The sequence below is a fragment of the Myotis yumanensis genome, unplaced genomic scaffold, assembly GCF_028538775.1.
Source record: "Myotis yumanensis isolate MYYU_CA2020_CCGP unplaced genomic scaffold, mMyoYum1.0.hap1 SCAF_3, whole genome shotgun sequence".
Classification (NCBI taxonomy): domain Eukaryota; kingdom Metazoa; phylum Chordata; class Mammalia; order Chiroptera; family Vespertilionidae; genus Myotis; species Myotis yumanensis.
Window position 1 is genome coordinate 167,807,250 of NW_027223754.1, and position 144,179 is coordinate 167,951,428.

General features: G+C 42.4%; 1 protein-coding gene and 1 pseudogene across 4 annotated transcripts; one reads left to right on the forward strand and one right to left on the reverse strand.

Annotated features, from left to right (window-relative positions):
* Positions 1-4,805: 4,805 nt before the first annotated feature.
* On the forward strand, positions 4,806-79,715 carry SLC38A1 (solute carrier family 38 member 1). Of its 4 annotated transcripts, XM_070410375.1 has the most exons (18): positions 4,806-4,949; positions 5,086-5,295; positions 22,677-22,791; positions 26,183-26,400; positions 35,521-35,596; positions 37,093-37,208; positions 58,152-58,225; positions 60,001-60,093; positions 60,655-60,736; positions 61,716-61,798; positions 63,696-63,754; positions 63,880-63,993; positions 66,182-66,261; positions 67,819-67,919; positions 69,972-70,090; positions 71,562-71,703; positions 71,800-71,897; positions 73,806-79,715. In XM_070410375.1, exons 4-18 carry the CDS (start codon positions 26,279-26,281, stop codon positions 73,905-73,907), a joined length of 1,461 nt encoding a protein of 486 aa, XP_070266476.1. In that variant the 5' UTR covers positions 4,806-4,949; positions 5,086-5,295; positions 22,677-22,791; positions 26,183-26,278; the 3' UTR covers positions 73,908-79,715. The 4 variants fall into 4 exon arrangements, with proteins under 4 accessions (XP_070266476.1, XP_070266477.1, XP_070266479.1 ...); XM_070410376.1 differs by lacking the exon at positions 5,086-5,295; XM_070410378.1 differs by lacking the exons at positions 4,806-4,949; positions 5,086-5,295 and adding an exon at positions 6,442-6,471.
* Positions 35,954-36,694, reverse strand: LOC139005575 (dnaJ homolog subfamily B member 1 pseudogene; annotated as a pseudogene).
* Positions 79,716-144,179: the final 64,464 nt, after the last annotated feature.

Genomic DNA, 144,179 nt, shown 5'->3' on the forward strand with positions numbered 1-144,179 from the left:
AGCAGGACAAACCCATTAGCCGGCCGCCCCCTATGGTCCCCAGGCGCCGGATCCGGGTAAGCCCCGGCCTCAAGCCCAGGCCATGCCACCAGCTCTTGACCTGGAGCCCCTGCCTCCCCTGATGCCAATTGTCTTCCCTCTGAACCCTCAGACGGGAGGGGTTTTGTTGCCCTTCAACCCCTTCAGTCCATCCCATACTAGACAGGGACAGCGTATGGGGGGGGGGGGGGAGGGGTGAGAACCTGCAGGACCTTGCGACATCCGCCAGTCCTGCAGTTCCTATGTTGCCACTACGGCAGGCTGGCCCTCTATAGATCTGGGGCCAGACAAGCAGCCCTCTGGGGAAGCAAGGCAGATCGAGATGCTATTTCCCAGCTCCAGACCAGATTGGGGAGTGATGAACAAAGAAGGGGGGCTGGATACCTGAGCTGCCTGCAGTGGCCCTGAAAAAAGAAGCAGCAGCAGCAGCGAAAAAATAGAGAACAGCAGAAATTTACCTGACACTAGAGCTCCCTCGCTGCTGCTGCCCAGTGAGAAATGAGTGTTTTACAACAAGCAATACAAGACTTAGGCCTTTGGCTTGCAGGCTACAGCAGTTAAGCCAGAAGCCAGTGACTGGTACTAGCCTTCCTACAGCCCCAGGAATAGAGCAGCAAGCCTGAGATCTATGAAAGCTGCAGATAGAGTTAGTAAAAGCTCCCTGCTTGCAAATGTACTGAAAGGGTTTAGTACCTGTTGCTGCTGGAAGAGGAGGGGCTGATATCCCCTTCCAGTACACTCCCTTCAAAGAGGCCTGGTCGCTGTTCTGCCATAAAGGGGACTGGTGGGAAGACAAGGAAAGCAGGGCCCTGTAACTAATAAACAGAGTTAAGAAAAGGGCACTCTCCCTGGACCTGGGAGCCATCAGGACTTTGAAATTCTCCAAGAGAGGAGAAGTCTGACTCACAGACTAGCCAAAACCTCGTTGGGTTAGGAGGACCGGAGGCTGCATATTGAACTTATAGACTGCAATTTGCTAGGCAGAGGTCCAAGCCCAGTTGTATAGGGATTAAGCTACCTATGTACAGCAAAACAACTTTCTCCTGTGCCAGAATACATTTTAAGGAATTTGGACAAACTGTATTTGTGGCTAGAAAGAACTGGCCTATGTGTAAACTGTCCTGGAAAAAGTCTATGTGGGATGAACCCAAAAAGTAAAGGGTGTCTAGCTGCCGAAAGGGCAGTTGCCCAGGTAGGCAAAGTAGAATACCCATTAAATTTTGGTCTCTATTGAGAGACAGTTGACAGTTAGCAACCTGTATACTGTCTTACAGGCCTGTGTGACCATGCCCATGTCAAGGGTGGCACAAAACCTCAACTGTAGGAAACTGGGGAAGGCCTGTCTAGAACAGAGGGGTTAATAAAGTGGTGAATACTAGCCCTCTGTTACAGGAATTACAGACCCTGTGAGGTCCTGTGACATATAAGACCCTGTAGGGAAATAAAGCTCCTTTAGTCCATTCTGAAAGAACAAATAAAAGACAGATTAAAGGCTGTGTTTCCCTCCAGGCAACCCAACTGGAACCCCTATAGTGACAGGGGAAAGGAGGCTCTCGATCGGTATTGCCAGACTCTATTAGGGGGCATCCGAGCTGCTGCTGGAGACCCACAAACCTCTCTAAGGTGACAGAGACAGTCCAGGGGCCTAACCCTGATGCCCTGGAAAGTTGGAGGGCTGTCAATGTTGCATTTGTTTCCAAGTCGGCCCCAAATATTAGGAAAAAAATGACAGAAGTTAGAAGGCTTTGAGGGGAAATCAATCTCTGAGTTGGTTGAGGTGGCCCAGAAGGTTTTTAACAATTGGGAGGACCCGACGGCAGATTTAAACACCCAAATGGCGAAGATCTTCCTGGCCCTAAACAAGGAAAAAGGCCCAAGGGGCCGGAGAGACAACAAGGGCCAAGAAAAGCCTCGCAGGAGAAAAGGAGTCCAACCCAGGCTTGGGAAAAATCAATGTGCATTTTGCAGAAAGGAAGGACATTGGAAAAGGGAGTGCCCTGAACCTGCGGGGGAACCGACTCCCTCCCATGCTGGTGGAGGAGGTGGATTGGGGTTGTCGGGGCTCAGCTGGCCCCCAGGAGCCCAGAATAACCCTGACAGTGGGGGGCCAAAAGGTGGACTTCCTTGTGGAACTCAGCACTCACTCAGGCCCTCTGGTAGGGAAAGGGAAAAAGAGTAAACATTTCAGCTTCCTGAAAACAGCTGCCTTGAACCCTGCCACACTCCTCCCTGACGAGAAGGCAGAGGCCCCTTTGCCTGACTGTGAGGAGACACTGACTACCCTCACTTCCCTCCGTGAGGACCTTGTGGACCAGCCCTGCAGAATCCGGATGAGACCCTCTACACGGACGATGGGACCAGCTTCGTAGAGGAAGGTACCCGGTAGTGGGGGGCACATGAGGAGGAGCCCGGGGAGATCTAAGAAGCCCTGGTAAGCGCCCCGGCACTGGCCCTGCCAGACCTACCCAGGGACTACAGGGATATATCTCCTCACACTGCCCTTACAGGAGGACACGGGAGCCACCTTAAAGAAGTCTCCTGACCTCAGGAGGAAAGGAAAAAGCTCCTGAGATACTTAACCACCTGGCAGCCATATAGGGGCCAAGGAATTGAGTAAAAAGACCAGTAGGGCCCCTAGGAGTTCTCATAGCCCTGCCAGCATGAAGGCTCCCAGAGAAGCCTACTCATCTGCCAGAGAAGCAGAGGCTAGCTGAGAAACTAAGGGCCCAGGAAGGAGAGGCTGGATGGCTAATTCTGCCAGATGGGAGGCCTATAATGCCAGAAGCCCTGGGGCAGACCGTCGCTTCCCAGACCCACCAGAGCACCCACCTGGGGGAATGAAGCTATCAGAACTACTGGGAAGAGAATTTTACATTCCAGGGCTCCAGAAAATATCTCAAGAGTTGGCTAGAAGGTGCCAAGTGTGTGCCCGGGTGAATCAAGGGCCCCCTGTTGTGGCCGCGCCGGGACAGCGATTCCGAGGTCAGAACCCCGGAGAACACTGGGAAGTGGACTTCACCAAGATACCAGGAGGACAAGGAGGGTGTAGATACCTGCTGGTTTTCATTGATACCTTCTCTGGCTGGCCTGAGGCATACCCAACCAAGGCAGAGACAGCACAGGTAGTAGTCAGAAAACTCCTCACTGAAATTGTCCCCCGGTTTAGCCTGCCACTATACATGGGGTCCGACGATGGCCTGGCGTTTATCGCCAAAGTTACAATCCATAGTTAAGGCCCTAAGAGTTACTTGAAAATTGCATTGTGTTTATAGACCACAGAGTTCTGGACAGGTAGAGAGGATAAATTGGATCTTAAAGGAAACATTAACTAAGTTAAAATTAGAGACTGGCGAAAACTGGGTAAGTCTCCTTCCTTTTGCCCTCCTCAGAGCTAGGTGCACCCCGTATATAAAAGGACTCACCCCTTTTGAAATTATGTTTGGTAGGCCGCCACCTCTTCTTCCCCGCCTAAGGGAGGAAGAAATTGCCCGGCTGTCTACCCGAAATTTGCTTAAGTCCTTACAGGCTTTGCAGAGCAGCGCCATGTCAGCACAACGGGTGGTGAGAGCCGTACAGGAGGAGGACGCACGGAGAACCAGTCCAAAGCAGCCTGCCTTCTCTCCGGGTGACCTCGTCTGGGTGAAACGTTACGACCCTGGCAGCCTAGAACCTAGATGGGATGGACCCTACCAGGTGGTGCTGAGCACTCCAACCACCATCAAAGTCGCAGGAAAGAGGCACTAGAAATTGTAACCCCGTCCTCCTCATGCCTCTCGCCTGGTGAACTGACCAATGGGAAGGAGAAAGACATGGGAACTAAGACTCTATGTCAGTGGCCGAGACCCTGGCCAATTCTTCACCATCAAATGCCGGACTCTTCTCCGGCGGCTTGACCCCTACATTGCCAAATGCCTCCTCAATTTCATATCATAGATGAGGGCGCTGAATCAAAGATTTGATTCGGACATAAGACCAGTAGGGAATGTGCTAGGGTGAGGGACTGTGGCATGGAAGGGTTACAGAATGTTACAGAATGTGCTAAGGGGAGGAAATGAGACATGAGAAATTGAATGTGCTCGGAGGGAGGGGGATATAGGAGGAAGAATTGTGTTGCCAGGATATGAAGGATTGTGTATGTGCTGGGAGGAGGGACTGACTATGGAGGGGGGTTGCAGGGTTAGGAACCATGGAAGAAAAATTGCTAGATTGTCTTAGACCAGTCAGGTGTGACTCTGTTTACCCCCCCCTCCCCCCCCTTTTGTGCTTATGAACTTTCTGTGAACTTCTAAGGTAACACTGTTTTGCTATAAAGGATCATACTGCACCCTTGGTCTCTGCCACATGCCGAGAGGCTTCCCAGAGGGGGAAGGTGCGGGCTGTGGTCAGCTGGCCAGTTTAATGAAAGGCTTTCAAATTTAAATTCTGAGTTGGTGGTCTATCTCGTTGAGCCAACCCATAACAGTTCCCAGTCTCCAGCCACCGCCACAACCCGGTTCTGGACTCAATGCCGGGCTCCAGGAGGGCGTGGGGCAGGTGTCCAGGCTACGCGCAGCCTCTGCTCCCACTGCGACCGTTGATGCGCCGGGCATATGCGTACCCCGCACCCCCTCCCTCACCTCTCTCCCGATGTTCAGTCTCCGCCAGCCCCGATCGCTGCATCAGCGAGCGACGGGAGGGAGGCAGCAGGCTCGGGCACCAACAGAGACACCGTGTGACCAGCACTGCTCCGTGGTACTCAGCTTTGGTTAAAGAGCGGGCGCGCGGAAGGGGAGGGAACCGCGCGATGGAGGAGGAGGAATGGCTTAACTTTCCACGTTAAACCTTCACGAGCCATGGATGAGCGCGGGCGACGCGGCTCCCAGTAGGAGGATGACGGCGATTGGAGACCCTCAGCTCCGGAGCGTGTCGCAGTAAGTGCGAGGCTGGCGGGCAGTGTGTGTGTGTGGGGGGGGGGTGGGGGGGGGTGGGGGGGGGGGGGAGGCTCTGATGCAATCCGCCCCTAGAGGAGGGAGCTAGGGGAGCTCGGGCTGGCTGCTCTGTCTGAAGGTCGCCGGGAACCGCCGCCCTTCACGTTCCTCGGAAATCAGCCATACCCCGCCAAGGCTCCCCGCCCAGCGCTCGCAGACAGAGGCCACGTTCTCCCGGCTGAGGCAGCTAGACCTTGACACAAAGGACATCACACCGCCGGGGATAAGATCCGGAAGGGAGGACACCTTGACTTCTCACCCTGTGACACTTTTCCCTTTATTGCCCAAGGTAGGGTGACTTTCCCGGCTCGAGAGAGCCGAGGGCGCGGCAGCGGGAGGAAAGGGATGCTGGCGATGTGCGGGGAGGAGGCGGTGACACAGAAGCCCCCCGTGCGGGCCTGGAAGGAAGGGGCGCGCGGCTGTGCCGGATGCATTTGGTTTTTGCTTTGGGGAAAGGGAAAGTCCGGGTCTCCTGTTGTTCCCAATGCACGTGGCAGCGTGAGGAGGCTCAGAGAGTCTTGATTTCACCTTCCCGCGGCGGTGGCTTACTTTTTGGTTCCTTTTTCATGGTGGGAGCGGGTGGCGCCCGACCTAGTTAAGTTGCACGAGGGTCAGGGACCTCGCAGGGCTGTCGGGAGAGCGCAGCCGATGTGAGGGCGCGACTGCATACCCGAGGGGTGTTTGCATCCTGGGCATTGGGAAATTTCCTGTGTCCGTAGGGCCCAGAGGAGAGTGTGTGATGCCCCGAGGGTGTGCGGGCGGCCGGCTGGGTTTCCAGGACTGGCCTCGGAGCGCGAGTAAACCGGATCACATTTGCCGCCCCTTGCTCTAGCTCTGCGCATCTCAGTAACGGAGAGGAGGAGGAGGATGCCGGGGGAGGTTACTAAAGGATGCTAGCAGTGGTCACTGTCCTTTCCCGCCCTGAAGAGGTTCTTTCCAAAATCGAGGAGGGAGGAGGAGGAAAGTGCTGGTCTGGGAACCAGGGTCGCTGGAGCTGGCGAACAAAAGGCCACCGCTTGCGCGTGGCCTGGGTTCGGACTGTTTCGCTTCCACTCCACCTCCTCGCCCCATCCCTAAACATGTTGCCACAAAAGACCTTTAAACTGGCCGCGGTGCCGGGAGGAAAGCGCTCCAGAGCCCTAGTGTGCGTCCCGGCCCTCCCCCGCCCCATCCTCCTACCAGAGCGTCGGGCTCCTCTGCACCCACTGGGACCCCACACCATCCGGGGCTGCCTGGGCGCTGCTCCCCTGCGGAATCTCTCGCCCTTGGATTTGGGCAGAACGGTAGTCAGAGAAGGTGCAAGTGCATATGGCGGCAAAAGGAATTTCGCGGTAACAGCGTTTCCGGTGCCTTTTACAGGCTGCCTTGAGCTGGGGAGGGTGGTGCTACCATTGAGAGCCCTTTGTGTCTCGCTCTGCGGCGCAGACCCAGTTTTTATCGCACCTATGGATTTGACATCTCTGCGGTGGGTTAAAAAATTTTTTTTCTTTTAATATAAGAGGGAGGGGAGACTAAATCTATGGTTTGCAGACTGCAGGGCCCAGCAAGGCTGTAATTTGTCACCTTGATGGAAGAAATTGTGCAGTAACTCGTGCTTGTTCTGACGTCAGAGAGACAACGGAAAGAAAACCTGAGCTAGGTGGCTGCCTGCCCTCATTGTTACTAAACATCTCACACAGGGTTGGGACCATTGAAATCAATGTGAAACGGTCGGTCCCGGCGCTAATCCCTGTGGGCCCCCTGGATTTTGGTTCACCCCCAACCTCAAATGGTTTTGCTCTTCAGTCTCTTCAGTTCTCAGTCTGTCCCTTAGGCATCAGGAAACCCACCTAGTTTGGTTGGAGGTCTTAACCTTGATGAGGGTTTATTCCCTTTAAAAAAGCACGCCACATATTCAATAAATACTTGGGGGTCGGGGAGGGGCTTATTTTGTGGCTGGCAGCAACTAACAAGACAGTTCCTGTGAGGCTTCTATTCTGGGGGGCAGGGAGGAGACAGGCAATATATGCATGTATAAACGGCTTCCAGATATTTGTAAGTGCACTGCACTGGAGAAGCAAAGCAGGGTCATGTGGTGGGGGAGGGTGCTTGTGGTAGATGACCCTCTAGGAGTGCCTGTGTGAGAGGGTGACATTTGTCCTGAGACTCAGAGGCCAGGCATCTGTCTATTGCTAGTCCTGTCTTTTCCTCACTCTGGATGGTACCTGAGGCCAAAACCAATCTACTCATCATTGTTCCTCTAATGTCCAGCAGAGTAGCAGCTTAATAAAATGCCCGTTGGATTGAGATCTTGGCCAATCTTCGTCTCATTCACCTCTTTATGCTAGTGTTGACCGCCCCCCCCCCCCCCCTTCTTTTCTACATCTCATTATTTTTTCTCCTTCTTCTAGGTTGAAACCTTAGTCTTTTTCTAGTCTGCTTCTGGCGTTCTCTCTTACCCTCTCCGCACTTCTGAGCAGCTGCCAGGCCCTTGCAAATGCCCCTCAAACCTGTTTTCTCATCCCCAGTCCCAATGTCCAAGTTCAAGTCCTCTGTCACCTGACCTAGACTTGGCGATTCAAGTAGGGTGTTGGGATACAAGAATCATGAAACAGACATGGAGGTGCCCTGAAGAAACCAGGAAATCCTTCCTCCGGGGAGGAAGACGCAAGCACAACACGTGGTTAAAAAGTAAAGTGGCTAATTGATGAGATATAACAGCTTTCTAGCTGGTCTTCTCCATGTCAAGCTCCCTTAATTCAATCTCGACACTTCCATGAGATCTGTATTTCTAAAACAATTTGCATTTTTTACAGGTAACTTTTTAAAATGTGTGTATATATATATATATATATATATATATATATATATTTGATTTCAGAGAGGAAGGAAGAGATAGAAATATCAATGGTGAGAGAGAATCATTGATTGACTGCTTCCTGCACACCCCACACTGGGTGGGGATCGAGCCCACAACCCAAGCATGTACCCTGACCAGGAATCCAACCGTGACCTCTTGGTTCCTAGGTCCACGCTCAACCACTGAGCCACACCAGCCAGGCTCAGTTTGCACTTTTTAATGACCTTGCTTCTAAAAATCTTCAGTGGGTTCCCATTGCCCACAACTAAAGTATAAAATCCTCAGCCAGGCACTCAGGACCCTCCACAATCTGACTCCTCACCTCTCTCCGTCTCTTTGTCCCACTTCACCTTGTACCCTCCCTGTCACGTTTCTGCCTCAATATCAGTGTTGATTCCAGACTGGAATGCCTACTGAAGTTCTATATATTTGTGAAGGCCTAGCCCAATGCCAGTTTTCTACCTCTTTGAATGTGTTCACTGATCACCTTTTAGCGTTTTCATAAAGATTTGTTTACCTTCTACCATCTAAAGGTGATTTAAAGTGTATGGGCAGATGTGTGTAGGGGATATACAGGAACTATGACATTGTATATAAGGGACTTGAGCTTCCGTGGATTTTAGTATCTACAGGGGTTCTGGAACCAATCCTCCTAGGATATCAAGGGATGACTTGTTCCAGGTCTTAACTTTCCAGCCTAGGGACCTTGGGTAAGTTGTTTAGCATCTCTAAACCTCAGGGTGCTTTTTTTGTTTGTTTGTTTGTTTGTTTGATGGAAATAATGATCATAACGATGAAGATGGTGGCAGTAGTGGTACCCATCTTATTGAGTTATCCTGAATATTTAATTAAGATAATGGATGTGAAGTGCTCGGCATGGTGTTAGCATTCCATCTATATTGAATTAAAAGGAACTTTGGGTTTCTCACCTATCCTAGGGAGTGGGGAAAGTTGATCAGTCAAGTTCCCCTTGCCTCTGATATTCTATGACTCTCTAATCATTTAAAAATGCTTTTCAGAAAATAATATCTGAGGGAATCTACCCGAATCTTTTCAATCTGGGAGACAATGCATCTGTGAAGGGTGGTGTGGGGGTGGGGAAAGTATGTGTGTGGAGGTAAGAACATTCAAAATCACATCATAGATCTCAAAAAAACAAACAAAACCCACACCTTGAAACATTAACCTTAAACTGAGTCATTGTTATATTTACTTTGAAATTTAAACACATTATATTAATTGGTTTTCTAGGGACCACCTATGTGTCAGGAATTTGGTGATTAGGAATGCCCCATGGTTTGGGGAAACTGCAGGCACTGGGGTTGCAATCAAGGGACTCGGCCTCAAGTGAAGTTACCATGTGTCTTTGCCAATAATTAACTGGGTGCACTTGGGCAATTCGTTTTACATTTTTATGCCTCATTTATCATCTGTCTAAGGCTAATAATAGTATCTGAGCTGCTTAGCTCAGGATTGTGAAGATAAAATGGGAACGGAATCTAGAAAATCCTTGAGCAAGTTAAAGGAACTATAATCATCTGAGGTTAAACACACTGCTAATTTTTATTTTATTATTATTATTTTTTAAAACATATTTTATTGACTTTAGAGAGAAACATCAATGATGAGAGAGAATCATTGATTGGCTGCCTCCTGCGTGCCCCCTACCGGGGTTCGAACCCGCAGCTCAGGTATGTGCCCTTGGCCAGAACCCGACCTGGGACCCTTCAGTCCACAGGCCGACACTCTATCCAGTGAGCCAAACCAGCTAGGGCATCACACTGCTAATGTTTAGAAGATGGGTTCAGATTAGTGACTCTCAACTCTGCCTTCACATCAGTCTTACCTGGGGTCTTTTTAAAGCTTTGAATGCCCAGACTCCATTTCCAGAGATTCAGATTTAGTTAGCTTGGAGTAACTAAAGACATGAGAGTTAAAAAACAAACAAACACAAACTCAACAAACACCAGGGATAATTCTAGTATGCAGTGGTTTGGAATTAAAAGCAGAAAAAACAGAATCAGAAATTACATGAAGACCTCCATATGTCATTTGATAAAATCGTAGTAATCTGAAATCATGATGGCTTTTCCCTTGACTCAACTAAACCAACCAGTTGTTGACATCATGGAGCCACAGCCTCAGGTTACAATTTATAACCTGAATTTCCCCAATATAGAAGCCTGTCCAGTGAGTGATACAGCTGCAGCGGCATAAAGATTTAATGTGTGGGATCTCAGTTTCCATCCCTTAGGAGTGACAAAGAAGATTGGGAAAAAACGAGACAATGGAAAGCAAAAGGAAAAGGATAGGCTAGGGCCCAAGGTATGGGGGGGGGGGGGGGGGGGGGGGGGGAGACAGGGAAGGGAGGAGAAGAGGCTCTGAGTGGGAGAGAGACAGGACAGAGTACAGGGAAGAAGTTGTGTTTGCTTTATTCAACTGGTTTTGTTAAGGTTATAAACTGGTGGCTAAAGAACCAAATGAAGCCTGTGGGTGTGTTTTGTGTGATGACCTACAGTTTCTTTTAAAATTGTGTGGCATTAGTTGTCAACATTTAAATATCATAATTTCATTTAAAATCTGGATCTCTTGCATTTCTTGAAAAAAAGAACAAAACGGCTTATGTCCAATCTGCATTGCTCACTTATTCTGCCTACCTGGGCCCTGGCTGCATTTGTTTTTAACCCTGAGTCTAAATCTATTGGTCTTAATGCACGTTAGAATCCTCTGGAGAGCATTTGAAATATCCATGCTTGGATGGGATCCTAGGTCAATTAAATTAGAAACTGGTGTGTGTTGGAAGGGAGCTTATCACTCTTATTATTTTAAATCTTTTAAAAAATATTTTTATTGAATTTATTGGAATGACATTGGTTAACTAAATTATATAGGTTTCAAGTGTATAATTTTATAATACATCATCTGTATATTGTATTGTGTTCACCACCCAAAGTCAAGTCTTCTTCTGTCACCGTTTACCCCCCTTTACCTTCTCCCACCTGCCCTACCCCCCTTACCTCTAGAAAACACCATACTGTTGTCTGTCTATGAAATTTGTTGTTTTGTTTTGTTTTATTTTGCTTAATTTTTCACCCAGCCCTACAACCCCCATCTCTTCTAACAGCTGTCAGTCTATTTTCTATATCTGTTTCTATTTTGTTTATTTTGTTCATTAGGTTTCACATATAAGTGAGATTATATGGTATTTGTTTTTCTCTGACTGGCTTAATTAACTTAGCATAATACCCACCATGTTCATATGTGTTGTTGCAAAAGGTAAGATTTCCTTCTTTTTTTTTTTCTTTTTTTCTTTTTTTACTGTGGAGTAGTATTCCATTGTGTAAAGGTACCACAGCTTTTTTATCCACTCATCTACTGATGGGCACCTGGGCTGCTTCCAAATGTTGGCCATTTTAAACAATGCTGCAATGAGCATAGGGATTCATTCTTTTGAATTAGTGTTTTGGGTTTCTTTGGATATATTCCCAGAAGTGGAATCGCTGGGTCATAAGGCAGTTCCATTTTTAATTTTTGAGATAACGTCATACTGTTTTCCACAGTGGCTGCATCAGTTTTTATTCCCACCAAAAGTGCACCTGGAGAGGGTTCCCTTTTCTCCACAGCCTTGCCAACACCTGTTGTTTGTTCATCTATAATAATAAAAGTATAATATGCAAATCAACCGAACAGCAGAACGACTGTCTGGACAACCACAGTATGACACACACTGGCGCCAGGCCAGCCAAGGCGGGTGCAATGCAATTGGTCTGAGGGTAGGGTGGGGGGGAGTGGGGGAGGGGCGCCCCATCGCCCCATGATCGCCCCGCAGAGGGAGGTCCAGGCCACCCTCTGTGCAGCGATCACGGAGCCCTGGCCGGTGGGCGGGGCCTCCCTCTGCTGGGCGATTGTTCGCCCCAAAGAGGTAGGCCCAGGCTACCCAGCTGGCAGCGCTGTGGCGGGTGTGCGGGGTGGCCAGTGATCGCCCCACAGGTGGAGGCCCAGGTCAGCCAAGCAATCGCACCCCACGCCTGTCACCCGCAAAGGGAGGTGACTGGTGGCGGGGGAGAGAGGGCAGTGCCGCACAGATGGCAAGCAGTGGCAATGGTGGCAGCAGGGCCAGCTGCCAGCAGTCAGGAGAAGGAAAGCCCCAATAGGCCCTGATCACCGGCCAGGCCTAGGGACCCTAACCAAGGGGTCCCAGATTGTGAGAGCCACAGGCCAGGTTGAGGGACATCCACCCTCACCCCCGCCAATGCACAAATTTTGTGCACCAGGCCTCTAGTTTATTGATAATAGCTATTCTGACAGGTGTGAGCTGATATCTCATTGTGGTTTTAACTTGCATTTTTCTGATGACTGGTGATGTTAAGCATCTTTTCATGTGTCTATTGGCCATTTGTATGTCCTCTTTGGAGAAGTTTCTATTCAAGTTCTTTGCCCATTTTAAAAATTGGATTGTTTGTTTTTTGTGTTGAGTTGAATAAGTTCTTTATAAATTTTGGGTATTAACCCCTTACCAGATATAATAGCAGATATATTCTCCTGTTCAGTGGGTTGTCTTTTCATTTTGTTGATGGTTGGTTTCCTTGCTGTGCAAAAGCTTTTTAGTTTGATATAGTCCCATTTGTTTATTTTTTCAGTTTGTTTCCCTTGCCCAAGGAAACATATCAGAAAAAACGTTGCTATAAGAAATATCCAAGAATTTACTGCCTATGTTTTCTTCTAGGGTTTTTATGGTTTTGGGTCTTACATTTAATTCTTTAATCCTCTTTGAGTTTAATCTTGTGTGCTGTATAAGAAGGTGGTCTAGTTTCTTTTTTTTTTTTTTTTGCACCTATCTGTCCAACACAATTTTCCAGTACCATTTATTTAATAGACTATCTTTACCCCATTGTATATTCTTGCCTTCTTTGTTGAATATTAATGACCATAAATATATGAGTTTATTTCTGGGCTGTCTAATCTGTTTCATTGATCTATGTGTATGTTTTTATGACAGTACCATGCTGTTCTGATTATTATGGCCTTGTAGTATAGTTCAATATCATTTGCACGATTACTCCAACTTTGCTTTTCTTTCTCAATATTGTTGTGGCTATTCAGGATCTTTTGTAGTTCCATATAAGTTTTTGGAATATTTGTTCTAGTTCTGTTAAATACATCATTGATATCTTGGTAGGAATTGGGTTGAGTCTATAGATTGTTTTGGGTATTATGGACATTTTAATGATATCAATTCTTCCTATCCATGAACATGGTATATGCTTCCATGTAGTTATATCTATTTCAATTTATTTCTTTGGTGTTTTATAATTTTCCAAGTACAGGTCTTTTACATCCTTGGTTAAACTTATTCCAAGGTATTTTATTTTTTGATGCAGTTTTAAATGGGATTAGTTTCTAAGTTTCCCTTTCTAATAGTTCATATAGTTTCTTATAGTTCCCTTATTGGTGTACGTATAAAAATGCAACTGATTTCTGGATATTTATTTTGTATCCTACTACTTTAATGAATTAATCTATCAGTTCTAGTAGTGTTTTGGTGGAATCTTTAGTGTTCTCTCTACAAAATATCATGTCATTTGCAAATAATGACAGTTTTGCTTCTTCCTTTTCAATTTGGTTGCCTTTCATTTCTTCTTCTTGTCTGATTGCTGTGGCGAGGACTTCCAGTACTTCACTGAATAAGAGTGGTGAAAGTGGACATCTCTGTCTTGTTCCTGATCTTAAGGGACACACTTTTCATTTTTGCCCATTGAGTATGATGTTGGATGTGGGTTTGTCATATTTGCCTTTATTATGTTGAACTAGAGGCCTGATGCACAAATTCGTGCATCAGTGGAGTCCCTCAGCCTGACCTGTGGCCAAAACCAGCTCTCCGACATCCCCTGAGGGGTTCCAGACTGCGAGAGGGTGCAGGCCAGGCCGAGGGACCCCACTGGTGCGTGATCCGGGCCGGGGAGGAATGCGAGAGGTTGGCCAGCCAGAGAGGGACCTCGGGAGGGCTCCAGGGCATGTCCAGCCTGTCTCGCTCAGTCCTGGTCAGCCAGGCCCCAGCAGCAAGCTAACCTACTGGTCAAGCGTCTGCCCCCTGGTGGTCAGTGCACATCATAGCGACTGCACATGTGGTCGACTATCTACCCCCTGGTGGTTAGTGCACGTCATAGCAAGCGGTTGAGTGACCTTAGCATATCATAAGCATATTACGCTTTGATTGGTTGAATGGCCGACCGGACGACCAGACACTTAGCATATTAGGCTTTTATTATATAGGATTATATTCCCACTTTTATTATATGGATTCTATTCCCACTTTGCTGAGAGATTTTACCATAAATGGGTACTGAATTTTATCAAATGCTTTTTCTGCATCTATTGATATTATCATGTCGTTTTTATCCTTCATTTTGTTTATGTGGTGTGTGACATTTATTAATTTGCAGGTATTGTACCAACTTTGCATCCTCAGAATAAATCTCACTTGATCATGGTATAAGATCTTCTTAGTGGATTGCTGGATCTGGTTTGCTAATATTTGTTGAGGATATTAGCATCAATGTCTATCAGGTATTGGCCTATAATTTCCTTTCTTTGTAGTGTCCTTATCTGGTTTTGGAGTTGAATAATGATGGCCTCATAAAATAAGCTTAGGAGTCTTCTCTCCTCTTGTATGTTTTGGAATAGTTTGAGAAGAATAGGTATTAGTTCTTATTTGACTGTTTTATAAAATTCATCCGTGAAGCCATTAGGTCCAGGACTTTTGTTTATTGGGTGGTTTTTTTTAAAAATTATTATTTTTTATTACTACTTCAGTTTCAGTAGTTGTAATTGATCTGTTCAGATTTTCTGATTCTTTCTGATTCAGTTTTGGAAGATTGTATGTTTCTAGGTATTTATTCATTTCGTCCAGATTGTTCAATTCCTTGGCATATAGTTGTTCATAACATTTTCTTACAATTCCTTATATTTCTGTGGAGCCAGTTATTCTCTTTCATTTTTGATTTTATTTATTTGTATCCCCTCTTTTTTCTTGATGAGTCTGGTTAATTGTTTGTCAATCTTGTTTATCTTTTCAAAGAACCAGCTCTTGGTTTCATTGATCTTTTGTATTGTTTTTTAGACTATTTCATTTATTTCTGCTCTGAATTATTATTATTTCTTTTCTTTTACTCATTTTGGGCTTTGTTTATTGTTCTTTTTTTAGATCCTTTAAGTATAAAGTTAGATTGTTTGAGATTTTTCTTGTTTCTTGAGGTAGGCCTGTAATGCTATGAATTTCCCTCTTTAGACTGCTGTCACTGTTGTCCCAGAGATTTTGGGAGTGTGTGTTCCCATTTTTATTTGTTTCAAAGTATCTTTTGATTTCTTCTTTGATCTTCATTGTTAATCCATTCATTGTTTAGTAGCATGTTATTTAGCTTCCATGTCTTTGTGTGTTTTTTTTTTCCTTTTTTTTTCTTGTGATTGAGTTCTAGTTTTTATCATTATGGCCAGAGAAGATGCTTGATATTATTTCAATCTGCTTATATTTATTGAGACTTGTTTTGTATCTTAACATGTGGTCCATCCTAGAATATGTCCCATGTGCACTTGAAAAGAATGTATATTCTGCTGCTTTGGGGTGAAATGCTCTGAAGATAGCAATCAATTAAATCCTTTAAGGCTGCTGTATCCTTTTTGATTTTCTGTGTGGAAAATCTATCCATTGATGTTAATGGGGTTTTAAAAACCCCTAGTATGGCTAAATGTTGATCTATGGTTATATCCTCTTGTTGGATTGATCCATTTAACATTATATAATATCCTTCTTTGTCTCTTGTTATGGCCTTTGTTTTGAAGTCTATTTTGTCAAAAATAAGTATTTCTGCCCCAGTTTTTAAAAAATTTTCATTTGCATGAAATATATTTTTCTACTTTTTACTTTTATTCTATGTGTATCTTTTGTGTATCTTTCATTCTGAGGTGGGTCTCTTGTAGAGTGCATATGTATGGGTCTTATTTTCTTATTAATTCAGCTCCCCTATGTCTTTTGAATGGAGCATTTAAGGCATTTCCATTTAAAGTGACTATTGATGGGTATATATTTATTGCCATTTTATTATTTTTTAAATAAAATGTTTATTGTTGGAAGTATTACATATGTCCCTCCCCCCCCCCCCCCCCCCCACACACACATTAACCCTCCAGGCCCTTACCACCTCACTGTCTGTGTCCATGGGTCATGCATATATGCATACAAGTTTCTTTGGTTGATCTCCTCCCACCCACCCACCCACCCACCCACCCAGCCCCACCTCCCCTCTGCTGGGTGTGGGTGTGTGTGGAAAAGACCAAGCTGCGCACCAAGACCAGCTTTTACCAGCACTTGGCCCAGGGGCACTTCAGCAAAAGTCCCAAGGCATCCCAAGATCTGCCTCCACCTGCTCGTTGCCTGACAGGCTCCGTCATTGAAAGATACTCTGGTGGTACTCGAGTTGCATGAGGCAGGTTCTCAGTGAGTTGCCAGGTAGGGGCGAGCAGTGTTCACCAGGCCGATACAGGTTCAAACTTACTGCCAGTGCTGAGTCTGAAGTCACTCAGCTAATGTCCCAGGATAGATCAAATCCACTGTCACCTGCCGGGTGCTGGCAGACCTTTATGGTGGCACAGGTTCTCAGAGAGTCATCAGACTGAGGCCAGCAGAGTTTATCAGACCAACATTTGGCTGTCTGAAGGGTGGGCTCTGCACCATCCGAGCGAGTTAGGGGAAATGGTCCCCATCCTAGAGCCACTCCACTTAGTCTCCTAGATTATTTTTTTTTAAAGCATCTGAAGTGATTCCTATTTCTAGTCAGAACTGAGGACTACTGGTCTAAGTCACCTATTCAAAAGATTTGTCCATAAGTCCATCATCTTGTCTCTGATTATGATCCATTAAGAAATAGTCTATAGAGTCATAAATCCAGAGGATTTTAGGACTGGGGGAGATCTTTGAGAGTGTATCAGTTAATCTGCCTTTCCTATTTTAAGGTGAGAATAGAGAGGCCCAGAGAAGGAAAAGACTATAACATCATTTAGAATTGGATTATAAAATGTTTTCTTTTTCAAATAAAGGTATGTTTTAAAAATATTTCTATTTATAAGTGATCCTCTTCACATGCACCATTTTGTGGTGCTTTAAAATTCTTATTATTTGTTGTTTAAAATATTTTGTTGGGAATTAACTGTCATAGCTTAGCCAGGACTTAACAATAAACAAACCCCCATTCATTGTTTATATATATATATATATATATATTGATTTCAGAGAGGAAGAGAGAGATATAAACATCCATGATGAGAGAGAAACTGATCACCCACCTCCTGCACATCCCCTATTGGGTATCGAACCTGCAACCCGGGCATGCGCCCTTGACAGGAATCGAACCTGGGACCCTTCAGTCCACAGGCCGACGCTCTCTCCACTGAGCCAAACTGGCTAGGGCCCATTCATTGTTTTTAATTCAATAGCAATCCTTGAACAGAGATATCAATTGAGCAGATACATACATGTGCCAATAAAAAGAATTTTCTCAAAGGCTGTTCTTTCCAGGCTGTTTTCAACTATATAAGTTTTTAGTAATTACTTAACTATGAATTTTTGTCAGTGAAAATATATTTTTAACTTTGTGGTATTTACACTGCTCAGGTACACTCACTGCTCTAATTAAATTATGCTTCAATAAAAAAAGTAATATGTAGTCATTTTCCTATATCCAGTTACAGTTTGAATTCATTAACTTCTGGAGTTTATCAGTATTTTCTGTCTTTGGAGAAATCACAACATTTTCAAAACATCTGCATAGGGGTAGGTTAATTCCCAGGCATCATAGGCTGGGTATATTGACAACATACCTTTAAAACATCACATGGGCACCTGAACAGAAGAGGAATTGTGGAGCTGTAGGAGCAGGTGTCAGGATACGGTGAACGAGATAGGATTCGGGGGACAATCTGTCTAAGGAAGTGAGCAACTCATTTCCCTGCCCCAAACAGAGTTTCCTGTAACACAGAGCTTCTCACCCTCAGCACTACTGAGTTTGGGGGCCAGATATCTTTGTTGGGACTGGTTGTCCTGAGCATTGTATGTTTAGCAGCATCCCTGATCTCTTTCCACGAGAAGCTGGCAGCACCCCTTCACTTGTGAGGATCAAAATGTCTCCGGACATTGCCAAATGCCTCCCAAAGGACGGGGGCGCATTTAATAGAAGGCTTTAATGTAACATTCATCACAGGTGAACACTCAGTCACGGGTTGGTCATTGGAGAAAGACATCACAGAGAAATTTGGTTTGAAATTGAAAAATAAAAAAGCATGCAAGCAAGCTGGGCTTTGAAAGAAGTGTAGACATGGGCTTGGTGGGAAGGAGTGGGAGGGAATTAGTTCAGGGCCAAGGGATTGGTGTGAACAAAGCAGAAAACTGGGTAACATTGCAGGACTGGAAGGTTCAGAAAGAAAGTCATAGAAGAGAAAAATTAAAGAGGACTTTATGAGCAACCGAGGCTTTGAATTTGAGGTTCCAGAGATTAGACTTTATCCTGTAGACATTAGGAGCAATTATGACTGGTGGGGTAAGGGGAGAGGAATGTATGAGACATATTTTCAGGAAGAATCTGTGCCTGTAGATGGGAGAGGGGAGGGATCAGTACGTAGCATGGAGGAAAGCAGCGGGCAAAGTCAGGATTGTGGCGTTGAAAAGAATGAGAGGAAGGGAAGGGGCACTGTGAAAGAATGTTGATAAGACTTAGTGACTGATTAGATATGAGGTAGCAATGAAGTGATATCCAGCTGGATTCCAGGTCTAAGGGATGAGGAGAATGAACATTATCTTTAACAGAAACGGAAAAGGCGATGTGTGAGGTCAGGTGACGCAGTCAGTTAGGCATGTGGAGTTCGAGGGAATGGCAGACATCCACATGGAGAAGTCCAGAGGGCAGCTGTAGTCTAGAGTTTGTGGAAATTTTTCTGAGCAGGAAGGAACCTGGAAGTTCATCTCCCTCCACCCTTCTCATTTGACAGATGAAGAAACATGTGGCACGTTAAGTGATGTGCTTATTATCAAGTAGTATTTATGAGGGAGATCCTATTTCATAATCCAAAGGAATTCTAGTTTTACAAAATGAAAATGCCTGGGGGAAAAAGGTGCCCTGTGAGATGAACATGACACTACAGCCTTGAAACCGTAAAGAGGAAAGACTTTGGAGGAAAGCATGGGGGGCGAGAGCCACCCCTACACTGAGGGGTAGGCGGGAGGGAGGCGGGGAAGAAGGGAGCTGGCAAAGGAAGCCAAGAAGCAGCACTTAAGGAGGCGGTGAGGAGCAAGTTGGTGGAGGTCAGTGAACAGTGCTCCATGCTCCTGAAGGAGCTGAAGAGCATGCGAACTGAGACAAAAAGGCCTCTTGTCTTGATTAGGAAGTAGTAGCAAGAGTAGCCACCATAGTCACCGTAGCTTACAAGAACCAGGCCGGGCCCTGGCTGGTTTGGCTCTGTGGATAGAGCGTCGGCCTGCGGACTGAAGGGTACCAGGTTCGATTCTGGCCAAGGGCACATGCCTGGGTTGTGGGCTCGATCCCCAGTAGGGGATGTGCAGGAGGCAGCCAATCAATGATTCTCTCTCATCATTGATGTTTCTATCTCTCTCTCCCTCTCCCTTCCTCTCTGAAATCAATAAAAATAAATAAAAATTAAAAATTAAAAAAAAAAAAGAACCAGGCCGGGCACTGCTGTAAGTGCTGCACATGGACCCAATCGTGGAATCATTATAACGACTGTATGAGGTGGGTCTTACTTTATCTCTATTTTACAGAAGAGGACACTGAGGCGAAGAGGCATTAACCTACTTGCCCAGGGTCACACAGCTCCTAAACGGCGGAGCCAGAGTTTGCCAGTCGGGTGTGGTTTCGGGGGAATGATGAGGCCAGGAGCAAGTTGTTCAGCCTGTTGGCAGTAAAGAGAGGAGGGGCAGGTGGTAGTTCATAGTTCTAGACACGGTTACTTTCCAGATACATAGCTGAGAGTGACTGACAGAAGTCGGGGAATCCAGCAGAGATGAAATGGCGATACAGGGTCCTAGCACACCTGAGATCACTAGGGCTGGTTACGTTGTGAGGTTTGAGTGAGGATAGAGAAAACACCTTTTCTTCTTAGATTGCTGCCTGGCTCCCAGCCTGTTCACCACCAAAGGCCATTTTTATTATTCCCCACTTCCCAAGGGCCTCAGGTTTTCAAAGATTTTGAGTATCCACTTTAAGCTTTTATTTTAATTGAAGTATAATTGATATGTAGTGCAACATCCAGGTCTTAACTATACTGTTTAATGAGTCTTGACTACATCGTTAATGTATTAATTCACTTTCCATTTTTATTACTTGAAGATATATGAAATTGCCAGTTAGAATCTAGGATTATCACATCACATTAATACAATCTAGCCAAAAGCAAGCATACCTGACATTTTAGTTAACCTGTTAAGCCTGTTTGAATTTCCAAAATACAGAAAAGCAGCTCTTAGGTCCTTACCATTACCATCTAAGAGCCTGTTGATTCAAAGACCCCACGTGGGTAAGGAGGCTCAGTGAGTTATTGGGAGAGATGGCAGGAAGAACAGGACCCCTGTGGGCCTTAGAACCACTGCCCTTGCTGTCAGGATTGCTTCTCAGGAGTTGAGCACGGGGAGGTGTGATTTTATTGGTTCTTCAGAATAAAAAACATACAAACAGTGGTTCATAATAATTTAAAAACTAAGTGAATGTGACTGGATACTTAGTGATATTAAAGAATTCTTGTCATTTTTTTAGTTTTGATAGTGATATGGCAATATTGTTTGAAAAGATAGTTTTTTCCTTTTAGAAATACGTGCTGAAATATTTACGGAGATAGGATATCTGGAATCTGCTTTAAAATAATCTATGTGATAGTGGGGGTAAAATTTCAACCAGACTGGCTTGAATTGATAATAGTTGAAGTTGGTACCTGGGGGTTCATTATTCTATTCTGTTCACATTTACATATGTTTAAAAGTTCCCATAATAAAAAAATGTAAAAGGGAAGAAATTATAAAATTATGAATATTAGTCAGGGTTTAGTATAACAGGCATCTTCTTATGTGTGTTAAACAAAAGGGATTTAACACAGGGAATTAAGTGCCTGTAAAATTGTTAGAAGAAATGACACAGCAGGTCTAGGCCAGGCCTCTCAGAATAATGACCAGAATACCACCATTCAACTGACCTGCTAAGGAAACTGCTACCTGTGCCTCCATCAGGAAGCTGGGAAACCAGGAAACCAGGAAGCTGGTTCCTCCTGGTCTCCACTGCATGTTCCAGGAACACATCACTTGAGCCAATCTGATTATCAGGAACCCATAGGCACAATTGTTGGCTCCAGTGCTGTCTGCTTCACCTGATAGAATTGGACCAGCCAAACGGATGCCTTGCCCCCAGCACCTTGCCCTCTGATTGGTGGAATCTAAATCAGATCTAGAACCCAAGCTGCAAAGGGACATGGGAAATATAGTTTTCAATTCTCCATCCTCTGTAGAACCGGACTACAACGAAGTGGGAGCAAACATTTGAGAGGACCAATCCACTACAAAGTATATTAGCAATTGAAACTGTATTTCAGCTTATTTATTCCCCAAAGTAATTTTGAACCATGTTTCAGTTACACTACATTCTTTGGTTTGGTTTTCCCTGTAGAATCTTTAAATCAGCTCCCGTAAACCTCCTATTCCTCAAGAAACATGTACAGTATCTTGCTCTCCTTACTCTAACTGCGCTCATCTGAATGGGCTCACAAGGCTGTTCTGTGCACATTTGGTCTCTGTGTCTTTGCCTATGCTGTTCCCAGTACTGTACAAGAAGTGCCTTTCCTATCCCCCAGTCTAAATCCTACCTATTTTTAGACATTGTGCAGGTCTTAACACTAAAACCTTACCTGATTTCTCAAGGCCCCATTTCCTTTCCTTCCTTTCCTGCCTCCCTCCTTCCTCCCACCCCTCCTTCCTTTGTTCCTTCCTGTATGTACATATGTATGTCTGTCTGTCTCTGAAATCCTTCTGGACTTATTCTTTGTTCTGCCATATAGTTTGGTTCTATCATGCAAATGTCTTATGGTATATTATCACTTTATGTGGGATGGTGTTGCTTGTTTAAATAGGCTGTAAGCCATGTAAAGCCAGACAAGTTTGCATATCCTCTCCTTTGCTACCATGAAGAGCAGAGAATAAGTTTATGTATTTTACATTGATTGTATTAATAACATGTGCCAATAAGCATACCAACATAATAATGTAGTGAAGGATCAGAAATGTCTGTGCTGAGTAAATTGTAATTTGTTATCTAATATAAATGTCGAGAGAGTCATTATGGTGGTGTTAACATCAAGATCTTCACATGATGACCCCATTCAGCTTTTTAATTAGTTTTATAGTCTGATAATTGCTTTGATCTTTCAGTGACACTATAATTTTTTGTTTCTTGAACTCCACCTGTACCCCATGCCTCCGTGCTATTGATTATCTTCTCCTTCACTGAGAAGTCTCAGCTCAGGCCTCAGCTCTGCCTGTCAATCTTCTGTCCACCAAGCAGTGTAACTGTCCAGTAGTAACATGTTGGCCATCAATTTATGGTATAGTCAAGCGGCTAAACAGTCATTAGAAATAATTGTGTAGACCTGTGTTTACTGACATAACTCAGTGTAGGAGACCATATCTTGTTAAGTGAAAAATATGTTTTTAAACCCTATGGTATGATTTCCGTTTTTAGAAATGTATACATATTTTTTCATTTGTATTCATTCTTTTCATTTAACAGGTATTTATTGAGTGCCTATTGTGTACCAGGCGCTATCTCTATGTGCATACAAAAACCCTGGAAGGTCAGACTCCAATATATATACACCGATCGTCTCTGCTTGCTGAGATAACAGGTGACTTTTTTCTTTTTACTTGTTTCCTTCTTCATTTGCAAACTTGTTTTTTACAATTTTTATACAAAAACCTGTATTATTTATTAATAAGGAACTGGTATGTTTTTTAAAAGCACTTCTTCAAAATGCTTACAATATAAAGCTACATAAAAATAGGTTTAAAAAAGTCTAAAATCCTAATTATAAATAAAATAGAGAGGGAGAAAGAAGAAAGAAAAGAGGAAAGACATGAAAATCCAGCAGTGGCTATTTTGGGATGGTGGGATTCTTTTACAATGTCTGTTCTGAAGACTCTACAGTGAACCTGTATTAGTTTTAGGATCAGAAAAAATATTGTTTTCTTTTTCAAGACCCAGTGCAAATGTGACATTTCTGTGATGCTGCCTCAGATTCCTGAATCTGACTTTTCCCAAACTTTCACATCCCTTCCTCACCTGGCACTCAATAAATATGAACAGTGAGTGGATTGTGTTTTCTGCATGCGGCCTCAACCTCAGTGACAGGTGTCACTAACTTTGTTAACTTTTCCCATTTTTCAGTCTTCATTTTCAAGAATAATTAGATTTCAGATACGTTATTTCACAACAATAAATATTTATTCTTAAAAAAAAAAAAAGATTAGGGCACACACTATACATGGACAGAGGAAAGACCATGTGAGGACATGGTAAGGAGGCAGCTATCTGCAAGCCAAAGAGAGGGGCCTCAGAAGGAGATGTGGACTTGATCTTGGATTGCTAGCTTCCAGACTATGAGGGAAAAAAAATTCTCTTTAAGCCAAAGCGGGGGAAAAGTATTCTATATGATTAACTTAGTATTGCTATTTGCCCAATACTGACATATTTTTAGTGGCCAGGATTTTCTGTATTCTTTTTATTCTTTCCTCTTTTTGTCCATTTTTAAATGACTGCTTTTATGTGTATGTGTGTGTGTGTATATATACACACACACACACACACACACTAGAGGGCCTGTGCATGAAATTCGTGCACTGGGGGGGGGGGGCATGTGTGTGTGTCCCTGAACCCAGCCTGCACCCTCTTGCATTTCAAGAGCCCTCCTCGGGGGATGTCCAACTGACGGCTTAGGTGGGGAGTGGGCCTAAGCCGGCAGTCACACATCCTTAGTGCTACTGTGGAGGCGGTAGAGGCTCTCGCCACTGCCACTGCACTTGCCAGCCTTGAGCTCAGCTTCTGGCTGAGCAGTGCTCCCCAGGGGGCACTGACCACCTGTGTTGAGTGTCTGCCCCCTGGTGGTCAGTGCACGTCATAGTGATCTGTCGATTTGCATATTAGCCTTTTATTATATAGGATATATATGTATATGTATGTGTGTGTGTGCATGTGTGTGTGTGTGTTATTTGTATAAACACACACATGCACACACACATATATTGATATGAAAGTTTAAATTCAAACAGTAGACTCCCGATTTATGTTTAGTCAATTTTTCCTCTCCTTAGAAAGCTTTTGTCTAGTGCCCTGCTTCCTACCAGTTTATGGAGAGCCAAGGGCTCCTTAGTCCAGACTGGAAACTCCATCCACTGAATCAACTTCCTACCAGCCCTGTAGCATCACTTCAGTAGCCTCTGAGGGAGCCATACAGGAGACAGCCAGTGCATTTATGCAGCTTTCATCAAGGGGGCCCAAGGGGTAAGGTGGTGTTCAGTTGTCTTAACGCAGTTCATCTTTTGCAAAGTAAAGATGGGGGTAAACCTGGCTACTGTGTGAAGGCACTAAAAGCAATTAGAAGTGGCCCCTCTCTCGTACTACCACCCTGGCTGGAAGAGGCAGCCCCGAGCTGCCACGTGGGGCTTAGACCAGGAGTTCACGGAACTCACATCTCCCTGCCCCGTTTTCCTGCTCTCCAGGAGAGACCCTGCCTACAGGAAGGTGAGGCTCCTGGAACCTGAGGTATTAGAAAGTATGTATGTTGTGGAAGTTGTAAAGGATCCCGGGACTGGGGAGGTTTCATTCCAGATGGGAGACTGTGTGAATAAAAAGGAGTAATGTGTGGCCTGGCTGTGTGAGGAGGAGAAGAAGAAAATCCTGGATAGATATCATTCTAGGGTACTTTCTATGGGTCCTGAACATATTATCAATTAGCCAAATGCTTCTTGAGATATGCAGGATGTTATATGGGCACATTGGTGTTTTGACACAGAACTGCAATCATCTTATGGAATTCGGGATCAGAAAAAATATAAAAAGGTCATCCAATTACCATTGGAGGTAAAAAAAAAAAAATTCATTGACATTCTGCTTCATTCCATGGTCCCCATCACCTCACTGAGATTCTCCCGGTGAGGCTCCTGCACATATGGAAGGCTTACTTTTGAAACTGCATTCGCCACGCTTGCCACCAATTTTTATTTATTTATTTATTTATTTATTTATTTCTCACCTGAGGATATTTTTTTCAATTGATTTTCAGAGTGGAAGGGAGGGAAAGCGGAGGGGGGGGGGGCGGGCAGAAAGAGAGAAACATTAATGTGAGAGAGACACATCGATCGATTGCCTCCCACACCCACCCCGCCAACAACCAAGATACTCGCCCTTGACTGGGAACTGAACTGGCGACCTTTTGATGTGTGGGCCTACGCTCTAACCACTGAGCCAAACCAAGCAGGGCACCACCTGCTTTTTGATTTGTGATGCTATGTGTCTGAAACTTGGTCCCCTCCTTGTATACTATTGGTGACCCCTCAGAAATTTAAATCCTGGTCATCCACATGGGGGAAAATGTGAGCTCTGCAAATCTTTTGTTTCTGATGAGGAAATGTAGTTTCAGATGGATTAACCTAAATCCCCTGAGTATGAATTTTTAAATCTCTAATTCCCTGACATGGAGTGATTTCATTGCAGAGATTGAATTAATCTCTTGCAGTTGATGGATAAACTGCTAAATTTCAAAACACAGATTTGTCCTTTGCTATTTGACCTCTGGGTTGGGTGGTTGATCCCTCATGATGCCATTGATTGCATTTTTATTCAACTGGGAATGCTAAATCAGAGGAGCATTTGTGGTTCTGTGGTCTGTAACCAGCTATATGTGTGTCCTACGAGCTGACACATTCAAGTAACCAACTCGCTTTCAATTTAAACACACTGTTTTATAAAACGGTACCTATATTGCCTGCAGGTGACATGGTATTCCTATAAATGTGAGCATAAAGATTGTGGGACATAACTCACTTTATAGTTAAAAATGGAGGGAGATTTATGAAAGGCATAAAATATAGAGCCTTTATAACTTGATATACAAAGATCGCTTTGAGTAGCAAAATGTAAAAGCTGCATTATTAGTACATTAACTGTTTGTTTACTTAAACTGTCTTAATCAGTTGGTTATATTCATATGTTTAACTATATTTCACTGTGTTATATTTTAGGGGTGTCAAGCTTATATTTTTGCTGCTATCCACTTGTAAATACACTCAGAACAGGAGAATTTGGACAAAGTTTTTGACTACAGGTACTTTATAAACATGATGCATTTCAAAAGTGGACTCGAATTAACCGAGTTGCAAAACATGACAGTGCCCGAAGATGACAACATCAGCAATGATTCCAATGACTTCACTGAAGTGGAAAATGGTCAAATAAATAGGTGAGTATTTTCCTAACACTTTCTATCCAGTAAAAGAAATGTCTCTAAAATATTCTGATTTTCAGTTATTCTCTTGAATTATTCATTACTAAAGTTATGCTCCATTTGAAGATGTAATTTGAATTTCTTATTTGACATCTGTTGGGCATAGTCTGCAGTAGCAGATGAAGCAAATAGGAAAGCAATTTATTCATCTTTTTCAATCTTTCAATTGAGTCTAATAAAAGTGTATAATACATTGGCCCCCAACCAGCCCTAACTTTTCAGAAGCTCTGTGCTTATGAATTAGACAGACTATTGGCCTTTCACTGCAACCCACATCTGACTGTGTCCTATAGTCATCTGACCTCGCCCACATTTTTTTTAAAAATATACTTTATTGATTTTTTACAGAGAGGAAGGGAGAGGGATAGAGAGTTAGAAACATCAATGAGAGAGAAACATCGATCACCTGCCTCCTGCACACCTCCCTCTGGGGATGTGCCCACAACCAAGGTACATGCCCTTGACTAGAATCGAACCTGGGACCCTTCAGTCCGCAGGCCAACGCTCTATCCACCGAACCAAACCAGTCAGGGCTCTCGCCCACATTTTTTAATCAAGAAATGGTCAAAGTCCCATTAGCCAGTGTTCCCGTGTTAAAACTACAAATGCACTACTGTAAGCATCATTTGCAACATGGAATTTAAATAATAATAACTATAGTTGAGCCCAGATGGCTCTATGAGAAACTGTAGTAGAGAAATAGTACAGGTGGCAGAAGGAAAAGAAAAGATGCCACCAGTGAGAGGAGGTAGAGAGGCAGGTGGGAAGAGTGCTGGCCTGGAAGCTTTTGACCTCAGCATGTCTGTCCAACTCTTGGGTTCTGAGTTTCTTAATTTCCGAGAGTAGGGCCAAATGTCTTTATGTTTTTAGTGATGTGGGCATGCTCTGTCTTCCTGAGTTATAGTCAGGTCGAGTGGATCCCATAGCAGGAAGGCCTCCAGCTTGGGAGCTAGTGGTGTGGCTTGTTTGAAGCAAAAGGCTACAAGAAGTGAGGGGAGTATACGGGTCTCCTTATGCTACACTTTTTTTCTTGGGGTGGAGGGGTTGTCAGAAGGAAATTGGGGTAGAGGGAGATGACAACATACATCACCTAGCCAGGCATCATATTGAGAATAATGTCCAATAGTTTGCTCTATATTTGGATGTAGTGTGTACATAAATAAGTGGAGTCCAGCATAGGAGAGAGCTGCCATCATTCACACATACTCAGAAGTTTCAGCCCTGCCTCTTCTTTTTCTCGTCCTTAAATGTTCTTAGTGGTTAGGTCTCCATCCAGGCACTTCCTCATTATAATCCCAAGAATCATTTACTGTATTGTGATATTTCTTATTGTTGGACTCAAGTTTACTTCTTTTACCTTTTCTAAGTCAAATTATTAATAATAAAGAACATTTCTTTTTCTTTTCTTTTAAATATATTTTTGTTGATTTCAGAGAGGAAGGGAGAGCGAGAGAGAGATAGAAACATCAATGATGAGAGAGAATCATTGATTGGCTGCCTCCTGCCCACCCCCTACTGGGGATCGAGCCCGCAACCCAGGCATGTGCCCTTGACCGGAATCCAACCTGGGACCCTTTGGTCCTCAGGCCGATGCTTTATCTACTGAGCCAAACCAGCCAGGTCATAATGAACATTTCTTGACTGCCAGCTGTGTTTACATGTATTGCCATTTATCCTTATGAAAGCATCATGCAAAGCGTTATTTTGCAAATAAGGAAATTTTAAAATTTTTGTGTACAAGTAAGGAAACTCAGGCCCAGAGAAATAAAATAACTTGCTCAAGGGCATACACAGGTTCATCTGAAATCCTAGTCTTTTGACTCTCTCTGCCTGCCTCTGCTTATAATGCTCAGGCATTAGCTAGTTCAGTTAAACTCTGCCCGTGCTAATTTATGCTCTGTACTCCTGGACTGTTCTGCAGTCACTGCTGACCTCCACTTAATGGTGCATGGGATCCCAACCACTTCACAAGTAGGGCACTTTGGTTTTATAACAGAGCTTCAATCCCAAAGCAAGGCAAACCTTGAAGACCTTAAAATGGGAGTCATTCTAATACTCAGTTTAGAGTCTGAGCTTGATTTTAAGGAGTTTTATTTACTAACAATATTCAGTTTTTGAGTGACGACCATTCTCACCCCTGACTTGGGCACCTTGCCCAGTGAACTCACACCTTCTGAGACTGTGACGAAGGCAGTGAGCTGGTACCGCAGGTTTGCTGGCGGTGTTGACCACTTGTTTTGCAGAATTTGGTTCCTTTACTGCACGTGCGGTGTGATGCATTTATTGCTTCATTTATCTTACCTCCCCTTTTTCACTGACACAGTACATGAGCCTTTCTTTAGTTTGGCTCTAGGACAAATAAAATTAAAAACAACATATGCCAAGAAGCCAAAAAGATAAATAAAAATCAGGATCTCCACCATGATTGCTGCAAAAGCTATACCTAAATACCTCTCATTCTTGTTTTTTTAAATATATGTTTATTGATTTCAGAGAGGAGGGGAGAGTGCGAGGGAGAGGGAGACAGAAACATCAATGATGAGGGAGAATCATTGATTGCCTCCTGCACGCCCCACACTGGGGATTGAGCCCGAAACTCGGGCATGTGTCCTGACTGGGAATCAAACCATGACCTTCTAGTTCATAGGCTGATGCTCAATTTCTGAGCACACCAGCTGGGCAATACCTTTCATTCTTCTTGTAGCTTTTTCATATTGATGGGAGGAAGGTAGGCTCAATTATATGCATCTAAGGGAATGAGCCCCCGAAACAGGGAACTTCTATGTAACAGTTCCTCTTTTTTAGGAAGCTAGAGAAAATGTTGAAAACAAATGTTGATCTCTGATCACCTGGCATCTAGCTTACAGCTTTGCCTGGAAACTCCCCTATTCTTAGAATAATGTTTTAAAGTTTAGGCAAAAATAGAGTAGAGCCATTTGGGCATTAGAACAACTGCCCCTATTCCAGTTCCGTTGTTTTATTTCATGCCATAATTTTTGGGTTATAGTCCTAGAACAGCAAAACCTTTCAAAATGCCCACTAGATCAGTTCTGCTAACATTTTTTGTTTGTTTGTGGTGTGGTTGGGGTGGTGATGGTGATGGCGAGGGTGGTGGAGTAGTGGGAGTTCTGCTAACATGTTAATGTGCATAGGAAATATCTGGAAACCTTGCTAAAATGCAGATTCTGATTCAGTAGATCAGGGATGGGGCCTGAGGTTCTAATTTCTAGCAAGCTTCCAGGTAATACCCTTACTGCTGGTCCCTGGACCACAGTTGGAGTAGCAAACTCTAGACTCTTCCCCTAGAAGTGAGTGAGCTTCCCGTGAGGAGGAATCATCTCAATACCTCTATATCTCTAGCACCTTGAAATGATAGATAAAAGTGCCTGATAATAGAGTGGAAATTACAAAATACTTGTTAAATGAGAGAGAAAAACAGAGACAGACACAGAAGAGAGACAGTAGTTAAGTGGTTTGAATTTGGACTTGTATTGAATCCTGGCTCTATCGATAGGTCTTGTCCTTTGAGCTTCAGGTCCATCCCTGTAAGAACCAGGATAGTAAAAATACCTTACTTCCCGGGAGTGTCGGGGAATAGTAAATGTATTCCTGCTTGTAGGTTAAGAACTCAGGCTCTGCCATCAGCCAGCTTAGGTTCAAATCCTGGCTCAATGATTTTGTTATTAGTAATGTTACTTTGGTCAAGTTACTTAATTTCTCTAAAATGGAGCTAGTGATAGTACTGACCAATACAATTATTGTGAAAATAGATGAGAAGACCCATCTAAGGTACTTGGCAAGTGTCTGGCAACAGTAAGCCTTTTAGTGTGAGATGTGTCTTTATCAATAAAAGTGCATCCTCTTTCTTTGGCAAGCACTTCTTTCTTGTCTACACCAAGGAATAATAATATTGTTTTAGGTTCTGAATGATTGCTGACTGTTTCTTCTTTAAAGCTGTTGGAATATTAGTAGATGATCCTAACTGTATCTAAGCAAATATTCACATATTTTCATATTTATTTACTATTCTCATCTCTCTGCGTGGTTATTGTTGTTGTGACCCAGGCAGCATCTAACAAAGTTTGAGAGTCCCTTGTTAAAATTGTTCTTAGAAGGATTTGGGGCAATTCTTGTCACTACCCCCTACATCAGCCTTTTTTTTTTTTTTTTTTTTTGCCCCTGTATATCCTTCAGAGTTCATGTACTAAATTTATATCACTTGGGAGAATCCTTGAAAAGTTAAAGAATATTCCATCACTTCTTCTGATGATCAGTTCTTATGTCAGAAAATTCTTTCCTTGCTTTAAGAGCTCCTGTTACAACCTGGATTTCTCGTATTTTCAGTAGAGTTTATTCAACCAGAAAGGCTTTGCTTACCTCTCAGTCTTCTCTTTAAATGCCTGCTGTTTCTTTAAATCTTACATGTTCTCCAGCCTCTTTGTTACTTGCTTCTTTCCTCCTGTTCTCTTTTCCTTTTTTATAGAATGTTAGAATTTCAGGGAAAGAATTGGGAAAGGTCATCTAAGTACAACCATTGATCTCTTCTGTGTTATGAAACCTCAAATAGAACACTGTAATCTAGTAAGAATCTGATTGGTAGAGATTAAACTAGGAAGAATATCTTCCTATTAGACAGCCCATCCTGTTCGATTGTTGTTGATGTTGATTTATTTTTGGTTTTAAATAACTGCTCTATATTGCTCAGCCTCCCTTTACACCTACTCCTTTTGAAGGCTTTGTCTACTGAAGGTCACCATGACAGCCACTGTAAGTTTTTGTTTGGTTTTGTTCTCAGAACAATTGGCTACCTAATAGTTGATTGAGTTCTTCTTTATGGGTACATACCAACCCAGTGAAAACTCTTTTTTTATAATACTTTTATCATCCTGAGACCACATGTCAAAGGCACCTTCTCCCATAGCCCATTTTTAAGTAAATAAAGAGAAGTTTAACTCAGTTTCTTTGCCAGAAGCCCGTGGTTTTTATCACACAATTGCATGTTTTTAAATGGTAAGATAGCAGAAACTTGTGATAAGCCGCTTGACCTACTTCCTTTGAATGGACTTTTCCATTACTAAAAAGGTTGGTTTTATTTTGTTTAAAAAAAGTTTTCAGAAATACAAAGCAGAGATTTAAAGACTAAAGAGAAGAAAAAGTGGAGATATCATAAAGAGAATCAAGAGAATTTCTTTATTCATTCTTACTATTTCATTCTTACTGAGCCTGACTTCCCTGCAGCCTAAGCTACTCCCTAATTCCTAAATAGAAGATGCATATTCGGGTTACAAAAGGTTCCTCTGAGTTGCTAATGCATGGGCAGGTACATTTAAGAAGGAGCTGAGGGGTTGAGAGCACTGTACAGCAGCTCTGGATGTGAGATGAGTTCAGTAGCACAGTATGTGCCACAGAAAAAGTAGTAAGTAGGTCAGAGTCAGGAAATTCAGCTCAAACCAGAGTATCAGAAGGCTCATGGATGAAGCTTCGAACTGGCAGGAAGGTGCTGGCTGAGAAGAGGACACAGGGTCTCTCCCCAGTGGAGGTGGAGTCTCACTGTTGCCATGTTTTTCTGTCTCTAGGAATGCTATGATCCTGTCTCAGTCCTCACCCCCTCTTGGGAATATCATTTTGATTAGTGGGAGCTGAGATTGGGACATTGAGGCAAAGTCAAATTCAGCAGCATCAGGAATTGCAGGGTGAGGGATTTACACTTGAAAGTGTCTCAGTGGCCCTAACCGGTTTGGCTCAGTGGATAGAGCGGCAGCCTGCGGACTGAAAGGTTCCAGGTTTGATTCCGGTCAAGGGCATGTACCTTGGTTGCAGACACATCCCCAGTAGGAGGTGTGCAGAAGGCAGCTGATCGATGTTTCTCTCTCATCGATGTTTCTAACTCTCTATCCCTCTCCCTTCCTCTTTGTGAAAAATCAATAAAAATATATTTTAAAAAAGAAGAAAGTGTCTCAGTGGGGGAGCCAGTGAAGATTTTTGGGAAAACCTATTAGGTCTTGCTGCAGAAAGTGCACCAGAAGAGGCAGAATCAGGGAGGCTCTTGAGATACAATATATTTTAATGTGCTTTTTGATAGTTACTCATTTCAACAGCCCTGTGAGTCAGTTTCATCATCCCCATCCTGCAGAAGTTCTGCAGGGAAGAGCCGGCAATCATGTAGGGGCCTTATTCTTCCTCCCCCTTCTTTTCTTTATCTTTTTTTTTCTCCCTTTCTATTTTATTCCAATTCCATGCACTATGCTACTTTATAAAGACCCATGTCTTAACACACCACCATTACTCAGTTTGATTCTTTCCTCTTCCTCCCCTTTCACAGTGTTTGACCCTACTGAATGTCTTTAGTGTTATAATGATGATACCTCTTTCTTCCCGGCCCACCAGTTTTCTGCCACCAATTCTGGGGCATGGGGCCAGGCCAGGGGGCTTAAATCTGCTACAGGTGGTTTGCTATGTTTTGTTCAGTTTGCTTGAAAATGTTTAGGCTCTTCCATTAATTTAAAATAATGGAAATTCTCTTCAGAAAAGAAGTCTCTCCACAAGAAAGGAAATGGGGGACCTTCTGGATAAATATTAGATTGACTTGAGTTGATTATTAAAATTAGCCTGATTAAATACAGTCTTTTATTTAATGGCTTTTTAAAAAATATATATAAATCCTCACCCGTGTATATTTTTCCCATTGATTTCAAGAGAGAGTGGAAGGGAGGGAGGAGAGGGAGAGAGTGAGAAGTATCGATTAGTTGCCTCCTGTATGCGCCCCTACCAGGTCTGAGGCACATGCCCTTGACTGGGAATCGAACCCACAACCCTTTGGTCCGAGGGCTGACGTTCTAATGACTGAGCAAAACCGGCCAGGGCTCAAGTGTATTTTTATTTTGGAAATCTATTTCATTTCGGTAAGTGCAGCACCTGCATTTCCTTGGGCTGCCTGTGTGAAAAGGAAGGCTGCTTTTCCTTGCCTCTCTCTAGCCAGGCCTGTGACCCTCAATTCCGTGGAAAGCTCTAAAATGTTAAGGGCAAGAAAAGGGCCAAACACTCTATAACTGCCAGATTGGTCTCCAAAATATTGTCCTTCTCTGTAATCCTACTTATCAGGCCTCTGGCCTTAAGTGTCTTCTGGCTAATCCCTTCCAATAATGGTTTTCCCTCTCTGGATGCCTTATCTCATCTCAGTTTTGTGCAGCATGGCATTCCCATTCTGGTGTGAGCCAGTGTGGTCTCTCCTGTTCAGAGACCAAGGTTTTTTCCATCTTCCTTTTGGTCTCTCACAGTAACTGGCCAGGTCCTAGGAAAAGGCAGATGCTGAAGGGAGTGAACCACAGATCGTGCTGCTTCTACCAGGTGATGATCTCAGGAAGTTGGTATACTGCCTGTTTTTGGCTTATTTTGGCAAAATAATGCAAACTTGGCAAGGTGATGCCAGGGAGAAGTCAGAACCGCTTGGATTAAAGATGAAAAAGATAGTTAAATAAAGCCAATATTGATGATGGTTTCATTGAAAATGGTTTCTTATAAAACATAGTATTATTCGAAAAAGCATGTGAAAATATAATGTACAGTTTAAAGATGAATGCTTCTTTAAAATAGTTCAGCTCTTTTTTTAAAATATATTTTATTGATTTTTTACAGAGAGGAAGGGAGAGGGATAGAGTGTTAGAAACATCGATGAGAGAGAAACATCGATCAGCTGCCTCCTACACACCTCCCACTGGGGATGTGCCCGCAACCAAGGTACATGCCCTTGACTGTAATCGAACCTGGGACCTTTCAGTCTGCAGGCCAACGCTCTATCCACTGAGCCAAACCGGTTAGGGCATAAAATAGTTCAGCTCAAGTGGCTTTACATTCATTAGTGAAACACTTATTGTGATTAGTTCATACTAAGACCAAATAATTAACTTTCTGGAAGAGGAAACAGCATACCTAACATGTTTTACTAATACAAGCAGCCAACAAATGGACTTTGACAATACCACTTATTTTTTTAATGGTGATTTAAAAAAAATATTGTTATTGATTTCAAAGAGGAAGGGAGAGGGAGAGAGAGCTAGAAACATCAATGATGAAAGAGGATCCTTGATCGGCTGCCTCCTGCACACCCCACACTGGGGATTGAGCCCACAACCCAGGCATGTGCCCTTGACTGGGAATTGAACCTGGGACCTTTCAGTACACAGGCCAACCAACGCTCTATCCACTGAGCCAAGCCAGCTAGGGCTTAATGGTGAATTTTTTAAAAATTAAAGATTTAGGCCATAAAGTTCTGATGTTAATGCTGAATATGGTTCTGAGAGCATTCTGAATTCCTTCTTCTATGTATTTGCAGACAGTTTACTCCACTTAGCCTGCCTGAATCTTTCCCATCCCAGCTCAAGTCCCACGCCCCCCCTGTTGCTCCTACTCTGTGCCTGGAGCTGTAGTGATGATTTCATTCTCCCAAGAGCGCCATGAGATCATGTAATAGTGTTACCCTCATTTCACAGAGGAAACTGTGGTAGTCTAGGGCCCTGTAGCTAGTGAGGATTCAAACTCACCTTCTAAATCCCTCCCTTTCTTAAAGCCCTAGTTCTGGCCCTAACCATGGACTAATGCCCTGCCCCCACCACCATGGTCTCCACTGCTGAACTCCTATAGCTCAGTGTCTGCATCTCCTTTACATACCCTCATGTCTCTCTCATCACCTTGTCTGATGACTTGCATATGGCAGGTGCTGAAGCAATATTTGATGGAGAAAGAGTTGTTTCCTTTTTTTCAGGGGAGAGGGAATTCCTATTTAATAACTTTGTACTCCAGGAATGGGAGCTCAGAAGGAATCCTGCCTCTGCTATTCTTTTACATGACAGCATTAGAGTATTTTTGACATTATCTGATTTGTAGTTAGAGAAAAATCTACGTAAAAGTTAACTTACATTGCATACAGTGTTTTAATGTGTTCGTATCGAAATGATTTGAATTAGATTGATAACTTTCCATGTGTACTATGTTTCGGTAAGTAATCAACCACTTAGGTATAACGTTAAGCTTCAAATCACTGCCATGAGGTTAAATGTATTATACATGTCTTTACAGCAAGTTTATTTCTGATCGCGAAAGTAGAAGAAGTCTCACAAACAGCCACTTGGAAAAAAAGAAATGTGACGAATACGTAAGTGTCATTATAATAAGTATGCTTATTTTTTAATCACATAATTTGGGATAGATCTTTTTAATTCATGCAGCATGGTACCAAAGGCATAGCTATCTACATTCACCAGGATGTTCCTCAGATTCTATGTATTTTCTCTGGAAACCCATTAAAAATCAACTAAACCACTAAGGAAGGTTTTCTTTTTCTTTTTTCTTTTTTTTTGAAAGATTGTAATATATTCTCTGTAAAACATTCAGCACTATGAAAGCCCTCCCTGGGCCCTCCCGCCCTCTCACGGGTCCACAACTGGTGGAAGGGTCCAGAAATCCTTGAGCTCTGGAAAGGTCCCTGGGCAGTCATTGGGGAACCAGGTGGCTATTTTGGGAGAACCTGCTCACATATGGTTCTTGACGTCTGGGGAATCCTCTCCGGGAAGATCACTTCAAACTCAATAATGAGGTCCCCGCGTTTCTCGGGTGTTTTGGGGAGAGGAAGGCCTTCTCCAGGAACTTTTCGCCGCATGCCAGGCCTGATGACATCTTTGAACACGATGGGTGTGGTCCTGCCGTCCAGAGTGGGGACATTCACAGAACAGCCACACAGAGCCCCCGAAGGGTGATCCTGGCTGGGTAAATGACACCAGAGCCCTCTCTCTTAAAGATACTGTGTGGCTTGTCCTTTAAAACCAAGACGATGCCAGCTGGAACGTTGTTAGAGGTCTGGTCTCCCTTCTCGGGGAAGGTGATTTTTTGGTCCCTTCTTTCCATCCCCGTTTCACTTCAATGGTCAAGATTTTTGTCTTCGTGGCGAATGCTCTTCCCATCGGGGTTCAGCCTTTTAAGGGAGATCTTCCTCTTCTTGGTACAGCCGCTGTAGGTCTCTTCAAGGGAGACCCTAAGGTCATGCGTGACAGGGGGGGTCTTCCTTCTTTCGGGTGGGCTCTTGGGCAGGGCGGGAGCGGACTAAGCTCATGGTGGTGAAGCCACCCATGCCCGTGGGGAAGCCCGAGGACGGGTCATCAATGCCCACGCCTTCTTCCCCGTTCCGCTGTCCAAAAGAGGCGCCAAAGGTATTTGGGCCACCGAAGAACTCAGCAGACATGGCCTGAGGGTCTCCATGGAATGTGTAGCCAAAGGAGGTGCCGTTAGCACCACCGCCGCTTCCACCGCTGGGGCCACCGCCCTGAGGTCTCCTCTCCGCAGTGGTCGAAGCTCTCGTGCTTGCGCAGCCACCTCCTTGAACTTCTCGGCCGGCTCCTGGCTCTTGTCCGGGTGGCGCCGCCTGGCGGCGGCCGGCCCGCTGACCTCCTGTCCGAGCCCAGCGTCTGGTAATAATAGTCTTTTCCCATGGCCCCCGCCTGCGACCTGCTGCCCTGCGGCCCTGCTGCCGGTGTCCCCCCAAGAAGGTTTTCTTGAATTAATTTGTGTTGGTGTCTAACAGCGCTGTAAAGGCGTTGGTGTGATGAACAGGTTTGGGGACTGTTCTGCTGAGTGTGAATGTTTGTCTCTGTTCAGATTCCAGGAACCACCTCGTTGGGCATGTCTGTGTTTAACCTGAGCAACGCCATTATGGGCAGTGGCATTTTGGGACTCGCCTTCGCCCTGGCAAACACCGGAATCCTACTTTTTCTGTGAGTGTCGACATTGCGGTATTTTTCAGTTTTAAACTGTGTTTTCTGTATGTTTCTATTCAAGCAGAGAATAAATTGGAAATATTTTAAAGTAGTTTTTATTTCTTTTTATGTTTTTACTAACTTTGCTAAGTTACCAGTACATGCTTTTGTATTTTTATTTGAATGATTTTCCAGGCTGCACCCAATGTTTATAAGAAAGTGAAAGGAGAAAATCTTATTAATTACAAATACCAAAATAGGCATTTATAAAAAGGATTAAAAGCATTTTTTGTATTTTTGAACTTTTTACCTGTCACTTTAAATCTGTTAAATGGTCAAAATATTAAGAGGTGTTTAATCCAACTGGTCACCACTGTAGTATTTGGATTGCTTTGGAACATTTACTGTGTCCAAAAGTAATTAGACATTGTTTGAATAAATATTCAAGAAGCATAAAAGTTGATAGTGTTTTAAAGAAGAGAAATTAGCATGTACTTTTTTTCTGCAGTTCAGTGAAAAGTAAATGGGCAATTTTCTTTTAAAATAAGTTCATCTCAAGCTGATAAGTGGGACTTAGTGCCAGTGTACAGAGGGCTTATTTTCAGTTGGAAGATGAAGACATACCATAGAATTTCTACCAGGAAAATTCTCACCCTCTCAAACCTCAAAGGAGTTTCAGTGGTGCTTCGCCTGATAAGACAGGGAAGAAATTTTCTTCTCCCAGGATCTTGCCTTTTCTCCCCTGACTACTCACGCTCTTCATTGGCCTTGCTCAGTAGTCTTCATTGCCAGATCATTCTGATGAGAGCATCATTACTTTGGTAGCAATGACCAAAAAGACTACTATTCCTAAAAATGGTGGGTATTCCTTTAGAAAGATTTAGAAAACTGTGATGGATAGGTACTGCTTCCCATCCTTTCACTCCTGGATCAGCAATGCCCGTCCATGCTGCCTCATATTGGTCCAGAACATTAGGGATTAATACTCTCACTTATGTGTATAATATCACCAGAGGTGTCCTTCCTGGGCAATGAATTCAATACTTTTTCTTCCTTAATGTCAACCTAACTAGTAGCTTCCTCTCTTTTTTGCCCTGAATAGCTCTACATGGCCTTTCTGCTTATGTATATTTGAGCGCAGTGCCTGGTTGTAGGATACAATCACTGAATTGGACAAACTATTTCTGTTGTGATTTTGTTTGTATGTGTGACCCTCTGATGCTACCTGCGCTTCTGATTTTTAGTGTGATGACATGAAACAGCTGACTGCCAGTCCAGCTCCTCTTCTAAATGCCTATGTAGTCTGAAGCAGGTTAGCTACTCTGAATTTCAATTTCCTACCCTTTAAAACAAGAAAATTACACTAGAAAAATCTCAGAACCCTGCCAACCTCCTAAACCCTATGGTTCTGCGACTATTTTTAGTCAGTTATATATATATTATTGATTTTTTTACAGAGAGGAAGGGAGAGGGATAGAGAGTTAGAAACATCGATGAGAGAGAAACATCGATCAGCTGCCTCCTGCACACCCCCTACTGGGGATGTGCCCGCAACCAAGGTACATGCCCTTGACTGGAATCGAACCTGGGATCCTTCAGTCCACAGGTCGATGCTCTATCCACTGAACCAAACCAGTTAGGGCTGATTTATTTCTTTTTTTAAACTATTGTAATATGTTAAATAGTTATATGTTAATATAGAGTAGAGTTAACTCTTTGATAATGATAATACCCTGTAGCTCTTACTTTGTGCCAGGTTCTACTCTGTTTTATGCTGAATCCTTACAAGTCTGAAACCGGTACTATTGTTAGCTCCCTGTTCCACAGACAAGGGAACTGAGTCATAGATAGTAACCTTTATTTTGAAATCTTTATTTGTCACTATTCTGGGAATTCCCCTCACCTCTCTCCTCTGCTAGACCCCTTGTTTCCTGTATTTCATTTATTCCTCTTTCTGTATTTACTTCCTTGCCTTTGTTGTTGAGAAAGGATGAATAGAAATAAAATGTTTGAGGTCTTCATGTCTGAAAATGTTTTTATTCTACCTTCACCTTTAATTGGTAGTTTGGTTGGATATAGAAATTATAGATTGGCAATAATTTTCCTTCTGAATTTTGAAAGTATTACTTCATTGCTTTCTAGTTTTTTTCTGTTGTGAAGTCCTATATGCTTCTGATTCCTGATATTTCAAATATAGCCAGAGTTTTTGTTTTTGTTTTTCTTTTTCTGAAAACTTGTCAAATCTCTGCTCCCAATGTTTTGCAGTTTCCAACGATGCATCTTGATGTGAGCCTGTTTCATCCACTGAGTTAGGAAATTGCCACATTCTTTTCTTTTCTTTTTTTCTTAAATATATACTAGAGGCCCGGTGCACAAAAATTTGTGTACTGGGGTGGGGGCGAGGGGTGTCCCTCAGCCTGGCCTGTGCCCTCCCACAGTCTGGGACCCCTTGGGGGATGTCCACCTGCTGGCTTAGGCCCGCTCCCCGGGTGATCAGGCCTAAGCTAGCAGTCAGACATCCCTCTGGCAGCCCGGGAGCCCTCAGGGATTGTCCACTTGCCAGTGGGGAGCAGGCCTAAGCTGCAGTCGGACATCCTTAGCGCTGCTGAGGAGGCGGGAGAGGCTCCCGCCACCACCTCTGTGCTGGCACCTGGCAGCCTGGCTTGTGTCTGAGCAGAGCTCCCCCTGTGGGAGCACACTGACCACCAGGGGGCAGCTCCTGAATTGAGCATCTGCCCCCTGGTGGTCAGTGTGTGTCATAGTGACCAGTCATTCCCAGTGGTTCTGATGTTAGGGTCACTTTGCATATTACCCTTTTGGATTTTGTATTGATTTCAGAGAGGAAGGGAGAGGCAGAGAGAGATAGAAACATCAATGATGACCGAGAATCATCAATTGGCTGCCTCCCACACGTCCCCCACTGAGGATCTAGCACGCAACTCGGGCATGTTCCCTGACTAAGAATCGAACCATGACCTCCTGGTTCATAGGTCCACATTCAACCCCACTGAGACACACCTGGCTGGGATCCATTCTTTTAGAAATTCATGTTCTTCAGTTTTGGGACATTTTCCTACATTATTGTGTTGATGAATTCCTTCTTCCTCTTTCTCTTTTCAGTCTTTCTGGAACTGTTACCAAGATTTTAAACATTAGAGAACTAGTCCTCTAATTTTTATTCTTTTCTTTGTTTTCATTTCTATAATTTTTCACTGTACTTTCTGGGATATGTCCTAAATTTTTTTCTTTAACTCTTTACTAAATGTTTTATTTATTTTATTATTTATTTACAGGAGCTTTTACAAATTCTTTGAATGTTTCTTTTTATATTATTTTTTTTCTGTTTTATGATTTTATTGTCTTCTCTAAGGATTCTAATGATAGTTTTCTTTTTCTTTTTTTTAAAAATATATTTTATTGACTTTTTACAGAGAGGAAGGGAGAGAGATAGAGAGTTAGAAACATCGATGAGAGAGAAACACCGATCAGCTGCCTCCTGCACACTCCCCACTGGGGATATGCCCTCAACCAAGGTACATGCCCTTGACCAGAATCGAACCTGGGACCCTTCAGTCCGAAGGCCGATGCTCTATCCACTGAGCCAAACCGGTTAGGGCCATAGTTTTCTTTGTTATTGAAAATTTCAAACATACAGTAAAGATAATATTATAAAAGATTTTCATGTTTTCTTCATCCCATAGCCACGCTTGTTTAGTCAGTCCCCTTACCCAGACAGTCTTGAAGCAAATCTCAGCTATCATATAATTTCATCCATAAATATTTCAACATTTTTCTTTAAAATATAAGGACTGTTAAAACAACTATAATATGTCATATCTAAAAAATTAACAACAGTTTCTTAGTATCACCAAACATCCAACCAATATTTAAATTGCTCTGGTTATCTCATTTTTAAGAAACCACTTGGATTGTTCAAATCAATACTCAAATAGGGTCCGGTCCATATAGCACAATTGGTTGATATGTGTTTTAAGTCTCTTTCAATCTATAGTTCCCCCCACTTCTCCTTTTTTTTTCCATGCATTTTATTTGTTGAAGAAACCAGACCATTTGTCATATAGAGTTTCCAACAATTTGAATTCTGCTGATTGTATTCCTATTGTTTGTTTTGGACTCTTTCATTTTAGAATCGTTCCTCCAATGTCAAGTCATCCTTCTTTGTCTGTTATATTCAAGAGTGGGGAGGGAGGACAAAGTTAATTTGAGCCTGATACACATTGATGGGGCTTGTTGGCACTGGCTTTACTTGAGGTGCTGTTAGTGGCTCTTCCCTTGTGGGACCACCAGTGTTGGTTTCTCTTTGGCTGTTCAAATCACCTAGAGAGCTTCCAGTCACCTGCCGGGAGGGTCTGGGCGTTGCTGCCATCTTTCTGGAAACCACGTGGTGGCCAAGGGTTGGGGTGACTATCTCAGTGTGCGTGTGTTTACCCAATCCCCGTGTCCATTATAGTTCCCCCTCCCCCACAAGTTGTGCTGAGTCTCTCACCCGGAGACTTATATTTTATACTTTACAGAGAATGTAACGGGATACGTATCTTTTGCCAGGATGGGAGAGGTGTAGTCACACAGCTTTTCAGAGTAGGTGCCTGGTCTGGGGAATCTAGCTATTTCTTAAAAGAAGTTAAACAGATCCTCTTTTATTTTAGCCCTGCCATTGTTACCTACTTCCAGTAATGCCCCCAGGGTCTTTTGGGAATTCTGTGGTATAAACTGGATTAGCCTTGGCTTTCTCCACTGCCAATTTAAGATTCAGCTCTGCTACTTTTCAGCTGTTGAAATTTTGTTATTATTGTCTCCTCTCAAGTTTTTACTCTCCTATAGGTTTTATACCTTTAAAAAAAAATCTCTCTACTGGGATATCTATGATTCCTGGAATTCAGTTGGTTTTTAATTATACTGGTGCAGGCATAATTGATTTCTTATCTCATAACGCTTTAATTTCTGATTGAAAGCAAATAATTGGATAAACTTGACTTTTATCATCGCAGGAAGATTTCCCCTGGATAAAACTATTGTAGATCATTTGATTATACTTGAATAGCAAGCACAACACACCCAATCTTCAGGCTATAGCTCATGAAGGTAGTTGTATATAAAGAACCCAAACTTCTAAGTTTCTCACAGCAGGTAGAACCCTCCTCCTTCAGAACAAGGACTCACTCTGTGTGTTGTAAAACCAGCTGCTCCCACAGCTGCTCAAAGCCAAGAAGCAGTTGGCAGGATCAGGACATTTCATCTGGTACAGGGCCCTGTTCCAGACTCCTATCAGCCAACAAGGAACAAGAGTCCAAGCCTGTCCAGGCTTCTTTAGAAAAGCAGCTGGGAAGGCTCCGCCGTGTCTCACTGAGCCTGGCTGCGGGCTCTTCACTGGGCTCCTCTGGGAACTTGCTGGGGTGATTGCTTTTCCTTGGATGACTTTGGGGCTCATTATTTTTCAGCCTAACCATCATGGCTGTCATCCCTGTTCAACACACATCTGATTCAAATAGGGCAGATTCAGGGAATTCTGCCCTGTCGTAAGAATGCTGTGAGGTTTTGTGTTCTCCTGAACTCTGAGGCCTCATAATTCTGAGGAACAGGAAGTGTGGGAGTGAGGAATGCCAGTTTACATTTGATCGGAAAGTATACGTTGTCTTTTGGAAACAAAATGAGGCTGTATCCTGAAGCAGCAATTTGGGAATATGCCGAGGCACAAATTCCTCAGGGTGATATGCACCTGTTGAGTTGAGTTTTCCTGAGAGTGGAGATCCAAGGAAAAGGCAATGGGTTCTGAAGAAATTCCTTCCACTGTGACTGCCTCTTCTATCGCTAACCTTCTTACACAGCTTTCCCATAATTCCATCAAAACAAAAGTAGGGATTGGCATGAAAGTAAATAGTGGCATGGAAGAATGGTGGGTTTTGGTTTGTCTTGTTTTATTTTACAATACTATCTCCTTTACCCCAGCCCAAAATAGGAAAGTTCCATTATCTAAAGATTTCTATAAAAGGCATATATTTTATAGAAAATGAATCACTTTAGAATATATCACCTCCTCATAGTGCTAGGTAAAGGAGAGGTTTATTGCACCATACAGAATCTGTTAAGCAATAACTACTTAATATTTTTCCATAACTTCTTAGCATGTAATATTATTTATTATTATTTTAATAATGCAGCCTTTAAGTTTAAAACCACGAAGAAGGAGAATGTAACTCATTACATTTTTTAAATTTATTTTATTGTTTAAAGTATTACAAATAGTAGTACATATGTTTCTCATTACAGTTTTGAGAGCTTGAAGAGATAGCATAGTTATTTGTAAACACTGGGTTTATGGGCAATCTGTTTGAAATGCTCATTGTGAAACAACATCTGAATAAACAATAGTTTAAACTTTATTTTGGTTGATTATAACGCCAGCCTTTTGTGGGTCTTGTTTTCCATTTTCTATCTCACTTGGGTAGTGTTAGTGAGAACAAAAAAGATAATGTATCTAAAAGCACACTTTGAAAAGTAGTATGCAAGAAGACATTTGTTAATTAATATCAACCCATAGGGCTGCTATGTATGAGAAGTTAATGGGGCCCTAGCTAGTTAGGCTCAGTGGAAAGAGCATCGAACTGAAGACTGAAGGGTCCCAGGTCCATTCTGGTCAAGAGCACATGCCCGGGTTGTGGGCTTAATCCCCAGTTGGTGGGGGGAGGTGCAGGAGGCAGCCGATCAGTGATTCTCTCTCATCATTGATGTTTCTGTCTCTCTTTCCCTCTCCCTTCCTCTCCGAAATCAATAAAAATATATTAAAAAAAAAAAAAGATGGGTGTGTGTGTGTGTGTGAGAGAGAGAGAGAGAGAGAGCATACCAGTAGTGCCTGCTATATATTAATACTATATAGTAAATGCTTGTTAAAGTATTCATTAGGTAGTCACTATAATGGTTAAAATTTATAGAATGGTAACTATACAGGGTGGAGCAAAAGTAGGTTTACAGTTGTGAGTACGTGAAACACGGAGTTTATTATTTATTACTAGTGGCCCGGTGCACGAAATTTGTGCACATTAAAGGGGAATTAATTAGCGGAAATATTTTAATATTGCTATTTGCCCTTTCTCTATAATAGAAGTGTGAGAGATGAAAGGAAATTAGTAAGATGTATATGAAAATAATATATAAATTTATTAATAAATAAACAATAACAAAAGGATATAACAACAACAGAGGCATGATATAACAACAACAAAAACATGATATGAAAACAACAGTGATGCAAACAATGACTGATAAAGTGATTAAACTTATTCTAATATCTCCCTGTACACCACATTAAGAGTGAAAACACTTTCAGAGTGCTTGACTAATTTCCTTTGTGCTGAAATATTTAGAACTTTAACGTCACATGCTCTTCGAACTCGAAAGAAAGCAACATGTAACTGACCATGTGCAAAAACGGGTTCAGGTAGGAATATGCCTACTCTGTCTAGAGTTTGTCCTTGTTATTTATTGATAGTCATCACAAATGCTGGCATCACGGGAAACTGTCGTTGAATCAATTTAAATGGGAGGCCAGTGTCAGACGAGGACAAATCAATTCTTAGAATCAGAACAACCTCTCCCTTTGCAGATCCTGTTAATACTTCAGCTTCGATAATGTTAGGTCGTAATCTTTTGATAATAAATCTGGTACCATTACAAAGACCCCATTTACTATTAAGATTTCTCAATAGCATAATGATTGCACCCACTTTCAATTTTAATTTATGACATGGCATTACCGAAGGAGTAATACTATTAAGAAATTTGATGGGAAAATTTTCCTTTTCTGCATCATCTGTGGAATCAATGGAATCATCACTCAAATATGTGTGAAAATCCCCATTGAGTATATCCAAAATGTCTTCATTTAATCTTTGAACATCCTCATTTTTTGGACAAAGAATCGCACATTTAGATATATTTTTAATATTATCTATAGATATAGTATTTCCAAAGGTAGCTTCAATAATAACATCCAGCCGAAACTGGTTTGGCTCAGTGGATAGAGCGTCGGCCTGCGGACTGAAGGGTCCCAGGTTCAATTCCGGTCAAGGGCATGTACCTGGGTTGCAGGCAGTCCCTAGTAGGGGATGTGCAGGAGGCAGCTGATCGATGTTTCTCTCTCATCGATGTTTCTGGCTCTCTATCTCTCTCCCTTCCTCTCTGTGGAAAATCAATAAAATATATTTTAAAAAAAAATAACATCCATTACAAACCATTTCACAGGGGATTTCAATAATATCCGTTCCTAAATGAAAACTGCTATCAAGTTTGCCATCTCCAAGTTTTACTAACCATTCACTATAAGCAGAATCCTCTGGTCTCATATTTGTTGTAAGAGACAACTTTCTGAAACATCCCCAAACATTACAGTACTTTAAACTCGTTTGTACTATGGCTGATCGCATAGCATGCGGTACAATACTGAGACATTGTAGAAAATCCCCTCTAAGAAGGAGAACTGTCCCACCAAATACAACATTCAAATTTCTCTTAGTAATCTATCTATGGTGTTTATAGCATGACTGGATGCCATGGTGCATTCATCAATAATGAGAAGTTGGGCCTTTTTAATAGTTTTAGCAACTTCACTGTTTATATCGAGTCTAGAAATTGAAGTTTCATTTAATGGAATCAGTAATTTATATTGGGAATGAAAGCTGCTTCCACCGAGAAGTAAATTTGCAGCAGTTCCTGTAGACGTGTGGGTAAAACTACCACCACGACCTCTAGTATAATGTATTAAAACTTTATAAAGATATGCCTTCACGCTCCAAGGGCCGGTTCCTGCCTCAAACCTCGCCCTCCCGGGAAACAACTCAGGGAACGCACAGCCCTTGGCAATGCAACCCAGGACTCAGTGCCTCCATGCTCCGAAAGCCAGTTCCTGCCTCAAACCTTGCCCTTACCGGAAACAGCTTGCTCGGGGAGGGCACAGCTGTTGCTAAGAGGACCCAGGACTCGGTCCACGCTCCGAGGGCAGGTTCCTGCCTGAAACCTTGCCCTTACCGGAAATAGCTCACTTAGAGAGGGCGCAGCTGTTGCTAAGAAGACCCAGGACTCAGTGCGTCCACGCTCTGAGGGCAGGTTCCTGCCTGAAACCTCGCCCTCACAGGAAACAGCTCGGGGAGGGCACAGCCATTTCCAAGACAGCCCCTGCAGGACTGACTTCCTTCTGGTTGGTAGAGCTTCAGACGTGACGTGTTACACCCAGGGTTTTTATACAAATAGATAATTTATTAATTATTGTATTATTTTCCATAGGAACAGCTGTAAACCTACTTTTGCCCCACCCCACATATGCCATGCTATCTCATTTGGTCTCCACCAATAGCACTGTAAATATCAGTGCCATATTACAGGTGAAGTAACTGAGGCTTGATAATGACTTAGAAAGGATGGGATCCAGGATTCCACCCAGACTCTAGAACCTGTGTGATCTAAGACACTACTTTTAGTGATGCCTTCTTCAGAAACCAAACTTACATTATTTATGTACATCCCGAGGGGAATTTTATTCTTATCAGTGGAAACTTGCAAGTTGATACTTTCGCTTTTAAATCACCTTGTAGAATCAGTCAGTATTCCTGAATTATTTTACTCCTGTTCCACCACGAACCATCACCTTTATTGTAATGAGTTTTACAATATCGAGTATACCACATTGTAGACAAGGAGTGGGAGGGAGAGCGGGGGGAGGAGGATAGTGGTCACATGCCAGGTCATGGCAAGTAACGTATATGCCTAACATATATTGCAAAACCCATGAACCTTCTGAACTGCTTCCTATGTGTCATAGCTGTGCCTGACTTTGCCTCGTGTGCTATTTAAGATTTCCCACTGGCTTCAGGAGCCCTTGGATTTAATTTCTTCCAAGGATTTAACTAAACTTTTTGTGTTTAAGAATTAAAAACCAAGTAACACCAAAGTCAAATAAAGCCAAATTTATTATTAGGGAATTGATCTAATAAGCATAGTAGTTCCATAAACTAGGATATTTTAAAAGAGTAAAATAGCCCTAGCTGGTTTGGCTCACTGGATAGAGCATCGGCCCGGGGACTGAAGGGTCCCTGGTTCGATTCCGGTCAAGGGCATGTACCTTGGTTGCAGGCTCATCCCCAGTAAGGGGTGTGCAGGAGGCAGCTGATCGATGCTTCCCTCTCATCGACGTTTCTAACTCTCTATCCCTCTCCCTTCCTCTTTGTAAAAAATCAATAAATATATTTTTTAAAAAAGAGTAAAATAGATTTGTCTATACTGATATGGAAAACATTTCCCAGGAATATGATGATGTGAAAACAAACGGAATGTTTGGTGAAGTGAGCATGGGGTGAGATAGTGTACATATGCATAAATTGCAGACTATCTGGGTAGAGAACCCAAGAAAACTGTTGACAGTGGTTACTTCTGTATAGTGATTTGGGGTCTGGGGATGGACTGGGAGTGGAAAGTTTATAGTCTTTAAATTACCTTTTTCACTTTGTGCTGTTAGGGAAAGAACTATTGAAAACCGCTGTTTTTTAGAGAACATAAAACCAGCTGTATTTTAGGGAACATAAAACGAGTGCAACATTTTCCTTTTCCTCTTACCTACAGAAAACTTGAGAAGAAAAATATTTTCAGTGTAGATATTTAGACCATGCATGAGAGCTAGAATGAGAAATGGGTGCTGTACGACCTGTCTAAACTATATTTTCTTTTTTAAAAAAAATATATTTTATTGATTTTTTTACAGAGAGGAAGGGAGAGGGATAGAGAGTTAGAAACACCGATGAGAGAGAAACATCTATCAGCTGCCTCCTACACACCCCCTACTGGGGATGTGCCCGCAACCAAGGTACGTGCCCTTGTCTGGAATCGAACCTGGGACCTCTATCCACTGAGCCAAACCGGTTAGGGCCTAAACTATATTTTCAACCTTACCTCCCTTCAGATTGCCTCTGCATCAGCCACACTTGACCTCCCTCTTTTCCATAGGGGCCGCCTGCACCATGCCTCTCAGCTCGGCCTCTGCACCTCCCCATTCCCATGCCGTGGGGATGTGCAGTCCCATGGTGCATCCTGATGGTCCTGTAAGGCCCACGTCAGGGACCATCTCCAAAAATGTTTCTCTGATTCTTCCAGATGAAAGACATTATTTAGGTATATAGTTAACCTTCCCTATTAAATTGTGAGCCCTACAAAGGCAAGATTAATGTCTAATTCTTCCTTGTTGAATTCAATCCTCTCCCCCACAACAAGATCTAGAAGAGTGCTTGCCATGTAGCTGATTCTCAAGAATGTTTCACTGACATAAACGAATGAATGAATAAGTAAGAATTCGACTTTGCAAAAACGGAAAACAAGGCTTTGGGGCAAAACAGTGGCTCTCATCATTGTTGCAAACTTATCAGAAGAAACAAAAATAACTGAAAGGTTTCGTTCACCCTCAAATTTTAAGTAGGCTGTGGAGATGTAATGAAAATAATCACAAGGTTATTGTGGTTACTCTCCTGGGAATGCTTCCTTCATCTGAAAATTCAAAATAGTTCAGAGTATTTCTGTTAAGAAATACTGTTCAAGATTAGTATTGCGTTGCTAAAAGGGCATTTGTTGTTAAATTGCTATTTGCAAAAAGGATACTAGTTGTCATTGTCAGTTTACAGCAATTACCTTCGCTTTGCTGATTGTTTGCTTCGATTGTAGGTGAATTCATTCTGTCTCTCTGTCCCTGTCTCTCTCGAAATATTTACCTTTGTGGACCACTTATCATTATCCTACCACCAAAAATATGCAACATCGTGTTGTCTATAATTACAGTGTTTACAAAACAAGCCAGTGAATAGCCATGCCAGTAAGGGTAAACCTAAAAAATAAGGGTCTCTATAAATTAAGACCAGACTGTCAGGTGCCTTTATGCTTTAAATTCAGTGTTTTACAATTGGGACTACACAAGGGATAGACAGAAATGGAATTGGAACTATAGACTCATCGATATATAGCTCTAAGTGCTGTTCATTTATTATAGGGTATTTGATCATTACTGTTGTGCTGGGGTCCAATCCCAGCAGGTCCAGGGGTCCCCAAAGGTGTGGACGGAGTCGGCGAAGAAGGAATGACACGAAGACAGCCTTCAGTTGATCAGCAGCCTAGTCAGGACCTATAGCCAGGATTTCCAGCCAAAGTTCTGGTCGGAGCTCTGGTTAGGAACTGATGAGGTTCTGATGTTTATTGTCTTGTTACATCCATATTTATACCAGCCGATTTTAATCCTGTCAATTTCTATTACAAAGGTTAGGGCGGTTCTTATCTCCATTCCAGGGAGTAAAGATTATGTAGCTTAACTACCCGCCTGGCACTTAATTAAGGGGTTGTATCCCCTCCCTAACCTCAGGGAAAAATCCCCACCTGGGGAAACAACCTTTCTCGGAGAGGTGACCTTGGTTAAAACACATGGCGCTAAAGAGAGCAAACATATTAAGAACAATATGCTATATATACCAGGTCCCTTGAAACATATGCTGTGCAGATGTTTCTTTCCTGCAGCGACTGTGTCTAGCAGCAAGGATGGACTGGCTCCCGGCACTGTTGTGTTGCAGAAATGGGCTTCTCATTATCAGGAGGTTTGTGTTCTGTGTCAACATAGCTTTCTAAGGTCTCTAAACCTTTTTCAGCAAATTCTACTAAACTGGAGTGAAATTGCAGTACCTTTGTAAATGCTCTATAATAGTCCTGAGCTATGATTGCTCAGAAAGTTAGAATCACACCCACCAAGTAGATAATTTTGCTCTTAACGTAACAAAGATGGTCTGGGTGATGTTTCTCAAGTTACATTGTCTTTTCTGTGCATTCCTAAGCCAGAAGTTCTTTGCCTCCCAAGGAAAGACCAAATTGTCTTAAAAAGGGGGCAAAAGAGGAAGTCAGTAAGGAAACCTTGCTCTTCCGGATGACCCTAGGAGGTCCATGGGTTGGTTGCATTCATCTTCTGTCTTGTCAATCAGTTACTTGTTTTTAAAATTCTTTGAGTTATAGTCACTGCTCCCTAGAAATGATCTGAAGAGAAAATTGTCCTTCAGCTGGCAGCAAAAATCATGGGCATCAGAGTCTCTTGTTTGGGAATAATAATACTGGAAGGGGAGAAATGGCACATTCAGGCTTGCCAACATTGAAATACATGTAAAAAGGACAGTGACAGTGCCACTGAACTCTATTGAAATGCCCTGGAATAAGAAGCTTTTCAGAAATAGGGAAATGAGAAAGTGGTGAGCGTTGTGCTACACAAAATGAGTGCCTATTTTGTAAACAGAAAGAGTTGGCAATCATAGGCGGTGAGTCCCACTCATTGTTTTTAAAAACTGAGCAGCTTGGTTTAGTTGGTGAGTCATCTAAGATGTGTCTGATAAGGGGTTCCAAGAAGTCAATTCTCTTGGCCCCAGAGAGGTAGGAGTGTGTATCTGCGCGCACATGCGCAAGAGAGTGTACACGGAGCTCAGTCCTATCGGTGTTGAGTTGCATCCGGTACATTTTGGAGCACTGCGTTTTTCTTAGCTTGCAAGAAGCAACTTAACTATACTAAGTTTTTAATAGGATTATTCACCTCCATGATGCATAGGATGCCTTTTCCGTTCAGTGTTCTGGGTTATAGTAGGACAGGTGTGGATCAGCACAATAGGTCAGTAGAGTGTAGAAGTTTGGATTTTCAAGGTTAACTTGAACTCTATTACTCCCGGCGTGGTAGTTGGTTTAGTAGATTGGGAAAACTGGCCCTATAAGGGCCAGTTAATTTTGCTTTGTTCTATGGCCACAGGCTTCACCTTACATCAGACACACGGTATCACTGATCTACATCTGTATCGGCCAACGACAGCCTACAGGCCAAAGCTACCTGCAGCCTCTTTTTGTATGACTTGCTAGCTGAGAATGGCTTTTATTTTTTTAAATGTATATGTTTTAAAAGATAGTTATAAAGTACACACTGTTTCATGGGATCTTTATAACAATCCTATTTATCATTCTCATTTTGTAGATAAAGTAAGATTCATAGAGGCTAAGTACTTTGCCCTGGAGGACACTAACTGGTGGTGGGAAAGGGAAGGGACACAGATCATTTCTAGGGAACAAACGCATGGAGTCTTCCTCTTGACTCTCCCATCTCTCCTTAAATGTGCACTGTTACCATGGAAACAGTAGGAAAGTATGAATGAAGCCCCAAACCCATCATTCCTAATGGAGTGAAAGTCCAAAATACTCACCAAGTATAGCACATTCCTTTATTTAATGATGAGTACTGTGTAATAATGAGTGCCTGTTTTGTAAACAGGAAGAGTTAACAATCATAGCAGATGAGTCCCACCCATTGTTTTTAAAAATTGAGCAGTTGTGCTTAGTTGGTGAATCATCTAAGATGCGTCTAAGAAGTCAATTCTCTCGGCCCCAGAGAGGTAAGAGTGTGTTATCTGCACACACATGTGCAAAAATCCCACATGGACTTTTTCTGTCACTGAAGAGGTACATGTTTACAGTATGATAAAGGGGGCATCATTTTAAAATGATGGAAAGGTTCTAGGTTTGAGGAGAAGGGAAACCGGTTATTCTTGGGAATGGAAGAAGAGGAAGGACACGCCAAGAGTTATAAATGGAGCGCCCACAAACCCGAAGCTCTACCAAGTACTATAGGCAAAACAGGAAGTGGTGTGGGCATACGACTTTCTTACTGGTATAACTTCCTCACTTAAACGCAGGCCCCCTCCCAACTTGTTTAACATCACAAAGTGTCAACTAAACTGACAAATTATATTTCCATCTGCATACCTCTTTTAAATACTTATTTCTTTTTAGGAATAAATCTGTTAGATATTATTTGATTTGGTCATCAGTGATACATATTTCTTTCTCTAGACAAAATAAAATATCTAACCAACAGTGAGGCTTGCACCAAAGAATTTAGATTTAGCTACAAGGAAACACATAGAATGAATTATACAAATAATTGACCACCACCTGTTCCCTGTCCAACCTTTAAAACCATCCTTTCCTTCCTTGGTTCAGTTGGTAAATATTACAAACAGTCACATGCTATCAGATCCCAGGGTGCTGGGCCTCTGATCCTCAGAATGTTGAAATTTAGTCAGAATTTAATGACTAAGATGTCCACTTCAGGACTGAATGATTAAATGTTTCTGCTTCTTTTTGTATTTTGTGAGCTCTTTAAATGAAATAGGGGCTATATTAATGAGCTTGGGATTTAACCACCCTCCCCAAAAGGGTTTGGAATAATAATATTTGAAAGGCTATTTATATTTTTTGTTTCAATACTTGTATTGTAAAGGTAAGATAATCATTAAAGACTTTTTTGAAAATGCATGAAATTAATTTAAAAAGTATAAAGAAATCATCCAAAGTGTCACTGTTCAAACTTGAGCTCTGTTAATAGTTTGATGTATTTTAAGCTAAGTTTTTGTCTTCTGCTCTCATTCCTACACATTTTCTGCACATTGCCTTGGGCAGACAGCATAGCGTGATGGTGATAAGGACTTTGGAGTCCGATTCCCAGGCCTGAGGGCTCTGATGCTATGTGACTTTAGACAAAATATTTAACCTCTCTGAACTTCAACTTTCTTATATGTAAAATAGATAGCAATTGTACTACTCCTAAGTGACATGTTTTTAACACGTGCTTAGCATGGACCTCACATAACAAATACCCCGATATTTAATTTTAGTAAAGATCAAGAAAATGTTTTATTGATTATATTGAATTCCCATTAAAGTAAACTAAAGCTCCAGGAAATGCATTTGTATGTCAAAGATAATTTTTGAAATTTTCAAAATAAACTTTCACATGAATTAGGGACCCAGGACACCTTATCTCCTTCCACTTGAGCTCTCAAGAAATAAACCATTCTTCCTCTGTGTCCTCTCTCCTCTCCACTTAAGCTTCCCACCTGCCTGGCTTCCCTGGGCCAGGAACCACGCTGCGCCACCACCTCTGCAATGACCCGACTTCTGACCACAACCTCGTCTACTCCCAGCACCCAGCCTTGCATATTCGCACCGTCTCTGTCGCTGAATGTCTGTTTCCTTCCCTGCTCCTGCTCGGCTTAGATGGCACAGTCCCTCACAGCCCTCTCTTTCCCACCCGATAACTTTCCTTTCCCACTGGCTGGCCAGCACACTAGCCCGGGAAACCCCCACATCTGACCATTCTCAGTTGGTTTCTCCAGGATGCCCAGAGCTCTCCCTTTTTCCCCAGCTCAGCAGTGCTTTTAAATCTTTACTTCATACAGACGTTTCCCTTGGGAAGAATCGGAGGTAAAATGAGAGACCAGGGGGAGCTAGTGGCAATAAAAGATGAATGAAAACGTGCAGGAGGGGGAGACAGTTTGGAAATGTAGAAGAAAGGTAAAAGGTAGAAGGGACTGAGGGAGAGAGAGGTCACAGCAGGAGGAAGGACTGGAGGATGGTTGGCCAGTAAACAATATGTTTCCTTGTACCGAAGTTTTACATTTTCGTGTAGATATTTTGCTTCAACCAGCATATATGTCCTTGAGTTTTGGAGTGAGGCCCTGAAGATGGTGGGAGATGCTGATGGATGAAGGCAGGACTGGCGATAAAGATCACTTTTCCTCCAGTGCAGGGGGTTTGTATGCGGACTGGATTGAGGATGGTAACAGTTTTATACCTTTGGCCAGGTTTAGAAGAAGAAGAATTATATAGTCGCTGAGCCTCATATCCCTTTTGGAACAATAGAGACATGGCTGGTGGAGGAGCGGAGTGGAGTTGAAACTAAGAAATATATACCTTGGTGAACATGTGTTTTATTTCTAAGCACAAAGCCAGATACTATTAAGACTATGAAAAACTTGCCCGCGGCCATGAAGGACAAAAAGAAGACTCTTTGGCCTGGTGCCCTGGGTCCCAGGGCCTTGCCATGGGAGTAGGCATGGGGGAGGCAGCAGCAAAAGACTCCAGCCAGCTGGGTATGTGGGGGAGGCCAATCTGCCACCCCCATCAGAGGGCCCAGCTCTCTGCTCCTCGGAGCCTCCCAGGACTGGGGACTGAGGACTGAGGTTACTCCAGGCCTTTGGCGTCACTGGCTCTCTGGCCTCGAGAGCCCCGGGAAAGGAACGGGCTGGGATGAGGCAGACAGGAGTGGGTGGGAAGCATATACCTTGGTGAATATATACCTCAGGGCCCTAGTGCCCCGAGGAAGTCAACTAAAGGAAGTAGATAAGATCTCGCTTTCACACTGAGGCCAGGTCAGTGACTCACGGAATGATAATAATTCAGCTCTAAGTGCAGTCTCAGCTGCGCAGCCCTGGGCCCACGTTACAGGTAATCGCGCTGTAATGCGGGCGTGGCACCCACCTGCAGACAGTGTGGCGGGCGGTTTAGCCCTACTTCAGTGGTTGTGAGAATCAGAAACACTGAGATGTATATACCACAGGGCCGGAGCTCAGCTTAAAGCCCTGCTGCTCCAAGAGGGGCCTGTGGACCAGCATGACCGGCATCACCTGGGAGCCTGTTAGAAATGCAGAATCTCAGGTCCCACCCCAGACCTACTCAGTCAGAATCTTCACTGTAACAAGATCCCGACGTCATTCACACACACAGTAAACCAAGAAAAGCTGCTCTGCCCGTCACTGGCAGGGAGAGGCATGCTGGGGAGGCCGGGAAGGGTTCCGTATTTTGAGAGGAGTGGGTCCTGGAAGAGCTGAAAGCACTCACCTGCGTGGCAGCCCCATCCGAGCTATTTCTGGATCCACAAGGGTGATTGCCGCTTCACCTCCACCTCTTCCAGGGGCTCTGCTGCCAGGGCGGGAGTACGTCATGTGATCTCATTTTATAGCAAGGCGTGTGTGTGTGTGTGTGTGTGTGTGTGTGTGTGTGTGTTTTAATTTATATGGGTAACATTGGTTAATAAAATTATATCGGCGTCAGGGGTACAATTCTGTAATACTTCATTTGTTTATTGCATTGTGTACTCACCACCCAAAGTCTAGTCTCCCTCCCTCACAATATATTTGACCCCCTTCACCCTCCCTCACCCCACTTTCCCTCTGGTAACCACCCTCCTGTTGTCTGTGTCTTTGAGGTTACTTGTGTTTAGATGTCACAATTTCTGTGTCTCTGACATCTCTGACCGGATCCTCAAACTTTTCTCGGATCTATTATAGCCCATTAGACAATGTATTGGTCCTTTCTAAGAGTCTACTTTTTAAAAATTTAATCCCATTAATGCTAGAATCTATTATAGCCTAAAGCAGTCTTAGAATCTTACATATAGAATTTGGATCTGCAGGGGTGACCTGATAGGAAAATATTTTTGTTCTTATTCACTTTTAGTCTTTGGAGGGAAGATCTATATTTTGGGAGAGATGAGAGGAGCGGCCTCGGAGATTGGGTGGCCAAAGGCAAAGGCTATCCTACTCTCTCTGTGCAGGTGCTGTTGTCTGGGTTGCAAGGTTATGTCTCTTAAGCACATGATCAGGGAGTTCTCATCACTGTGGGAGGACTTCATTTTGCTGTTAAGTGTGGGGAAGAGGATAAAATCCCTGCTAAAATCTTCCCCGATCAACACTTCCCTTACCTGAAAAGGAAAAAGAAGCGCCTTGGCCGGTATGCCTCAGTGGTTAGCATGTCGTCCCCCACACTGAAGGGTTGCGGGTTTGATTCCCAATCAGCATATGCCCAAGTTGAGGGTTCAATCCCTGGTTGGGGCTTGTGTGTGAGGCAATGGGTTGATGTTTCTCTCTCTCCCCCGTCTCTTCCTCTCTGTCTGGAATCAATGAAAAACTTATCCTTGGGTGCAGATAAAAAACACACACCAGTCTCCCATTTAAAAAAAAAGGAAAAGAAACAATAAGAGTTTATGAAAAAATTCTTTATCTCTTGCCAAGGGCCACAGGCCAGCTGAGCATCATCTACAAAGAGATTCAACCAAATAGAATGTGTTAAAAGGACCAAGAGCAGTTTCGAAGAAGTTTCTTTAGAATATTTCTTTTGCTAATAAGTAACCCATTTGCCCGGATGTAGGGCCTTTGGTTAATCATTACGTAGATTTTGGTAATTATCCCTTCTACTAGGCACAAAGCTCCTACAAGGTCATACTCTTTGCTCATTAGCTTGGGGCCCAGTGGTAAGTCCCGCCCCCTCTTCCCCAGGTCAGTCCCCGGAGAATTGGCTCAGCAGGGTACGTGGTCACTCTAGCATAGCACGTGGCTAATCCTAAAATTGCCTCCATCCTGCCTCCAGCTGGGAAGCCCATGCTGTTCTGTGCCACACAGAAATCTTCAGTGGCCTGTCACATGCACATGTCAGAGTTGCCACTTAGTGTTCAGTGCCCCTAAAATCATGTGTGAACTCCGAGTGGAACTCGAAGCTTACTTCTTCCACATAAATATTGTTTATCTTAAAAAATTAAAGAAAAATCATACCACAGCTGTCTCCTATATCTTACCCTCTGGCAGAGCATATCAAATCATGTTCCCTTACATATCTCGAAACTGCTGGAAGGGTTAATAAAACATGCTTGCTCTCAGTTTCTTGTGTCCCTCAGCCAGAATAGATAATAAGGGACTTACCCTCTTTATCACTCTCCTGTTCAAGGATCTTCGCTAACTCGGTCTATATATGAAGGCACTTCCTTACAGCCAGATCTTCATTTAAATTCTCCTTTATTTGTTAACCTCCATCCAAAGTGCTGGGGTTTCTATTCTTTCTCCCAGTGTTTGTCTTACTTCTGCTGAGCTCTGTTCCTCTTGTGTTTTCTGGCCATCTCTGGCAGCCCACCTACTCTGCAGTTGATCATTTTGTTCTCCCAGTGGATATCCGAGAGAGCTAGGGAGCAGTCTTTCTGTCTGGGGCAAGGGAAGGCACCCAAGGAGGTGACATCTGAGCTGGGCCCGAGGGCAGCGGTTCAGCAGGTGTGAGAGGTGGTGAGAGGGTTTGGGAGGGAGACAGCCCACGCTGAGAGAACTGCAGGTTTGCCAAGCACTTGTCAATAGCACCTGCTAGAAAAACAATTGCCTTACTTACTCAGACCGAGAATCAATTACAGTCATGTACGTACTATGCTAGGGATGTATTTCCCTACATCAGGGAGTGAGTGGTTTCATCTGGGGGATTGGAAATGTTTTCTTTTTAATAAATAGGCTTCAGTTTCCATGATGATGTCTGTTTTAACCAAATGATACAGACATAATCTATGTAATCTGCCACCTTGTTTTAACTGTGCTTTTTCTTGAGGAGGATTGGATAATGAGCCAGACGTACTAAAACAAAAACAGGAGTTCATCATCCAAAAAAGTATTTTCATTGTTTTTGATTGTCAAAATGTTTCCCATCCATTAAAAGAGGTGCATATGCTTTCAAGAGGAACCAGGTGCAAAGAAAGTGAATGATCTCAATGGTCCGATGTATAGATTCATAAATAGCCATAGAAAATCGGATAAAAGAATGTTAGATATTATTTGGCTTGTGTCTTTATATTATAGGTGAGGGATCTAGGGATGGGAGAAATTGGGCCAGTTGCCCAAAGTCACATGGTCACTGACCTAAGGGTCACAGCAAACCTTCCCCCAGCCTCCCCAGTCCTCACACCCCCTCCTCACTCCTTACTCAGAGGGAGCAGGGCACATAGACTGCAAAATCTCTCCTTCATAATGTTGTTTTAGAGTCATCCCAACTGAAATGATCTCAGATTACTATTTAGGCTTTGAATTACGTAAAGGATTTGAACTGTTCGTTACTCAGATTCTAATGGGCAGTTCTTTATTTGGTAGAACATTTTGATCAAGGATTTTAAAGAAGGTATGACTAATAGATTCCACAATTCGGATACCATCTACAAATAGTGTTAACCATATAAACAAGCCTCTGGCTTTCTAAAACATAAGGTCAGAGTATGTTCTTTTATAGTTCTGACATGATTTCTTCTTTTTGCTTTAGGGTACTTTTGTCTTCGGTGACACTGCTGTCTATATATTCAATAAACCTTCTGTTGATCTGTTCAAAGGAAACAGGTAAGCTGCTAATAGGTCTACTTTTGTTAAAGCCAGGAGGAATGATTTTGATGGTGATGAAATTGTAAACAAATGAGGCTCTTCCTGCTCAGGAACTTGATTATTAAAGAAAAAGAGTACTTCGGCCGACAGTCACTGGAAGACCTATAGTAGTATTTACCCAGAGAAATAGATACAGCAACTATAAATTAAATTGTCACGAAGAGTGCACAATGGTGTTGTCATTTAAATAAACCCTCAATTATACCTCTTTTTTTTTTCTTCCTAGTTTAAGATGACTTTGTTTTAAAGGCTTTTGTTTTTCCCCGGGTTTTTATAAATTCAGAACAAGGATCCCATGTTTTTTATATTATAGCCTTCAAGTTCTAAAAGTAAATAGAGCTTTTATTCTCTTTCGTGCCTATTTCAAGGAGAAAACGTTACTCGAGAGGGACTATGGGAGTGAGTGTGCTAGGAAAAGATTTCAAGGACTCTGGGCAGTGTAATACCTGAAGTGTTTATTTTCTATTCCTGGGATAATGGGTTATGTTTGTAATACTTTGACTTTTGCATTAGCTAAAATTACATTGCCCGACTGTTATTGTATATAGACGACTCCATTTAACTGGAACATTCTGTAATAAATTGAGGATCTAACCATTATCTGGTTTAAACATCAGTCTTATGAGAGATTAAACAAAAGTTCAGTTTAGCCTGACCCATATTACTTTCTGTGAACGTTTTGAAAATGTCAGCTGAGTTGTCATAAAGAATTAGAAACACTTTTTTAAAAATGGATGGCTTTGAATCTTAGTATTTATTGAGAAAGGCTAGTTGAATACTTTAGAATTTTGCTAGAGCCAAATTATTGTTTAGGTAGACCTCTTGACTGCTCTCTTAGGTGAGTTGCTTATTTTTGAACTAAATTTTACAAACAATCAGAATTCTGATGGTGTGACTATTCCATGCCTCTGAACTTGTTATTATATTTAGAATACATGAGACATTGAAGGAATATGATTAAGATAGTTCTTTGTTAACCTAAACATTCAGGTTATTAATTCAAAAAGAGCCTTTTATCCCAACTGTCAGGATTTTTATTTTTAAATCAAATCTTTATTTTAATGATATTCACCAGACCTGACAACACGTCCGAGTGGGGAATTCCCCCAGTAAAGTAAAAGGACTATTTAAGGCAGTCAGAAATAAGCCTTATGACCTAATAGTTGAATTGCAATGCTTTTGTAGCCAACCTGAGAAAGGAGAATTTGTGGTCATGTCTGACATTTAAAAATGTCAAGAGGTTGTTTATTTATTTATTTTTTTAATTTAAATTCTTTATTGCTTAAAGTATTACATAAGTCTCCCTTTTCCTCCATTGACCTCTCCTCAGCCACCTCCACCTCCCAAGCGAAATAAGCCAGTCAGAGAAAGATAAATATCACACGATCTCACTCATTTGTGGAATATAATGAACAACATAAACTGATGAACAAAAATAGTCATAGAAGCATCAGACTGTCCAACCTCTGAGGGAAGGCGGGGGGGGGGGGGGGGTTGAGGAGATAAGAGATCAACCATAGGACTGTATGCATGCATATGAGCGTAACCAGTGGCCAAGGTTGTTTTATAACGAGAATGTCCTTAACCCTTGCAAAGTCAAGAAGACCATTTGTGAGGTTTTGAGAAAGACATGAAATAACTTGGGGAATAGACAGTAGTGTGATGAATCTTGGCTAGTTTTAACTTTTAGAGCCCTGTCATTTCTTGTGTTCTCAAATATGATGTCTAAATAGGTTGCATGGTTTATGAAAAGCTGGGAGAGCAGGTCTTCGGCACCACAGGGAAGTTTGTCATCTTTGGAGCCACCTCTCTACAGAACACCGGAGGTAAAGACAAACACAAACGTGCTTTTATGCTTAACTTTAAAGTAGGTGGCCCTGCTGGCGTGGCTCAGTGGTGGAGTGTTGACCTATGAGCCAGAAGGTCACGGTTTAATTTCTAGTCAGGGCACATGTCCAAGTTGTGGGCTCAATCCCCAGTGTGGTGCGTGCAGGAGGCAGCTAATCAATGACTCTCTCTCTCTCTCTCTCTCTCACCATTGATGTTTCTCTCTCTCTCCCTCACCTTTCCTCTCTCTGAAATCAATAAAAATATATTTAAAAAAATAAAGTAGGTGAACTTTATTATGTTTTCTAATTCTGGTGGTTGGGTGGTCACATGAATTTTAACATAATTCAAGAAGTTATCATTCCCGTTGCTAAAACGCAACATGGAAAGTAAAGCGGAGACAGCAGTCACTTATTTAAAACCAAGGAAACTGTGAGAGTGTCTAACGCTGCCTTTGTGTCTTACTGAAGGTTACTCTAAGAACAGGCTGGTAACCTTTTATACGGCTTGCAACATGAACCTCAGTATCTTCTTTCTAAAACGTTCTCATTTTCCTCTAGCAATGCTGAGCTACCTCTTCATAGTCAAAAATGAGCTACCCTCTGCCATAAAGTTTCTAATGGGAAAGGAAGAGACATTTTCGTAAGTCATAGACCCTTTTTTTGTAAGATAATTAAAATGTTTTTAATCGAAATGTGGGCTAACCAAAGTTTTTATTTTATGAAAATTGCCGAAACAAAGTTTTCCCCAGGCTGTTTTTTTCTGTTTGTTGTTTCAACACGTTTCTCTGGAGTTATCTAAGTAAAAGAAGCAGAGAGAACCCCTTGAATATGAGCATTTCCAAGGCAGATTCATCGGTCAGGCTGAAAAATGGTAGATGCTGCATTTTCTCAAGAGCCTAAAATCTATGTCTAGTTTCTATGAAATGGAACAGATACAGAGTATTTTTTTAACACAGATGTAGAACAAGCAAAAAAAAAAAATTGAGACGCTTTTTTAAAAGAAGGGACATAGCATTTTGGAAGCAAAACTTACATGAGCCACCTTCGTTAAAGATGTAGTTAACCCTGGAAAATGTTGCAGCTACATTTGGTACAGCCGTTATGTTTTGACTCTCTCTTGTTTAACTGTCCTTGTAGGTCTTAGTTTCTGTTTTCTTTCAAAGGAGAATCATCGAAGCCATAGCCCTAGTGTTCTATAATCAGGATTTAAGGTCAAATACAAGAGATAAGGGAGAGAGCCTGTGGTGACTTGTTTTTCAAGGATATTAGGCAAGCAAAACAAAAAGGAACTTTCTCTTTAAATAATTGATGATACAAGTTGTAATCGGACAGAATGCAATGTGTGCATTCAGCTTTGAAGCCACATAAATAATTCAAAGGAATGCCACATTGGCCAATAGAGGAGGAAAAGAAACCAATATCCCTTCTTCCGTCACACGGGGGAAAGACAGCAGTAAAGGAGTAGTGGTTGCGTTAAAGTGTTTGGATAAAACATGAATAATGATAAAATTTAATAACAATTAAAACATCAGTAAAAATATATTGTGAAATTTTACTCTTAAGGGGAAAAAATGTCATTTTCTAAGGAAATATGGCCTCCCCGCTGATATGTCTTTCAGAGCCTGGTACGTGGATGGCCGTGTCCTGGTGGTGATTGTCACCTTCAGCATAATTCTCCCTCTGTGTCTCCTGAAGAACTTAGGTAAGGAAAGATCTTGCTTTTATCGTAGTCTCTACAGTGCCCAGATAAATCAGAAACCTAGTAAAACGAGCAACTTTGCCCTCAACTTCCACTTATACGGTAAAAATTAAGTAAATGATAAATTATAAGTATGAACCAGTCTCAACTTTAATATGGGATATAACTGTGGCTCAGTTGGTGGGACATCATCCTGTGCACCAAAAAGTTGCCAGGTCCATTCCTGATCAGGGCACATGCCTGGGCTGAGGGCTCAATCCCTGATAGAAAGTGTGCAGGAGGCAGCCGATTGATTTTTCACTCTCTGATCTCTCTCTCTCTCTCTCTCTCTCTCTCTCTCCCTCTCTCCCCCCCCCTTCTCCCTTCCTCTCTCTCTAAAATCAATAAAAAGGCTTTTAAAAGCAAAACAAAACACTGGTCAGTATGTGACTTCCTAAGCAATCATTCTAGGGAGCTATGGGGACCGGCAACAGGCAGGGCATATTTCCAGTAGCACAAACGTACAGGCTATTCTGAGAAAAGTCAAAAAATGGAATTCTCCTGATTATTTAGACAATTTTATTTTTTTAAAAATCTAATATCAAGACCGGAAGTTGCTTCTATTTATTCCCCAGAGTATAGTGAATTACTCTTAAATGACAAAGTCTAACCAACCTCAGTTATTTGCCTCATTACAGAGAGAGAGAAAAGTGAAAGGTCGAAAGTGGAAAACAACCACTGGGCCATATCCATTTGGTTTTGGCTTCTCTAGGTGCGTTATCATCAGAGACGAGTGTGTCTGATGTTATGGGAGTTTCACACATCGAATGATGTGGCCGCACTGCCGGCCAGTCCAAACCTTCTAAAATGCATTTCCTTTCATTCTGGGCTAATTCCAGGCAGACATTTAAAGTTCTTCCCAAAATGATTGCTAACCATGGTTTCTTTTGTTTTGTTTTGTATGAAAAATATCCAGCCTCTGTAGCTGTTCTGTAAGATCTATAAGTAGACGTTAAACACACACACACACACACACACACACACACACACACACACAAACTACTTAATGTTCTGTTTTCTGGGTCTGTGTTTAGGCTTTTGTATGTATATACACATAAGTCTTTTCAGTTTAAGTAGAGAAGGGCCTTTCTCCCCCAGAGATGAGAACAGTGCAGACCCCAGAGGCCACTTAACTTTGCCTCTCTGGAGGTTACGGTGGTTGGAGATCTGCCAGACATTCTAAGGGGAGCAAGGTAAAGATCCCCAGATGCTCAGTTTATCCCTAGAAATCACTCCCTCTCCTCTGTGCATGCCTCTCATTTGGGAAGAGAAGGATTGTGGCTGATAGCATTATGTATACAACAAGTGCATAATAAAGAGGAATGGATTTGGCCATAGGTATCCATCAGCGTACAGCTTCAGAATTCCATGACTAAGTTTGGGAGGCTGTTTTCCCCTGGATTCTGGGAAGCTGTTCTCCAGTGTGTCAGGGAGAACTGGAATCAAAACTCATAATAATGTTTTTACTTAAAGTCACATTTTTGCCAAATCAAGTAGCACTATCAAAGAATAAATCTTACATTCACATTGGCATGTCTATATACATTTGAACCCCAAACTGTGCTGGGGAAAATGCATTACCTTGGCTGGGGTGGCTCCGTTGGTTGAGTATCGTCCTGTGCACAGAAAGGTTGCGTGTTCACAGGTTGCAGGTTCAGTCCCCAGTCAGAGCACATACAGGATGCAACCAATTGATATTTCTCTTGCACATTGATGTTTCTCTCTCTCTCTCTCTTGCTTGCTCTCTCCTCCTCCTCCCTTCCTCTCTCTCTAAAAGTAATAAAAACATATTTTTTTAAAAAGTCATTGAAAGAAGGTGATGGATAAAATAGTAACTTTAATTTTTTTAAACTTTTTTTAGGGTACCTTGGCTATACTAGTGGATTTTCCTTGAGCTGTATGGTTTTCTTCTTAATAGTGGTAAGTGTTGGTTGGAATGGTATGTTTGGTTTTGCCATAGTACAATGCTATGTAACCATTATTCCTTAGTTGGCTCTATTTGATATAAAGTCTATATTGTTTCTCCTATTTTTTTTTAATATCAGGTTATCTACAAGAAATTTCAGATTCCCTGCATTGTTCCAGGGCTAAATGCAACAAGTGCTAATTCAACAAATGCTGACATGTGTACGCCAAAATATGTTACCTTCAATTCAAAGGTAAGTTTCCTTATCCTTTAAATATAAAAAAGAGCATTTTTATTAATGGCATTATATTTCTTATTCTTGTAGTAAGTAATCTGTTTTAAATGTATTCAATCTCAAAAGGACACAGTCCCCTGCTTCCAAATTCCACAATCCATTTAGAGACCTTTGAGAAATATACAAATACTAGTAGCCCATCACGCACAGTAGGCCGCCCGCCGCTTCCTCAGGAGCTGGGGGGAACCGCAGCGCACCCCGGGAACCTTCCTACTTCCACGGGAGGCGGAAGCGAGCTGCCGGCGCCCACGGGAGCTGCGCCACTTCCGCGGGAGGCAGGAGGGACCCGCGCTGCTTCCGCAGGAGGCAGGCCCGCCGTCTCCTCTCCAGGCCTACACTCGGCTGTGAAGGCTGTGGGCCGGCCCCCCTATCCCCTGTCCATGTCTGCTCTGGCTCCAGGGGGCTGGCCCAAGCCGGACCCAGCGACAAAGCAAGCATTGCTCCAGGCCGCTCATGCTGCCCACTCTCAGCGCCATGCCCCCCCCACCTCTCTGCCCTCCCCCACCCTCCCCCCGCCCCCGGGATTGGGGCACTCTGACGGGGCTGAGAAGACTGGGCACTGCCATCTTTGTGGTGGAGTGATGGTTAATTTGCATATTGCCCTTTTATTAGATAGAATTATATTTCATGCTCCCTCTTTTTTTAAAAAATATATATTTTTTATTTATGTCAGAGAGGAAGGGAGAGGGAGAGAGAGATAGAAACACCAATGATGAGAATTATTGATTGGCTGCCTCCTGCACGCCCCCTACTGGGGATCGAACCTGGGACCCTTCAGTCCACAGGCTGAAGCTCTATCCACTGAGCCAAGCCGGCTAGGGCTTCATGCTCCCTCTTAACCCAGTTTACATGTAGGACAACGTTAAGCATTCTCTGTGAAAATGTCTTTCTCAATGATTGTCTCAGCTCTTTCCTATAGATCTATAAGAAATAGATTGACAACATCCTCAGCCCACTGCTTCCTATCTGGTGGTGACTAAAAGAAATGCCTCCAACTTCCCCAGCTTACACATTTGAAATACACATGCCACCACAAGTTGGTACTTACAAAACCGTCATACTATGCGATATTGTTAATAGTATAGGGAGCAGTGGACTGTGGGACTAATCAGGCTTGGACTTGAGCCCTCAAGCAAGTTACCCAACCCCATGTGTAAAAACAAGTATTCTATTCTGTATCTTACCAGGTTTTTGTTGTTGTTTTTGTGTTTGTTTGTTTGTTTGTTTGTTTTTAAGAATGAGGTGGGTTCAGTGCTTGGGCAAAATTAGAGGATGACAAATGCTATCTTTCCTTCCAGTTTCTTTTTGCATAAGAAGTTATGTTGAGCCTGGCCAGCATGGCTCAGTGGTTGAGCATTGACTAGGAATTAGGAGGTCACGGTTCAATTCCCTGTCAGGGCACATGCCCATGTTGTAGGCTCAATCCCCAGTGTGGGCCATGCAGGAGGCAGCTAATCAATGATTCTCTCTCTTCAATTATGTTTCTGTCTCTCTCTCTCTCCCTCTCCCTTCCTCTCTGAAATCAATAAAAATATATTTTTTAAAAAAAACAAGTTATGTTGAGTTTGAAAGTTTTAAAAAGTCATATCTAAGAAAACCGATCTGTCTATTGCTCTCTGCCTCTCTTTTAACTCTAAGAATGAAGCCAAAGTAGTGAGTGTGGAACTATTTTTCTTTTTTAGAAGCCACCTTTCAAGTCTGTTTAGATGCAGCCTACATATATAGCAAAGAGCAGTCAAATAGAGGTAGAAGTCCTGGCATGTCACCTGACCTGCTGGAGGGGGTCAAAAACAGCAGTGGCCTGCCTGCTGCTCAGGGCTATTGTAGACTCCGAGAGATAACATAGGAAAAGTGCAATGTAACGGGTTAGCGCCATGTAAAAATGGGTTGTGCTATGTCTGGAGGATGTAAAATACGCTGCAGGTGAGCTGTGTCTCAACCCTCTCTGAGCCAAGTGCCTAATGTCTCAAGCTAGATAAACTCTCTTTGGAAAGCTGTTCCTATTTTAGATATCAAAGCCCTCCTAATAACCAAATAATCCAGGGATTCTGAGGAGCTGTCAGATAAAACTACAGCTCAGAAATACTCGAGCTGAATAATTTTATGATAAAAATACCTTTTTTAAATGTTTTTTTCTTTCAAATAGACCGTGTATGCTCTACCTACTATTGCATTTGCATTTGTCTGCCATCCATCAGTCCTGCCAATCTACAGCGAGCTTAAAGAGTAAGAGGTTTTTTTTTTTTTTACCTTGATCATTTTATAACCCCTCATTAATAGGCAAGCCCTGTATTAAAATAAACAGACTCATGTAATGAACCCCACGGATTCATCACCCAGTTTTAACATTTACTTTCTGCCATTCTTGAGCAAGTTCTGCATTTTAAGTAGAAAAAACAAAATAGGAAGATAAACCAGAAACCTGCAATATATTTTGGATGTAAATATAGAAAGTGGTACACTCAGTAGGCTTTTTTTGTTAAACTGGTTTTTCAAATACTGTATTACTTAGAAAGTTCAAGTATTTGGGTTGCTTTATGTTACTTATATTTCCTTGGCAGGTAGAATATAATGATCTTCAGATTCAATATCTGTAAACTGCTAAACACATGATATCTGATTTGCCTGTTGATTTAGATGGAAAAGGCTGGTAAATCAGGCAGAGAAAAATTAATGCTAAGACCACAAACTAGACAAAAGAATTCTGTCGGTCATTTGAAATGATTAAGATGATTCTATGGATTCGATTTTGATTGCTCTTCTAGAGAAAACTGAAGGCCTACTTATACATTGCCTCATTGGTTCTCTTTTCAGCTTACCGTTACCAGACTTTATATAGAAAGTCATTGTGGCATAGTCTTAAGCTCAGAAAAGATACACAATATAGTTATTTTGTATATTCAAAATATACCATTTTGAAACAAAAATAAAGTGGATGTCACTTAGCATTGGATTCACTCATGATTCTGCCTCTTTCCTATTTAATCGATATAGGTAAATTTTGAAATATTTACATTTACCGATATCAGTGCTAACTTTAGGATCCTGTATTTAGGGTATTTAAATTTGTCTTTGGCATCTTTTCAATGTTATAGCCCAGCTTTTAGTTTGTAATTTTCTCGTGTGTACATCTCAGTTGTTCTTGTCTTCCATACTCCCTGTTATGACACAGCCAAATATGAGTATTGGTAGTCTCTTATTGAGAGCAAGCCGTGTAGACCAATTACTCAGGCAGTTAAAGCAACTTAAGGTGCATTCAGACTCTCAGAGTAAACCTGACCTAAGAGACAGCCCTTCATCATCACCTTCTGTGATCATTCGGGTGCTTAGTGCTGTGGAGACGCGCAGGCGTCTAGGTGCACCTCTGGGGCCACTCAGTGGGAAAACGGGAACCTAATAACAGCATTAGCAACAGGACATCTGAGGCCACGTTCCAGCTCTGCCTTTCTCTCCTGTGAATGCTCACTGTGGAGAAAATAGCAAACACAAGTATTAAAAAAATACTCTCTGCCCTTCAGATGAGAACTCGATGTTCTTTCCAAAGAATGGGTAAGAGCACTCAAGGAATGGTTAGTTCCCTGGGTCTCTCTCTCATTCAATACCCATTCAGTATAAAAGAAGTTATTCTAAACCAGCATAATGGCCTGGGGTAATTTCAGTTGGTCAGATCTGTTCTACCCTGATAGAAAGTGAAGTTCCTGTAAACACTTTTGTGTTAACACTGGTCTTTAAATTCAGTAACGTGGTTTTTAATTTTTCAAATTCTTTTATCTTTGTTTTTAGTCGATCACAAAAAAGGATGCAGATGGTTTCAAATATCTCCTTTTTTGCCATGTTTGTTATGTACTTCTTGACCGCCATTTTTGGCTACTTGACATTCTATGGTAAGTAACTTCTGTCAGTACATAAATGTAGGTCATTGTAAGTATATTCGTAAAAATCATTATCAAAGCAACTTTTAATGTGATAGTTTAAAAAAGCAACACATCTGTCCATTGATTGTGCTGTCTCTTCTACGTAAAGCAAATGGCACTGGCTGCTTTCCATATTCACGCAGACTGTACAATAGAATAATTACTGAAACAATACACTGTAATGTTTTTCTCCTAATACTGGCCTTAAAAGGAAGAGCATTTTATAAGCATGCCACCTGCACTGAGGAAAGTGAAAACTATATCAGAGAATTTCCTAATTGCTGTTGCGAATGGGGTCAGATTCCATTAATAGAGACACAGAGACAGATGCTGAACGGGAGAAAGAGCCGAGTGCCACACTCACGACACCTCACATTAATTAAAAATAAAGTGCCTACTTTTTCACCGGAGGTTGGAGCCTTGCAAGGAGGTGAAGGGATGACATAGAAAGTTTTAAAGGGACTGAAATCCGAGGTGCAGCGAGAAGCCCTGGAAAGGAGATATGAAGCCAGCACTTTTCACTCTCAGTGGCTGCCATGGTAGCTAGCTTTGGTTGTCTTTGAAATAACATTTCCTGAGGTTCGGAGTTGAGAAAAGTTCAAGGTGGTACATAAGCAAAATGCTCTCTTTTTAAAAAAATAAGAAAAACATGCATGGAAGAGAAGAATTATTTCTTTCGTTTGCTTGTTTTTCTTTTGTTTTCTTTTGTTTCTTTGTAGAAAACCAAGCAAAAATTTATTGACCACAGCAAAAATATTCTTAGGAGAGTGAAACAAGGGCATAGAAGAAGCAACAGGAGAGCCTGGGCGGGGCTGCCGTGGCTCACTGGGAAGTCAGAGAAAAGGGGCCCTGGAGACAGGTTCAGGGGGTTAGCCCTGGACAAGTTGCCACTGCCCATTGCTGGCCTGGTTGCAAGTCTCGTGGGGTCCCTTAGAGGTTAGGGGGATACATGCTGGGGGGAGGGGGGAGGAGAGGGGGAAAAAGAAAAGGGTAAGAGAATGGCTTGGGCATGCCCCCTGGAGGGAGAGTGCTGAGAAGAATTTTTTCTTTTATTTTTTTTAAAGAATTATTTCTTGATGTGATTAAGTCCCATTGGCACCCCTGCTGCTTGGCCACTGAAAATTGAGCAGTAAGAGGAAAGTTTGAAAGAGGCTCCGAGTGGCCTGCAGTCCACCTATCCACTCAGCAGGACTAACTATTCTGCATTGTTGGATGTGGCACCAAATGGGAGAAAATCTAAATTAAGAATAGCTTTGCCCTAACTGGTTTCGCTCAGTGGATAGAGCGTCGGTCTGAGGACTGAAGGGTCCCAGGTTCAATTCCGGTCAAGGGCATGTACCTTGGTTGCGGGCACATTCCCAGTAGGAGGTGTGCAGGAGGCAGCTGATTGATGATTCTCTCTCATCGATGTTTTTAACTATCTATCCCTCTCTCTTCCTCTCTGTAAAAAATCAATAAAATATATTTAAAAAAGAATAGCTTTGTGCTTCAACCTGTGCTATTTTTTAAAATATTTTTTTTATTGATTTCAGAGAGGAAGGGAGAAAGAGAAAGAGTTAGAAACATCATGATGAGAGAGAATCATTGATTGGCTGCCTCCTGCATGCCCCCACTAGGGATCGAGCCCACAACCCAGGCATGTGCCCTTGGCAGGAATCGAACCTGGGACCCTTCAGTCCGCAGGCTGATGCTCTATCCACTGAGCCAAGCCAGCTAGGGCAACCTGTGCCATTTTTAATCCCAATTTACTCCTAGGATTAATTTAGTATAAATTACATGTAGCCACGCTGTGTAGCTTCTTCTCATGATTAGCATAAATTCCTTTAGTTAAAGTTCCGATGGACAGGTGGAGCATGCCTCACACCAGGCATTTCTCTTCTCAACTCCATACACTGTTTTAACCGACAGCCCAGATCATTGCTTTCCTTGCCCATCAGTTGATACATTCGTTGTTGTTCAGGAAAGCTGTCATTCAGGGATGTGCTTTGTTTCCTTTCCCTACCCTCTTTTCCCTCACTTTAGAAAATGTCCAGTCGGACCTCCTTCACAAGTACCAGAGTAAAGATGACATCCTCATCCTGACGGTGCGGGTGGCTGTCATCGTGGCCGTCATCCTCACGGTGCCGGTGTTATTTTTCACGGTGAGTAAAGCCTCGGTGTCACCTGAGAAATGCCGAGGTCTCACGTTTCCTTCTGTCTCAGGAGCCCGTCCCAGAGAAAGCCTGTTGCAGGCAGCTTTCCTGTGTCATTGAAACTGCCTCAGGGAAGGAGCCCAAGACTCTGTGGAGATTCTGCAGGAAGAAAGTGGGATCAGTGATATTGGGTAGACTCTGGTGGAAGGAATCTTCATTCTAATTGATCTGTCCCTCTTTTTTTATAGAGAAATGCAGGTAGAATGGTTGAATCTCGATCATACACAACCAGGGAATGTAGAAGGACCAGGAGAGAACCCTTAGCCATAGAGAAAACAAAAACAGAAATTATTCACCCTGAAAGAAAACAATCTACTATTGCCAGGCCGGCGTGGCTCAGTGGTTGAGCATCGACTCATGAACCAGGAGGTCACTGTTCGATTCCTGGTCAGGGCATCTGCCTGGGTTGCAGGCTCGATCCCCTGTAGGGGGCATGCAGGAAGCAGCTGATCAGAGATTCTCATCATTAATGTTTCTATCCCTCTCCCTTCCTTTCTCTCTAAAATCAATAAAAAACATTTTAAAAAAGAAAACAATCTATAATAATAAAAGCATAATATGCTAATTAGACCAGATGTCCTTCTGGATGACCTTGTGGACAAAGCCAAGACTGTGAGGGAAGCCCAGGTCCCTGGTGCCTGCTGGTGGCCGGAGGGAAGCCTGGGTCCCAGGTGTCAGAGGGAAGCCAGTGCTGGCGGCCGGGAGAAGGAAGGCCTACTCTTGCACGAATTTCATGCATCGGGCCTCTAGTCTATCCTATATAATAAAGAGGTAATATGCAAATTAACCCTCATGCCCTCACAAGATGGCTGCCTACAACCAGGCCAGCAGGGGGGTTAGTGAGGGACGACCAAATGACTGAACAGCAGGTTGCATGGGGGAACCAGGCTGGCAGGGCAGGGCTGTTAGGGGCAACCAGCCTAGCAGAGGGGGGCAGTTGGGGGCGACCAGGCCAGCATGGAGGGCAATTGGGGGCGATTAGGCTGACAGGGGAGACAGTGAGGGGCAACTAGGCCAGCTGGGGGGGGGTGGTGACCAGGCCGGCAGAGGGGGGGGCAGTTAGGGGTGACCAGGCAGGCAGGCAGGTGAGTGATTAAGAGCCAGAGGTCCAGGATTGTGAGAGGGATGTCCAGCTGCCGGCGGTCGGACATCCCCCAAGGGGTCCCGGATTGGAGAGGGTGCAGGCTGTGCTAAAGGCACGCCCCCCTCGCCGCCTGAATTTCGCACACCGGGCCTCTAGTTTATAAATAAAAATACGTTTCCACCTTAAATCAAGCCCCCCTGCTTCCCAAACTGTTGTGCTATCTATAAATTACAGAACATTTCACAAATCCCTGTGCAACGATATGTCAGTTGCTGCTGAGAGCGTGAGTTTGGCAAGTGCAGGCCCTTATGGAGTCTTTGTTTTCTTTTCCCACAGGTTCGTTCATCTTTATTTGAACTGGCTAAGAAAACAAAGTTTAATCTGTGTCGTCACATCTTCGTGACCATCATACTCTTGGTCATTATCAACTTGTTGGTGATCTTCATACCCTCCATGAAGGATATCTTTGGGGTCGTAGGTATGGCTTTAGGACTTCACACTTATTCTGCAGCAGCTAGTTAAGAAAGCTGAAATTTCACAGTAGCAACTGCAAACTTTTTTTCTTATTTTACAGGTGTTACATCTGCTAATATGCTTATTTTCATTCTTCCTTCATCTCTTTATTTAAAAATCACAAATCAGGATGAAGATAAAGGAACTCAAAGAATCTGGGTAAGTCTTATGCCAGCCACCCCAATTTTTCTGATCCGTTTTTTGTTTAAATGTGCCAAATAAATAGTCCCTCTCTGCCATCTAACACTACTTTTAGCAGCCTCAAAGGGAGGCAGCAGTTCTGTAGTTTTCCCCTTTGGGAGATTTAAAATATCTCATCAGAATCCTCTCTATTTCCTCCCAATAGCTTTGGAGGCATTACTCTTGCTGTGCCTTCATGCTTGCTCTGAGCTTCAGCAGGGCCAGCTGCGAAACTGGGTGTTTGTCGTCCTGTCTCTGTGAGGTGATGCCCTACCTTTAGCTCAGGGAACATGTGATGCTTCCTTTAAATGGCTGAGTTAGCGTAAAGCGTCTTTTTATGATTTGACAGAAATGCTTTGGAGCAACAGACCTGGATTCAGAAACTACCTTTCTATATTGGGATTCTTGTTTCCAGGTCTGGTGAAGTTTAAAAGCATCTTCAAGGTGGTGCACTTGGAGACAGTGAGGGAAGCAGGGTGGAGTGGCTGCTGCCTGGGTACCTTCTGGAGCACCATTTTGTTTGGCCTCGGAGAAGGCCTCTCCGCTGCCCTCCCAGATAGTGTAAGACTCCAATCGCACATGTTGCCTGAGTCCACAGACCTGGTTAAGAGGTGGAGGCAGGAGGGATCATCCTTGTGCACTGATGCTTGTAGAGCATCTTCTGCCCCCACAGGATGACCCCTGAAGCCATAAATCCCATACCCTTCGAATCCTTACCAGTAGTTGCTTCACAAGGTCAGAGAGGAAGGAGCCATCACTCTGGCACAGCAGTAAAATAGACTAAGATCCGAAAATGGTAGAGGCCTGTTGCCCAGCAATTCTCTGGGCTTCCCCAACCCAGCTCCCATAATAAAATGGTAGTAGGAACTACTGAATAGCGTTAGGCAAGGGCTCCTATCCGTTTGAGGACCCCCTTGGGAGTTAGACCAGACCCTTGGTGGTGAGCCCACGTGCATCCCTCGGAACCCCACCCCTCGCCTCCCCTCCTGCTCTTAGCCCTTCCTCCAGGCTCCAGGGCAGCCCCCGTGGCTCTCATGATGCTCCATCCTTCTCTCCGTGGAGCTTTCATTGGATAATCTCAAGGCCACACAATTTATAATCTGTGTTCTCCAGATTCTGTATTTAATGATCTGTCCGTCTGTGGCCTTCATGACCCCTTGAAGTAATTTAGATGGGTTTTTTTTTTATCTTCAATATTATTTTGTATTAGTTTCACGTGTACAGCATAGTGGTTAGACACTCATATACTTTACAAAGTGGTCCCCCCCTCATATTTCCAGTACCCACGTGGCCCCGTACATAGTTATTACTGAAGTCACTTAGTTTCTGACACTGTTTCCTATATCACTTGATCAAATTTACTTTGCTTTTATATCTTTTTCCATGTTTCAAACAGAAATGTTTGCCTGCCAGCGATAACCTAGGTTGATTGGTAAAGAGAGATGAAAGGACCTGTATGTTTTCCAAACCATTTTTTTTTTAAGTCATAATCTCAGTTGGAAAGAAGCTGTAAGGATGGCCAGTCTGCTGTAGAGGTACAAGCATGCCAGACAATCTTTCTCTACTGTCCTCTGACCCACCCAGTGCACAAGTGCCGAGCCTCTCCAATGTGGCTTACAAGGTTAAAAACCGAATCTCAGAGCAAATGCATCCAGTTCAAAACACAGAATGTAGAGGAGGCTCTGTGTAGTTTGTTCTTACTTTCCCATCCTTGGAGAATCAGATTCGCACACAGTTTCAGAAAGATTCTCACAGGTCCACAGTGGTTGTCACAAACTCCAAAAACATGGGTCCGCGAGGAGAGGGAAAGCGTGGGTGTTTATTTCCGAGGTGCCCGTGGGAAGTGTTTGCTTCGCTGAAATAACCCATGCCTTTCTGTTGCTGCAGGCTGCCCTCTTCTTGGGCCTGGGGGTGTTGTTTTCCCTGGTCAGCATTCCCTTGGTCATCTACGACTGGGCCTGCTCATCAGGGAGTGACGAAGGCCACTGAGATCAGCTGGGAAGCGTCAACACTCCCGTGAGCTGCTCAAGTCACCAACCACACATCAGCAACCCTCATCACGTCCTTTGCAAGTTTACAGAAGCAAACAGAAATTTACAGGATACTTCAAATGGAATCCCACTTTGGTCGCAAAACAGAAGCCTGTTTCTATACCCGGTTCGTGTCCCTCCAAGATCTGGGATCAATTTAAGGATCATGGATTTCCCCCCCACTTCAAATTTCACGGAATCATATTTCCTAGTACTTTCCACAGTCAGTTATTTTTCACTCTCCTAACTCATTTTTGTGTGACTTCATGGTCTCTTAGAACTTTGAAAACATGATCATCAATCATGTTTATTTATTATAGATCCAGATTCTGAAATAATTTTCCTACTGATGTTCAGCTCACACTATCTGTATCTTTTTAGAAGAGAAAATAATCTTGAATTGTATATATTTATTTTGCTTTACAGAAGAAAAAAAGGTTTCGTAAATAATTTGCCTATTTGGGTTAACATAGCACACAGGGATCATCGTTGGGGAGTCGCGGGGTGCGTGCATTGCAGGGTCCGAGCACGCCCTGGGTTTGAGGTGGCTCTGAGGCCCGCAGGCAGACCAGTGGCCTCCCGGGTCCTACGTCCACTTCACACAAAGACATTCCCTGGTGAAGCGTTCTCTCAGCTGGGAAGGGGTGGAAATGATTCTTACCTTGGTAAACACATTAAACTACACATGTGGGGAATCTAGCAAATTAAGTTTTGTTTCCCTCTTGGCAACTTGTGTCAAAGTTACTCTGACCTGAGTTAATTTCTACTGGGGAAGCCCCATAACACCTTTATAATAAATTGAGGAGCAAGAATACTGCAAAAAGATTGTCCAAAATGCCTAAGAGAATATTCCTCTGATGCAGATCGCCTTCAACCCTAAACTGGATTGTTGGAGGGAGAAACGTTTTCTTACTAGTAAATGACAACCCCAGAAGCTTTTCCTCATGTCCACCAGCTTTTTGCACAGGGAATAAGGTGTATCTAACCAAGGATGATCTAAGTAATTCCTGTTTTATATTGGGTATTTTAGGGGGAGGGAGGGTGTCTTTAAAAGACTTGTTTTATATCTATAAATTTAGGTTATTATAAATACAAGATTTTTGTATCTTAAATAAGCCTCATTCCTATGTCTTCTCCATTAACAATCCATCCAGAGTGTTAGAAAGAGAAAGAGAACCCTCAGAGATCGTCTTTGAGGAGAACTTGTGACAAAAATCACGGAGTACCTTCCTTTCCCCCATGAGGACCCCAGTGTCCCTGCTGTTCCTCCTTGCTGCTAGCTGAGACTGGGCCATTCCTGCTTGCCCCCCGTACCTCACACAGGGTAGAGCTGCCCTGCACTCATACCCTAGCCCCTCTTCTAAAGGGAGCAGAAGGAAGCTACAGAGACTGAGAAAGGAGAGGGTTTGGGACAGGTAGTTTGGAAAGTAATGAAGACCAGAACCCCAGAACTGCATTACCCCTAAGCTGGGCCATCACCTGTGGTTGGATTGTCCATATCACAGTCAGAAATGTGCGTGCTCCGTGGACTGGTCTCTTGACAGAGGCCTTGTGCTTTCATCTAGATTCTGGTTGAATGTCTCAAACAGAAGTTCACCGAGCACAGATTTCTTATCCTGTGATAAGTAGACTCTAGCCACAGACTCTTGGCAAGGCGTCCAGGCACTGAGCTCTGGCTTCTGTTCCTCCCCCATTCACACCCCAGAAGCCTCCACGCTCCCTGGAATGGTATCCCCACCACCCCCACCCCCCTACAGACCTCTGTCCCATGAAAGAGGCACCATGTTCCGGTCCTCTTTGGGGAGAAGGAAAAGGTCATCATAGCTTTAATGTAATGTTCCAGAATCACATTCACATTAGGTCAGAGTTCGGGCACTTAGACACGAATGCCTAACCCAGTAATATGGAAGACACTGCTGAAAAGGATGTCTTAGGTGAGCAGGGAGAGAAACAGCAAAACAAGTCAAGTCAGTTGGCCCTCAGAGGCTTGTCTAGAGCACCAAGTGACGAAATACCAGATAGTGGGATGGCCCTCCATTGAAACAAAATATTCCAGCCATATTTTGCTACTTTCTATTTTCCTCATTAATTTACAATTCATTCATCTTACACTCCCAAAGTCCATTTAGAAATTTATCATTAACTCTTGGGGGGGAAAGGGTGTGTAATGATATTTTTGGATCTCTGGATTTTGTGTCAGTAAAGGAATAATTATTTAAAATATATTTATTTAGAGGAGGCACATTAGTGTAGATGTCTAGGATACCACAGGTTTTTTAAATATTCTTTGTATGTTTATCTAAGTTGACTGAATACAATAGACCCTACTGTAGTTTGTCAAATATCACGGATTACACCATTTGTGTGGGATTAGCTGTAAAGTATACTGCTGTTAATCTTGTTCAGAATAGTGAACTGGTAGCCAAAAATACATGTATCACAGATGTTAGCTAGAATTTAAACAACGCAGTCCAAGTACTATAGAAGTTCTTCTGCTAAATTAGTAGACTAAAGAATATTATACCTTAAGCCACTGGGAGCAGCACCTTTTCCTTTGGTAGCCAGATCTCAGGACTAGTGAACAGTGCCAGTTTAATACTTTGGATTTACAACTGTTCTCTGGTTATTCAATACAGACTAATGTAAATCCCTGATTTCCTTAATGCTACTTAACGAAGTGGGGGTAGTAAAGTGTGCACAGGAAAGAAATGTAGTCTTGTTAAGCAGAGGCAGTCCCAAGTTATGAGCTGATCATATTGTGAAACTTTCAGTTGATTATTTGCAACCTGAAATGTATTTCCGGTTGCAAATGGGGTTATGCATGGTGGTTAGGCCCTCAGACCAGCTAGAAAAGATGATTAAACCCATAGTTTAGCTGAAATTGGATAATATAACAAGATTGTTAAAGAACCTAACCACTAAACATAATATTGTTTCTAGGGGTATTTGTTCAGAGTTGCCAAGAATATGTCATTCCTGTTGTTAGTGGATTCTGGGTCGCCCAGCGCAGCAACACACACCTGCTGGATGACGGGCGTAGGGGCACCTCCATCTGAAGGTGACCAGAGTGGCCTGAAGCAGGGTCCCCAGCAGAGGAGGGGGAGAGCAAGCCCGGGGCCACCAGAGAACCCAATGTAGGCAGAGTGAGAAGGAGGATGAGGGGCCTCTTGTGAGTGGTAAACCACAGGGACCTTCCTCAGCTGATACCTTCTCTTCTCTGGAGGTCACAGGTTTAGCCTGTCTGCTTCTGTTATAGGACCTTGTGCTCCTATGGTTCATCTCCTTTCCTGCCCACTGCACACACACAAAAGGATGTTATTGCATAGCCTCTCCCACATGCTAGTTAGTCATTGGAACCAGCATACAACACTTGTAATGGGTTCGGTGCTAGTAAATCGTGTTTTCACTGCCCAGTCATCAGCTGGGGGTGGAAAAGCTTTCTACCACTTTCCTTTTTCTACATTTGCACATCCTGTAGAGAAAGGCGCACCTGGGTGATGTAATGGTTACAGGCTTGGGGTGGACAAAGGACTGTGGTAGGATTCCCTGGTGTTTCAGAGGACAGCACAGTTACCCCAGAATGGATGTTTTCCTGGAGTTGGACTCGAGCCTCTAGGCCAGTGGTTCTCCAAGTGTGGTGACCCCCAGAGCAGCAGCACCTGGAACTTGTTGGAACGCAAACTCTCAGGCCCCACCCCAGACCCGGTGAAAGCGGAAGCTGGGGGGTTGGAGGAGCTAACAAGCCCTCCTGGGGGTCACAGTAGTACTGAGCCAGTTAGTCTCCCCTTGGTTCTCCCATTCGTCTCACCCAAAGGAGGGTTCAGAGGACTCCCGGGACGAGAAATGGGAAGCAGGACTTGGGGCAGGAACTGGCCCCAGCCCGGGTGCCTCCTCCCCTCCCACTGGCACGGCTGCTGCAGGTGCTCAGTTGTATGGAGGCTGCTTGCACTTTATATAACTTTGGGCTGAGGCATAACAAGGACACATTTTTTAGTGCTGTGAAAAGAATGAGGTGTTACTGTGTTGTTGTTGTTGTTTTGTTTTTTCGTTTGTTTGGTGTGTTTTTTTCAGGGGAATTGAAAGAACAGACCCTTTGTAAATGCAGCCTTGGAGGAATTACTGAGTTCACGCCAGGAGTAAGTTCTGCAGAATGTTGAGTCATTGGGTGGTGATCCATCTGTCCTCTTGTCAAAGTGAATTCCTTGCAGAAAGGTCTGCGCTGAATATGGAGCTGCAAACTGCTTTGAAAAGAATGCAGCGCTCTGTGTATCAGAAGGCTGGGCGGCACCACTGAGTGGGGTGGGGAGGAGGTCAGTGATGTGCTCAGATATTTTATGCCTTAAAGCAAAAGCCATTAGTTCCTCTCAGTTTATCAATATAAACAGCTTGAGGCTTAGAAAGGGCATAAGGATATAATTCCTCCATTCCAGTTCATAGTAAACTTCCAGCCACTTTCAAAACAAAGGAGATACGGACTCTAGCATTTAGCAATGCTAACAACTGATTTCCTTAGGGATGGCAGATCTGAGAATCCTTTAGCAACAGAACATACGTCCTTTAAAATACAGTTTATTATTTATGATATCAGGCTTTCAGGTACAACTTGGGGGTAGGTTGGCTAACAGCTAAAAAAGTATCACCATATCTAAAAGGGAACGTTCTCGGAAAATACGTAAAACTCACAAGGCTTAGGCATTCTCTTTTTGGGTTTTCTCAGAGAAAGGGCTGTGAAACTGGGCCCATCTGTGTACAGGCTTGAATTTGTGTGTTTAAAGAAGTATCTATGCAGCTGAGGCTTATTGTAGGAAATACTTCATTTGTATGTAAATATCCTGTAAATAAATAGGAGGCTGTATATTTTTGCAGTTGTTGACTCACACTGAAATAGAAGTCTCTATCGTCTGCATATCAAGAATAAAAGTTTTCATAGATATTAGTGGGGTTTTGGGGGGATTAGAAAAATTTACATTCTCTGCCAGGTAACGTAGTGCTCTCAATGTAGACTTGGAATCTAAAAATCTTACTTAGTTGTTTAGAAAGAGAAGTGTCGAAGAAATAGTAGTGTTGATTTCATTAAGATCAATCATTTAAAAGATATTAAGGTCAATTATTTAAAAGCTAGTCCTCTGAGCTACAACTAAGGAATATTAGACCTAAATTATTATCTATGGAAATAGATATACCCAAAACGACACGCTATTTTTTCATAACACTCTTTCACTCTCAACACTGATACCACTGCACAGTATTTATAAAAACAAGTTGGAAAGGAGAATGTTTTTATTTTTTTCAAAATTGAATTGCTGCATTTCCCAAACTTTGGGATCCTGGAAAAGGGGAAAGAATCTGAACATGAACTAGGAGCACAAATTTGAAGGAGGGGAAAAAAACACTAATTACTTTATCAAGCTTTTGAAAGTCTTGCATGTTTGCCTTATATTTTCAGTATGGACCCCAAGACTGTCTTAAGTCATCTTTTCCCCAAACATGTCAATCTTCATCATTGGGATGTAATCCACTCTCGAGTCCAGTGTATTTCAGACTTCATCTAAGTCCAGTACATGCAGCACACCACTCTTTTATTAATGTAAAAACCTTGTAAATGAATTTTAGAGCAATGACTTAAGTGAGTCACAAGTTACCAAACTGCTATTCATGCTTACTCAAATAGAGGGTTTTCCCCCCCTAGGAGGTGGTGTAAATAAAGAAATGTAAGAGGTTCTGTTCTATAACTGTTCTATTAACATGGTTTTTAAACATTAAAAACATGAACTAAAAGTACTTATGAATTTTGTGTTTATTTTGGGGGGATGCTGTACTAAAAGAGGGGGCCATTGGAGTACTTACTACACACACCATTCAGAGTTCTTGGGGACAGATTTGCACACATTTGTCAGCATTCTGGAACACTGGAAGCTTATATTTAAAATATACTTCTGATAGTGAAGATGGTCTGAAACATATTACGTATTTCTCCATAATCAGAGTAGGTTGACAATTACATTTTAAACTCATGCTCATATTTGCAGGTATCATGCTTTGTGCTGTGTTGTAGGAGGGACTCCTGTCTTCCTCTACCCGCATGAAAGCCAACCATAAAACGGGAAATTCTACCCCCATTGCTATTTACCCAGGAACCATTGAGGGGAAAGCTCCTGCAGCCTGGCCTTTCTTGGTCCATCACTGGCTCCACCCCGTGATCTTAGGAAAGTTTTATCAGACCAGCAAGATGGCCAGAGTCTGCTATCCAGAGTCCCACTGTGGTCAGTTGGTGCATGAACAACCCGGCCTTCGTGGCATGACTGGGTGTGCAGCCCGTCTTAGCTCTCCCTGAGCTGCCCAGGGAGACAGCCCATTCTGCAGGGCTACATTGGTGCATACATGGATCTCCAGTGGAAATTTGGGGCACAGGAATCCAAGGTGTGTACTCTAACCTAGCGTCATTAGCAATACAGCTGGTATTTTTTATCCTTATGCGTCTCCTGTTTGTATTTCCTAATTGACCCAAACTCCAGGGCCGAAGGGTGCAATTATCACTTTCAAACCCAAGCAATTGTCAAAGTGCAACCATCCAAAAGGCTACTGCAGGCTTTGCTCTAAATCAAAGGCCCCCAGTCCTGCTGTGTTTTTGGTGGCTCTGACTTCTCCCACTATGGCTCCATGAGTGTCTGCTAGTACTGTTCTACTCGGCCCTGTTTTACACATAATTGTCTGGGTACGGTTATCCTCCTCCCCTATGAGACAAACCAGGGACTTACAACTTTGCATCTCTATTACTTCTAGACTTATAATTGTGTTCTGCCTGGTTAGGATAGTCGGAGGGGTGGATGAGGCCCAAATAATGAGGCCAATTTTTTGTATACCAACGTTCTACCTTTCATTAGTTTAAATTTTGGACTAATCCAAATTAGCAGGACAATCTGTTATTTTTCAGTAAGGTCAGTGCAATGTCAAAATAACCTGTCAAATTATCAAAGTGTATAGCACTTAGATTGATACAGATGTGGAAATAAAAAAAAAAAATAGAACATAAGAGAGAACACATACATAAAGGATCCAAATAACACCAGAAAAGTGGTCTTTCCAAGTCAACAGGGAAAATAAGGGCTACTCAGTGAATGGTGAAAAATGACTAGCTTTTTGAAGGAAATAAAGTTAGATCCCTGTATAGTCCCTTATATCCAGAGAGAGTTCAAACATATTAAAGACATTAATCATGACACATAAGTAAATATATATATATATATATATATTTACAAATGTAAAGCTATTACTTTCATACAAAGTCATCATGAGTCAAAAGTTTAATTTAGTTAATTATTAATGAAGGAAAAAATAAGAGGTTTAAAAATGGTTCAAAGGAGAATTCAAAGAACAGGCACATGTATGAGCAATCAGGGATGTGAAATGAATTTGCTAATAGATGCCCCCTGGCCTGCCTCACAGCAGGTAATTAATTGCATCTCACCAGACAGACTCCATTTGCTTCTCTGGGCAATAATAATTTCTATCTCCATCATTTTTCTACAATTTACAGAATTATAAAATAACTCAAAAACAAACAAACAAAAAAAGGGCAGGGGTGGGGAGAAAGGACACCTACTATTGCATAGAAAATACACCCAGTAACCTTTTAGGCCTTTCAAAATGTTTTCCATCCTCCCCCATCTTCGTGATATAAAGTCTCTAAGATTATTCTCAGTCATAAAAAAAAAATTTTTTTAAAGACTGGTGTCATTAGGTCTGGCCTGATTATTTGCATAAGCTCAACAAGTTTTAACTAACTTATAGGCTTCCTTGGGTATTTAAAATATATATACTGGTAGAAATAAAAGTTCTTGTTGAACCTATGCAAATAATAATATTGCTGTAAGGAAACAAAGATTTTTAATTGGAGGGGGCGGTAAAGGGAAATTCAGTGAGGAGCAGAAAAAAAATGTTTAACTTCACTTTACAAATGTAGAGTCCACTGAATTGTAGATTAAAGACAGCTTAAGAAGAAAGAGAAATGACCTCCTATACATCCAGAAAATAGAGCATTAAAACAGCCTCAACACAACCACAGTAAATTTCCTTCATCCGCACATTCCCCCTGTGCAGCTCTGTTTTGCTGGATCTTGGGTTGGCATTCTGCTTTCATAACGTTGCCTGGACTAAGAAGAGTCTTGTGAATCCACCCTCACTCCACAAGTACAGCCTGAAAGCTGCCTAAGTAATGTCAGCTCAGAAGCTTGTACCCAAGACTCTATTCTTTGAAATGTCAGTAGTTTAATGTACTTGGCACAGTCCTTTTCCATGAGAATCTGGGGCTGTGTGTCTTTGCTAAAGAACCAGAATTTGGCCCGGCCAGTGTGGCTCAGTGGTTGAGCGTCAACCAATGAACCAGGAGGCAACAGTTTGATTCCCAGTCAGGGCACATGCCTGGGTTTCAGTCTCAAACCCCAGTCGGGGTGTGCAGGAGGCAGCCGATCAGTGATTCTCTCTCATCGTTGGTGTTTCTATCTCTCTCTCCCTCTCCCTTCCTCTCTGAAATCAATAAAAATATATTTTAAAAAACAAAAAAAAAACAACAACAAAATTTGGCCTGAAGCTTATAGCATAGCCTCAGCCAAGTTTCGGGGAGCAGAAACCTACTTAATAATAATAAAACTGACAGGCTGTGGTTAACTTATTCTGGTAATTAATGGTTACTGGAATACATTCTATCATAGGCATCCATTCTCTCATAAGCATGCATTCCATCCTAGGTCTCTTTCCAGATAACCTGGAAGTGCTGTGTAGTATTCCACTGAAAAGTCACCCAGTAACCTTCTTTGCCCATTTCAAAGTCTTTCACAATTTTCCTGTCATTCTCTGTAGTCTACCTGTATCTTACATATATACTATCTTGGAGAAGGGGAGGCCTTTCTTGGTATAGAACACGGGAGTCACAAAGGAAGTAACTGATCAGTAAATATTTCAAAACTCCATGACTTACAAAAGTGCCAAAATGCAAAATATAAATAAAAAAATAAATCCAAAACTCCAAAAAGAAACAAAACTAACATTTGCCACATATACGTTGCAAATGGTATGACCTGACTCTCAAGTTTGGGGTCAAAACTATTCAAAGTATTCCTGCGTCGAATTACTAAGATGTCCAACTCCAAATTGCCCATGAACCCTTGGGGCATGTGACTGCAGAGGTGCCTGCTTCCGAACCGCAGGCAAAGAGGACCAACTGGTGAGTGTAAGCGGCCCACAGCGGGCTTCTCTCCCCGCGCAGTGAAGCGCCTGTTGTGCCCGCTGCGCAGTGACCCTGATGAACTCTGACTCTGCACAATGTGTTCCATCTGTGTCTCCTGCTGCAGTCCTGCCCTCCCAGGCCCACGACTCTGTGACTGAAGTGAAGGAGGGAAAATGACCCTCAGCCACGCAGTGCTGTGGTGGCTGTCACCTTAGGACCCCAAGCGAGGACTAAGTTCTCAGCTTGCTGCAAGTTTGCTCCCAACGCATGCCCTCCAGGCTGTCCGGCTCAGAAAGGCTCCACTGACAGCTGCACGCTGGGTCAGAGCCAACGCTCTCGCTTTCCCCACCCCAGCTGTGGGCTTTAGATGTCCCTCATTCCAAGTTCCTCTTTGCGTCTCTTAAGACTGTTCCTGCCCCTTTCTGAGATCATCTCAATCTACAAGAGAGGGTCGAAAACTAGCAAAACACAAAAGGCAAGGAATTCATGGGAGACTTAATGCTATGTTCCCGGGTGCCCCTGCGTATTTGCCTGACCCTCTCAACAGTCATTGTTTCAATACATCAAAGGCTGTTTGACTTTGCACAGTCATTAAACCACCAAAATGTTCCAGTTACATCCTTCAATTGGGGTGGTGCCTGACTTTTTGTCTCCTATTTAGAACTTAAGAGGGGCACTTTGATGGACTTCTCCTTGTTTAAAAGTTACTAAATTGCTTTTTCAAAGAAGCACCTAGAAGTTTCTTAAAGTTCTGCCTACACAGTCCTTGGCTGCATAGCCCAGACTAATCACCTAACAAATTAAGAGCTTTTAAAAAAATCACTAAGAAAAAAAAAAGCCCAATAGAAACATGGGTTCCAAAAACATAAAGGGATCTACCAGAGAAAGAAATAGACACATAGAAAGATGTTCAATCTAACAAAAGTCTAACTCATAAGTAAATAAATGCAAATTAGAACATCGATGTATACCTTTAAAATTTTTTCCTTTCATATTGGCAAAGATTATAGTTCTGGTAAAAATGTAAGAGATAGCCATTTTCATATGCAGCTGATAAGAGTAGAAATTTGGCAATACTTATTAATATTATACATGCTCTTAACTTTGGTTCCATCAATTCCATATCTGTGAATTTCTCTAACTCACAAGAAGGTACAAAAACATATGAACAATATACTGTCAGGTTCTCTTCTTATCTCTTCATCTCAATTCAGATTCCGGTCTCTCTGCTTTTACTGTTCATTTCCCTTTATGCTGTTTCCTCCTCTCTTTTCTTTTTTTTAAATATATATATATATATATATATATATATATATATATATATTTTATTGATTTTTCACAGAGAGAAACAGAGAGGTATAGAGAGTTAGAAACATCAATGAGAGAGAAACATCGATCAGCTGCCTCCTGCACACTCCCTACTGGGGATGTGCCCACAACCAAGGTACGTGCCCTTGACCAGAATCGAACCTGGGACCCTTCAGTCCGCAGGCTGACGCTCTATCCACTGAGGCAAACCGGTTAGGGCACTTTTCTTAATAAGCTCTTAAGCAGTCTTTATGTTAACACTCCCCCCAATTAAACCCAACCCCAGTCCCTATTTCCCACATACAGGCTCCCAGTTAGCCTACCTCCATATCACAGATAGAAACTAGAGACATTTCTTGATCATATGCATCAGAAAATTTTAATTGGTACATCCTGTTCAACCACAACTTGGTTCTTCATAGTTAGTTCCAAAATGGTGGTAGGTAGATTTTATATATTTAATGAATTTATGATAGCTTTGAAAAATAATCATGCTAGGTTCCTTCTTCAGGCCAATTAATTGTAATCGATCATGGCATAGACAGAGATATTTTAAAAATTATCCAAAACTGCCCTGGCCAGTGTTCTCAGTGGTTAGAGCATCAGCCCACTCACTGAAGAGTCACAGGCTCCATTCCTGGTCAAGGGCACATACCTGGGTTGCAGGTATGATCCCTGGCCTTGGTCTGGGTGGGTGCTGGAGGCAACGAATAGGTATGTTTCTCTCACATCGATATTTCTCTTCTCTCTCTCTCTCTCTCTCTCTCTCCCCCCCCCTCCCTTCCAACCTCTCTAAAAATCAATGTAAAAAATAACCTCAGGTGAAAATTAACAACAACAAAAACATTTTTTTTAATTATCCAAAACTTAGAATTAAGACAAGACATAATATTGGACTGGGACATTATCAGCGCCAGCCATGGATTTTCTTAACCATCAAGAAGAATGGACTTTTGTTTGATGTGCTGCTTACTATTTAGTGAAGGCCCAGATTTTGTAATAAATCTAAAAGTTGTAATATGTAAATATTATATGTTATAATATTAAATGTAATATATAATTACACATGTATACATGTAGTTTGTAATATATAGCTGCATAATTACTATATGTACTGCATATAGTATATAAATATTACATATTATAAAATGTAAACATTATATGTTCACTTATAGATATTTGTCTGGTTGAGATACAAATTATTCCTGTCCAGTAGAAATATAACTTCAAAAACTTGGTATCTAATTTATCAGTCTTATTCTATCATTCCTTTTTAAATATCAGTAAACAATCAGTTCTTCAAAATTCCCTTTACACTGGTTTTACTTCAGATTGGTTGCCTGTAATTTTTGGCTTATTATTCTTATTAAGAAAAATAAATTTTTTCCTATAGATGTGAAAGCCTATCTCTGCTATGATATTTTATGTTGCCATACTCACTGTCCCCCTAGCATATGCTATTATTTTTTATATTTGATTCTCAGCCTTTTATTCATAATATGAACACTCTGGACACAATAATTTTGATACATTCTTTGTGGGCAAAATACCTCTTATTTGCAGACAAATATTGCAATTCTGATTTTTAAAGATATTATGCAGGCTAAACACAACATGCCTGAGAGCAGGGTGGGTGCCTTTTTCTCAGTCAGGCAGGTGGAAGCAAACTAGGTCTCCAGTGATGGCTCAGTGCTTAGAAACTGGGCATCAGAGAAAATGTTATGTGCTGCCCCTACCTTTTGAAAAGATGTCTCTTCTAAGTAGTTTAAAATCAGTCCTTTTTCAGTTGGGGAAGCAGCTTGCTTTCACTTTTCAAACATCAAAGTTTATATTTAGGTAAAGAATTATTTTCCTAGGGAGCAGCATGAGGATCTGAAAGAGTACGAAGCAAAGTGTGAGATCTACTTCCCATTATAGTTTTCAAAGACCCCTTTGGCAGTCAAACGATGTCCTTATTCCTGGGTCTTTCCTCTTCAAGACTTTCCACTCTGTGACCTACATGCCTGCGGATTTCGAGTTCCCACCCCCCTTCCCACAGCACTTGACCAGTGACTGACAGGGGTGATGAGGAGATAGCTCTGCAGCCTTCCCTGATCCCTGGCGTGGAGGGAGGGGTGCCCTCTGCAGAGCTCCCCTGTGTGATGGAGCATTTCCCTCGGACTTTCTTGATAACTGCACAATTCCTTCCAAGTCCTACTCCCTGACCCTTTGTGGATTCTTTTTAGAAGCACTTCCTAGTAAGTCACTTTCACACAAATTCTGTCTCAGGATTTGCTTCTGGGGAACCCGACCTAAGACATAAGTTTGCCAGCCCACAATGGGTACAATATATGTTAAATGATCTAAACTTTTTGAGCTTTCTTGACAAGTCAAAACCCTGGTGGGGGGAGGCTGTTTTTTTTGTTTTGTTTTGGAGGGCCAGGGGATCAGGCCTTAGCTAAATCTTATGGACCTTCCTCCCCTCACTCAAAAATCAAACAAACATTACTCCTGGAATAAAATGTCCTTATCAATTTCCCAAGGTTCTTTCTCTGAGTGGGAGAGCCACAAAACTAACCACATAGAACTGCATCTCTGTCTGCCGGGTCCACTGAAATGTGGCTGGGACTCTTCGTCGTCCCACTCAGCCACCCTCTCAGCCCGCTCTGAAACTCTCTCCAGATATTTTCAAAAAATGCTCTGGGGGACACCCACGACCGTGTTTGTGTGGCCTCTGTGACGTGAATGGCAAACACGGCACGACCTTCATCCTATATAATAAAAGTGTAGTATGCAAATTGTCCCCTTAACTGGGAGTTCGTCCAGGAGTTCAACCAGGGGGCAGGGCCGGCCTGGGGAAGTGGGGGAGTACCCGGCCGGCAGCCAGCAGCTGCTAGGGACCCGGCCAGTGCACGAGTTTCGTGCACTGGGCCTCTAGTACTTGAAATGGTTAACTAAATATTCTTCAAGGCATAGGTTAAGTCATAGCCTGTCACTATCTAGTCAGGATCTTCCGTTGACTTCCCACATGACTCACAGCAAAAGCTAAAGTCTTTCTCTACACGGTCTTCCCATGATCTCGTCCTCTCAACCCATCCACCCACACTGGCCTGGTTGTTCCCCGAACATACCAAGCGTACGCTGACCTCAGGGCCTTTGAACTTGCTATTTCTTCTGCTGTTACACTCTTCCCACAATTATCCCCATGGAAGTTATCCTCATTGCCTGGAGGTCTCTTCTCAAATGTCACCTTACCCCTAAGACCTTTCTGACCGTTCTATAAAAATAGCAATTCATCTACCCATATCACTCAGACCTCACTCCCTTATATGCCTTCGCTTGCTTGATTTTTATTGCTAGAACCCGTATCTCCATCTGAAATGCTTTAGTTGGTGTGTTTATGGCCTGTCTATCTCTATCTAGAATATAACTCCATGAAGACCGAGTCTATGTCTATTTTGTTCACTGCTGTATCTCCCAGCAGCGGGGACAGGGCAGGCACTCAATAAATACCTGTTAAGTGAGTGAATGAATAAACTGAAGAGTTTACATTAAGTCCCTTTCTCTTCTGAAGTGTAATAATCAGACACCGTATTCAATATCATGCTCCCAGATTTGATTTTCTCCCCTTTACAATTTTAAAATATTTTTCTGTATACTTGTTTTAAAAATTATAAGTCCCTCCTTGCAACAATTCAGATATTACAGAGTTACATTGAGAAATGGTTAATAATACCCTGGTCAATGTTCTCAGTGGTTAGAGCATCTGCCTCCGCTCTGAAGGGTTATGGGTTCAATTCCCAGTCAAGGGCATGTACCTGGGTTGCAGGTTCAATCCCGGGCTTGGTTGGGGCGTGTGGGGGAGGCAACCAATTGATGTGTCTCTCTCACATTGACGTTTCCCTCTCTTTTTCTCTCTCTTTTCCCCTTTCTCCCCTCCCCACCTCTCTTCCATTCTCTCTCTCAAAAAAAAAAAAAAAAAAAAATCAATGGAGAGGATTAACAATAAAAAAAAAGGTTAATAATCTCTTATAATCCAAATTCCTGACGTAGCCACATTGAACACCTTTTTTTCTTATGTGCATACAGATCTACACAGATGTAGGGTGACTCTGTTTTTATTATTATTATTATTATAATTACTAGACCAATACTAAACATCAGAAATGTAAGTTTCAGCCTGGTGGTACACATATGGACTCTAAAGTCAGACTGTCTGGATTCAAATTTACAGGCTCTGCAAGCTCAGACATGTTACTTAATATCTGGTTGCCTGGTTTAGCTTTGTAAAATGGAAGTAATAACAGGACCTTTTCATAGACTTGCTGTGCGGATTAAGTGACTTAATTAAAACAACAACAAAAGCTAGAATAGTGTATGTTGTAGTGTGGGTGTGAAGTAAATTATCTCATTTTTTCCCCACTTAACAATAGATCTTGGCTATATCTCCAACATAGCACCTATAGATTTAATTAATTCTATGAATAATTGCATAGCATTTCTTAACATGGATAAGCCAAGGATGTAATTTTTTTCAATCTTTCCCCTATTGATAGATATACCAATTTTTACAGTTTTTACCAGTACATATAGCACTACAATAAATATCCATGACTACCGGTCCTTGTAATTTGGTTTATTATTTCTCTAGGATAAAAATTCTAAAAGTGACAATGTTACAGCTCCTAGGGCAATAGAAACTAAAGAGAAAATAAACAAATGGGATTACATCAAAATAAAAAGCTTTTGCACAACAAAAGAAACCATCAGCAAAACAACAAGAAAGCCCACTACATGGGAGAACATATTTGCCAATGTTATCACCTATAAAGGTTTAATGTCCAACATTTACAGGGAACTCACACAACTTAACAAAAGGAAGATAAACAACCCAATCAAAAAATGGGCATTGGACCTAAATAGATGCTTTTTGAAAGAAGACATAAGGAAGGCCAAGAGACATATGAAAACATGCTCAAAGTCACTAATCATCGGAGAGATGCAAATCAAAATGACAATGAGGTATCATCTCACACCTGTCAGAATGGCTATCATCAACCAATCAACAAACGACAAGTGCTGGAGAGGAGGCAGAGAAAAAGGAACCCTCGTGCACTGCTGGTGGGAATGCAGACTGGTGCAGCCACTGTGAAGAACAGTATGGAGTTTCCTCAAAAAACTAAAAATGGAACTCCCATTTGACCCTGTGATCCCACTTCTAGGAATATATTCCAAGAAATCAGAAACACCAATCAGAAAGGATATATGCACCCCTATGTTCATAGCAGCACAATTTACCATAGTGAAGATTTGGAAACAGCCTAAGTGCCCATCAGCAGATAAGTGGATTAAAAAACTGTGGTACATCTACACACTGGAGTAGTACGCTGGGTAAAAAAGAAGGAATTCTTACCATTTGCAACAGCATGGATGGAACTGGAGAACATTATGCTAAGCAAAATAAGCTAGTCAGAGTAAGATAAATATGACATGATCTCACTCATTTGTGGAATATAGTGAACAACATGAACTGATGAACAAAAACAGATCCAGAGACAGAGAAGCATCAATCAGACTGTCAAACCTCAGAGGGAAGGTAGGGGAGGGTGGGGGTAAGAGGGAAAGATCAACCAAAGGACTTGTTTGCATGCATATAAGCCAAACCAATGGACACAGTCAACAGGGGGGTGAGGGTATGAGTGCGGGGGTGGGGGCAATGGGGGGATAAGGACACATATGTAATACCTTAATCAATAAAAAAAAATTTTTTTTTAAATTCTAAAAGTGAGATTGCTGAGCCAAAAGGTCTGTTTATTTAATTTTAATAGAAATTATAAAATTACTTTATAAACTGTTAGTAATAATCCACACACCCATAAATAATATATATCTGCCCCTTTTTTCTGCATCTTCACCAGAACTGGATGCTGTGACACACACAGTTTTGCAAAGTGTTTACCCAAAAAGTGGGATCGTTTTTATTTTAAATATCTAAACTATTAATGAAATTGATCATTTTTACATATATTTATTGGCAGTTTTCCTTTCCTATGAAATTACTGTTTACATTCTTTTTCTTTTAAATATATTTTATTGATTTTTTACAGAGAGGAAGGGAGAGGGATAGAGAGTTAGGAACATCGATGAGAGAGAGAAATGTCGATCAGCTGCCTCCTGCACACCCCTCACTGGGGATGTGCCCACAACCAAGGTACATGCCCTTGACCGGAATTGAACCTTTCAGTCCACAGGCCAACGCTCCATCCACTGAGCCAAACCGGTTAGGGCCTGTTCACATACTTTATCCATTGTTCAATATCATTAGTTGTCTTTTTCTTATCAATATGTATAAAAGGGACAAAGGAACACCTTGTTTATTACTTGTGTTATAAAATATTTTTTCTTAATCTATCATATTTGTTTGGGGACTTAATGATATCTTGCATCCTTTTATTTTCTGATTTTATGTAGTCACATATCACTACCTTTACTAAATGGTTTTAGGTTTTCCTGTATTTATAGTTTTTATAAAAAAATTCTTGGTAGGTAAACACAGCACTCAAATCCTTCCACAACCACATCAAAATCACAACTAAACCACAGAACAGCCATCATTTAGAATCGCCTGAAATCTGGCTGAACAGAAGTCCTCCAACTAGAGAATTAAAGAAGAAAGCACATTGAGACTGGTAGGAGGGGAGGAGGTACAGGGTGGGCTGGTCCAACACCCAGCTGTGGCGTTTTTTTTAATCGGAGGGATACCTTGGCTGCAGAGGTCTATGTGAGGAGCAAGGGGTCCCAGCCCCACACCAGACCCCTCAGCCCAGGGTTTCAGTACCTGGAAGAAACGTCCCTGTAACTTCAGGCTGTAAAAGTCGGTGGGGATTGTGGCTGAATGACTTGGCCGCTGCTGGTGTCCCAGGTATTCCTCTTAAAGGGCCGGCACACAGATTTACTCAGACTCACTCCCTCGGAGCTCCAGCATTGGAACAACAGCTTGAAAGGGTCCAGGACATATGGGGAGGAACTAAATTGTCTGGCGTCAGGGCAAGAACTGAGGGGCAGCTTTCTCCCAGAAAAAGTGCTGGCAGAGGCCACTGTTCCTATACTTAGACCTTCCCCTGTCTCAGAAGCTGACTGGCAGGTACCATTTGTGAGTTTCTAACAACCTGGCCCACTGTTCACCTGGCCTTAGTAACTCCCTGAGACCCCACCCGATTGCAGCCCCACCCAAGCTGTTTGCAGTGGTCTTTCCATAGGAATAGCCTCTCCTGGATCAGGCTTCAAACTTTCCTAAAATCATCCAAACAAGAAGCAGCTGGCCTCAGTATGCCACACACTTCTCAATCCGAGGCCCCAGGCCCGGCACTAGCAGCAGCCTGCCTTGGTTCACAGTTCGGCCTCTCCTGGGCACCACCAAGCCCAACACAAGTAGGCCATCTGCAGATTGCTTTGTAACTCATGCCAGGTGGCCCCAGGCGGGGCATAGGCAGTAGCTGACTTTGCACTTCCCTGGAGGCCCCAGAGCCAGTGTACCTGATGGTCAGCCCCAAGCCATGCCAGATTACAGCTCTACACATCCACAAGCAAGACACTCAAGCAACAGACTTGGAGAGCACCAAAGCCCCACTGAAGCAAGTCCTGCTCCACTTGGGGTACCTCCTGCACAGCAGCTCTTCTGCTGTAGTGGCAGCTGGTCCTCATAGCTGAGTGGCCTGGGGGTCATTCCCTCTCAGTGATGGCTCAACTACAACAGGAGATTACACACAGTCCACACTCCCCACGCCATCAGTCGGACATCCCCCGAGGGCTCCCAGACTGCAAGAGGGGGCAGGCCAGGCTGAGGTATCCCCCTCCTCCGAGTGCACAAACCTCATGCACTGGGCCTCTAGTTAATAAATAATAATACAAGAATAAACTGTGTACTCACAACTGTAAACCTGCTTTTGCCCCACCCTGTATTGATTACATCTAGACTAGAACCTCATAACACCATTTACTGCAGAGAGGAGTTGGTAAGGAAGGTTCATCTTAGAAGGCAGTTAGTGAAAGGAGGCATGAACTGACGAAGGAGGCCATCCTCATGGGCATTCTCACCTACACACAGTGGCATAGCACAGCCGCCAAGCAAAGCCTTTAATCAAACCTCCCCGTAATATGAGAATAAGCTGGACATCATGTCTCCATCCTGCCCCAAGAGGCATCCAGTATGCTCTGCCTTTTGGGGAACTGGCTTGGCCTTCTTTGGGGAGTGATCCCTAAGTGGGTGGGGTACAGGCAAAGTTCCATTTTGGGGGAACCAAACTGGTCTCAACAAAACTGTTCATTAGTGTCACCTACCACCAGGTGAGGCCTCAAGACCGGGCTTCCTTCTGCAGAGACTGGTGACCTGAGCAGAGCAGAGATGCCCCTCAGACAGCTCCCCAAGCACCAATACCATGTCTGACTGGGAGCAAAGCTAGACTCTGGGGCGTGTGTGTGTGTGTGTGTGTGTGTGAGTGTGTGTGTGTGTGTGTGTGTGTGTGTGTGTGTGTGTGTTTGTGTGGTGTCAGATCTTCTCTTCTGGGATTCTCCACATGGTCCAAGGACAAAAGGCTTGTCTAGGAGAAAACATAAGGAGGTAGGAACATGGAACGGGCTTTGGACTCAGACTGATTCTGGAATCCTGACTCAGCCACATACAAGCTACGTGATTTGGGGCAGGTTTCCCTAGTCTTTCCCAGTCTGTTTCCTCAACCATGAAATGGGAACTCCTAGCGATCCCCTAGAGTGGTTCTGAGGAATAAACGGGACAGCACGCTGTGAATGCCTTAGCACAGTATCTGTCACATAGGAAGCCCACAGTAAAGGTTTCCTATTGTCATGATCTTATTTGCGGGCCCAGATTCCATGTTTCCTTAGAGTTGATGACAGAAACGGGTGAGGAAACACAACTCAGCAAGTACAAAAATCACTGTTTATGCCTGGTTTGAGGCTCGTATAAATACCAAAAGAATGCTGTTGTTAAAAAGAGTCCAAATGCAACCATAAGAATGAATTCCCAAAGGGGCTACTCAAGGTAGAGTTGTCTAAAAAACAAACACACTGCATGCTTTTAAAAGGAGGTCTTGGTGTGTTTTTCCACAGGAGGAATTACAGAGATTGAGGCAGTTAAGAGTGAAAGCAGGGTAGATTGTCATCAGGAAAGTGTGGCCACTACAGGGCCTCCTGGCAGAGGACAGAGAGCAGAGCATTAGTTATAACGTCAGACGTGTGGGCTGCCACGCCGCATCAGGCCAGCAGGGCAAAAGCCCACTGCTTAGAACTAATCCCAGTGAAAGCTGAAGAATAATTAATTGCCAGTTTCTATCATTTTCCGTAATAATATACCGCCTCTAGTAATTTGCAGATTCCAGGGTGAGATAATATGAAAAGTACTAGATGCTGTGCAAATGGCCCCTTCTCCATAACAAGAAATCACGTGTACGGTCATTAGTTTGCTATAACTAAACTTGGGCGCCCCAACACGTCAACCTTGTACTTTATGCATTAGATGCTTGAGCAGTTTTATTTCATTTTTTTAAAACTGTCTTTGGCAGCTGCCCAATAATTCTTGGAGAGAAGTAGTACCTTGCCAACCTCCAGAACCCTGCCCTGCTCCCAGTTAGCCTGTTCAACAAGCTTGATGAGCAATAAGGGCAGGAAGTGTAAAACCTTCCTCACCTTCAAGTCAACCTTTCCTTAATTGGGCAAGCAATTTGCATATTTCCAGTCCTGACAAAAGAGAAATGCAGTTTTGACCTTCCTGGAGCATGCTGTTAACATTGCAATTCATTCATCTGGGTTCTGGCTTCTTAGTTACACCTACATAACACCAAAGAAACGAGTACACCGACATGCACATGCTCTTCATAATTTCTCACTTTTTCAGCAAACAGAGGTTAAAAATCATCAGCTCAAATACAAAAACACTCTTGAAGTTTAAATGTTACCCTTTTCCTCATCTCAGAGCCATTCAGATTTGTGATTAAAACAATAGCCAAAGGGGGAGAGATCAACCAAAGGGCTTGTATGCATGCATATAAGCATAACCAATGGACACAGACACCAGGGGGGTGAGGGCATGAGTGTGGGGGGGAGGGGGGATAATGGGGAGATAAGGACACATATGGAATACCTTAATCAGAAAGAAAAGGGGAAAAAAGATAGTCAAAACTGACTATTTGAGTGCTTATAATTGCACAAATACATCTTTTATTTAAAAGCAAGAGAATTCAAGTAAGACCTTATTGGTGAAGTGTTCTGAACAATTAGTCACACAAGTTTGTTTACAATGAAGAATTTTTCTCACTTTTTTATTCCCACATACTTGAAGTGGATTTGCAGATTGAAAAGTTACAGACTCCTCCATGGACTAGGGACGGTGGTTCTCAAACATCTAGGTGTGTGTCCTAATGCTGGCCCAAGATCTGATTTTCACTGGTCCGGAGGGGGGAATAAAAAAGAGAGAAAATTAAGGACATTATGGTGAGATTTTAAAATATATTTTATATTATTCCATTCAAAGAGCTGATCTTTATTCTAAGATTTCTGGTCTCCGATGCATCTCCATGCTTCTTTTATATTTATTTGTACTTGTCCATGAGCACTACTTCCTGGGAACCACTCCTGGAATGTCTAGAAATATGAGAGCCTGTCAGCTGAGAATTGGCTGAGCTCACTGTGTTCATATTGTGCAGGCCACAGAAAGCTGCCAGCGTTAGGTCAGTAACAACCTGGCCAATCTAGCTGAATACAGCCAGTTACTGCCCAGTCTCTACCCTGCTCCTGGTCCAGTAAATCCACTCCCTCCCCAAATCCTGACCAGCACAAGGTGGCTCCATTTTAAAATACATAAAACCTTGGCCTAAACTCATTCTTTATTTGAACCCAAGAAGGATGAGTGAGTGCTGGGTAAACCAGGTTGAATCCTGCACGATAAAATAATCCTGAAAAGTGAAAATGGAGGGAAACAAATATTGTTGCCTCTCTAAAGAACGACGATCACCCACATAAGAAATCCATAGGCAGGCAGCACCATTTTCATTCAGCTAGACAGTTTCCCATGAGTGGGAAAACATTTGGCTAAGGATTATTTAACCTAGAAGTAAAACACGAATTCCAAGCTTAGCGAAGGCCATCTGTTATAACCTATGTGAAAGTGCACTGGAAGGAAGTCTATCCAATGCCTCATAGTACTATCAATAGTCATTGGACCTCAAAGTGAGTCCCTATAAGTGGAGCACATCTTGAGCTGAATTGGTTGGGAAATTGTATTCCCTTAAGAAAGGAAAAGCATGAGAATCCTCTGAGGAGAGGGATCCTGGTGGGGATTCTGGCTGGGACTCCAGCCCACATGTATTTCAGATTCTTTGAAATGCTTACAGTTCTATCCAGATTTTCATCATTGAGGAAAAAGACCTACAAAATCCTCCCTTTACAGAAGGTATTTTCAAATTCGGACTTTAGATAACTCCAAGTTGTTTTACATTGAGGACAACATGCATATAAAATGGTTACTTTGATGAAGTTCTAGAGTAAAGTTAATATAATTTTACAGTCCTATCTACTGAGTATTAATAGCCATCCTTTATATCGCCTCCCCCACAATCAATGATCTGCTGTGGTTAAATGGGAACCTTCACAGTGATTCTTTTGGTGAGGTATTATACGGTAAGGAAAACAGGGCTTCTACATTTGGCACACACAAAATCTTGGTGCTATGAGCTTTATGGAACTGAGAGTAGTGGTTATACAACAGAAGTCTGGAGCAAGAGCTGTGGCAGTCTCCTCTCCCCCATCTTATTCTCCTACTTCTTACTACTCTTCCCCCAACCAACCCTCCCACCCCCACATACAACTAAGGACTGAGGAGGCATTATTTAGTATGATGAATAATGGCTTTAAAAATGTTTATTTATTGATTTCAGAGAGAGAGGAAAGGGAAAAGAGTGAGAGAGGGAGCTTGAGAGAGAGAAACATCAACCCAGTGTTCCACCCATCCATGCACCCATTGCACCCACTGGTGACTCCTGCATACACCCCAACCAGGGATCAGACCCACAACCCTAGAGCATTGGATGGATGCTCCAACCAACTAGCTACCCAGCCAGGGTTGAATAATGACTTTGAGTTGCTCTTTGACACTCACAAAGCACGTTCACACGCCTGTTGTGTTTCACCATCACAGAACATATGCAACAGATATTCTTACTATCCTCAACATATTGATGAAGAAGTTAAGGCTCAGGAATTGGTCACAACACCTAGAAAAAGTGGCAGAACCAAAACTCAAATATCAGCTTTCCTAACTTCATATCCCATGTTTTAAGTAGCATTTGAGGCTAAAGAAGTTAGCAGTATATATGAGGCAGGAATCCCAAACTTTTGGTTAAACATTCTTTTTTCCCCTGAGTTCCTAAAACATGGTTAAAAACAAAACAATTCAAGAATAACCGAGACCTCACCATCTTATTCTCCCCTTTACTCTAGGAAATTTCAGCCCACCACAGGAAGGGGACAGTGGGCAAGCCAAGTAAGACTGAAAGATACTGGGAGATACAGGAAAGCAGTAGTTTTTCCGACTCTTAGAGGACACTCTTGGTTTCTGACTCGGCTTCCCCAGGCCCAGGGCACAGCTTCTCTGATTTAGCTTCTGGGTTAAAACTACTGCTTTTCTTTTATCCAGAAGCTAAATCGGAGAAGCTGTGCCTTGGGGTCGGAAAAGCTACACTAGGAGGAGACAAACTACCAGTACCACCTGGTATTCACTGGGTTCCAAGCAGGATAAATGAAAAACAGAATTTGCATCTAGGTCCATTCTTGTGAAATTTCAGAACAGAAAGATTAAAGAGGATATTCTGCAGGTTTCTAGAGAGTTAAAAAAAAATGGATAACCTACAGAGGAACAAAAATCATATTCACATCAGACCTCATCAATAATACTGACATGAAGAAAAAATTAAAACGACATCTCCAAAGTTCTGAGGGAAAAATCAACACTACAGTTTGACCTCGCTATGCTATAACTCAGGTGTGAAAGCAAAGACATTTCTGTAAATGTAAAGACTTTTTAAAAAAATTATCAATTTCATGAATTATCTCTGGAAAGATTAGTAAAGAATGTAATGAAAAATAAACCCAAGAACAAGATATAGGATAGAAACAACAGGAAGCAGGAAAAGAAACCAGAGTAAATTATAGCTAAACCTAATTGTTCAGAGAGTGATAAAAGAATAACAATTAAAAATGCAAATCCCAGATGATCTCAGCGTAGAAAATTGCAGCAGAAGCAGAAGGAGCTGATGAATGAATGTGCACAAAAGTTCATCTTGTTTTAGAGTCGAGTTAAATGCTAGGTAATTCTAGATAGCGATAGAGAAACATGTTTAAGAGGCATGGTAAACATATAAGAATAACCATGAGAAAAGTAGAACTAGATTATGCATCTTCCAAGCAACTAGAGAAATAATGTAACCAAACAAAACAAATAAACAAACAAAAAGCTTCCATTGAACAAAAGACCAAGAAGAGAATACCAATGATAAATACAAAACAGGATCATAGGAAATTCAAATTGTGGTGCATTCTAAGACAAAACCGACTTATGCTTTTCAAAAAATGTCAAAATCATGAAATAAAAGAAATGGTAAAAATATATATAGGCTAAAAAAATGTTCCAAAGTAAAAGATACTAAAGAAACATGAACTAAATGCAATGCACAATCCTGGATTGGATACATGGGTGGGGAAAAAGTGTTGTAAGCCATACTATTGAAAACATTTTAAATATGGATTGCAGATTAGATAATAGTATCCCTGCAAGGTTAAATATCCTGATTTTAATGATGGTACTATGGTCATGTAAGATAATTTTCTTTTTCTTAGAATATTCACACTGAAGTATATAGGAATAAAGGGATAGAATTTTTACAATGTACTCTCAAATGGTTCAGAAATAAAAAATAATTGTATGCATATATAACTATTAATGCATAATACATACATCTGATATATATATATACAGAGAGAGAGAGAGAGAGAGAGAGAGAGAGAGAGAGAGAGAGATTATATATACATATATGATAAAGAATGTGGCAAAATAGTAACAATTGGTGAATCTGGGTGAAAAATATATTGAAGTCCTTCATACTAGTCTTATAAATATTCTATAAGTATGAAACTATTTTTAAAAAGTACAAATACAATAATATGGCAGAAATAAATATAATAATCATGATATATGAATGGATTAAATTCTTTTATTAAAAAGCAGAGATTCTCAGACTGGCTTAAATAAAACAAAGAAAGAAACCTCAACTGTATGTTATTTGTAAGAGACAGAATGCGGGGGGTGGGGGGGGGAAGGGAGGCATTTTCCAAGCAAATGCTAAGAAATAGAAAGCAAGTAGCACTATTCATATCAAGCAAAATAGAATTCAAGGTGAAATCTATCACGAAGGAAAAAAAGGAACATTTCATATTGATAGAAAGAACAATTCATTAAGAGGGTAGAGGAATCATAAACCCTTATGTCCCTAACATTACATCCTATATAATAAAAGGGCAATATGCAAAATGACCGAATAGCAGAACGACCAGCCGCTATGATGCCCACTGACCACCAGGGGGCAGATGCTCAATGCAGGAGCTGCCCCCAGCCCGCAGGCCCCGATCGCCCGATTGGGGCCTGTCAGCCAACCTCTCAGTCCCTCCCCCCGGCTGGCAGGCTCTGATTGCCCAATGGCAAACAGGGAACCACGGGTGGGTGGCGGTTGTGGGGCAGGGCTGGCTGCCGGCAGCTGGGGAAGATGGCCCTGATCGCAGGCCAGGTCTAGGGACTGTACCTGTACACACATTATGTGCACCGGGCCTCTAGTCATTAATAAACAAGGGAAAGGCTGGTGGGCATGCAAAGAGATAGCAAAAACTCACAATTTTATTGGCAATCTCTAACATACTTCTCTTAGAGATGGATAAGTCAGGTAGGCCAAAATAAATCACATAGGATTCGAATCATGGTTAAAAAGCAGGTCTAATATATATAAAGAAGTTTATGCTCAGGAAGCAAAGATTACACATTTTTTATGAACCTACTGGGGATGTTGAGAACAATGAAAATGGGCCTTAGAAGTTCTATTTCAGAATATGGCATCCTAGATGGAAGGACTCTTGATCTTGGACTTTTGTTCCAGGAAAGGGTAATATTGAACACAGCTCTGTCCAGAGCATCTCAAAACCAGACACTTAAAGCCAAATTACTGTTTTGTGTGTTTATACATTCCCTTCTCACATTCCCCACAACACGTTATACATAGGAAAGCTCTAAGATCATGCTGCGCACTGCAGTGCCAAGGAATGACATGCCACTTTAGAGTGTATACACACATGTGTGTATACATGTGTGTGCATATGTAAATATATGTGTGTGCATTACACATATACATGTTTTTAAAAACAACTTTATTAAGATACTAGTGGCCCGGTGCACAAAATTTGTGCGGGGGTGGGGGGGTCCCTCAGCTAGCCTGCATCCTCTCCAATCTGGGACCCCTCGGGGGATGTCCAACTGCCAGTTTAGGCCCAATCCCCTCTCACAATCCAGGACCACTGGCTCCTAACTGCTCACCTGCCTGTCTGCCTGATCACCCCTAACTGCCCCCCGCCCCATCGCTGTCTAGAATTACCTAGCATTCCCACCAGCCTGGTCACCCCTAACTGCCTCCCCCGCCTGCCTGGTTGCCTCTTACTGCCACCCCTGCTGGCCTGGTCTCCCCCAATTGCCCCCCTGCCAGCCTGGTCACCCCTCACTGCCCCCCTCTGCCAGCCTGGCACCCCTACTGCCCCCCCCTGCAGGCCTGGTCACCCCCAACTGCCCCCTCCGCCAGCCTGGTCACCCCACACATTCTGTTCAGTCGTCTGTTCAGTTGTTTTGGTTGCGACAATCACTTAGGCTTTTATATATATATAGATAATTTATATACTACAAAGTTCACCCATTTAGAGTATACAAGTCAATGGCTTTAGTATATTTTCAGAATTGTGCAATCATCACTATAATTCTAAGACATTTCTTCCCCACCACCCCCTCCCCAAATCCTATATCCATTAGCAGTCAGTTTCCATCCCTATCCCCTGCTCTCTCATGTTCCCCCATCCTCCTGCCCTTGGCAACCACTGATCTGCTTCTACAGAGTTGCTTATTTAGTGCATTTCATGTAAGTGGTATCACACAGATGCAGTCTTTTGTGACTGGCTTCTTCCACTTAGCATGAAAGTTTATGTTTTCAAAGTTCATCCATACTTCATTCCTTCTATGGCCAAATAATATCCCATGGTATGGACATTTGGATTGTTTCTACTTTTTGAGTGTTATGAATAATGAAGTTTTTGTGTGGACATGTTTTTCATTTCTCTTGTATAGCTACCTAGGAGTGGGATTTCTGGGTCTTATGTTTAATCATTTGAGGAATGGCAAGCTTTTTTCCAAAGTGGTTGCGCCATTTTACTGAGGTACATCCCCTTCAGCAATGTATGAAGGTTCCAATTTCTCCACATCCTTGCCCATAACTGTTATCTTCTGTCTTTTATTACAGACATTCTAGTGAATTTGAATTGGTAGCTCATTGTCATTTTGATTTGTATTTTCCTAATGACTAATGATGAGATCTTTGCATGTGCTTATTAATCATCCATAAATCTTCTTTGGAGAAATGTTTATGAAGTCCTTTGCCCATTTTTAAATTGGGATATTTATTTATATTTTATTGAGTTATAAGGCTTCTTTATTCTAAATGCAAGTATCTTATCAAATATATGACTTGTAAATATTTTCTCCCATTTTGTAGGTTGTCGTTTTTTTGTGTGTTTTTGTTGTTGTTGTTTTTGGTCATTTTCTTTTGATGGTGTCCTTGAAGCACAAACATTTTTAATTTTGATAAATTCCAATTTATCAGTCTTCTCTTTTATCACTTGTGCTTTCAGTGTTGTACCTAAGAAGAGATCATCACCTAACACACAGTCATAAAGATTTACTCCTGTTTTCCTCTAAGGGTTTTGTAGTTTTGGCTTTTACATTTAGAGCTATGATCCACTAGACTTTATATTCTAAGCGCTGCCAGACAAACAGTTTGAGATTTGGGGAGAGGGCCAGTGGGGTTTGGGTGGTGTGATGTGTTGCTGGTCAGCTGTGGCCCACTCACTTTTTTCCAGCTCTGGTCAGAAAGATTAGGAAGCTGTGAAAGAAAAGTGAGGTAGTGACTGACTCATGGCAAACCTTGTGGTTATGATGTTTAACACAGTGACTCACTACGAAAGTCAGAGTGCCTTAGGCTTGGGAATCAAGCTCAGTCCCGTAACTCCATAGCCTAAGTTTTACTGATTGTTTGCGGAATGAAGACCAGTTGGTTTTCTAACTGATAAAAATTTCTCCTGTAATGTATTCCTCATCAAAGAAAATTAGTTTTCCTTCTGTCTACACATTTCCCCCTTGCCTGCTATTTCCCCCTTTTCAATACCTAACCTATTTAAATTAGTATATAACATGCCCCTGTCAATTTGTTCTCTCTAAGCGGGGGAGAGGGGGTAATGTTAAATGGGTCCTTAGCTTAATTTTCCTGTAATTCAAAAATTGGATCCCCTCAGGTGCATTGTAAGAAAAAGCTACCATCATTTCATTCAAATGCTGGTTGCTTTAAAAAAAAAATCTTTTTATTGTTTATTTATTATTTTATTGATTTCAAAGAGGAAGGGAGAGGGAGAGAGAGATGGAAACATCAATGATGAGAGAGAATCATCAGTCAGCTGCCTCCTGCACGTCCCCCACCGGGGACCAAGCCCGCAACCAGGAATCCAACTGTGACCTGCTAGTTCCTAGGTTGATGCTCAACCACTAAGCCACACCAGCCAGGCTCAAATGCTGGTTTCTTTTCTCTATTCCTTCTCTCCCCCTTGCCTGCTATTTCCCCCAGTCAGTTTTCTAACAGATAAAAATTTCTTCTGTAATATATTCCTCATTTTAAAAAAATTAGTTTTCCTTCTGTCTACACATCTCACTCTATGCATAAATCATGCTGCATTCCCAAGTAGAACTTTTACCTGGAGTCTGAAGGGTGATTGTGATATTTATTCCCTTCTCTCCCTATAGAACTCTGCTGTTAGCCAGGTGCCTGCTCCTCTGTCGGCTCTTGTTCTACTGGATTCTATTTATATCTCCACATATGCTCCCTGTAGTAACTCACCCCATTCATTTGGTCTTATGTCCCTATAAACAACTAGTTTGACACCCTTCTATGAAACTCAAGGTCAAACACTCCTGGGGAGCATTTCACCTTGTCAGAGTTCTATCTTATTTCTGACATGTCTCAGATGATGAGTTGTTTTCTCTGAACTTCTCACATCTGCTTTTTTCAAGCCTCATATGCACTTTAGCCATGCCCAGCAAGTCCTTATTTGGGAATTAAAACGTTGAAATGACATAACCCCTTTCTCACAAGGTCCACGATATATCACCGTAACAGACAGGTTCTTTTTGGCTGGTCAGAATTCAGGCCAGGATGGCCTTTGGGGCCTCCAATAGAAATCAACAACAACAACAGAAAACCCTGATCAGCAAAGAAAGTAAAAAATGCTCCCTAGTCTCTTAATTTCTATAATATCATGCTTTAATTTTGGTTTTGTAATTTATAGTAGGAAAACATCATCTATTCTTTCCATCTGGCTAGTAAGTCCTTGGCCTTCTGCCACAACAATTTTCTACTCCTGTTTCTCTTGATTTGATGCGCACCAGATGTTTTTCATTGTGCTCTACCCTAAAATTCAATGCTATTCAACAAATATTTACTGAGAATCTACTGTACACAAAGTACTACTCCCTGGAAAAAATCTGCATATAAATATATTACTTCTCAACATACTTTTAACTTCTCACCACTTCAATTAGGTCCTTCCCTTTTGAACAAGGTATGTGTCACAATCTGCTCAAAGAAGAGACTCTATATACTTTTTACTTCTCTTGCTAACCAGTTTTGTCTCTTAAGCAGCTCAGAAATTCTGGCCAACAAGAGATGGAATCTATACTACTAATATGAGTACATGAGCAACTGCTTAAAAGAAAACTTTGAGTATAAAATTATATTAAAACTTTAAGGATTGTATATAATCAAGGCTTTCTATAAATATATGTACATATTTTACAGCATCATTTCTGTGATAATTCTGCAAAAAAAAAAATGCATTACCAGAATCTAATTATATGGAAACATCAGACCAACTCAAATTGAGAAGTATCCTACAAAAGAGCTGGCCTATAGTCTTTAAAGGTGTCAAGGTCATAAGAGTCAAGGGAAGACGGAGGAATACTGTTCCAGATTGAAGGACACAACTAAATACAGCATGTAATCTTATTTTTTTCTTTATTGATTAAGGTCTTACATATGTGTCCTTATCCCCCATTGTCCCTTCCCCCACCCCCCCCACCCCCTGCTCATGCCCTCACCCCCCTGGTGTCTGTGTCCATTGGTTAGGCTTATAAGCATGCATACAAGTGTTTTGGTTGATTTCTCCCCCTTACCCCTGCCCACCCCTACCTTCCCTCTGAGGTTTGACGGTCTGATTGATGCTTCTCTGTCTAATGTTTTGTTCATTATATTCCACAAATGAGTGAGATCATGTCATATTTATCTTTCTCTGAGTGGCTTATTTCGCTTAGCATAATGCTCTCCAGTTCCATCCATGCTGTTGCAAGTGGTAAGAATCCCATCAGCAGATGAGTGGATTAAAAAACTGGTACATCTACACCATGGGATACTATGCTGCGGTAAAAAACAGCAACACATAATCTTGAATTGGATCCTATAGCTGTAAAGAACATTATTGGGACATTGGGTAAATTTGAATAGTTGCTGAGAATGAGGTGGTAGTAATGTACCAGCATTAATTTCTGATTGTAGGAATTACACTCTAAAGTATTTGTGAGAAATGGGGCACCATGTTAGCAACTTAAGTCCAAATGGTAATGGTAGTGAGTTATTTGTATTATTCTTGCCCCTCCTCTCCCCCCATTTAACATCTGAATTTGAGTAAGTGACTCATAAAAGAGTCACACCATCATTGATTAATAACATCTATTAAGGGTACAGGATGTTAGTACCCATACAATATATTTCTGATCCTAGCCTATGGGCATGGTGACATCACATAATCACTATTTAGCTGTATAGCTGGCCTGTTGGTTGCCTACCCAACTGTCATTCCTTCCTCTTATTCTTTCTTGCGAATAGAACCTCAATTTCATTGAAATATGTATATCTGGGTCCTTTATACTTCCAAGAGGTAAATTTTTATTGGTCTAAGCCAGTCATGGCTTAGGCATAAGCATGTGATATATAATTTTGGCTAATAATGCATGGTACATAAAAGCAGGTCTGCTGGGGTTCAGGTGGGGGTGCTTCAAGGAAAGATTTTCCTTTCCAATAACAAGAGACCCACAGAATGGTAGCAATACTTATATCTGACAAAGTACATCTCAAAGTGAAGGCCATAACCAGAGATAAGTAAGGCCACTTCATAATACTAAAGGGATCAATACAACAAGAAGATATAACCCTGGTAAACATATATGCACCCAATGCAGGAGCACCCACATACATAAGAAAACTTCTGGAAGATATCAGGGGAGAGATCGACAACAATACAATCATAGTAGGGGACTTTAATACACCACTGACATCACTGGATAAATCCGCTAGACAAAAACTCAGCAAAGAAACAGCAATCCTAAATGACTCACTAGATCAGATGGACTTAATTGACATCTTCAGAACACTTCACCCCACAGCTGCGGAATATACATTCCTCTCAGGTGCTCATGGGACATATTCAAAAATAGACCACATATTGGGTCACAAGCAAAGTCTCCACAAATTCAAGAAGATTGAAATCATAAAAAGCTTCTTCACAGACCACGATGGCATAATGTTAGAAATAAACTACAATAAAAACAACCCAAAATACTCAAACACTTGGAAGCTGAATAGCATGTTATTAAATATTGATTGGGTTACCGATGACATCAAAGAAGAAATTAAAAACACCCTGGACACTAATGACAATGAAAACACAACAATCCAAAACCTCTGGGACACAATGAAAGCAGTCCTGAGAGGGAAGTTTATAGCTCTACAGGCCTATCTCAAAAAACAAGAAAAAATGGTAGTCAATCATCTAACTCTACAACTCAAAGAATTAGAAAGAGAGCAACAAGAAAACCCCAGAGTGAGCAGAAGGAAGGAGATAATAAAGATTAGAGCAGAAATCAATGAAATAGAGACCAAAAAAACAATACAGAAAATCAATGAAACCAAGAGCTGGTTCTTTGAAAGGATAAACAAGATTGACAAACCCCTAGCCAGGCTCACCAAGAAGCAAAGAGAGAGGTCCCAAATAAACCAAATCAGAAATGATAGAGGCGAAATAACAACAGACCCCACAGAAATACAAATGATTGTTAAACAATACTACGAGCAACTCTACTCCAACAAACTGGACAACCTGGAGGAAATGGACAAATTCCTAGAAAAATACAACATTCCAAAACTCAATCAGGAAGAATCTAAAAACCTCAATAGGCCAATAACTATGGAAGAAATTGAAGCAGTCATCAGAAAGCTTCCAGCAAACAAAAGCCCAGGGCCAGACGGCTTCACAGGGGAGTTCTACCAAACATTCAAGGAAGAACTAAAACCTACCCTCCTCAGACTACTACAAAAAATTCAAGAGGAAGGAACGCTTCCAAGCTCATTCTATGAAGCCAGCATCACCCTAATACCAAAACCAGGTAAAGACATCACAATGAAAGAGAATTACAGGCCAATATCCCTCATGAACATAGATGCCAAAATCCTCAACAAAATCTTAGCAAATCGGATCCAGCAGTACATCAGAAGGATCATACACCATGACCAAGTAGGATTCATCCCAGAGATGCAAGGATGGTACAACATCCGTAAATCAATAAATGTGATACATCACATAAACAAATTGAAAGAAAAAAACCACATGGTCATATCAATTGATGCAGAAAAAGCATTCGACAAAATCCAACACCCATTTTTGATAAAAACTCTCAGAAAGGTGGGAATAGAAGGATCATACCTCAACATAATAAAAGCCATATATGACAGGCCCACTGCCAACATCATACTCAATGGACAAAAACTAACACCATTTCCCCTAAGAACAGGAACAAGACAGGGATGCCCACTCTCACCACTCCTGTTCAACATAGTACTGGAAGTATTAGCCATTGCAATTAGGCAAGAAGAAGGAATAAAAGGCATCCAAATTGGAAAAGAGGAAGTAAAACTGTCCTTATTTGCAGATGACATGATATTATACATACAAAACCCTAGAGACTCCATCAAAAAGCTACTAGACTTAATACATGAATTTGGCAATGTAGCAGGATACAAAATTAACCCCAAGAAATCTGAGGAATTTCTATACACCAACAGTGAACTTTCAGAAAGGGAGATCAGAAAAACAATCCCATTTACCATCGCACCAAAAAAATTAAGATACCTAGGAATAAACTTAACTAAAGAGGTTAAAGACCTCTACTCAGAAAACTACAGGACGTTGAAAAAAGAGATAGAGGAAGACATAAACAGATGGAAGAACATACCATGTTCTTGGATTGGTAGAATCAACATCATTAAAATGTCCATACTACCCAAAGCAATCTATACATTCAACGCACTTCCCATTAAAATACCAATGGCCTTCTTCAAAGATCTAGAACGAACTCTCCAAAAATTCATCTGGAATAAAAAAAGACCCCGAATAGCTGCAACGATCCTGAGAAAGAACAAAGTAGGTGGGATCTCAATGCCAGATATCAAGCTGTATTACAAAGCCACTGTTCTCAAAACTGCCTGGTACTGGCACAAGAACAGACATATAGATCAGTGGAATAGAATAGAGAGTCCAGAAATTAGCCCGAACCAATATGCTCAATTAATTTTTGACAAAGGAGGCATGAACATACAATGGAGCCAAGATAGTCTCTTCAATAAATGGTGTTGGGAAAATTGGACAGACATATGCAAGAAAATGAAACTAGACCACCAACTTACACCATACACAAGAATAAACTCAAAATGGATAAAGGACTTAAATGTACGACAGGAAACCATAAAAATTCTAGAAGAATACAAAGGCAACAAAATCTCAGACATATGCCAAAACAATTTCTTCACTGATACAGCTCCTAGGGCAGTTGAAACTAAAGAGAAACTGAACAAATGGGACTACATCAAAATAAAAAGCTTCTGCACAGCAAAAGAAACCATCAACAAAACAACAAGAAAACCCACCTCGTGGGAAAACATATTTGCCAACGTCATATCGGATAAGGGCTTAATCTCCAAAATTTATAGGGAACTCATACAACTTAACAAAAAGAAGATAAACAATCCAATCAAAAAATGGGCAAAGGATCTAAATAGACACCTTTCAAAAGAGGACATTCAGAAAGCCAAGAGACATATGAAAACATGCTCAAAGTCACTAATCATCCGAGAGATGCAAATCAAAACAACAATGAGGTACCATCTCACACCTGTCACAATGGCCATCATCAACAAATCAACAAACGACAAGTGCTGGAGAGGATGTGGAGAAAAAGGAACACTTGTGCACTGCTGGTGGGAATGCAGACTGGTGCAGCCACTATGGAAGGCAGTATGGAGGTTCCTCAAAAAATTGGAAATGGAACTCCCATTTGACCCTGTGATCCCACTACTAGGAATATATCCCAAGAAACCAGAAACACCTATCAGAAAGGATATATGCACCCAGATGTTCATAGCAGCACAATTCACCATAGCTAAGATCTGGAAACAGCCTAAGTGCCCATCAGTAGATGAATGGATTAGAAAACTGTGGTACATCTACACGATGGAATACTATGCTGCTGTTAAAAAGAAGGAACTCCTACCATTTGCAACATCATGGATGGAACTGGAGAGCATTATGCTAAGTGAAACAAGCCAGTCAATGAAGGAAAAATACCACATGATCTCACTCATTCATGGATAATAAAGACCATTACAAACTTTTGAACAATAATAGATACAGAGGCAGAGCTGCCTCAAACTGATTGTCAAACTGCAGTGGGAAGGCCAGAGAGAGTTGGGGGGCAGGAGGGAGGGGAGTAAGAGATCAACCGAAGGACTTGTATGCATGCATATAAGCATAACTAATGGACATAAGACACTGGGGGGTAAGGGAGGGTAGTGGTTTGTCAAGGGCGGGGGGGGGGGAAAAGGATACTTATGTAATACCCTTTGTAATACTTTAAGAGGAAAATAAAAAAAAAAAAAAAAAAAGAGACCCACAGAATGAAATGGTTCCTCTTCCTCTATTTGATGAGGTCATGTCTACATGTAACACCTGGAACTACAGCAGTCATCTTGCAACCATGTGGTGAAAAACCGAAGGACAAAACTAAAGACAGCGAAGACAACAGAACAGACAGACAGAAAAGAACTACATTCTTGATAATGGATAACTTAGCCTTGACTGATAAATTAAGCAACCCTGTACTCACCCTATCTGCTTGCCTTCTAGTATTATGTGAAATAACAGATTTTTGCTTTTTGTTTAAATATGTATCTAATATATAATTATATATGTTCATATTAATTTACATAGTTATATATATTGGAATCTTTGATTTAGAATCATAGTTACAGATTTATTTTTAAAAAATCTTTATTGTTGAAAGTATTACATATATCTCCTTTTTTCTCCTCATTGCCCTCTTCTAGCCGGCATCCGCCCCTCCCCCTCAGGCCTTCACCACCCTATTGTCTGTGTTCATGGGCCATTCATATAGGCACACAAGTTCTTTGGTTGATCTCTTCCCACCCACCCACCCACCCTCCCCTGCCTTCCCTCTGAGATTCCACATTCTGTTCCTTGCTTCTGTCTCTGGATCTATTTTGTTCATCAGTTTATTTTGTTCATTAGATTCCACATATGGGTGATATCATGTGATACTTGCCTTTCTCTGACTGGCTTATTTCACTTAGCACAATACTCTCCAGGTCCCTCCATGCTTTCTCAAAAGGTAAGAGATCCTTCTTTTTTACTGCTGTATCGTATTCCATTGTATAAATGTACCACAGCTTTTGTATCCACTCATCTACTGATAGGCACTTGGGCTGTTTCCAGATCTTAGCTATTATAAATTGCACTGCTATAAACATAGAGGTACATACATTCTTTCTGATTGGTGTTTTGGGTTTCTTAGTGTATATTCCTAGAAGTGGGATCACTGGGTCAATGGCAGTTCCATATTTAATTTTTTTGAGGAAACTTCATACTGTTTTCCATAATGGCTGCACCAGTCTGCATTCCCAATAGCAATGCAGTAGGGTTCCCTTTTTCCCACATCCTTACCAGCACTTGTCATTTATTGATTCATTGATGGTAGCCATTCTGACAGGTGTGAGGTGATATCTCACTGTGGTTTTAATTTGCATCTCTCTGATGATCAGTGACTTTGAGCATTTTTTTCAGATGTCTCTTGGCTGCCTGTGTATCCTCTTTGGAGAAATGTCTATTTAGGTCTTCTGCCCGTTTTTTAATTGGATTGTTTGTCTTCCTTCTGTTAAGTTGCATGAGTTCCTTATATATTTTGGATATTAAACCTTTATCAGATATATCATTGCCAAATATGTTCTCCCATACAGTGGGCTCCCTTTTCATTTTGTTGATGGGTTTTTTTGTTTGTTTGCTGTGCAGAAGCTTTTTATTTTGGATAGCAAAGGTTTGCCTAAGAAAGATGCCCTCTGCAGTCTGAGGGAATGACTCAGTACAGGAAACCAGGGTGGCTGCCCTCCAAGCTCCAACCCCAGACTCTCCTCACACAGCTCCAGTCTACTCTGCCCTCCCTCTGCCAGAGTCCAAGGTGAGTGGCTGCACAGAAATTGTGTGCGTTGGTCCTTTAAGAGGGTGCCTGCATTTCTAGTCTTCTCTGGCTGGCAGGCACAACCCTGCTGCTTTTCACAGCCAGAGGTTATGTGGGCACCTTTCTCAGTTCTGGTTCTCTGGGCTGGGGAGCCCAGCTTAGGGTTTAGACCCGAGAGTTCTCAGTGGGAAGCCCCCACAGCTGAGATATTCCTCCAGAACTCCGGCTGCTGTCTGTGGGAGCCTGGTCAGCCCTTTTGCGCCTCCGTACTTCCTACCAGTCTCTGTCCGTTTCCATTTTCCATCCTCGGTTATCAGGGTTCTGTCCAGCCAGTCTTCAGTTGATTTTTCAGGGTGGTTTTTTTGTATTTTAGTTGTATTTCCAGTTTGGTCCTGGGAGAGTGTCAGTGTAGCTTCCACTTAACTCTGCTGCTAATTTGGAATCCATAGTTATAGATTTAGAAGTGGCCTTAGAGGTCATCTATATTCTACTAGCCCAACCCTTTCATTTATTTATAAAGAACAGCTTAGACAAGTGAGGCACTTTGCCCAAGGTCAAAGTTAGTAGTTGAGGAGATTCTAGAATCCAACTTCTTGAATTCCTTTCTGAGTCCATTGTGCTGCCTACTCCTCTACAAACAGAAAATAGTTTGTAAACACACACATGAAACTTTCAGAACATTTTCACTGAGGGAAGGAGCATTGGGTATCTAATTTCCTGACCAGGAGAGACTGATTTTCACAAAGTGAGAGATCCGTTCAATCATTTTTAAAAAATATATATTTTTAGTGATTTCAGAGAAGAAGGGAGAGGGAGAGAGAGATAGAAACATCAATGATGAGAGAGAATCCCTGATCGGCTGCCTCCTGCATGCCCCACACCGGGGGCCAAGCCCCCAACCTGGGCATGATTCCTGACCAGGAATCAAACCGTGACCTCCTGGTTCACAGGTCAACGCTCAACCGCTGAGCCATAATCATGTTAATATGGGCTCTGCCAGGGGAACAATTTCCATGCCAGAGATAATTCCTTGCCCAGATTCACAGAATTGCTGCAGACCTTTCACAAAAATCACTTGACCTTTATCTAATTTAAGTGAATATGTGGTGATATATTTTCCCTTAAGCATCCACAGGTATTCTGAGTGCCGTATACTGATATTCAGGCATTATTTCATATGGGAAATTTTATAGAAAAAAAAAGAAATCTTTATCTCTTGGGAAGTGACTTTTAAAAATAAAAACTTGTAAGTACTTACTTTTATCTCCTTATGACTTTCACACCAAGGTGACCGACCAAACTGAAAATACAACAAACAATAACAAAACGTTATCTAAAGTAAAAGCAATGCTGTTGGCAGTTCTATATTGTGTAGCTTTAACAGCCTGCTTCCTTGTTCAAATTTGAATAGCATTGCCATTTTAATCACCTTAGTAATGGTTTTGCCTTGAACTTTGCACTTTTTCCACAGGTTTTTTATGTCTTCACAAATGCAGCATTGTGTTTTGCAAAGATAAGGGCATTCTCTGGACGTTTGGCTTTTCAAATACTGCAAAGAATGGTGATACACATTTTTACATTACTACCTACTACACATACCACTATCTTTTTGCAAAGTACATTGCTGATTAACCAAATTGGCAAATGGTAGTTTTTAAACGTTAATAGAATTTGTATCCAAATTGTGTTGTTTTAACAGCTTAATTTGAAAAAAAAAAGCAATTATAATAATTTACCTCTTACAAAATAAAACAGACTTATAGAATGAGAATGTTTTCCTTGATGAAAACAGCACCACCATCTGGAATGCTACAGTTTGTGCAATGAAAGAATCAAATTGCAAGGTTTCATTTTGTTTTGTGTTTGCTGGGAGAGAAGTAATTTATCTCTTCCTGAGAGGTTTTACAATAATGTAAAAATAATGCAGAAACAACATTTTAAAAATCAAGTTAAAAATAGTGTATTCTTCCCCCTCCTCCCTGCCCCACCATAAGGAATTCATGGAGTTTGTGTCCTAAAGAAATCAATCAATTTTAATGGTATCAGACTCACATGATTTTTTTTATAGCTAATGTTATTATAAAATTAACATTTTTGACAAGGATTATATTTATATGCCCTTCTGACTATGCATTTTCTCCATAGTAGAAAAATACTTTTTCTTTAACCTGATATTAAATAAGTTTGATGTTCCAATTTCTTCCTTTTTTTTTTCCGAGAGTGAAAATTAATTAGGGCACATGATGAGTAAACAAATAAATAAAACCAGTCTTCAAAAACTGAAAATTTGTAAAAGAATTTTTAGCACTATACAAGTGCACAGAATTATTATCATTATCATTATAATATAAATTCAAGGAACCATTAATAGTATGGCACCTATACACATGTGGATCAAATATAGCTATGTGTAAGTTTTACTCAACTGTATATAAAATTATACAAACTTAAAGTTCTTCAAAATTATAAACCACTATATAATATTGTTTAAAATCTCTGCTATTCTCATGAATGGAACAAAGCAATTTATTCAAGAGTCAAAACTCATGTCCAACCCTCTAAACAATCATTTTCTTGTATTGTTGTATTAGGATGTTTAAATCAATGGCTTTATTACCGCTGTGTTTTCATAAGTCAGCCTTAAAACTGAACATTCCAGTGTTCCATTCAGTTGCCAAAATCAGTCTCATCCGCACTGAGCCATGTGCATCCTCTACAGTGGGGCCAAGAACAATTGTGTTTCCGGAAAACAAAGGCAAAGATTCTCCAGCTGTGTCAGATGAACACCACAGATAATCATGGTTTTATGTCTATTCCTAATTGAAGTTTTGCATTTCAGTTCTCTAGTCTGTGAATATGTTATCTATCAGCTCATTTGATAATCTTTTCTCCTTTACCAGTATCATTCTAACTACACTTAACCTAGTGGCTAACAGTTACCAAGCGCTTACATTGTACCAACCCTGCTCTGAGTGTTTCATATGTATTCGTTTTTCTCATTACAATCCTATGAAGTGGCCACTATTACTTCCCCCATTTTTAAAAGTGAAGAAGGGGAGGTCCATAGAAGTTAAGTAAATTTGCCAAAGTCACACAAAGAAGAGGCATACCGTGGGTTCCAGTCTGGTTTCAAATGCCCTAATTTTTTTTGTTGTTTGTTTGTTAGAGTTTTGTTGCCTCTTTTTTTTTTTTTAATCTTTTAAAAATTGTTGACAGGCCCTGACCAGTTTGGCTCAGTGGCTAGAGCGTCGGCCTGTGGACTGGGGAGTCCCAGGTTCGATTCCGGTCAAGGGCATGTACTTTGGTTGCGGGCACATCCCCAGTAGGGAGTGTGCAGGAGGCAGCTGAATCGATCTTTCTCTCTCATCGATGTTTCTAACTCTCTATCCCTCTCCCTTCTTCTCTCTAAAAAATCAATAAGATATATTTAAAAAAATAGATAATATGATTGATGATACCTTAATACTTAGCAGCTGACAAAACATGTTCGCACCCATTATCTCATTTAATTCATGGTATGGCTTTGTGAAATAGGTGCTATTTTACCCATTTAACAGCTGAGAAATTAAATGCACAATTATTGCACATCACAGTTGTCTTTTCTAAAAAAGTATGGTTCAACTTGGCATTGTCTATCAAAATTTATGATGCACAATCCCAGTGCTATAATTTTATCTTACATATATTCCTACCTATCCTTAAAGACTAATGTACAAGAATATTCACTTCATCATAGTAAAAGCAAAAGGTTGAAAACAATCTAAATGCCCACTCAACCATAGGGAACTGATAAGACAAATTATGATCCTTGAAATTTTTATAATGTCATTAAAAAGAATGAGCTGGAAACGCCTGCCCTTTACCATAGCATGGATGGATCTGGACATTACTATGCTAAGTGAAATAAGCCAGTCAGAGAAAGACAAATACCATAAAATCTCACTGTTGGGTTTGATCAAGCAATTGAATTGACACCCCTCCCCCAGGAACTGGCTTCTCAGAATATTTCACTAAGGACGTTCCCTTTGCGGAGACCACATTTCATTTGTGGTGACCACATCCATTATCTCCCCTCCGGGTATGCACAAAGAAGTCTCCGCCCAGAAAAAAGCCCGCCAAAAGTCCTTTAAAAGCCGCTGACTCCGTCACTGGGTGCGGATGATGGAATCAATTCGTAATCCCTCGCCACTCTGGTGTTCCTCCTTCAGCGACTTAGCACTCACTAATATGTGGAATCTAATGAACAAAATAAACTGACAAACAAAATAGAACCAGAGGCATGGGTACAAAGGAACAGACTGACAAATGTCAAAGGGGCGGGGAGGGGTGTTAAGAGGGGGCCAGGGTAGTATAAAAGAGGGTGAAAGGATTAGCTAAAGGACATATATGCATAACCCAAGGGCACAGAATAGTGAGGGGAGGGTCAAGGGGGGGGGGGGGCGGGAGCTGGGTGGAAGTGGGCAAAGGCAGGGAAAATGGGAGACATTTGCAATAAAATATTTAAATTAAAAAATAAAGAATGAGCTACATCTATATGTATTTGTAAAATACAAATTCATGGAACTAGGTTTACGCTACATAAATTGAAAAAACATGAAGAGATACTTGGAATATTGTTACTTCTGTGAAACAAATAGTATATACATATATCTATAGATAAATAGGAAAAGTTCTAGTCAATGCCTCTGCAAGAAGATTGTAGGAACACAGGCATATTTCAGTGTTTACTCTTGTGCTGCATATATGCTTACTATGTTCATGTGCTATTTTTCAACTAAAACAGAAACTAATGATAGAGAAAAGAGAAATGTATATTCCTATGACCAAAGCACTGCATTTGGAGCAAATATACTTAATCCCCTGTCCCTGTAACCAAGGAAACAGGCTGTTGTTATGGAAGAGGAACCCCGTGCTCATGCCGTCTTCCTGCCAGGCAGGATCTGAAGTGCTGTGAGTGTGCAGTTTCAGGTAACAGAAGGGAAAGCACCTCTCACTGGGGTGAGTAGAGGAGGTGTGGGTGCAGGAAGCAGCTTTAGAATTGCATCTTGAGGTGTTTTGCTGAGGCAGGTAGGGCGTAGGAGAGTAGATTCTGGGCCTGAGTTCTCTAGATTCCAATCTGGCTCCAGAATAATTTGCCACACGACCTTTGGCAAGTGTTGTAGCTTCTCTGTCCTCAGTTTCTTTATTAATAAACTAGAGGCCCAGTGCACAAAATTCGTGCATGGGGGGAATCCCCTCAGCCCAGCCTGCACCCTTTCCAATCCGGGACCCCTCAGAGGATGTCTGACTGCCGGTTGGGCCTAACCCGGCAGTCGGACATCCCTCTCACAATCCAGGAATGCTGGCTCCTAATCGTTCACCTGCCTGCCTGCCTGGTCACCCCTAACTGTCCCCCTCTGCTGGCCTGGTTGCCCCTACTGGCCCCCCTACCAACCTGGTCACCCCTAGCCCTCCCGCCCCCCGCTGGCCTGGTTGCCCCCAATTGCCCCCCCCCCCCCCACCAGCCTGCTTGTTCAGTTGTTTGGTTGTCCCTCACTAACCCCCCTGCAGGCCTGGTCGTAGGCAGACATTTTGTGAGGGCGTGAGGATTAATTTGCATATTACCCCTTTATTATATAGGAGGATTGGGGCTGCCCAGCTGATGTTGCTCATTGGTTGAGTATCGACCTATGAACCAGGAGGTCACAGTTCGATTCCTGGTCAGGGCACATGCCCGGGCTGCGGGCTCAATCCCCAGAATGGGGCATGCAGGAGGCAGCTGATCAATGATTCTCTCTCATCGTTGATGTTTCTATCTCTCTCTCCCTCTCCCTTCCTCTCTGAAATCAATAATAAATAAATAAATAAATAAATAAATAAATAAATAAATTGGGGCTAAGTTTCATGGTGTGGTGGTGAGCATTAAGGGAGTTCATATATATAAAGCATGTAGAACAGTGCCTGGCACACAGATCACTATTTAAATATTTGCTATTGTAATTTAATTGAACAGAGGAAAGAGAAATTATTTTTTAAAGGAAGTATGATAGCCGAACCGGTTTGGCTCAGTGGATAGAGCATCGGCCTACGGACTCAAGGGTCCCAGGTTCGATTCCGGTCAAGGGCATGTACCTTGGTTGCGGGCACATCCCCACTGGGGGGCGTGCAGGAGGCAGCTGATCGATGTTTCTCTCTCGTCGATGTTTCTAACTCTCTATCCCTCTCCCTTCTTCTCTGTGAAAAATTAATAAAATATATTTAAAAAAAAAAGGAAGTATGATAACCAATTAAAATGGTGTGTGAGTGTGGGGGGGTGGGATGGATTAAACTAGAACTCTATTACATACTCTACCCCAAAATAATTGAAAGATGGATCAAAGACTTAAACATGAAAAAACAAAATAATATGGCATCATAGAAAACATAGTTGTATTGAACTTAGTCATGAGAGAAAACTTTCTAAATATGATCCTAAAAGCCAATACCTTAAAAAATCATAGATGGAACATGTAAAAAATGTTAAACTTCCTTAACACATGCACAAACACACAAACTTCAGTAATCACAGTTCAAAGAAAAACAATGAGGAATATTTGACCTCACTGGTAATTAAGAAAATGCAAATGAACAAGAGTGAAATAATGCTGCAGATAAGTGTCACAAAACAGACACTTCTGTCCACTGTTGACCAGAGTAGAAATTGGAAAATATTTCTGGAGAAAAATTTGACATTATGTTTCCAAAATTTTAAAAGGTATGTGCCCTTTGACCTAGCAATACCACAATATGGAATTTATCCGAGGAAAATAATCAGACAACTGCAGAATCCAAGATAGCAATCCCAAGTCATGTTTTTATTCCAGAGGAAAATTAGAAGCAACTAAAAATGTCCATTAGTAGGAAATTGGTTCAATAACTTAGGAACCATCCAGATAAGATATACCACTAAAAGTGATAAGGCAGATCTATATTTATTAACATGGAAAATGATCAGATTTAATTTAAGTGAAAAAAATCCAGTTGCAAAATAGCATGATTAATGTGACTCTTTTTGTAAAAATACTTGTGGTTATGGGCACAGAAAAAAAGCCTGAAAGAATATTTATTGTTAAAATGCTAACTGTATTAACTACTAGATAATAAGATTCCAGGTGACTTTCACTTTCTTCTTTATGAATTTTTGCATTGGATGTATTTAAAAAAATAATTAGGTATTACTTTTATAGCAATTTTTTTAAAAATTATACTTTCCATTGGGAAATCAAAACAGAAAGAAAACCTTGAAAGATGAATATGATATGATATACCCCCTTCCTATGGCCGTTTAGGTCTGTCAGCAATGTTTGTATGTGTTTGGTGGGCAGAGGAGTGAATGCAGAGTAGGGAGAAAATCCATTTTTGTTACAACTATAAATACTTGATATAAGGGCTTGCCCTCTTAAGGCTAATTTAAATGTAACTATCCTAGGGATTTTTTTTTTTTTTTTTTGTCCACTAAGGTTCAGCAGAAGAGAGTTTATAATTTTCCTTCATCATCAGGTTTTTTAAAAGGTTGCTGACTGGAACAATGATATTTTTGAACAGCACCATAAATAGGCTCATGAACTCCAGCAGACAAGGTAAGTCTCTCCTTCAAAGGCTTAGCCTGTCCACTCAAGGAACATGGATTAGGCCCTGGCTGGGCCAGAGTTTATTTACTAAGTCATGAAACACAGCCTCTACCCTGGGAAGGTTTACTTTGTAGCAGAGGGCAGACAGAGAAGCAAACCTAAAACACAATGGACTCTGATAGGTGCTGAAGCAACAGGAACAAACAGGGGTACAAAGAAAGCCCAGATGGGCAGCCAGTGAAAAAGCTTCATCACAGGAGAACTCTGGAGCTGGGCCTGGAGAGATGAAAATATTTGTCTTCTTCCGAGGGGAAGGGGAAGGGGAAATAGCGACCGAATACCAGCCGCATTCCAAGGCATAATGAACGAAAGATGAGAGTGGCATCAAACTAAAAATGACCTAGTTAAAGTTCCTTTGCCAGGTTTTATCTGTCTCTCAACATTTCTGACATATTCATAAGAAGTTGGTGTTCCAAGAGGGCCTAAGCAGAGCACTCATTTTCCCTGCCAAAGTTCTAAATCACTTGAGAAATAAGACCCTGCCAGAATTTTTTAAAAATATTTTTTTATTGATTTCAGAGAGGAAGAGAGAGTTAGAAACATCAATGATGAGAGAGAATCATTGATTGGCTGCCTCCTGCATGCTCCCCATTGGGGATCCAGCCCGAAACCTGGGCATGTGCCCTTGACTGGAATTGAACCCTGGACCCTTTAGTCCACAGGCCGATCCTGTATCCACTGAGTCAAACCAGCTAGGACGCCAAAATTTTTTTAAGGCGACAGATAAAGAACAAGATATCAACATCATTAGTAAAGTCATGAGCATAACACATGCAGCAGAAATGGGCTTCCTCGTACTGAAACCCAGAATTAGAGAGAGTTACCATTCCCCACAGATAACATTAAATAACCCCATTCCTTCACTCCTGGGTTTTGCCCCTTAAACATACAGTATGGAATGTGTTTCCTGCAGCCAGAAGCCTTCCAAGAGAAGGGAAGAAAGATGGGGTGAGATTCACACGCCCGCTTCCTCCCCAAATCTCAATATTCACAAAATAAGAAAGAAAGGAAAGAATAAACGACCGAAAAAGCCTACAATCTCGAAGAGATTCTGTTGGTGAAACTAATCTTCATACAGGCAGAGACTTTATCTTATTTACCACTATGTTCTTGACACCTGAACCACTTCCTGGCACTTAGAGAAGCTCAATATGAGTTGAGTACTTATAACAGGAAGTAAATAAAACATAGATTCATGTTAGCCCTCTTACAAGTTTCCCCTGAAAGTAGCTAACTCAGAATAAGTAAGCAAATTGCTTAGTTACATAATTTTTCCCACGAAAAAGCTCACCAGCAAATCTCACTATTTACCCGGAGGAGGTGGCATTCGGCGCAGCTCCTCTTTCACCCCCACCTCTCCTGCGGCCAATGAGCAACATTACACCAAAGAGGACCCACAGGTTTTCAGAAAACCTTCTGGCCCAAAAGACCCTGAAATGTTCTGCCCAACCAACAGTCCCATGCTTGCTAGAGAGTTAGCCACTTTATAAAGTATAATTTAACAGATTTTTTGGTTCTTTACCTATTGATCACAAACAAGAAGGAAAAGCATAGGCAAATGGAAAGGAATGAAAAGTAAAGTCTTTTTTTTTTTTTTTTTTTTTTTTTTTTTTTGCACAGCCTGTAAAAGAACTGAAGAAATTATAACGGTAGGCCTTTAATTTAAAAAAAAAAAAGAAAGAAAGATGTAAAATACATCCCTCCTACAGTGTTTAAAGAAGAGGGCTTTTTTTAAAAAAACTTACAAAGTAGTATGTCCTTGTAACAAATTAAACAATAGAAAACACCTAATTTAAAAGTCCAAAACGTTCTACCTTCCTCTATTCCCATCCCTCCATTCTCACTTTCCAAGGGAATAGCATTAACAGCCTTTCCCACTTTCTCCATCGAATACATAAACGCACCTACAAAGGTTTTATTTGCTTGCTTCTGGTTTGCTTTACCTTGGCAAGTATGGAATCACGCTGCCCACATTATTCTGCAATTTTCTTTTTAAAGTTTATTTCACAATCTACACAAGGATATCTCTCTGGGACAGTGGATATAGATCAGGTACAGTTTAAAAATAACAGCCTCATCTTGCAGACTGCGCCATTTCCCTATTGTTAGACCTCCGGCTGGCTTTCAGGTGAGGGGGCTGCCTAAGAGGCTAATGAGCTCGCCCGTCTTCCTTCCTGCAGCTACGCCCACGCAGCTCGCAGACAGCGCTGCCTGTGCAGCTGGGTTTACTCCCAGAGCCACAGTTGCTGTGCATAGAAACAACTCCCGATCAACAAACAGTTGAACTCCAGAAATTCATTCACAGTTAGGTGTTAGGTACTCAGAACCCACACATGATTCCCAATTGATGATGAAGTGCCCAGACCAGCCAACACAAGCCAATTCAAGCCCTAGCCGGTTTGGCTCAGTGAATAGAGTGTGGGCCTGTGGACTGAAGAGTCCAGGGTTTAATTTTGGTCAAAGGCACGTACCTCAGTTGCAGGCCGGCCCAGGCCATGGTCAGGATGCAGGCAGGAGGCAACCAACCCATGTGTGTCTCTCACATCAATATTTCTGTCTTTTCCTCTCTTCCACTCTCTCTAAAAATCAATGGGAAAATATCCTCAGGTGAGGATTTAAAAAAAAAAAAAAGCCAATTCAAGCCATAAGATAACTGAGATATAGTTCTAATAAGGCTGTTTTGACATAACTTAACCCCATACATTCAACATCGTACAAATGCAATTCTGAACAAATGCAAAAACAAGAACACGTCATGTCAGAGGACAAGAGGCTTCCGAAAGAGTGGCTCCCAAGGGGATTGTTCCACTAACTGGTATCCATTGCTGGGTAACAAACGATCCCAAAACACGTGGCTCAAAACAAGTCACTGTGTCTTACCACGATGGCATGGATTTGAACAGATTTGAAGAAGGAACTGTCTTCACTTTCACAGTTCCTACTTGAAAACCTTTTATTGAAAATGAGGTGTTTAACTATGAGCCAGGATAATTGAAATGGCCTGGGAAACAATATCTTTGAGGGACTCAAGGGGGATTTGCCTGTTGCTCACGGTGCTGCTGGAGGTCACTCAGTGGTCAGGGGGCAGGTGGTGGGCTTGGAGAATCCAAGCTGGCTCATTCCCATGTCTGATGCCCTCACAGGGATGTCGGGAAGGCTGGATTCCATGGGACTGTCCACCTGAGCACCCGCAGGTGGCCTCGCCAGCAGGGTGGTCACAGGAAGAGAGACTGCTTATGCGGCATCTCGGGCCTCCAAGGGGAAGTCACACATGTACATCCTCCTTTCTTGGCTGGGGAGTCACAGACCTTCCCAGATTCGGGGAGGGGAACATAGAGGCCACCTCTTCACGGAAGGAGGATCGAAGAATTTGAGGCCTTGTTTTAAAACTGCTAAGGATGGAAGCCACTGGAGGACAGAGGCACATGTATAAAGCACGGAGCTTGCCCACTCCATGTAGTTTAGCTCCTAAACAAAGGAGCCTTTGCAGACGTCTGGTTGTAGGCAAAGGGCAGTTGCTCTGTGGAGGCAGAGGTGTTCTGAGCTCTCCTGGTACCTGTTGATTCACATGCGCCAATGGCTGGTCAAATGTGTTAAAGGAAAACGTGGCTCAGATCTCCTTTTTATTCTAAAAGATATTTATATATTTAAATAGACAATAACATATTTGTTAAAGTACCCCTGACAATTGGAAAATAATTTTACCTAATTTTCAATAAGGGGTGATTAGGTAATAACATGACTGAATTACTATTTCACAGTTCATGTTTTCTTTATATTTGAAAGAACTCCTACATAATAAAAGAGAAACATGCAAATTAACCGGCCCTCTGCTACGCTCAAGCCACGCCCACCAGCCATGCCCACCAGCCAATCAGGAGTGAGTATGCAAATTAACCCAACTAAGATGGTGGTGGCCACAGAGCTGGAGTGAGCAGGTGGCTTGGGTTGCCCCTGGTGATGGAGGAAGCCAAGCTTCCTGCCTGCCCTGGCTGGCCTACGCTCAAGGCTACAAAGTTTCAATTATAGAAGATAAATAAATCCCAGAAAAAAAAAGAAAAAAAGGAGAGGCTGGGAGCTTGGGTTGCCAGGCGGCGTGGCCAGCCTGAAAACAGCCATCAGCCCCTCACCCAGGCTGGCCAGGCACCCCAGCGGGACTCCCCCACCCTGAAGGGGCTGTGGGCAACCTGAAAACAGCCCTCAGCCCCTCACCCAGGCTGGCCAGGCACCCCAGCAGGACCCCCACCCTGATCTGGGACACCCTTCAGGGCAAACCAGCCAGCCCCCACCCATGCACCAGGCCTCTATCCTATATAATAAAAGGGTAATATGCAAACTGACCCTAACAGCAGAACGACTGGGAATGACTGGTCACTATGACACACACTGACCACCAGGGGGCAGACGCTCAATGCAGGAGCTGCCCCCTGGTGGTCAGTGCGCTCCCACAGGGGGAGCTCTGCTCAGCCACAAGTCAGGCTGACAGCTGCCAGTACAACGGTGGTGGTGGGAGCCTCTCCCGCCTCCTCAGCAGTGCTAAGGATGTCCGACTGCAGCTTAGGCCTGCTCCCTGCTGGCAAGTGGACATCACCCGAAGGCTGCCAGACTGCCAGAGGGATGTCTGACTGCCAGCTTAGGCCCGATCCCCTGGGGAGTGGGCCTAAGCCAGCAGGTGGACATCCACTGAGGGGTCCCAGACTGTGAGAGGGCATAGGCCGGGCTGAGGGACCCCCCTGAATGCACAAATTTTTGTGCACCGGGCCTCTAGTATAAATATATTTGGCAAAACACAAGCTGTTGTGGTGGTGGTGGTGATGGTGATGGTGGTTGTGGTGGTGGTGATGGTGGTGGTGGTGATGGTGGTGGTGGTGATGGTGATGGTGGTGGTGGTGGTGGTGGTGGTGATGGTGATGGTGGTGGTGGTGGTGGTGGTGGTGATGGTGGTAGTGGTGGTGGTGGTGGTGGTGGTGGTGGTGATGGTGATGGTGGTGGTGGTGGTGGTGGTGGTGGTGTTGGTGTGTGTTGCATGTGCATGCATGTCAGTGCTTTCTTTCCCTTTTGTTCTTTTTATTACCCTGAAAATGAAGTTATATATAATACTATGTATTTGTGGAGAAAACACAATTGGGAATTTGGTTTGTAAATTTGGAAACTTAGTCTTTTTCTCTTTTACTCCTATTGGTTTGTTAAGGGATTTATTTCTTATGTTTATCACTGGAGTGAATTCCAAGTCCGGTTCCTGGGCAGGGGGATTGCTGTCACAGTTAACAATATCTGATGTTGCACAAACAATGTACCAGAGAGAAGTGCCTTATGTTGCACACCCAAGAGGAAGGCCTCTTTACCTCTGAGGTGGCTGAGGATGGCCCTCTGTAAGAACCTCACAGATGGTATCCCTCTTGCTTTCGACAGACAAGGGTAAGGTGCCCTTGAGAACAACGTGTACTGGCTTTTCAGATTTAGGGTTCCAGTTTGAAAGACAGTCGAAACAACTAAGCAAATAGTGGATCCAGTATGAAGGGCATTTAGGCAGGTTTGAGATGGGACTGGAAAAACAAAGTAACAAAAACAAAGATTTGATTCAGGGTTTAGAGTTCCTTGCAGTGTGGGAATAGAGGGTTCATTAATATTCATATCATATCAAATCTTGATTGTGCTAGGCCTCCACTAGCTAGTTTATAAGGGAACTTCGCTGGGAGGTCCTTTAGGAGCCCATGGGAGTTCCCAAGGATGGTCTTGCACACACTTAAGAATCAGTCTGGCCCTGGTTAGGTGGCTCGGTCAGCTGGAGCATCATCCTGTACATCAAAAGGTGATGGGTTCGATTCCTGATCAGGGCACATACCTAGGTTGTGGGTTTGATCCCTGGTTGGGGTGCATATGGGAGGCAACTGATCAATGTTTCTCACATCAAAGTTTTCTCTCTCTCTCTCTCTCTCTCTCTCTCTCAAAATCAATAAAAACATATCCTCGGATGAGGATTTAAAAATTCTATATATAAATAATCAGTCTGGACCACTATTTGCCCTGGTCTCTATGACCATTTCATGCAATATGTTTGAGGAACCTCAGACAATGTTCAAAGACGCAAAACTAGGTAGAGAGATAGCAAGAAGAAGTTAGTTATGGGCAATCCAAGCCATCCAGGAGCACTGGTCTCAGTCACTCCAAGCTCTGCAGGGTCCCTACTGAGATGCAGTTTGCTACTGGTCATTGCCTTTACTACTGATGCTACATATCTTCACCATGCTCTGACTTCTCTGCAGTCTCTTGCAAAGCGACGAGTATGTATTTTATTCTTTGTTGTAGATTATTTATAGGGCCTCACTGCAGAGGATAGCTTAAATTCCTTGTGTGTTTAATTCACACACAGAGATCCAGGGATGCTAGAAAGGTTAAATGAGCTCAGAGCCTGCTTTCATGCCATATATGAAGCAACTCCATCCACCAGTTAGTCCTCTTGCTAAATTTGGCTCATCATACCAGGGCCCATCTTCTTGCAATATGGCTTCTATCATGTCCCCTGACATACTTCAAATGGGGGTGACATACACTCGCACCCATACCAAATGTTTGTTTATGTCTACATTCAACATTAAACACACTTCCAAGTTTTTCTCTCTTTCTTGGTGTGGATAGACTTTTTCCCTTGGTTTAAGGGAAAAAAATGTTGCCTTGTTTCATACTTTATATATAGTCAAGATTCAACTTCAAATCAACTAGGATGTCTATTCTGCCCTTATTATTACCCTACAATTCAGTATCATAGCTCCTCCTTTACTCGTCTACCTCCACATCTAGACTGTGAGCTGCAATGAGGGAGGAGACAAGTCTCCAGGTCCACCAGTACCATCTCACATTCCCAGGACCCAGCATGTTAGCATGTCCCTTGGCACGTAGCTACATAGTGTGTCCATAAAATATATGTCGAATAACTGACAAAGGAGAATTCAATATCATGCCACAGGCCAATCAAATAGCAAGAGTTCCAGTCATTTAAATAACTGTCAACAGTCATTTTTAAATAATAGTAACCATTTAAGAATTTCTTCAAATGACAATGTATCTTCTTTAATAGTCATGGAATAACAGATAACAAATCAGCTGGAACTCCAAGCACAGCCTCATCAAAATGTGGGGTTTCAATACTCTATTCATATTTTCATCATCTGTGAAATGTCAATGTTTTATACATGTAATCAAAACCCTTCCTACAAATGGTATTTTTTTCTTCGAAGTAAAGAAGACAGAGAGTCTAGGGAGGATAAAGTGTAAAAGAAATGGTGTTCACTCTGGCTGGGTGGCTCAGTTCATTGGAGCATCGTCCCATACACCAAAAGGTTGCAGGTTCAATTCTCTGTCAGCTCACACACCTAGGTTTCGGGTTCAAATCCCCTGGGGGGGCATGCAGGAGTCAACTGATGGACCTTTCTCACATCAATGTTTCTTGCTCTCTCTCTCCCTTCTTCTCTCTCTAAAATCAATAAAAACATATCCTCAGGTGAGGATTAAAAAAACTTTCAAAAATCTACACTAATAAGAGAGAAAGATGCAAATTGACTGCACCTTTGCGACGCCCACCAGACAATCAGGAGTGAGCATGCAAATTAACCCAACAAAGATGGCAGGTTAATTTGCATACACAGGCGCCAAGTGGCTGGGAGTAGGGCTGGACGCAGGCGTTCCACACTGCCCCAGCCTCTCCAAGCCTCTGGGCAGTGTGGGAAGGCGGAAAGGTGGCTCCGGGACTGAACAAAGGCGGAAAGGTGGCTCCATTTGGAGCGAAGGCAGTGCTGGCAGCCAGGGTATGGAAGGCCCATGCTTGCACGAATCTTCATGCATCGGGCCTCTAGTAAATAAATAAAAGAAATGGTGTTCAAGGTCTCTGGAGGGGAAGGAGTGTTAGGGTGTGAAGAGGCATCTATGATTTTTTACTATAAATGAACAACATGCAAATTATATGCAAACCACAGTCTATTATTTCCAGTAAACATCCTATAAAAGTGCTTTCTCTAATAGGACTGCTGTAGCAAAATGACAACAACAGTACTCATAATGCATGCAAAATGGGATCAATATGAAACTTTTTTCAGTGGGACTTGGGGCATGAGACATTCCCTAAAATGAAGTCAAACAAATGAAAGGCAAAATGCATCAATTCTCCTAAGTAATGTGTGGGCCTGAGTTTGTGAAAAGTTCATTGCAGAGCTGAGGTGCCCTGTACTGTTCATCTCGGGGCCACATGCACAGGACAGCAGGCCTCCTTGCCATGGTGCACCAGCATTTCCTCCCCGGCCCGGCACAGAGAGGGCGCCTGGCGACGGTGGCCCTGGCCCTGGCCTTCCGCTGGGCTTGTCAGCAGTGGGGCCACGCGGTACCAGCTCTGAGGCCCTGCGCTGCTGAGGGTGGACATCTCATTTCCTGTGGAAGATTGTGCAGTGTCCACGCTCAAATCACCATCAACCTGGCTGGACTTTGACAAAACCTAGACATCTCCAAAGTCAGCCTTTCAGAGAGCACACTGCTTGGGTGAGCCATCCTTAGAAGGACGTGTTTGTTAGACAAGTCTAACATAAAGAGTTTCCACTTGGTATTTGACCTGACTGGACCTTAGGTAACACACAAAAGCCCAAGATTACTTTTCCCAAAGGAAAATACAAAGCTCAGTTCAAGAGATAATGTGTCATAGTTACAATTTAAACAAAAATATTTGGATTGTGCGTGCTTTTAAACATGGCCCTGTGAAACTAGAAATGTAGACAAAACTTTATTATGCTGATTTGACAGAGAGAGAGGCTGTCTGTCCCTGCAGCGCTGCTGACAGGACTGATGTCAGTTCTTTCAGCAGCTAGCCAATTCAGCTCGACAATAAGTCATTTCAGTAAATGCCTGGTCTCATTATCTCGTTTTCAATGAATTAACTGTTTGCTTGATGAAAATGCTCCAAAGGATTTGATATTTTAACATTAGTAGATATAAGTCAAAAGTATTTGACAATATTTTATTTTATTTTATTTTATAGAGGAAGGGAGAGGGAGAGTAGAAACATCAATGATGACAGAGAATCATTGATCGGCTGTCTCCTGCAGGCCCCCTACTGGGGAATCAAGCCTGCAACCCGGGCATGTGCCCTGACCAAGAATGGAACCATGACCTCCTAGTTCCTGGGTCGATGCTCAACCGCTGAGCCACACCAGCTGGACACTGACAACTTTTTAAAAAGGAGAAAGAGAAATAAAATCTGCCTAGCTGATAGTTTAGGTGCCTCTGTAGGTAAAATCCACCACTACAACTTTCCATAAAAAGGTTTGAAAGCTTTCCCACCCTTTACTTCAACTGCACTACAGAGCAAAATGCCTGGGGATATATACTGCAGAGCAAACCGTTCTCGGCCACAACTCCAGCTCCTACCTTGGCACATAAACTAGGGTCTTCTTCCTCCCTTCCTTCCATTCCTGTCAGTGTCCCTGCCTAGGCAAGAGAAGTGACCCACACAGACAGTGTGATTGGGACGCTGAGGAAGCAGGACCTGAGTGTGCAGGGTGCAGCCGCTGTTTGTCTCTTCCTCTGTCTCTCTGTTGCTCAGAATGGCCTGAGCTCAGGACAAACACATTCTCTCTCCAACATGCCCTCGTGAGGGAGACTCACAGGCCATGAGGGTCCAGCTCTGCCAGCAACAGATGGATGAACTCAGCCCAGGGACAAGGAATTAGGAAACCCACTTGGCCACAGAGCTATGCAGTGACCCTTTAAAATATATATATATATTATGTATTGATTTCAGACAGGAAGGGAGAGGGAGAGATAGATAGAAACATCAATGATGAGAAAGAATCATTGATCGGCTGCCTCCTGCATGCCCCCTATTGGGGATTAAGCCTGCAATCCAGGCTTGTGCCCTTGACCAGAATCAACTCCGGGACCCTTCAGTCCACAGGCCAATGCTCTATACACTGAGCAAAACCGGCTAGGGCTGCAGTGACCCTTAATCAGGTTTCTGTTGATTGCAAACTCAGAAGGGAAAGAGAGGAATGTAATAACTGGAAAAGGCAATACTTTAAACTCTAATTGTCTATTGTAGTTAATATTTTGATTCTTCATTTGACTTTCTAATTTGGCATCAGATTAATAGTAAATGCAGGTGAAGCTTTGAATGTCTTATCTGCAAATATTGACATGTTGGTGAACATTCAACAACCAGCTTTCTGGGAAGAAAAAGTGCTAGTTTATAGTATTTTGTCATTTCTATGGTGTAAATACTGCAACTGTGGCCAATTCCAAGTCCCCAACGTGAAGGATGTCACTGTCGCCCAGTGGGGAAGAGAGGCGCACAGTGGGCTTCCAGCTCTAACTGGCCATTGCACCCCATCATCTATAAAGGAGGCAGAATTTCTGTTACTTCCTGAAAATTAGATTCCAAGGAGTATGGTGCCACTTTTATAGACACACTACTATTTTATCATCTATTGAAACTAAGAGGTGACTACAACACTTATTATCCAGCTACCTGTGAAAGAAGAATCACCCAGTTCAACATCCAGTTCAAGTTAAATGCCATTAGCTGAATCATTCCTCCCTTCTTCCCTACATTTTTTTCTTTTTACCTTCTCTCTTCTTTCTTCTACAAATCAGACTGGCTGTCTGCAGTGGCAGGAGAAACAACCCTTATATATAATCTATAGGCTGTTAAAAAACAAAATCCAACTGAATACATTTTAAAGGTCTTGTTGACTTCATTCAGTGATTCATAAATCAAGCAGCATCCAATCTAGCAGGTAGGAAGGAGCTTCAGGGAGCTGTACAAAATGAAAGATATTGGCAGAGGAGAGTAGGAACAAGGAAGTTATATTAGGCAAAAAGCAGATTGGTTATTTGGGGAATAACAGGGGCCTATTAGGCCCTTCCTGACTGGTTGGTTGAAGATTCCATTACTGGGAGAACTGAAACTGTAATTAAGTTAAATCTTGGTTTGGTAACATAGGACTTAGCATAAGTGACTCCATTTGGGGCCTGTTGCCTTGTTGTTGTTTTCTGGGTTTGGGTTTTATTTTGTTGTTGTTGTTAATCCTCACCCTAAGATATTTTTCCATTGATATTTTTAGAGAGAGTGGAAGGGAGGGGGGAGACACAGAGAGAGAAACATTGATGTAAAAGAGACACATCGATTGGCTGCCTCCCACAGGAGCCCCTACCAGGGCCGGGATCGCCAGGGATTGAGCCTGCAACCGAGGTACATGCCTTTTGACTGGAGTCAAACCCAGGACCCGTTAGTCCTTGGACTGATGCTCTATCCACTGAGCCAAACCAGCCAGGGCTGTTGCCTTGTTTTTTAATAATGCTAACAACCTCTGATTCCTTTGTGAGCTCCAGATCCAAATAGCCAACCATGTGCTGTAGCCAATCAGTCACTGAATCCCATTGAATCCATTTTCAAATGCTTCTCCTTCTCTCCACCTCCAATGCTTACAATCCTAGTGAGTAACCTAATCAAATTATAGTACCATCCCACATAAAGCCCCTGAGTACTGCCCATTGTGCTAACGATGACATCCCACCCTAGACCAATTAAACCACAACCTCAGGGGACTGAGTCCAGGCCTGAATGTTTAAAAAAATAATAATTCTGCCTGGCCAGGGTGCCTCAGTGGTTGAGTGTTGACCTATGAACTAGGAGGTCATGGTTTGATTCCTGGTAAGGGCACATGCCTGGGTTGTGGACTCAATCCCCAGTAGGGAGCGGGCAGGAGGCAGCCAATCAATGATTCTCTCTCATCATTGATGCTTCTATCTCTCTCTCCCTCTCTCTTCCTCTCTGACAACTCTAATATGCAGCTATCATTGAAAAGTATTAGCCTACCTTATTGAAAGTCCACGTAAAACTCCTCTCATCGGTGGAAGGACCTTGGTGGTCCACGCAGGGGCACTTTCAGTGGCCGGTGGGGCTGAAGCCTGACGGGAAGGAGTCCAAGAGTGAATGAAAGTGAGGAAGTGGGGACCAAATATGGAGGAAACTTTTCCCAGAAACGTGGCTGAGAAGATCAGAGCTACTGGATGGTAACTAGAGGTGATTTTGTTGTTGTTTTTTACCTTTGGCTGTTTTCACCAGTGCACCATCAGTGGAATTTTTCATTAAATATAAGATTTTGGAAAAGTCAACTGCCGGGAAGAAGGCAGTGTGGCACAGCGGGAAAGCCGTGGGTATGTGCTCAGAAGCTCTCCGGCTCAGCCACTTCCTAACTATGGACAAATTACTTAAGCTACCTGAGCCTCAGCTTTCTTCTCTTTAAAATAATGATAACACGTAGCTCACAAAAGATTGTCATATTTCATGAAATGATTTATACAAAGAATGTAAGGCTGCACGCGGCCGTTCCCAAGTTCTCCCGTAGTCCTCTAGCGCCCCCAAGTGGCGTCCTGGGTGGCCGGCCGCCCCTGCTCTGCAGCCCATCACACAGCTCTCCTGGGCGGCTGAATAGATTTTGGTCTTTCCCTGCGCCTCTCCTCTGCCACCAAACTTCACAATCTCTTATACGTCGCTTTACTCTCCAATCTTAGTCTGGCTGGAGATACTTGAGCTGGATAAACTGATGCCAAAGATGACATACATCAGCATCGCAGATTTCAGGAGTGTGTGGCACATGGGATATTCCAAACCTTAATATAAGGGTTGAAGAACAGGCAAATGTCAAACACCAAGACCAGAAAGAGATGGTTACTAAACTGAGGGAACTGCTAATCACCTCCAAAATTATACCAGGAAGTGGTGTCCCGAGCTCCTAGATCTATCTCACATTTCCTGACAAATTATCCTCTTCTCTCTCTGTCTAGATAGATAGATAGATAGATAGATAGATAGATTTCAGACAGAAACAAAGAAGGGGAGAGAGAAAGAAACATCAATGATGAGAATCATTGATCGGCTGCTTCCTGCATGCCCCCCACAACCGGGGCATGTGCCCTGACCAGGAATCAAACCTGGTTCATAGGTTGACGTTCAATCACTGGGCTATGCTGACCGGGCCTCTCTGCTCTCTTTAACATATTCCACGAGGGTGGGTTCTTTCTGTATCACAGCTCCAAACACATCCCATTACTCCTTGGCTCAAAATCAAAATCACTTGCAGTGGTTCTCAACCTTCCTAATGCCGCGACCCTTTAATACAGTTCCTCATGTGTGGTGACCCCCCAACCATAAAATTATTTTCGTTGCTACTTCATAACTGTAATTTTGCTACTGTTATGAATCGTAATGTAAAAATCTGATATGCAGGATGTATTTTCATTGTTCGAGACCCACAGTTTGAGAACCGCTGACAGAGGCTCTTCTCCTGCTCCCACCCTACCCTCCTTCACCTGGCAGAGCTCTTTGCCAGTGCCCCATCAACACCCCTGGGGGTGGGGAGCTGTCAGGACCAGGGAGTATAATATATTCTCACACTCTTTCCTTCCGATGCAGAGATTACAAAATAATTTTCTGCCTGGGAATCTGTCGATGCTTCAAAGTAGAGAAAGATATTCACTATTTTTATGGGGAGGAGGGGCAATATTTTTCCTTTTCATTTTTTTTTTTTTCTCTTTCAAAAAGTTTATTAAAAAGGAGCACCGCAGGTCAGTTCCCTGGGGAAATAGCATGGCCGAAGGAAAAGTTCTACTTCGTTTTTATTTATTTATTTATTTATTTATTTTTTCATTTTCCAAAAGTTCTCTTTAATGACTATGATAAGATGAATCCCATGACCTTGATACTCACATTTGCCTTTCCTTCTTCTTTTCTCTTACCCTCACTTCCTCCCTTCCTTTTTTTTTTTTTTAATTGAATCTTTATTGTTCAGATTATTACATTTGTTCCTCTTTTTTCCCCCCATAACTCCCCTCCTTCCAGCTCCCACCCCACCCTCCACCCTCACTCCCCACCCACTGTGTTCATCCATAGGGGCATGATTTTTGTCCAGTCACTTCCCGCATCTCCCACACCCCTTTTCCCCCCAAGAATAGTCAGTCTATTCCCTTTCTATGTCCCTGATTCTATTATAATCACCAGTTCATTCTGTACATCAGGTTATTTATTCACTTGATTCTTAGATTCATTTGTTGATAGATGCATGTTTGTTGTTCATAATTTGTATCTTTACCTTTTTCTTCTTCTTCCTCTTCTTAAAGGATACCTTTCAGCATTTCATATAATACTGGTTTGGCGGTGATGAACTCCTTTAGCTTTTCCTTATCTGTGAAGCTCTTTATCTGACCTTCAATTCTGAATGATAGCTTTGCTGGATAAAGTAATCTTGGTTGTAGGTTCTTGGTATTCAGCACTTTGAATATTTCTTGCCATTCCCTTCTGGCCTGCAAAGTTTCTGTTGAGAAATCAGCTGACAGTCGTATGGGTATTCCCTTGTAGGTAATTGAGCCTCTTTCTCTTGCTGCTTTTAAGATTTTCTCTTTGTCTTTTGCTCTTGGCATTTTAATGATGATGTGTCTTGGTGTGGTCCTCTTTGGATTCCTTTTGTTTGGGGTTCTCTGCGCTTCTTGGACCTGTAAGTCCATTTCTTTCTCCAGATGGGGGAAGTTTTCTGCCATTATTTCTTGAAATAGGTTTTCAATATCTTGCTGTCTCTCATCTTCTGGCACTCCAATAATTCTGATATTAGACCGCTTAAAGCTGTCCCAGAGGCTCCTTACACTATCTTCACACTTTCGGATTCTTTTTTCATTTTGCTTTTCCAATTGGGTGTTTTTTGTCGAATCTTTGGTTTGATTATTGTACTCCTCTGGTCTGCTATTGGGTATAATATTCTTTATTTCAGTCCGTGTATGCTTACTTTCTAATTTCTTTATCGTAGCATCGAGGGTCTCATTAGTTTTCATGAGGCTCTGCACAAATTTATGGCAAGCCCTCAAAATTGCGATTCTTAGCTCCATATCCTCCATTTCTGTCATGTTTTTTTGTCTCCGCATCTTTTATGCTTTCTTGGTGCACCCCCTTGTGGTCTCTGTGCGCAGTCTTGTTCTAGCCAAGCCTTAATTGTTGTAGTTAACACTAGAGGGATTTGACCCCCAGGCCGACTGGCTATAGGAATCAGCTGTATGGAGAACGTCTGCCTTCTAGGGAGGCGCTAATCCAGCCTTTGCCTGAGGCGATCGGCAAATGGCTGTGCGCAGGGTATGGGCGGGGCGGGATCCACAGGGCGGGCGGAGGGAGCAGTTATGGCCACGCTCAGTCCCGTTCCCAGAGGCTCTGCTTCTCAGAACCCCGGCAGCCGCTGCAAACCTCGGAGAGAAAGCTGCCCTCAGGTTCCAACTGATGCCGGATAATCCCGCTTCTCCCGTTTGAGTCTGGGTCCCTAGAGACTCGCCCGGATCTGGAGCCCAGAGTCTGAGACTCACTCCCGACAGAAAACGACAACCGCGCCCTCAGCCACCAGCCCGCTTTGCGCGCGCACCTCGGTACCTTTGTATTTTCCACACTGCGCCGCCTCTGAGCCTCGATTTGCTGTTCTCTTTCCTTCTAGTTGTAGAGTCTCTCTTCAGCCAGTCTTCCTGTGGTTCTGGGTGATGTCCGTTCAGTCTTTTAGTTGTATTTTTGAAATGGTTGTTTGCGGCAGCGGTCTCCGGTGTTTACCTACGCCGCCATCTTGGTCTCCCCATTCCTTTTCATTTTTAATTGAAATGTTTGAGGAAAATTGTAGATGCACATTTAATTGTAAGAAATATCCCTTGTACAGTTTCTACCAATGGTAACATTTTGGAAAACTATAATGTAGTTTAATATTCCAACCCGTATATTGACATTGACACCATCCACCTATCTTATTCATATCAGATTTCCTGTTTTACTTGTACTCATTCATGTGTGTATATATGTGTGTGTGTATCTGTGCATCAAGTTCTGCACAATTTTATCACCTGTGTGGGTTTGCACATCCACCATCATAGTAAAGATAATGAACAGTTCCAAGGATCCCATATGTTGTCCTTTTATAACACACATACCTTCTTTCCCCCTTCCCCAATCCCTAAAAAATTCCCCCAGAACCTAGCAATCACTAACCTGCTCTCCATTTGTAAAATTGTGCCTTTCGTAAATGTTATATAAATGGATCGCACAGCATGTCACCTTTGGGGATTGGCTTTTTGGCTCAGCAAAATTCCCTTGAGATGCAACGAGCTATTACATGTTTCAACAGCTCGATTATTGTTGAGTAATATTCCATGGTGTATGTATTGCATTTTGTTTAACTAATCACCTATTGAAGGACATCTGGATTGACTCTAGTTTTTAGATCCAACAATAAAACTGCCATGAACATTCATGCCCAGTTTTTGAGTGAACCTGTTTTCATTTTTCTGGGGTAAATGCCCAAGAGTACAGTTGCTGGGTTGAATAGTAATTGCATGTTTAGCTTTTAAAAAACTGCCAAACTGCTTTCCAGAGTGACTGTGTCATTTACCTTCCCACCATTAATGTATGTGTGATCCACATTTTTACTTTCAGATGCCATTTTTGTCCTTGAATAGCCAAGATGTGATAATCAGAAGGTAGGCGGCTCCTTCAGGCCTTCATTCATGAAATTCCCTGTCAAACTCTGCAATCAGGAGCATGAACAAAAGGAAATGGCTCCTCTTCTGGATAATAATAGCGGCTATTAATTGAGAGCTTACTGCATGCCAGGCATGGTGCTAAAGCCTTCCTATGTGCAAGTCCACTAATCACTCACAACAGCTTTATGGGTAGGTTCTATTATCATCCCCAGTTTGGAAGCTGAGGCTTAGAAATGCTTGGCCTTGTTCATGGTTACACAGCCAGTCCAGTGGCAGAGTTAGGATTTGAACCGAGGTCTAACCACCACATTATACGGCCTCCTGTGTGATAACGACTCTGTCTTCAAAAGCAGTTGTGCAGTTTACATTGTTCTATTGCCCTCCCCTCTCTCACTGCATCATCTCAGGCAACAGAAAATTAATACAGCATCCTGGTCCTCCTCTGCAATGTAGTGGGAACAATGACATATCCTAGTCAGTATGGGAAAGAAATCAAGAATTTACCCATAATACATCCAAGTAAGTATAAAGTCTCGGCAACTACTTTCTCTGTCAAGCATAAGCACTAGGAAAAGAAATGATATGGTGATTATGCAAACATACTACAGAAAAAAATTTAAAGGTGGGGGGCAGATAAGAACAAGCACATAAAAGACAAGTGAAGGACTCAGTCTGAAAGAATATATGACTCAACAATTAGAAAAGAATTCCTTGCCACTGTTTTATCCTATCTAATAAAAGAGAAATATGGTAATTGGCCATACCTCCGCTACCCTTCCCATTGGCTAATCAGGGTGATATGCAAATTAACTGCCAACCAAGATGGTGGCCAGCAGCCAGGCAGCTGGAAGTGAACATGAGGCTTGCTTGCTTCAGTGAAGGAGGACTCCAACATTCCCCACCTGCCTTGCCGGCCTCTGAGCTGGCAGTTTGAAACATTGTTACAAATACAGAAGCTAAACAAAAACCCAGAAACCTGCTTTCAACCAGCCAGGATCTCAGAGCTGGAGATGATACAGTGTTTCGATTATAGAACCGAAACAAACCAGATACCTGCTTTCAGCAGCAGAGGCCTTGACCCAGAATAAAAAAAAAGAAAAAAAGGAGCAGTTGGGAGCCTCAGTCACCCACCAGCCTGAAAACGGCCCTCAGCCCCTCACCCAGACTGGCCAGGCACCCCAGTGGGGACCCCCACCCTGAAGGGTGTGTGACCAGCTGCAAACAGCCATCATCCCCTCATTCAGGCTGGCCAGGCACCCCAGTGGGGACCCCACCCTGATCCAGGACACCCTTCAGGGCAAACCAGCCAGCCCCTACCCATGCACCAGACCTCTATCCTATATAGTAAAAGGGTAATATGCCTCCCAGCACCAGGATCAGCAGAGCTGCGAGGCCTCCCGGCACCGGGATCAGCGTGACAGGGGGCAGCGCCCAAACTCCCTGATCGCCCTGTGGCTCTGTGTGTGACAGGGAGCGGGGCCACAACCTCCCTATCCGCCCTGCTCTGTTCATGACAGGGGAAGGCACCCCAACCTCCTGATCAGCCCTGCTCTGTGCCTGATACGGGGGAGCTCCCCAACCCCCTGATCGCCCTGCGGCTCTGTGTGTGACAGGGTGCGGCGCCCCAACCCCCCCCCCCCCCACGGGCCCTGCTCTGTGTGTCACGAGGTAGAGCCATAACCTCCCCATTGGCCCTGCCCTGAGTGTGAGAGTGGCGGCACCCCAACCCCCTGATCGGCCCTGCTCTGTGGGTGACAGGGGGCGGTGCCCCAACTCCCCTATCGGCCCTACTCTGTGAGTGACGGGGGGAGCTCCCCAACCCCCTGATGGGCCCTGCTCTGTGCGTGACAAGGGAGAGCTCCCCAACCCCCTGATGGGCCCTGCTCTGTGCGTGACAGGGGGGAGCTCCCCAACCCCCCTGATGGGCCCTGCTCTGTGAGTGACAGGGGGCAGCGCCCCAACCCCCTGATTGGCCCTGCTCTGTGCATGACAGGGGGTGGCGCCGCAACCTCCCCATTGACCCTGCCTTGAGTGTGACAGGGGGCGGTGCCCCAATCCCCCAATCAGCCCTACCTTGAGCGTGACTGAGGGTGGCATCGCAACCTCCCGATCCACCCTGCTCTGTGCATGACAGGGGGCGGCGCCCCAACTCCCCAATCGGCCCTGACCAGGGGCTGCACTTAGGGATTGGGCCTGCCCTCTGCCACCCGGGAGCAGGCCTAAGCCAGCAGGTCGTTATCTCCTGAGCGGTCCCAGACTGCGAGAGGGCACAGGCCGGGCTGAGGGACTCCCCCTCCCCCCGAGTGCACAAATTTTTGTGCACTGGGCCTCTAGTATTATATAAAAACTTAATAGGATCTCAAAGACAAAATGGTAAAAAAAAAAAAAAACCAGAGGTAAAAGGGAAACAGCTGAGCAAAGACTATACTTGGGACTAAAACCACCACCACCAGAGAACTAATAAATGAGAAACATCAAAGATCAAATAGGCCCAGACAACAGGGGGGTAAGGGCATGAGTGGGGGGATGGGGGTTAATGTGGGGATAAGGACACATATGTAATAACTTAATCAATAAAAAAATTTTTAAAAATAAATAAAAAATAAAATGTTCCTGTAAAAAAAAAAAAAAAAAAAAAGGTCAAATAGGCTGAATTGTAATACTGGCAGAGAAGGGAAGCCTACTACTGTCACTGCACATTTAGAAAAAAAGAAGAAAGGATTGGACAATTAGAGAGGAAGTAACATAAAAGAGAGACAAGGATAACTGGTGTCTCTGAAGTGGAGAACCAGAAAAAATAAAACAGAAAAGAGTATTTTTAAAAGCAAATTTCCCCAAAATTAACAAAGAAATAACTTTGTATGTAAAACAGGCAGTTCATGTTTCAGGAAAAACTGATAATTAAAACGGATATATAGCGTGGCTAGGTTAATTACTTCTGGGAATTAAAAGGAAGAGTAAGAGGAATCAAGGTAAAAAATAAAAGAAGTTACCTCCATGGGAGAATAAAGTTAGACGGGCTTAGAATTCTTCGCAGCAATCAATGCCAGAAGGTAATGAAGCTTTGTTTACAACTTCCCAAGGGAAAGAAAGTGTGACTTAAGAACATGGGCAGTTTTGTTGTTTGAGAATAAAGGCAACAGGCACACATTCTCAAACATGCAAAGCCTTAGCAGAAGCAGCCCTTCTCGGGAAAAACTACCAGAGACCAAGTCAAGCTTCACAGGGAATGAGTGGCCTCGCCAGGGGAAAGCACTGGTGTTATCTTCAGTACTAAAAGGAGGCGTGCAGGTCGCCGGCAGTTCAGGATCCAGACTACTCGAGTGTCCATCTTACCTCTGCCTAGTCTCATTTTGGGCCTCAAACAAATGATTTAACCTGCCTTGGTCCCCTTACCGGTAAGATGAGGATGAGTGTTGTGGGCACCGAATGAAATAACCCATGTGAAGTTCTTAGCACAATGTCCAGCATTAGATACTACGATTAAAAAGTAGTAAAATGTATAGTTATAAGAACATAATAGCTCCAAGTTTTTAAGGCGTTATTACCCCCCCTCCCTTATTCTTAGAAACGATTACTTCTGTGGTAAAGAAGTTTTTACAACATTGAATTCTCTGGAAAATGGCCAAGAACCTGGTAGCAGAAACGCCTCTGGGGAAGGACGGTGGGTAGGTGGGAGGCAGAGAGAGGGCGGAATCATCACTACCTTTTCACCAACATGTTTTTAAAATATGTACAATGTGAATATATTACCAATGTTTTTTAAAAAGCAAGTAAAATCAAAGAAAGAATCCATAATACCTTCATTTTTTTTTATCGGTTTCTTTTTCTTCTTTTAACATTCAAGTAGAATTAAATGTAATACTTTAATGTAAAGTCAGTATGCACAATATAGTCCCAGTTTTGCAGACGTGTTCCTAGACAGACAGGCAGCCTGCCATCTGTATATATGCAGAGCAAGAGGTGAAAATTGGTACCTGACGTTAACGATGATTGTTTCCTAAGCGATGACATTTGGGGCATTTTCTTCTTATTCACATTTCTCAGAATTGCTTGAATATTTCATTAAACTCATATTATTTTTAAAGAGTCATTGTTCTAAATAAATAAAGACACATCGTTACCAGCTGTTACCTCAGTTGACAAGGAAGGACAAGGGGTTTGCCCTCACCTCCCAAGGGCCTGGGCTCTGAGTGAAAGGCCGCAGGAGGGGCCTGACGAAGCGCTGGTGCCTGAGTGCCTGCACGGACCTGTGAGTGAGTCAGTGCACTGCCGGGTACGAGGTCCCACAGTGTTTCTTGCTAATTCTTTCCGTGCAAGGCTGATGCCTTAGCTACACTCCTGCCCGACTGGGCTACCTGGCATCTCCCAGCATGCCTCTGTTCCGGTGGCCCAGGCACCGAGAGGACCTCTGCCTCCTGACCCCTCAATCGCATCTTCCCCCAAAGCCTCGGCAGAAACCAGTTCTTCCATGCACTTTCCCTAACCTGTCTACCTGATTTCCCCCTTTGAAGCCCCATACCACATTTTAACAACTATTTCAGGCACTGCGTTCATTTAATAAATGTTTATTGGACATACATCAGGTGCCTTATATATGTTTGACACGTCTTATCCTCTGTCTTAGAACAACGACCTGAAGGCAGGAAGCATGCCATCTTCACCTGGTATTTCCACAGCACCTAGCGTAATACCTTTTAAAGAGCAAAGGTAAAAAAAATAATGTTTGTTGGATAATTAAATAAAGCATCACTCAATAAGTATCTGTTGAACTGAACCGATTACTCTGTCCTTATACACCTTTTTTAAAAAAGCTTGGAAGTCTTTTGGCTTTAAAGGCCAGGTAGTACACATGCCTTTCGAATTATTTTGAGTTTTCCTAAAGAGCAAATATGCCCCCTTCCTCTAAAAACACTGGCATGGATCAAAATCCTAAGACAGCTATAAGGTCCAAATAGATAAGTAATAAATTGGTGATTTTTATTTCTATCTGTTTCACCCTGGAGAGGTACAACAATCCTGAAAATGGACATAGGAAAGATCATTTCTCCTTAGTTCTCCAATCACTAACGTCCAACGGCAACCAGAGAACACTTTCCAAAATGAGTTCATGTTACTCAGGGTTTCCATCTCTTAACTGGGCTCTTAATCACAAGAAGACACATTTCCCCAAACTCAAATAAAGCTAACTTTGTACATATAATGGTGAGTTAATGATGAGCTAATGAGAATAGAATTTAAAATAAAGGCACTACAAATACAAAATACTGTAGAGAATTAAAGAAATACCTTTATAAGATAATGAGGATTATCTATGGAAAATATTTGCCTTTGTTCTGGTCAAGGTTGTCTTTACAAAACAGGGCTCTTTGAAAAATCTATTTCCCCTCTCTCCTTCAACAGTGAGGAAAAAATAATATGCTGCCACCTACTGCCAACAGAATGAAAGTGTAGAATAAAACACAAAAGTACTGAATTGTTAAAAACTCTTTAAAATTTTAGAATAAAAAAAACACTTCAGAATACGTGTTTATATTTTCTTACTTTAAACATATTAATTGACACCTATAAGACTCTTAACTTTAGGAGGCAACTTGGTATAATTGAAAAAGAAAATCAATGCGTGTGTGTGAATGTAAAGATTAGAAAGCTAAGCTGCACACTTCAGTGGAGGACTGAAGCAGCAATTGAATCATTCCATAAACAAGAAAAAGATTCAAAGTCACGTAAGCATTTCTGCGCTGAACTATACTGGTGGTTCCACCCATTGTGTCACTGAGGGATTTTGTACAGGAGGGATATGGTCATGTGCTACTCCTCATAGGCAGAGGAATGTGTTCTCCAACAGCCCCAACTTCCCCACAATGACCCTATACGTATCTCTTAAATCAATCTACACCCTTCTTGAAAGCATGTTTCCAGGTGGCTCATTCTTGAGTAGTTTCCCAGTCAACACACGATGAAGGACATGTACCAATATATTTCTGTCTGTGTGTGCAGTCCCCACCATATGGTAGGATACTTCATCAATATTAGTTGCATTTAGAATAAACAAGTAGAGCCTCTTTCTGTTTCTCTTCGGTTTTCTGTGTTTGAGCTCCAAGGAATGCATCAGAATCTGCACGATCCTGTTTATATGTTGCCTTCATTATTTGGATATTTCTGGTGAAAAATTTGCTTGGGCCTGAATCACTAAGATAATGCCTCAATTTTCCACTTCAGTGAACATTACTTATCAATTAAGTTTTGAGTAAATTGTCAATTGAAGTGCAAAACTGGGCTCGGTGCTAAAGGTTGACTTTCAATGTGACACCCAGGGGGCAAGACCCAGGAAGAAAGCTGAAGAAGAGCGTGTACCTGATTGGGATTAGAAAAGAGCTGGAAACCAATGAGCGTAGCCTCCCTGATGAAAAGGAAATTCCTTCGTCTGGGGAGGCACTTTCTCTTTTTCAGTCCACGGAAACCAGGCTCATATAGCCAGAGCCAGGCAGGGGCCAACCAATTTTACATCAAATGTATCCCCCAATAATCAAATGCATATCCATCAGTGAAAAGAGAAATGGGTTTGCATATTTTTTAAAGTGAGATTCAACTTCTGAATTTTCCATCAACTCACCACACGTCACATTAGGAACCAGTTTCCTCATCTGGACAATAAAAACAATGCTAATACTTTCCTCACAGTTATTCTGAATATCAAGTGAGGTCCCGGTCTCTTTCTCGCTAGTTCAACATGACCACCCAGAGGTGCGAGACGAAATTTCTCTTCCTGAAGGTCCTTGATGCCCTGGGCTTGTTCCTATGCACTCCTGTGCCCACAGTAAACCCTAGGACTCTCCTCTCCCAAACCTTCCAAGCCTTGGTCACATTCTATCGGCTGCTCCCCCAGCCTCTCCTGACCACCTCCAAACCTCTGTACGCGGACCTTGGCCTCACCACCCTCCCTCCCACCCCAATTCAGATGCTCTCGCCAACTGCAAAAGATTATCCCTTTAACTTCCTCGCGCATTCTCTCCTTTTTCATTTTGGTTTTTTCCTCTCCTTTTTCACTTCTTTATAAAGTTTTTTTTATCCCAGTCATATCTAATTGTAGCTTGTCAGGCCCATAATTACTTAGTTGCCTGTTAACCTTAACCCAGTGGTTCTCAACCTTGACTGCACATTAGAATCACCTGGGAATCTTTTTAAAATCCTGATTTCTGGGCCTAATCCTCCAGAAATTCTGTTTCTTTGTTACTAATGTTGTGGCCCCACCCCATAACAAAGAAACAGAATTTCTGGAGGATGAGGCCCAGAAATCAGGATTTTAAAAAGATTCCCAGGTGATTCTAATGTGCAGCCAAGGTTGAGAACCACTGCCCTAACCCAACACAAAGTTAGCGTTCCCCACACCCTTATACACACCACACACACGCACTCACACATGTACATGTAACAAAGTTGTGTTGTCCGTTAATAAAAAAGAGCTATTTAACTCAGAACAGCTTTGATCTTCTCCTTGGCCATGGGAGAAGGAGAACCTAAAGACCCCCAATGTGAGGCAGTTGGTCCATTGGTCTATTATACCCCCGCCCATTTTAGACACCAAATTCTATGCAAGTAGATTTTGAATCTGTTTAATGTCACCTTGAGTGTGTCCCAGAACCTCCATAAATGATATCATTTCTACTTACAAGACAGCTCAATAAGGCACCATCAAATTTACTATAAATTGCAACAGATTTAAAGTGTCCTTCAGTTTCCAGGAAAGCCAAAATGCTTCTTTCTGTACTCTCTGTGTGGTGACCTATAATTTCAGAAACTTCTGCAGCCTGTATTTTGGTTTCCCTGCTCATTCATTAGTCTGACAAATGTCTGTTGTCACCTGAAGCATTTACATGCCAAGCCTAAAGTCAGTCTTCTACTCAGCATCTGTGTTCTCTGGAAAGCACTTGGGTCCTGCCCATGGATTTTCAAGATTAAGCACATGCTACAGTATATCTAGCATAGCAGAGCCCTGTATTCTCACTCCAGACTGCAACACCAGCATCGAGGGTAGCCTTGCCTCATATCGTAATCAATAGCATGTGCGATTAGGTGCCTATTATGGGCTTTGCACTACTTTAGGCAATGTGGGAAATTCAGAAGTAGAAATAAGGACCACATCTGTTTTGAACATTACTTTATACCCAGCCCCTGATATAGGGTCTGGCACATAAGAAACAATAAAAATATGAATTAAATGTCTGAATAAGAACGTTGAGAAAACTAACACATGAGAAGCTATAAAGAATGACACAAGTTAATTCACAGCTAAGGGTTCTTATAGGTGAAGCTGCTATGAGAGATACCGATAAGGAGTTCAGAGGAGAGAGAGATTAATAGAGACTGAAATCATTACAGTGAGCATGCATGCAAACTTTCAGGTTAAGGGCTATTGGCAGAGGCATCAGAGAGAGGTCACCTGCATGTCAGGTGGAAGAGGAAGATCATAAGTGAAGGCCAACAGGTAAAATAAAGTATTAATCCGTGAAGAAACTGGCTAACTAGACCAGGGGAGACACGAAGTAGAGTAAAAAATGAGGTTAAATAAAAAGTGGGACCAGGTAATAAATAATATCAACAGGCAGAGGAATCACTAGTGGATCAAGTGCCAAAGTTTGTTTCTTAGATTGTTGTTTAGAATTCACATGGGTTGTTTTTTCATATGAAACAAGGCTATGAATTGTGATCTAACTCATGGGTAGCCCTAGTATACACATTCCTCTCTTCATGAAGTGACTAGATAGGTCAGAAATTAATTATCAAGCATGTCTGTTTTTTCTTGGAGAATTCTTCATGTTCATCAGCCTCTCAGAAGACTACTGGAATACGCTCAGTTAAGCCCCAGGAACAACTCAGCAATCCTTTTAACTAATTGTTAGCTCCCCTTCCTTCAGTCCTCAAGGACCATTTCAAACCTTCATCAGTCTCAAGATCCCTCCCATTGTCCCTGGTAGGGAATGACTCGAACCATTACTTTTCTGGTTAACTAGAAACCATCAATGAATTCCTTCAATGTCTTGGCATGTCCCCGAAAGTACACATATTGCTCTTCTTTTAAATTTTGTCCACCCCCGTCTTCTATCCTTGACTTTTCACTCCTCTCCTTAGGTCCCCTCCTTCCCCTTCTCCTCTCATTCTATTCACTATTCCATCCCGAGTTCTTCCATATACACAGCTCCGACTACAAATATATCGGTACCTCCTTAAACATGTATTACCAGATAGATAGATTATTTTTTTAAATTGAGCTCCAAATTCATCTTTACAGCTACACATAAGAAATTCCACTTTGACACACCACAGAGACTTCAAGTTCAACATGTCCAAAATGGAACAGCATCTATGATAGGCAGAATAATGGCCCCTCGACGATGTCCACATCCTAATCCCCAGACCCTGTGAATTTATTAGATTACTTGGTAAAACAAAATTAAGGTTGCAGATGGAATTAACATTGCTGAGTAACTTAACTTAAACTAGAGAGACTACCCTGGATTATCCAAATGGGCCCACTGT

Coding starts and splice junctions, on each gene's coding strand:
- SLC38A1 (XM_070410375.1), top strand. CDS start 26,279: ATGATGCATTTCAAAAGTGGACTCGAATTAACCGAGTTGCAAAACATG. Junction 60,094..60,654: donor CTCTCTACAGAACACCGGAG/GTAAAGACAAAC, acceptor ATTTTCCTCTAG/CAATGCTGAGCTACCTCTTC. Junction 70,091..71,561: donor TGCCGGTGTTATTTTTCACG/GTGAGTAAAGCC, acceptor CTTTTCCCACAG/GTTCGTTCATCTTTATTTGA.